Source organism: Gorilla gorilla, chromosome 15 (assembly GCF_029281585.2).
Source record: "Gorilla gorilla gorilla isolate KB3781 chromosome 15, NHGRI_mGorGor1-v2.1_pri, whole genome shotgun sequence".
NCBI classification, from domain to species: Eukaryota; Metazoa; Chordata; class Mammalia; order Primates; family Hominidae; genus Gorilla; species Gorilla gorilla.
This window is the reverse complement of record NC_073239.2, coordinates 33,200,621-33,337,113: the sequence shown is the minus strand read 5'-3', so window position 1 is coordinate 33,337,113 and position 136,493 is coordinate 33,200,621. Positions and strand designations below refer to the sequence as shown.

General features: G+C 51.0%; 7 protein-coding genes across 19 annotated transcripts; 3 read left to right on the top strand and 4 right to left on the bottom strand.

The window, feature by feature from the left end:
- The first annotated feature begins 2,422 nt into the window (after positions 1-2,422).
- On the top strand, positions 2,423-21,351 carry LOC101134783 (bcl-2-like protein 2). 7 transcript variants are annotated; one of them, XM_031001872.3, is made up of 10 exons: positions 2,464-2,571; positions 2,869-2,956; positions 3,437-3,876; positions 15,699-15,794; positions 18,153-18,267; positions 18,971-19,038; positions 19,350-19,456; positions 19,938-20,025; positions 20,111-20,262; positions 21,224-21,351. In XM_031001872.3, exons 3-10 carry the CDS (start codon positions 3,445-3,447, stop codon positions 21,261-21,263), a joined length of 1,098 nt encoding a protein of 365 aa, XP_030857732.1. In that variant the 5' UTR covers positions 2,464-2,571; positions 2,869-2,956; positions 3,437-3,444; the 3' UTR covers positions 21,264-21,351. The 7 variants fall into 7 exon arrangements, with proteins under 7 accessions (XP_004055007.1, XP_055218337.1, XP_055218336.1 ...); XM_055362360.2 differs by having other exon boundaries at positions 2,511-2,618; XM_055362359.2 differs by having other exon boundaries at positions 2,512-2,624.
- A 21,541-nt stretch (positions 21,352-42,892) lies between these two features.
- Positions 42,893-49,376, bottom strand: SLC22A17 (solute carrier family 22 member 17; the record flags this gene model as incomplete). Its single annotated transcript, XM_019009683.4, has 10 exons — positions 42,893-43,518; positions 43,683-43,794; positions 44,042-44,313; positions 44,473-44,578; positions 44,743-44,888; positions 45,088-45,253; positions 45,854-46,008; positions 48,330-48,433; positions 48,526-49,029; positions 49,224-49,376. Coding segments are annotated over 10 exons (2,007 nt in total), but the record flags the coding sequence as incomplete, so codon positions are not given.
- A 3,602-nt stretch (positions 49,377-52,978) lies between these two features.
- Positions 52,979-62,191, bottom strand: EFS (embryonal Fyn-associated substrate). 2 transcript variants are annotated; one of them, XM_004054963.5, is made up of 6 exons: positions 61,612-62,191; positions 57,127-57,405; positions 56,713-56,853; positions 55,889-56,611; positions 55,449-55,538; positions 52,979-54,237 (listed from the first exon to the last, which is right to left on the bottom strand). In XM_004054963.5, the coding sequence occupies exons 1-6, from the start codon at positions 61,627-61,629 to the stop codon at positions 53,803-53,805; spliced, it is 1,686 nt and encodes a 561-aa protein (XP_004055011.3). In that variant the 5' UTR covers positions 61,630-62,191; the 3' UTR covers positions 52,979-53,802. The 2 variants fall into 2 exon arrangements, with proteins under 2 accessions (XP_004055011.3, XP_055218332.1); XM_055362357.2 differs by lacking the exon at positions 57,127-57,405.
- A 7,222-nt stretch (positions 62,192-69,413) lies between these two features.
- IL25 (interleukin 25) lies at positions 69,414-73,019 on the top strand. Of its 2 annotated transcripts, XM_063698339.1 has the most exons (3): positions 69,414-69,580; positions 69,781-70,001; positions 72,241-73,019. In XM_063698339.1, the coding sequence occupies exons 1-3, from the start codon at positions 69,572-69,574 to the stop codon at positions 72,494-72,496; spliced, it is 486 nt and encodes a 161-aa protein (XP_063554409.1). In that variant the 5' UTR covers positions 69,414-69,571; the 3' UTR covers positions 72,497-73,019. The 2 variants fall into 2 exon arrangements, with proteins under 2 accessions (XP_063554409.1, XP_018865227.3); XM_019009682.4 differs by having other exon boundaries at positions 69,414-70,001.
- A 309-nt stretch (positions 73,020-73,328) lies between these two features.
- Positions 73,329-76,398, top strand: CMTM5 (CKLF like MARVEL transmembrane domain containing 5). 3 transcript variants are annotated; one of them, XM_063697780.1, is made up of 6 exons: positions 73,329-73,423; positions 73,807-73,993; positions 74,965-75,117; positions 75,646-75,738; positions 75,914-75,998; positions 76,089-76,322. In XM_063697780.1, the coding sequence occupies exons 2-6, from the start codon at positions 73,868-73,870 to the stop codon at positions 76,100-76,102; spliced, it is 471 nt and encodes a 156-aa protein (XP_063553850.1). In that variant the 5' UTR covers positions 73,329-73,423; positions 73,807-73,867; the 3' UTR covers positions 76,103-76,322. The 3 variants fall into 3 exon arrangements, with proteins under 3 accessions (XP_063553850.1, XP_063553851.1, XP_004055015.1); XM_063697781.1 differs by lacking the exon at positions 73,329-73,423 and adding an exon at positions 73,448-73,676; XM_004054967.4 differs by lacking the exons at positions 73,329-73,423; positions 75,646-75,738 and having other exon boundaries at positions 73,451-73,993; positions 76,089-76,398.
- Positions 76,399-78,585: 2,187 nt separating this feature from the next.
- Positions 78,586-104,915, bottom strand: LOC101138909 (myosin-6). Of its 2 annotated transcripts, XM_019009679.4 has the most exons (39): positions 104,894-104,915; positions 104,220-104,252; positions 103,668-103,881; positions 102,270-102,413; positions 101,864-102,020; positions 101,741-101,768; positions 101,352-101,463; positions 100,937-101,029; positions 100,356-100,419; positions 99,989-100,087; positions 99,339-99,442; positions 99,106-99,244; positions 97,340-97,608; positions 96,885-97,055; positions 95,361-95,670; positions 94,161-94,231; positions 93,788-93,875; positions 93,581-93,698; positions 93,312-93,435; positions 92,889-93,025; positions 90,682-90,937; positions 90,280-90,522; positions 89,956-90,132; positions 89,526-89,671; positions 89,176-89,266; positions 86,672-87,061; positions 86,208-86,334; positions 86,004-86,122; positions 85,472-85,668; positions 84,768-84,951; positions 84,371-84,536; positions 84,142-84,266; positions 82,928-83,236; positions 82,535-82,738; positions 81,522-81,647; positions 81,048-81,323; positions 79,839-79,934; positions 79,042-79,176; positions 78,586-78,678 (listed from the first exon to the last, which is right to left on the bottom strand). In XM_019009679.4, exons 3-39 carry the CDS (start codon positions 103,866-103,868, stop codon positions 78,655-78,657), a joined length of 5,820 nt encoding a protein of 1,939 aa, XP_018865224.3. In that variant the 5' UTR covers positions 103,869-103,881; positions 104,220-104,252; positions 104,894-104,915; the 3' UTR covers positions 78,586-78,654. The 2 variants fall into 2 exon arrangements, with proteins under 2 accessions (XP_018865224.3, XP_055218330.2); XM_055362355.2 differs by lacking the exon at positions 104,894-104,915 and having other exon boundaries at positions 103,668-103,912; positions 104,220-104,271.
- Positions 104,916-109,389: 4,474 nt separating this feature from the next.
- LOC101143194 (myosin-7) lies at positions 109,390-132,488 on the bottom strand. 2 transcript variants are annotated; one of them, XM_031001529.3, is made up of 40 exons: positions 132,352-132,488; positions 130,918-130,973; positions 130,256-130,464; positions 129,808-129,951; positions 129,363-129,519; positions 129,203-129,230; positions 128,482-128,590; positions 128,306-128,398; positions 128,139-128,202; positions 127,622-127,720; positions 127,281-127,384; positions 126,496-126,634; positions 125,959-126,077; positions 125,685-125,834; positions 125,230-125,400; positions 124,311-124,620; positions 123,966-124,033; positions 123,503-123,590; positions 122,690-122,807; positions 122,421-122,544; positions 122,008-122,144; positions 121,496-121,751; positions 120,634-120,876; positions 120,274-120,450; positions 118,834-118,979; positions 117,612-117,702; positions 116,489-116,878; positions 116,127-116,253; positions 115,821-115,939; positions 114,855-115,051; positions 114,148-114,331; positions 113,798-113,963; positions 113,513-113,637; positions 112,645-112,953; positions 112,270-112,473; positions 112,022-112,147; positions 111,636-111,911; positions 110,654-110,749; positions 110,406-110,540; positions 109,390-109,521 (listed from the first exon to the last, which is right to left on the bottom strand). In XM_031001529.3, exons 3-40 carry the CDS (start codon positions 130,454-130,456, stop codon positions 109,504-109,506), a joined length of 5,808 nt encoding a protein of 1,935 aa, XP_030857389.1. In that variant the 5' UTR covers positions 130,457-130,464; positions 130,918-130,973; positions 132,352-132,488; the 3' UTR covers positions 109,390-109,503. The 2 variants fall into 2 exon arrangements, with proteins under 2 accessions (XP_030857389.1, XP_055218331.1); XM_055362356.2 differs by lacking the exon at positions 130,918-130,973 and having other exon boundaries at positions 132,352-132,393.
- Positions 132,489-136,493: the final 4,005 nt, after the last annotated feature.

Below are 136,493 nucleotides of genomic sequence, written 5' to 3'. Positions count from 1 at the left end.
TCTCTTCATATCATTATATGTGATACAATATTTTTTTTTTTTTTTTTTTTTTGAGACGGAGTCTCGCTCTGTCGCCCAGGCTGGAGTGCAGTGGCGCGATCTCGGCTCACTGCAGGCTCCGCCCCCTGGGGTTCACGCCATTCTCCTGCCTCAGCCTCCCAAGTAGCTGGGACTACAGGCACCCGCCACCTCGCCAGGCTAATTTTTTGTATTTTTAGTAGAGACGGGGTTTCACCGTGTTAGCCAGGATGGTCTCGATCTCCTGACCTCGTGATCCGCCCGCCTCGGCCTCCCAAAGTGCTGGGATTACAGGCGTGAGCCACCGCGCCCGGCCTATATGTGATACAATATATACAATGTATATATTGTATATGCGTATACAATATATATATTATGCATATAAATTAATGTCTAATAAATCATACATTAATTTATGTTACAATCAAGCTGGCCGAGGAGTTTGAGATCAGTCTGGGCAACATAATGAGATCCCTATCTCTATAAAAAATGAATTTAACCAAGCATGGTGTAGCACACCTCTAGTCCCAGCTACCGGGGAGGCTGAAGTGGGAAGATTGCTTGAGCCTAGACGGTGGAAGCTGAAGTGAACTGTGATTGTACCACTGCACTCCAGTTTAGGCCATGGAGTGAGAACCCTGTCTCACAAACAAACAAATAAACCAGGAGTGCAAATGAAGACTTGGACTAGGTTATTCTCTAAAGAAGAGGGCAACCTTGCTGGTGGCAGCCAGAATGATCAGGCTAAGAGCAAAAATGAAATGAGGATGGTTGAAAGGATACAGCCATAAAGGAGTGTAATAGGCTGTGTGTTTAGAATAGAGGAGAGAATTGAGTATGGACTTGTAAATGGTGTGGATTCAGACTATGAGAACCATATTGACTATGTGAAGGCAAGAGGTGATCTTGAAGCGATAGTGTCAAAGTTACAGCATGAGATGGCTGTGCTAGCTTCTTACATATCAGCATATGGCTTTGGGCAAATCACTTAACCTCTCCAAACCTCAATTTCCTCATTCATAGAATGAGGATAAAACAGCATAAGGACTGGTGAGAGGAAAAAATACACATGTAAAAAAAGCACAGCATCTAATAACTCCTCAAAATATGTTAGTTTTTACCTTTTTTTTTTTGAGATAGAGTCTCGTTCTATCACCCAGTCTGGAGTGCAGTGGCATGATCTCAGCCTCCTGGGTTCAAGTGATTCTCATGCCTCAGCCTCCTGAGCAGCTGGGATTACAGGCTGGCTAATTTTTGTATTTTACGTCTGGCTAATTTTTGTATTTTTAGTAGAGATGGGGTTTTGCCATGTTGGTCAGGCTGGTCTCGAACTCCTGGCCTCAAGTGATCCACCCGCCTTGGCCTCCCAAAGTGTTGGGATTACAGGTATGAGCCACCAAACCCAGCTAGTTGTTACTGTTATTGCTGCAGAAAAGACCTTGCTTCTCCAGTGACCACAAGGGAAGATGGTAATACAGAGGCTTGGATTGGAGGTAGAAGCAAAGGGAGCTAGCAGAATAGGAGAATTAGGTTGCCTCTTTCTGGCCTTTGGTTGGGGCGCTCTTTAAATGGAGCTTAAGAAAGTGCCAGATCCAAGAGCCCAGGGGGCTGGCTGTGAGTGCCCTCATGTGGATCAGCTGTGGTCAGACTGCTTCACGCCTGCGACCTGCCCTGTATAAATATACTGCCATGTATAAATAATGGCCCCATATATATGTAATCTGGAAGGATAAACATCAAGCTTAACACTGGCAACCTGCAGGGAGGGAAGTGGAATTGGGTGTGTATGTGTGTGTGTGTTTGAGAACCTGTATTTTATTACTCCGCACCTCTTTATTGTTTGATTTTTTTCATAATGAGAATTAGTTTGTGTGTTGGGTAAAAAAAAGAAAAAGAAAAAAACCCCACTAAAATCAATCTAATTACAAAAGAAGATGAATTAAAGAAAAGTACCAAGAGAAACCGCTTGTGATCCAAGTCCTGGCTCCTTGATGCCTGGCTGAAGCCCAGCCCACAAAGAGAACACTGGGTTAAAGGTCCTGGAGAAAAGATGGGAAAGGTTTGGTGTCTATGTGGTGTCTGCTAGCCCCATAAGGGTAAGGCACCTGGTAGACGGTTCCCAGCTTAATGGGAACTGCTCCTGTTTTCCAGGCACACAGTTCAGGGCTGGAAAAGTTCAACAAGTGCATGGAACATCGGAAACCTCCTGGAAATGCTAAATTTGCCCCGAGATGTCCCGAAGTCCGGCATATTTCTCTGGGCAGCCTAGAGGCTCAGCAGCCCAGCCCAGCCCAGCCCACCGTGCCCTCTCAGCCAGCCCTTCTTTGCCTTCAGCAGCCCTCCCTCTTCCTGAGTAGTGGCCCTTTGCAGGCCTGCGTCCCAGCCCCGCCTCTCTCTCTGGACGCATCTCTGGGCCCCATCATCACCCGGCGCCGGGCCCTCCCTCTGCCCCCCCTTTCTCCTCCCTCCTTCCTTCCCTCCCTTCCTCCCTCTCTCCCTCCCTCCCAGCTCCTGCACCAGGAAACGGCCCGGATCCCGGCAGCGGCCTGACCCGTGAGATCCCTAACCTGGCAGGCGGGCGGGGTTGGAGACTGGCTGAGGTGGGGGTAAGGGAGGAGCTGGGCGTTTGGGCTGCACTAGGGGGAACCGGGAATAGAGATGGTGTCGGCAGGAAGCCCTTGGCCTTGGGTTTCCCGGGAGGACAGTCATTAAACATGGATTCGGCCACACAGCTGGTAGAGCGTTGGGGGCAGGGGCCTAGGCCCAGAGCTGCAACCCCAGCCCTTCCCAGGCCAGAACCTGATCCCTGGCCTTCCCCTCCTGGTTCTGATCTCCTCCTCCCCTTTCCAGGGCTCCACGCTGGCCGGGAGGATGAAAGGCCCCAGCTGGGGGCTCCTTGCCACCAGTGCTGTGTCTTAAGAGCTGCCATCCCGGCTGGGTGAGTGTCTCCTTCCTTTCTCCGTCTGGAGTAACCCATTGCGTCTCCCACCTTTCTCTTCAGCCCATCTGCTCCCCGTCATCTTGTGTCTCTGCCAACATCTTTACATCTTGCATTTGGGGAGGTCCTAAGACCCTTCCTCTAGCCAAGAAGGTGTGGACTAAGGAGACCCGGGGGCGGGGGTGTTGTAGGGGTGTCATAGAGCTGACGTTGTCTTATTGTGAAAAGAATCTAAAGTATTCTAAACAGAAAATTTACTTGTTTTACATTTAATTTGGCATATTAGGAATGTAATGGCCAGCCTCTCACAGCCTAGTCTCATATCATGACTTAATTCCCTTGTTCTTGCCTCTCCCTGTCCAGTGAGTCCTGAGCATTTCCTCTCTCCTCCTCATCTCACTGGGTTGGTCAAACCAGAAATGCTCCTTCTGATTCTCTTTCCATATATTCATGCCAGTCTTTCATCCTTGCCTCTTATAGCCGCCCGGATGGCGACCCCAGCCTCGGCCCCAGACACACGGGCTCTGGTGGCAGACTTTGTAGGTTATAAGCTGAGGCAGAAGGGTTATGTCTGTGGAGCTGGCCCCGGGGAGGGCCCAGCAGCTGACCCGCTGCACCAAGCCATGCGGGCAGCTGGAGATGAGTTCGAGACCCGCTTCCGGCGCACCTTCTCTGATCTGGCGGCTCAGCTGCATGTGACCCCAGGCTCAGCCCAACAACGCTTCACCCAGGTCTCCGATGAACTTTTTCAAGGGGGCCCCAACTGGGGCCGCCTTGTAGCCTTCTTTGTCTTTGGGGCTGCACTGTGTGCTGAGAGTGTCAACAAGGAGATGGAACCACTGGTGGGACAAGTGCAGGAGTGGATGGTGGCCTACCTGGAGACGCGGCTGGCTGACTGGATCCACAGCAGTGGGGGCTGGGTAAGAAGCTTCTCAATTGCCGCTCTGCACATCCTTCTGCAAAGCTGGTCTCCAGGGGGAAGATGGGGGCTCTGATTGGAGGCTGAGGCAGCTATGTTGGGAATGAGGTACGGGGCTAGGTCTCCCCGTCTGGATGGAATTAGATTGAGAGATGCCTGGACTCTGCACTCCAGGGCTGCCATGCAGTCAACACTGGATGGGCTCATGGTCCCAAGCAGAGGACAGAATACACACCCAAGGAGTGCCTGCAGGGGAATGTTGTCAGGGACTTTTTACATCTGAGTCATGGCGTGGGAGGTGGGGAGGACCAGGGATGGGTGGTGGTCAGGCAAGCCTTGGCAAAGGATGCTAGTTCTGAGCAGAATTTTTCGCCAAGGAAAGGATGGAATTCACTGGAGGCAGAGTGGGCAGATGAACCAGTCTCTCAGGGTGGGGGTGCACCTGGGGGGATCAGAGGGGCTTGCAGCGAGAAGAGCTTTGGCCAGAGAGGAGCTGGGTATGGGGTAGTGCTCGCAGTGGATGGAACTGGAACTCTTCCTCTCCTCTTCTCTCCACTCTTTCCTCTCCTGATATCCCTTTCTCCTTCTTTCTCTCCTGCTTCCCTTCTCTCCCACAGGCGGAGTTCACAGCTCTATACGGGGACGGGGCCCTGGAGGAGGCGCGGCGTCTGCGGGAGGGGAACTGGGCATCAGTGAGGACAGTGCTGACGGGGGCCGTGGCACTGGGGGCCCTGGTAACTGTAGGGGCCTTTTTTGCTAGCAAGTGAAAGTCCAGGGCCAGGTGGGGCTAGGTGTGGCTGGGGGCCAGGAGAGCAGGAACAGAACAGAGAAATGCCCTTGGAAGAAGTGGAGTTGGTGGATGGGTGGGCATGGAACAGGATGGGCAGGGGAAGGGTAGTGTGTGAGGGAGCTGAGTAGGCCAGGTAGGCGATTGGAAGAGTGAGCAGGACACATAGGGGAGGGGAATGTTTTGGCAAGTTTAGGGGCGCAGGAGATGGAGTCGTTCCAGGGCTGGGGGAGGTGGGAGGGATCACGCCTATAGGTGTGGGCACATGAAACGACCTGGAACTTGCTTCGCAGCCCTGAGGAAGGTGGATTTACATAAGCAGCTGTATTCCATTAGATGAGTAGGATTTAGGGAACGCAGAAGGCACATCCCTTTGGAATGGAAGCTTAGGGGTTCTCAGGTGATAGGGAGAGGTGGCTGTTAACAGTGGGCTGCTTGGACACGCGTGTGCATGTGCACGCATGCTGGTGTGCATGCTGGGCTGCCTGGCAAATCTGGTGGTGGTGGGATTCCTCAAGGAGAAAACATTCCCTCTTGCAGTGGCAAGAACTGGGGGCAGTTCTCTGTCCCTCCTCCCAACCCCTCCTTTCCCCTGCCCTTGTCCTGATGCCTCAAGGCTTAGAGAGAAACATTGTATCCAGACCGAGGGCTCTGCTGCTTCTTTCCAGAAAGTGATTGGCAAGGCTTTGGAGAGAAGAGCAGTTCTGCAGCTGGCCTTGTTCCTTCATCATCCCCCTTCCTTGTGCATTATGCACTTGCTGCTGCCTCCTGGGCTCTGATAGAAGGGCAGGGCTGTTGAGCCTGGATGGGTGGAGGCTTAGGTAGCCGGACCTGCCTGCCACCCTCCTCTCCCACTCAGGCACAATGGTGCCTAAAGTGTTTCCAATCTCTGGGACCTCTGTACCCAAACTGAAACTCTAAATTGGGGCCCTAACTAATTTTCCTTTTGAGGTTGTGGGCATAAGTGCTGATCTGGAATACAGTCTGGGTCCCACACTGTGTCTCAGTGAGACTGTTGATGCCTTGAGATGACCATTTCAGATCTGAATCCCATGGGTGTGAGGGTGATGGGTACTCCAGGACTGGCCTATGCTGTGTTGTGGGCTTTGGTTCGGCTTTATCAGGGGCCAGGCATATGGGTTCTAGAGTACCTACCATGACCTAGAAGCATTTATGATTTATTTGAAGCCACACTGTTTGCATGGGTGTTACTTGTCTGTACCTCAGAGTCTGAGGATGTTAACTTTGGAACTCGCAGTCCTCTAGAACAGCTTCAGATTATGGCTTTTTCTTTTGAGGAAGAAATTGTTCTCTCCAGATGCATGCCCTGAGCCAGACCTCACTGCTGCACTTTCCAAGGTGCTAAGATTGCTGCTCTCCAATGCTAACTTTCTGACACAGTGCTCTAGAACCCTGCCTGTGGTCCTGAGCACTGATCAGCTTAGCTAGACCATGGTTGACTCTTCTTGGAGATTTTCACTTGGTCCTAGAATGTGGCAACGTAGTTGTGCTCGCCAGAACGTGGGACCAAATTGGCCTCAGGTGTTGAGTCCAGACTTCTGCTTTTGAGAGAGGGCTGCACTTTTTCATGGTATTTCTAGGGGAGGTGGTAGGCTGCATGTGCCACTTGGTCTTGTGAGTATGCTGACACCAGAAACTCAGAGCCAGCTTGTGGCAAGCAGTTGGGGTGGGGGGTCTCTGACTTGCTCAGGACAAACTAGGCCAGTGGTTTTCAAACTGCTTGGCAGAGCCCTGAAGTTTCCTAGGGGTTGCCTCAGGAGTCCTTGGGGAGATGAAGGGGGTGGGGAGCTGAGCAGGCTGGGCAATTTGCCCTCAAACAGAACAGCTCCCCGTGTAGCTGTCTTACATATCGGGGTTCAGGGTAAGATTTTATTTGCATTAAGGGGTTTGCTGCTGAAAAAAAGTTGGAAAACCACTGACTAGACCATCGGCTCCAAATTGGAGTCTGTGCTTCCTTCCCCAGGTATGGAGCACACTCTTCACCCTACCCTCTACCACAGGACGCATATCCCTGTTAGCATTCCCCGGGACCTTTAGCCAAGAGGAGCTGCAGGGACCATGGCCAGGTTACCAAAATGCCCTGCTCTGAAGCCTTGACACCTGGGTGGAAAGAGAGGCTGTTTTCTGAAAGGGTAAAGGGCTTGGTCTGGATTCCCAGAAGCATAGCTTAGATGGGACCACAGTGGGCAATTTTGACCTGTCCTGCCCTTCTTAGCTTGAAGGGAAACCCCAGAGACTCTTCTGTCAGGGAAAACTAGGGACTCTCTTCTAGAGCCATATAGTTCCTTGGGATTAGCTCTTGGCCAAGAAGGCTGAGTATGGTTCCCAATTTTTAAATCCATTTCATTTTTTAAAAAATAAGGGAAATAAATGTAATTGCCATTTTTCAAAGATTAAGTAGGAGGAGAGGGGTTTCTTGCTCTCCAGAGCCCAAAGGGACAAATAGGGACTTTGTTTAGGCCAAGGAAGGAGCGGAAGTAGGGCAACTCGGTCCTGCGATTATTAATCCCACTCCCCACTTATTCTAGGGCACACAAACACTATTTTACTTTTTTAAAATCATAAAACGGCAGAACAGATTTGGTTAGTTTAGAAGAAAAGAAAGCTCTATAAATATAAATCTATATTCCTGTATTTTTATTTAATAATTTATAAATACCAAGTTCATTTGACTTTTATTTTTGTGTAATATGTAATGGTCGTATTAAAAACAATAAATAAAGCCCAGAAGTTTAATGAGAAGGACTGAACAGGGTTTGTGACTTCTACACTGTATAGCCTGGGGTCAGGACATTTCCTTGATCCAAGCATCTCTTCATGACCTTGTTAAAGGCAAGAATTAGAATAACAGGGATTTGAGAAAGTGTTGGGATCATTAAGAAAAAAAGAGTCTTTCCCCCATCCTCACCCCACTCCTATACCAGCCAAATGGTCAAAGCCAAGAATTCCTTCTATTTCAACCTGAGCCTCGGGAGGGTGTGTGTATATGGTACTCTGGGACTGCCACTAACAATAACCAAATGAGAAACAAAGAAAACCTACCAAAAATCTTTGTGTGATAGTAATGAAGCCCCCAGTTGTGGTTCAGGCTCTAATCAGAAGTGTGTGATAATAATGAACATTTCTCCACGGTGCCTTCCTGCCTACCTCAGACTTAAAAATAGGTCTGGGCCAGGTGCGGTGGCTCACACCTCTAATCCCAGTACTTTGGGAGGCCGAGGCAGGCAGATCACTTGAGGTCAGGAGTTCGAGACCAGCCTGGCCAGTATGGGGAAACCCTGTCTCTACTAAAAATACAAAAATTAGCCGGGCATGGTGGTGCATGCCTGTAATCCCAGCTACTCAGGAGGCTGAGGCATGAGGATCACTTGAACCTAGAAGGTGGAGTTTGCAGTGAGCCAAGATCGAGCCACTGTACTCCAGCCTGGGTGACAGAGGGAGACTCTATCTCAAACAACAAACAAACAAAAAATAAGGCAAGGCGGAGTCTGGCAAAAATGGGAGTCCCTGCTTCCTTTGCTGGTCCTGTGAGACAATTGGTTTCAGCCATTTTAATGCAAATTGATAAACTGGATGGAATTTCTAAGAATATTCAGCTCATCCTTCTCTACCTCTAATCTTGGACCACATCAAAATCATGTCTAACCGAAACAGTGATCCTAATTTTAAATTTCAGGTGGGAATTTCTAGCCTTTCTGTAATCCAGTGCAATAGACTGGTACTTGGGTTTATGTGTTAAATTGCAAGAAATATAATTGTTTAGAGGAATCCAGCATTCTCTTTCTATTCTTTATACAGAAGTCTACAGGGGAAACCATATTAAAATCAGAGAGTGGCTTAGTGAATATGGCACTATGGGAAAGGAAATTAGATGTTCTTAATAGTTAATATCATCAAGTATGATAGCTGGTGTATTTATCTCCACTGCTGTGTGATTGATTTAATGATTGATTTGCATTTGCCTAGTTCCAAAAAATATTTGCAATATCTTACTATAATACACAAAATAATAGGAAAACATAAATTTTTTAAGTTAGGGTTGAATTTCCAGTCAAGGTTAAGTAAAAAAAATAAGTAGGGGTAAAGGGAAAATTGAAATAAGATGGCAGCAAAAGGAAAATTAATGCACAGAAAAACATTCTATAAGTAGCATTTCCAAATACTAAAGCTAGGCTGTGAATTCAGCTGTGAGCTTCTTGGTGGCTAAAGCAAATTAAAATACGGAATGAAATTCACATTCCTCTTAGGATTTATAAAAGCCTATCAGTTACTCAAGAGGGGCAAAAAAAATTTTGTGGCTTTTCTAAGAAGACAATGATATAGTGGACACCACCTTCTGTGACACCTAAAAGCAAATATGATGTTGAGTTTTGACCACTGTTTCTTCTAAAAACACCAAATGGAGATTCAGAAGGTCCTAAGCGAGAAATAACACTGGTGGAGAACTGTATGAAGGAAATATAATCCATCTATCGCTTTAGATAGCCCAAAATTTAATCCTGTATTAAACCAAATCATCATAGAGCAGCATATTTGGGCTAAATTGTGATGAGCCTAGTAGAACACACTTAGGACCTTCTGAATCTATTAGAAGGTCCTAAGTGTATTAGGACAAATGACACCTTCAATAAAGTTGGGCAACACTTAGTTATAATTATTATTAAATGGATAGATTGTAGATATTCTGTGTTGTTACTTTTTAAAATTTTTATTTATTTATTTATTTTGAGACGGAATCTCGCTCTGTCGCCCAGGCTGGAGTGCAGTGGCGCGATCTGGGTTCACTGCAACCTCCACCTCCCGGGTTCACTCCATTCTCCTGCCTCAGCCTCCCGAGTAGCTGGGACTACAGGCGCCCGCCACCATGCCCGGCTAATTTTTTGTATTTTTAGTAGAGACGGGGTTTCACCGTGTTAGCCAGGATGGTCACCATCTCCTGACCTCGTGATCCGCCCGCCTCGGCCTCCCAGTATGCTGGGATTACAGGCGTGAGCCACCGCGCCCGGCCCTCTGTGTTGTAACTTAATAGCAGATCCTTTGAAGACTTTAAAAGCTGCCTTAAGGCTGGGCGCGGTGGCTCACGCCTGTAATCCCAGCACTTTGTGAGGCCGAGGCGGGCGGATCACGAGGTCAGGATCACAAGGTCAGGAGATCCTGACCATCCTGGCTAACACAGTGAAACCCCGTCTCTACTAAAAATACAAAAATTAGTTGGGTGTGGTAGCGCAGTCCCTGTAGTCCCAGCTACTTGGGAGGCTGAGGCAGGAGAATCGACTGAACCCGGGAGACGGAGGTTGCAGGGAGCCGAGATGGCGCCACTGCACTCCAGCCTGGCGACAGAGTGAGACTCCGTCTCAAAAAAAAAATAAATAAATAAAATAAAATAAAATTTGCCTTAAATGTAGATACAGGAGAAATACAGAAATAAATCGACTATTTTGAAACTCAGCAGAAAACACACCATAATGAAATGCTGTGTAGTTTATTCAGTCAGTCATTTATGCAGCAAATATTCAAGCATCATCTGTGTGCTAAGCAGTTACAGGCTCTGAGGTAGAGTGAACAGACAGATGCAAATCTCTGTTCTCATGTTGCTTATATTCTAGTAAAAGAAACAGAAAACTTAAAAATTATGTAATATGTGAGAAGGCGATGAATACCATAAAGAAAAATAATTCATTGAGGGGAATGTGTGTGTATATATACACACATGAGTTCAATTTTAAATTGAGTGGTCAGAGAAGGCCTCATTTCAAGGGTGACTTTTGGGTAAAACTATGACAAACAATTAGAAAAATATATTTATTGACATGGGAAGATGTCTTTTTTTTTTTAATTGGGTAAAAAAAGAAAATAGATTAGAAAGTAATATATACAGTATGATCCCATTTTGCTAAAATATTTATATCTGTGTGCCTTGATATATATTTGCATATTGAAACTTTCAGGAAGTATATATGCCAAAATATCATTAGTGATTGTCTCTGGATAGTGGGCTTTATGAGTGCTTTCATTTTGTTCTTTTTGCTGTCGGTATTTTCTGATTCTTTGACAATGAACATATATTTCCAGATATTTCCAGTACAGTATATGAAAACAAGTTCTTTAGGTACAAAATTTTTAAAAAGTTAACGAAGCAGGATGGAAATTAAGCAGCCCAACAGAGGGTCCTTCACATTTAAATGGCTACCCCACTTCCATGCAGAGGCAAACTTAGGGAGCCAAGGTAAGCAGGACCAGACCACATTAGAAGATTATTGAGGTCTGCTCCAAGACAGAGGTCAGTAAAGGAGAAAGACTCCAAGGTTCTACATCAGCACTGTCCAATAGAAATATAATGCAAGCCACATGTAGTTTTACATTTTCTAGTAACCTCATTTAAAATGCAAAAAGAAATTATTAAACCAATTTTAATATTTTATTTAGCCCAGTATATAAAAATATTATTTCAACATGGAATTAATATTAAACAGTTATTAATGAATTATGTCACATTGTTTTTCATACTGTCTTCAAAATTCAGTGTGTATTCAACACTTTCAGCACATCTCAAATTGGACTACTCATGTTTCAAGTGGTCAGTAGCCATGTGTGACTAGTGGCTATCATATTAAAGTGTAGCTCTAGATCATAGATCATTACTGTAGTCTGTAAAAATTTCAAAGTAGTTCCAGATCATAGAGCATTATTGTAGTCTGTAAAAATTTCAAGAAAGGAGATAAAAATAGGGATGAAACTACCAAGACGTCAAATATTTATGTCGTTTGGTGAGAAAATTTTTCTCTTCTGGGAAGAACTATGAATGCCCTCACCCATTTTTACTACTTAATTCTCCTTTTCTTAACTCCACTGAGCCATTCCCTTCTTCTTCTTCTTCTTTTTTTTTTTTTTTTTCTTGAGATCGCCCAGGCTGGAGTGCAGTGGCGCGATCTCGGCTCACTGCAACCTCCGCCTCCTGGGTTGACGCCATTCTCCTGCCTCAGCCTCCCAAGTAGCTGGGACTACAGGCTCCCGCCACCACGCCCTGCTAATTTTTTGTATTTTTAGTAGAGAGGGGGTTTCACCGTGTTAGTCAAGATGGTCTCGATCTCCTGACCTCTTGACCCACCCACCTCAGCCTCCCAAAGTGCTGGGATTACAGGCGTAAGCCACCGCGCCTGGCCTTTTTTTGTTGTTGTTTTACGAGACGGAGTCTCGCTCTGTCACCAGGCTGGAGTGCAGTGGCGCGATCTTGGCACACTGCAACCTCTGCATCCCGGGTTCAATCGATTCTCCTGCCTCAGCCTCCCGAGCAGCTGGGACTACAGGCGCAGGTCACCACGCCCAGCTAATTTTTGTATTTTTAGTTGAGACGGGGTTTCACCATGTTGGCCAGGATGGTCTTGATCTCCTGACCTCGTGATCCACCCGCCTCGGTCTCCCAAAGTGCTGGAATTACAGGCGTGAGCCACCGCGCCAGGCCGATTCCCTTTTATTAATACATTTTCCCGTCTTCTGGAGTTTCACTTTTTCCAAAACTCCATGGTCCTTTGTTTATAGGTTATTACTTACAGAGAATTATAATGGGTGAATCTCACACCATTACATACCAAATTTCAAAAAATTCATTCTCAGAGGAAAACTTATCTCTTTGATATTCTCTATGCATCAACAACAGGCAAGATAATAAATAGGAGTATTCATTCACTTTTTTACTTTCTTTTTTAAAAAAAATAAGATTATTCATTACTGAAGATGACTCATTCAGTTATCATTTATTGAGCACAGAGTGATAGGCAAAGGGAACACAAATATAAGATGGTTCCCTGTCTTTTACAGTTTATAGACTAATAGGGAAGGATCTTACAAGTCACCATTCAAAAAGCTTTTTTTTTTTTTTGAGACAGTCTCACTCTGCTGCCCAGTCTGGAGTGCAATGGCACGATCTCAGCTCACTGCAACCTCCGCCTCACGGGTTCAAGTCATTCTCGTGCCTCAGCCTGCTGAGTAGCTGGGATTACAGGCGCATGCCACCATGCCCAGCTAATTTTAGTATTTTTAGTAGAGACGGGGTTTCGCCATGTTGGCCAGGCTGGTCTTGAACTCCTGACCTCAGGTGATTCACCCTCCTCGGCCTCCCAAAGTGCTGGGATTACAGGCATGAGTCATCGCACCTGTCCCTCAAATAGCCTTTTAAATATGTTTGCTTTTTTCTTTTTTTGAGACAGGGTCCTACTCTGTTGCTGAGGCTGGAGTATTGTGGCATGATCATAGCTCACTGCAGCCTGGAACCCCTGGGTTCAAGTGATCCTTCTGTCTCAGCGTCTGGATTAGCTGGGACTATGCCACCACACTCAGCTAATGTGTTTGTTTCTTTCATAAGGTAATTATGCCTATTAGAAGAAGTTTGAAAGTTGGAGTGATTTTTTAAAAATAAATATGTAATGGGCTGGACATGGTGTCTCATGCCTGTAATCCCAACACTTTGGGAGGCTGAGTTGGGCAGATGGCTTGAGCCCCAGGAGTTTGAGACAAACCTAAGCAACATAGTGAGACCTTGTCTCTACAAAAATAGAAAAAATTAGCTGGGCATGGTGGTGCACGCCTGTAGTCCCAGCCACTTCGGAAGCTGAGGAGGGAGGATTGCTTGAGCCAGGAGTTTGAGGGTGTGGTCGGCTGTGATCATGCCACTGTATTCCAGCCTGGGCGACAGAGACCCTGTCTCAAACAACAAAGGCAGCAAAATAAACAAGTAAATAAATAAATAATGATTGTGGAAAATTTGTAGAACATAGAAAATTATAAAGAAAATGAATCATAATGCTGTCACCCAGAGACAACTACTATTTTGGTATACTTCTTTCTAGTATTTTTTTGTCTGCTTTTATGATCATGCAATTTTGTATACGCAATTCTGCTTACCATTATATTGCAAGCATTTTTTCTTGATGTTAAAACGTTTCAAAGTCATAATGACTATATACAATTACCTCTACTTGTGTACAGTAATTTTAATGCCCACTTGGTCATTTATCTGTATTTTTTCACTTTGATAAAAATACTTATTCTGGCTGGGCATTGTGGCTCACGCCTGTAATTCCAGCACTTTGGGAGGCTGAGGTGGGCTGATCACCTGAGTTCAGGAGTTCGAGACCACCGTGGGCAATATGGTAAAACCCCATCTCTACTAAAATACAAAAAATTAGCTGGGCATGGTGGTGGTGCGCCTGTAGTACCAGCTACTCAGGAGGCTGAGGCACAAGAATCCCTTGAGCCCTGGAGGTGGAGGTTGCAGTGAGCTGAGATTACGCCACTGCACTCCAGCTTGGGCTACGGAGTGAGACTCTGTCTCAAAAAAAAACAAAATAAAAACAAACAAAAAATATTCACAAATTGGATTACATTTTTAGAAGAGATAAGAAATAGGATTACTGGGTTAAGAATCTCAACTTTTTTTTTTTTTTTTGGAGACAGAGTCTCCCTCTGTCACCCAGGCTGGAATATAGTGTCGCGATCTTGGCTCACTGCAACCTCCACCTCCCAGGTTCAAGCCTTTCTCCTGCCTCAGCCTCCTGACTAGCTGGGATTACAGGCGCCCACCACCATACCCAGTTAATTTTTGTACTTTTAGTAGAGACAGGGTTTCACCATTTTGGCCAGGCTGGTCTTGAACTCCTGACCTTAGGTGATCCACCTGCCTTGGCCTCCCAAAGTGCTGGGATTACAGGCCATGAGCCACCTCACCTGGCCCTTTTTTTTTTTTTTTTTTTTTGAGACAGAGTCTCACTCTGTTGCCAGTCTGAAGTGCACGTAGCACCACTATGGTTCACTGTAGCCTCAGCCTCCCAAGTAGCTGGGCAGGGACTACAGGCACACGCCACTATGCCCAGCTAATTTTTGTATTTTTAGTGGAGAATGGGTTTTGCCATATTGCCCAGGCTGGTCTTGAACTCCTGGACTCAAGCAATCTGGCTCCCAAAGTGTTGTGAGCCACTCCGCCTGGTCTTAAGAATCTCAGCTTTTGGTATATACCAAAAGCTTGGAATCTTAAGCTTTTGGTATATACTGCCAAAGAATAGAAAGATTGTACTGGTTCTTGCTCCTTTTTTCCTCCCATGCCTAAGTTTTTTTTAAAAAATCAGATATAGTTGTAATTATATATTATGTACAATTTTACATTCTTCTTTGGCTTAACAAAATTATTTTCGCATGTTTGTCATACTATGTAACCCTTCTAAGAGATGCATAATAATTTTTTTTGGATATAATTATAGTTTGCTTAAACTTTTGTTTATTGTTGGAATTTAGTCTTGCCATTTTTCACACATAATTTTTATGTATTAAAGCAGGCCTTATAGTAGTAGTGATCTGAGCTTTGAAAGCTGGCTTTGAATTCCCTGCACATTATTATATATATTACATAATATATATTATGTATAATATATATATAATTTTTATTTTTTCCTTTGAGACAGAGTCTTGCTGTTGCCCAGGTGATTCTCCTGCCTCAGCCTCCCGAGCAGCTGGGTTTACAGGCATGTACCACCATGCCCAGCTAATTTTTGTATTTTTAGTAGAGATGGGGTTTCGCCATGTTGGCCAGGCTGGTCTGAAACTCCTGGGCTCAGGTGATCCTCCCGCCACAGCCTCCCAAAGAGCTAGGATAACAGGTGTGAACCACCATGCCCAGCCAGCCCTGCACACTTCTAATTAGTCCAATGACTTAGGCAAGTTTCTTCATTTCATTAAGCCTTTTTCTTTTTCCCTAAAAAAGGTTATGGTTTTGGAAATACTTTCCCCATGGGGTTGTTGTGAGAGTCCAATGAGATAATAAGGAGTGGTGCTTATTACAAAATCAAACGCTCAACAAAAATAGGATTCAAAGCCATTTTTAAAAATCACATTTCCTTTTGTTGGCTTGATTAAATTGGGTACCAATAAGATAAACAAATCTTGATTAGATTAAGATTAGTATAAAAGACCTTTCTTCCAGGGTATTCAATCATTTAGAGCTTGTCTTCGGTGCTCAACTTTAGTTATCCCAGATCACTGAAGCTGAGATGGCTGATGAAGTAATTTGCAGTGAAATTTTAAGCGACTGTGACTCTGCTGCAAGTTCCCCAGATCTTGAGGTAAGGAATTGTGAGAAAAAGTGGGGGTGAGGGGAATAGTGGGGTATAATGAGTCACTTCTGATTTTTTGGTTTGCTAATGAGGATCTTCTCTTGTCCAAATCCCTCGGCCAACCATGTTTGTTTAACTTTTTGGTTGGGCTATATGTATCTTTCGAACTGTAGGTTAGTGTGCCCACAAAAATTTCTCTTGCAAACTTACACTGCCATTCCTTCCTTTTTAATAAATGTGTAGGACTGCTACCAAAATGTGGCAATCCTGCCTTCCAGGGCTAGGTCTCATTGGTACTTCGGGTGCAGGGGTGTAGTGGGAACCTGCCAGGAGAAATTCCTCTGGGATCTTGGGGGCTTGAGGGCTGAAATGAAGGGTGGCACCCAGATCCCCAATCAATGCATGTTCAATCAGCAAACATCTAACAGGACATTATGTGGTAGGCATATTGCCAGGCCGTGGAGATGCGAATATAAATAGGAACCGGCCCCTCATCTGCAGGCGCTCACAACCTAGTTAGGAAACAGCAAAACAATTAAGCGCGCCGTGGAGATAGGCTCACTTGTCCTGGGAAATGAGGGGAAGCTGGGGTTTGCAGTGGTTTGGTTGAAGGGGGACTACATGTTAGAGGCACAGACTGGGTGCAGGTACACCCAAAGGAACGAGAAGGGTGGAAAGAAACAACATCCACAAAGTAACCACATGCTGGGGTGTCGAAGGTCGTGATTTACGGTTTTGAGACTTTACCTCGCCAGCAAAGGGGGGCCAGTCTGTTAGCAGTGCAGATTGAAGGGATGACATTGGAAGCTGTCCAGGGAAGAGAAGAAAATGGAACTGGGGAGCAGAAGGCCTACGCAAGAGGGCGGGACAGACAGGACTTGTGACTAGTAGCTCTGGACTGAGGAATCCTCCCTGCTTTCTGGTGTGGGAGAGCTAGTGGATGATGGTGCCAATAACCTGGATATGGGGAAAGTAAGCTCCCTCCTGGAATGCTTCATTCACAACCTCCATTTTCAGCAACATCCCATCTACTGGTGCTTCCTTGTCAAGATACAAGTTTCCTGAAACTGCTGCTCTGTTTTGGGCCTCACCCGGCCAACAGCTCACTAGCTGGCAAGCAGTAGTATCAAGATGGCGGCCCCCTAAGGACTGGCTAGTCATGTGACCTCGGGTTTCCCAAGTTTGAAGCCCGGCAGTCCTTTCGGGGGCAAGGTTCACCTGTCACGAAACGAGTGTCACCCCTTCGAATCTCGCAAGCCAATCGGCATCTGAGACTGGGCCACTGCGGTGAGGCGATCGGAAGATTGGTCCTTTCCAGTCGCCTAGCTAGGGCCAATCACGGAGCGTCCCATACTTCGCGGGCCCGCCCGTAGGCCGGGGAGAAGCAGGAATATTGTCACAGCGTGGCGGTATTATTACCTAAGGACGCGATAGGAGGTGGGACGCGTGTTGATTGACAGGCAGATTTCCCCTGCCGGGATTTGAGAATTTGGCGCAGTACCCCGCCTTAGAGGTGGGGTCTTATTTGATTGCCAAGTAATATTCCCCAATGGAGTACTAGCTCGTGGTGACGGGCAGGCAGCTTGACTAATGAGTCCTCGGCGTGGCCGGCGCAGCTCTCCAATCGCCGGGCGGCGGGCCCCAGTCTGAGCGGCGATGGCGGCGGCGGCGGCGGCGGCAGCAGCAGCGGGGGCTGCGGGCGGTCGGGGCTCCGGGCCGGGGCGGCGGCGCCATCTTGTGCCCGGGGCCGGTGGGGAGGCCGGGGAGGGGGCCCCGGGGGGCGCAGGGGACTACGGGAACGGCCTGGAGTCTGAGGAACTGGAGCCTGAGGAGCTGCTGCTGGAGCCCGAGCCGGAGCCCGAGCCCGAAGAGGAGCCGCCCCGGCCCCGCGCCCCCCCGGGAGCTCCGGGCCCTGGGCCTGGTTCGGGAGCCCCCGGCAGCCAAGAGGAGGAGGAGGAGCCGGGACTGGTCGAGGGTGACCCGGGGGACGGCGCCATTGAGGACCCGGTGAGGGAAGGATGGCGAGCGAGCAGGCCGGCGGCTGGCCGGCCGGGTCATTGGAGGCCCAGAGCTCGGGCGAGCGGGTGGCAGGCGGGGGGTGGGGTTGGGCGGGGAATAACGTGGCTGGGGCCGGGTCGGGCCGGGGATGGGTCAGCGATCACTACAAGGGGCCCGACTGGCTTGATTCGGGCGTCACGGGTGCCTAGTGTTGCTCTAGAGAGGGTAGCTTTTCTTTTATCACGACCCTCGCATGGGGCGAGGGAAATGGCCGAGCATGGCTGAGGCCGCGCTCTGGCCGGGAGCAGGGCACAGCCCCTGCCTTGGTTCCTCTTAAGCTATCCTCCATACCCTCCCCACTTATATTAGGAGCTGGAAGCTATCAAAGCTCGAGTCAGGGAGATGGAGGAAGAAGCTGAGAAGCTAAAGGAGCTACAGAACGAGGTAGAGAAGCAGATGAATATGAGTCCACCTCCAGGCAATGGTGAGTAACTGGCGGTTGCACGCGGAGCCCGGGTTCTCGGGTTGGAAGGGTTGTGGGGAGGATGGGGAATGTGGGGTTAGATACTCGGCACCCTGGAGCTGCTTGTCTGAGCTATTATGACTGTGCCGCGGTCATAGTCCGTTGTGTGTTCCTCTGACCTTTGTGAGGCAGAACCTGTATTTTGGTGGTGGTAGCCTTGTGCCTCCCTTTGTGCCTGTTATAATTGTGTTGCTCTTTGTTCTTAGTTTACGTCTATCCTTCTTTGTAGAGGTTGCGTGCTCGCATTTGACCTTCAAATCTAATAGTTTTTCCTCCAATTGGAGACGCTTTAGGATTCTAAGAGAAAGCAAGCTGCAAGGGGTTTCCCCTTTAATCTAGAAATGTGGAGTCTCAGCCCACTTAATTTTGCTCACTCTTAAAAGCATTTCAACCAAAGCCATTCATTAGGGATTTGATTTGGAGGCAGGAGGGATTCCTATACTGTTTTAAGTGTGTATTAATTCCTTCAATTTATCGAATATTTAGTGAGTACCTGCTATGCACTAGGCACTATTCTAGGTTGTGGGTACATCAGGGAACAGCACAGACCAAAATCTTTGCCTTCACTGAGCTTATGGGATAGTGCTGGTGGTGGAAGTGCAATATATTGGTCAAGTAGAAAACAAGTGTGTGGTTTTTGTAAAAAATTATTTTTTCCTGATAGCTGGACCAGTGATCATGTCCATTGAGGAGAAGATGGAGGCTGATGCCCGTTCCATCTATGTTGGCAATGTACGTACTGGGGCTCTGATTGGGGTTGGGGGCAAGTTCTTCTTTTGGGGAATTATTTAATAGTCCTGAAAGGAACATCTCCGGGATAGATGTGGTTTTGGGTGTGGAGGGAGTGTGGGAAGGAGGTTAAAGGTAATGGAATGATCAGTAATCAGCAAAGGCTCTGGGTTTGGAAGGAAAAGAGATTAATTCCTCAAATTACCAGATTTCATGTGCTTTGGTGTATAGATGGCCCAGACCAAAGGCTTGGGAGGGTTCCTGTTGAGACAGGAATTTGCCTGGTGCCTGTGAAATTTTTCTCCTCTCATCAGGTGGACTATGGTGCAACAGCAGAAGAGCTGGAAGCTCACTTTCATGGCTGTGGTTCAGTCAACCGTGTTACCATACTCTGTGACAAATTTAGTGGCCATCCCAAAGGGTAAGTAAAGGGGAGTAAGTTGAGATAATTTAAATTACAGTGTACAAATAGATAAATTATGTTTTATATTGAGCAGTAAGTTATTTGCTGTTAACACAGGTGATCTGTGTCATTTAAGATCATGGCATTAATGTTGATACATCAGGAGTTGCACCTAAATGTCTTCAGAGGCCAGATAACAAAAATGAAGGCTAGATGTGGGTGGGATCACGAACTAGAAGGGGAGGGGCAGCTTCTACTTGGCCTATTACGGCCATATGGAAATTCAGGCCCTGTGTGTCTTATTTTTACAAATTTCAAAGAGTAGCTGGAAATTTTAAAATTTAAATGATTTTGAATGATTGAGATTTTCCGTTTAGAAGAACTTTGACAAATAAAAAATATAACCGCATTGTAGCCCAAAACGAAGCACGCCTGCAGGTTGAATTTGACCTGTGAGGTGTTTGTAACCTCAGAGAGATACAATGACAATTCTTTTCAGGTTTGCATATATAGAGTTCTCAGACAAAGAGTCAGTGAGGACTTCCTTGGCCTTAGATGAGTCCCTATTTAGAGGAAGGCAAATCAAGGTAAGCCTATGTCCATTGCTGTTCTAGTTCTGTATAAACTCTCCAGGTTGACTTTAAGGCTATCATTTGTTCATCTCTGACTCAGGTGATCCCAAAACGAACCAACAGACCAGGCATCAGCACAACAGACCGGGGTTTTCCACGAGCCCGCTACCGCGCCCGGACCACCAACTACAACAGTTCCCGCTCTCGATTCTACAGTGGTTTTAACAGCAGGCCCCGGGGTCGCGTCTACAGGTCAGGATAGATGGGCTGCTCCTCTTTCCCCCGCCTCCCATGAGCCCTGTATGCTTCCTTCTCTCTGGTCTGAGGAACCTCCCTCCCCCCACCCCTCCCCGTGGTCTTCAGGAACTTTGTCTCCTGCCTGTGCAGGTTGAGGAAGGTAGTTGCAGGCCAGGCCAGAAGGCCAGCCTCATCATCTTTTCTGCAGTAGGAATTGGTGATAAGCGCTGCATCCCTCCCTTGGTTCAAAGAGGCTTCCACCCCCAGCCTTTTTTTTCTTGGGAGTTGGTGGCATTTGAAGGTGTTTGCGGACAAAACTGGGAGGAACAGGGTCTCCAGGCAGTGAAAGCACTGCTTGGACATTTGTTACTTTTTTCGGAGTTAGGGAGGGATTGAAGACTGAACCTCCCTTGGAAGAATACCAGAGGCTAGCTAGTTGATCCTCCCCGACAGCCTTGTGGGAGGATTTTGAGATACTTATTCTTTATTTGAGCCAGTCTTGCAAGGTTAACTTCTCACTGGGCCTAGTGTGGTGCCCAGGTTTTTGCCTTGCTTCACTTCTGTCTCTTTACATTTAAATAGACGGGTTAGGCATATAAACCTTGGCTTTTCATAAGCTCTACCTGCCTATCCCCAGGAGTTAGGGAGGATCTATTTGTGATGGCCTAGGGTTTAAGAGCTGTGGAGGACTGAAAACTGGATAAAAAGGGGGTCCTTTTTCTTGCCCCTGTCTCTCACTCAGATGCGCTTCTTTTTCGCCACTGTTTGGCAAAGTTTTCTGTTAAGCCCCCCTCCCCCTGCCTCAGTTCTCCAGGTGCATTACTATTTCTGGGATCATGGGGTCAGTTTTAAGACACTTGAACACTTCTTTTCCCCCCTTCCCTTCACAGTAACTGGGGCAAGGGCCTACGGGGAGGGGCTTGTACTGAACTATCTAGTGATCACGTTAACACCTAACTCTCCTTCTTTCTTCCAGGGGCCGGGCTAGAGCGACATCATGGTATTCCCCTTACTAAAAAAAGTGTGTATTAGGAGGAGAGAGAGGAAAAAAAGAGGAAAGAAGGAAAAAAAAAAGAATTAAAAAAAAAAAAAAGAAAAACAGAAGATGACCTTGATGGAAAAAAAATATTTTTTAAAAAAAAGATATACTGTGGAAGGGGGGAGAATCCCATAACTAACTGCTGAGGAGGGACCTGCTTTGGGGAGTAGGGGAAGGCCCAGGGAGTGGGGCAGGGGGCTGCTTATTCACTCTGGGGATTCGCCATGGACACGTCTCAACTGCGCAAGCTGCTCCCCATGTTTCCCTGCCCCACTTCACCCCCTTGGGGGCTGCTCAAGGGTAGGTGGGCGTGGGTGGTAGGAGGTTTTTTTTTTACCCAGGGCTCTGGAAGGACACCAAACTGTTCTGCTTGTTACCTTCCCTCCGTCTTCTCCTCGCCTTTCACAGTCCCCTCCTGCCTGCTCCTGTCCAGCCAGGTCTACCACCCACCCCACCCCTCTTCTCCGGCTCCCTGCCCCTCCAGATTGCCTGGTGATCTATTTTGTTTCCTTTTGTGTTTCTTTTTCTGTTTTGAGTGTCTTTCTTTGCAGGTTTCTGTAGCCGGAAGATCTCCGTTCCGCTCCCAGCGGCTCCAGTGTAAATTCCCCTTCCCCCTGGGGAAATGCACTACCTTGTTTTGGGGGGTTTAGGGGTGTTTTTGTTTTTCAGTTGTTTTGTTTTTTTGTTTTTTTTTTCCTTTGCCTTTTTTCCCTTTTATTTGGAGGGAATGGGAGGAAGTGGGAACAGGGAGGTGGGAGGTGGATTTTGTTTATTTTTTTAGCTCATTTCCAGGGGTGGGAATTTTTTTTTAATATGTGTCATGAATAAAGTTGTTTTTGAAAATAAAAATTGTTTGGCCTTTTGGGTGTAAGGATTATTTATCTTCCTATTCTCTCTTAGATCGCAGATGGCTATTAATTCTGCCTTGTGGTAGAAGTACTGGTGTTGTGGAAGGGAGGTTGCCACTCGTGAATTAAGGAGTAGGAGTTACGTTACAACTAGCAGGAACATTATGTGTTTAGTTGAGAATGATAGGTTTTCTGGATAACATGTAACCCTAATTGGCATTTGAGAGAGAAATAAGCCTGGGAAAGTAAAAGAATAGCTGAATTGGGCTGGGCACGGTGGCTCACTGCTACAATCCCAGGACTTTGGGAGGCTGAGGTGGGCAGATCACGAGGTCAGGAGATCGAGACCATCTTGGCTAACACGGTGAAACCCCATCTCTACTAAAAATACGAAAAATTAGCCTGATGAGGTGGCGGGCGCCTGTGGTCCCAGCTACTTGGGAGGCTGAGCCAGGAGAATGGTGTGAACCCAGGAGGTGGAGCTTGCAGTGAGCAGAGTTCACACCACTGAACTCCAGCCTGGGTGATAGAGCGAAACTCTGTCTCAAAATAAAGGAATAGCCGAATTACTGACCTAATGGCGCTTTTGTGTGCTCCTGATACAACTTACGTGCAAATGAACTATCCATGCCAGCAGCCCTAGAGCTTTGGATTGGGGTCTGGGTAACCTTGTCTTTGGGGTCTCGCTATGTTGACCAAGCAATCCTCCCATCTTAGCCTCCCAAAGTATTGGGATTACAGGTGTGAACCACTGCGCCCAGCTACCTTTTCTACCTCAAGGTGGGCCCAAGAAATGCAAAAGACAAAATACACTTAGCTAAGAGACAATTGGAAAGCTTGTTTTTCCAACCATGCAGTAACCATTTAATGTGTCCAGCTAACTTACATTAATTGGATCATTTATTTTTTTGAGATGGTCTTGCTTTGTCACTCAGGCTGGAGTGCAGTGGCTCACTGCAGCCTCAACCTCCCGGGCTCAAGTGATCCTCCCACCTCAGTCTCCTACATAGCTGTGACTATAGGTGCCTGCCACCACACTTGGCTAATTTTTTTGTAGAGACAGTTTTGCTATGTTGCCCAGGCTGTCCCGAACTCCTGAGCTCAAGCAGTCCTCCTGGCTTGGCCTTCCTATAGGCATGAGCCACAGCGCCTGGCCAGGATTAGTTTATTAGGACTTCACAACTGGCTTTCACTATTTTCATATCTAAATTTTGTCTTGGGCATCCTAATTTCTCCATTTTTTATTCCAGTGTGAGATTGGTCTTAAAACTTGAACACTACATCACTAGCCAGCTTGAACCTTCAGACTTCATTACCTATAGAATTTCTTAGTATTTCAACCTTATTATTTTTTCATTTACTTCTCAGGATGTTTTGTTCAGAATTGCCTCTGACCTGGATGCTCTTCAAAAATCGTATGTTAAAGAAATGGCTCTGTGGCCGGGCGCAGTGGCTCACGCCTGCAATCTCAGCACTTTGGGAGGCGGAGGTGGGCGGATCACTTGAGGTCAGGAGTTTGAGACCAGCCTGGCCAACATGGTGAAATCCCGTCTCTACTAAAAATACAAAAATTAGCCAGGTGTGGTGGCATGCACCTGTAGTCCCAGCTACTCTGGAGGTTAAGGCAGGAGAATCGTTTGAACATAGGAAGTGGAGATTGAGGTGAGCCGAGACTGAGCCACTGCACTTCCAGCCTGGGTGACAGAGCGAGACTCTGTCTCAAAACAAACAAAACAAAAAACTCTGTTATATCTGAAGCCTTAACCCACCTCTCAAATTGCAATATTTTCTAAAATCTCATGTCAGTGTTATCCACCACATATTTTAGCATTTGGTCATTTATTCTACTTTCTGTTATGGGTTAGTTAGGCATTTGAGGTCTATCTTTTCTCCTAACTAGATTCACCTAAAATAGTGCCGTGATCTCTGTGGCTTCTGCAGAGGCTGATTAGTGAGGGTCTGGATAGTGTTCAATATAAACTTTTTACTGGAAGAATGAAACAGCCTGAGTGACTTGTTGCTGTTAATGCTGTGATGGTCTCATCTGTCCACCAGGGGGCACTAAATGGCTGGCTCTAAAAGATCCCCATAAATTGTTGGGTCTTGGAGGGTGAATCATGTTTTGACCCTTCTCGAATGGTTTAGTTTTCCATGTTCAGTCAATTCTACCGTATCTTGTCTGTTCTCTCTATTCCTACTTTCACTGCTTGAGTAACTCCCCATCATCATTGCAGGGGTTCTGGCAGATGTATTGGCTTCAAACTTTTTTTTGAAAAATAAAAATTCCTAAAAAAAGTACTTTAAAAGATAGGGTCTTGCTATGTTGGCCAAGTTGATCTTGAACTCTTGGCCTCAAGCAATCCTCCTGCCTCGGCCTCCCAAAGTGCTAGGTTTAGAGGCGTAAGCTACCATGCTCAGCCTCTAAACTTCTTATTGCCAAAAAAGCCCTCTATGATGCCACCAATAAGTACAAAGTCCAAACACAAGAATGGAACTACAACCTTTTTCAATCTGATCCTGATTACATTTCCCTTCCAGATCCTGCCCTACACCTGATGTACTATGCATTGTAGTTGTTATTTATTTTCATGTATCCCTCATGCTGTTGCCTCTAGCCTGCTATGGTCATTCCGACTCTTCTATCAAAATCATGCATATCCTTCCAAGTGTAAGCCAGGTACAACAGACATGAAGCCTTTCCTGATTTCCAAGTCAGAAGTAATCACTCCTGCAGTCAGGACAAACTGTTCCTGTCCCTGTTTAATATTTACTTTGTGGTTTTATAGTGAAACTAACTACATTTCTGTTTTCCCACTAGAATGCAAGCTTCTTGAGGGCATCAATTGTGACTTTGTGTCTACCTCACAGGGCCTGCCATTTAGTAGGTGCCCAAAAGTTGTTTATTCACCCTGGGCTTGCCTTTCCTGTCCTGGAGAAGGCGGTAACAACAATAGTGTTGCCTTTAATCTGGACCTGGTTGTTTTCTTCTTCCTCTTTTTTTTTTTTCCTGAGGCGGAGTTTCACTCTGTCACCCAAGCTGGAGTGCAGTGGTGCCATCTCAGCTCACTGCAACCTCCACCTCCCAGGTTCAAGCAATTCTCCTGCCTCAGCCTCCTGAGTAGCTAGGATTACAGGCATGCGCCACATGCCTGGCTAATTTTTTGTATTTTTAGTAGAGATGGGGTTTCAACATGTTGGTCAGGCTGGTCTCGACCTCCTGATCTCGTGGTTAACCCACCTCGGCCTCCCAAAGTGCTGGGATTACAAGCGTGAGCCACCGTGCCCGGCCTTTAGTTTTATTCTTATAAGAGTCAGACTAACTATTTTACTTAAAAGAGACTAGGTGTAGAGGAAGAAGCATGGAAAGAAAGTTACTTTCCTCGGGCAAGCTTGGTTATTTTTGGTGGATGATTTCTGTCAGTCACTCCTGATCGGCTCTCTGTTAACTGAAGGATAGAAATGAGCCCAATCTCACTGGAGTTCCATGGGAAGAAAGAGACTGGGAGAGCCTGCGTATAAAATCTGTCTGGGGTGAGGGTCTGTGAGTCAGAGATCCTTAGAGGGCCTTTGGATGATGCGAAATAAACCGAGGCAACCCAGTGCTTTTTAAGGTAGGATTTGCCCAATCCGACGTTGGCAATGGAGAAAAGAAACAGTTGGTGGGTTTTTACAATAATATTGCTGCTTTCCTTGTTTTTATTTATGGTTAGAATGAGCAGCCTTTCTCAAATTATGATCACATTTTATTATTATTTGTATTATTTTTTGAGATGGAATCTTGCTCTGTCGCCTAGGCTGGAGTGCAGTGGCACGATCTCGGCTCACTGCAACCTCCGCCTCCTGGGTTCAAGCGATTTTCCTGCCTCAGCCTCCTGAGTAGCTGGAATTACAGGTGTGTGCCACCATGCCAGGCTAATTTTTGTATTTTTAGTACAGACGAGGTTTCACCATGGTAGTCAGGCTGGTCTTGAACTCCCGACCTCATGGTCTGCCTGCCTTGGCCTCCCAAAGTGCTGGGATTACAGGCATGAGCCGCTGCGCCCGGCCTTATTATTATTTTTTAATGGAGACAAGGTCTTGCTCTGTTGCTCAGAATGAGCAACACATTCATATCTCACTGAAACCTCAAACTCCTGGGCTTGAGCCATCCTTCCACCTTAGCCTCCCAAGTATCTGAGACCACAGGCACATACCACTGTCCCTGGCTAATTTTTTGTTTTTTTATTATTTATTTATTTTTTTGAGAGGGAGTCTTGCTCTGTCACCCAGGCTGGAGTGCAATGGAGCGATCTTGGCTCACTGCAAACTCAGTCTCCCGGGTTCCAGCAATTCTCCTGCCTCAGCCTCCCAAGTAGCTGGGACTACAGCCGTGCACCACCAAGCTCGTCTAATTTTTTTATTTTTTAGTAGAGATGGGGTTTCACCATATTGGCCAGGCTGGTCTTGAACTCCTGACCTCATGATCCGCCCGCCTCAGCCTCCCAAAGTGCTGGGATTACAGGCATGAGCCATCGCGCAGGGCCAGAATTTTATTATATTTTATTTTTTGTAAAGATGAGATCTTGCTATGTTGCCCAAGCTGGCCTCAAACTCCTGGGCTCAAGTGATCCTCCCACCTCAGCCTCACAAAGTGCTTGGATTACAGGCATAAGCCACCATGCCTGGCCCAGTATTCCTTTTTATGGCTGAATAGTATTTTATTGGATATAACACATTTTGTTTCCATCATCAACTGATGGACATTTGGGTTGTTTCTATTTTTTTGGCTATTACAAATAGTCTGGCTCCAAACAACTGTATAAGTTTTTGTATGAACATATGTTTTCATTTCTCTTGGGTATATACTTAAGAATGGAGTTGCTGGGTCATACTGTGCTATGGTTTGAGTGTTTGCACCTCCACCACAATCCATATGCTGAAATCCTAACCCCCAAAGTGATGATATTAGCAGTTCGGGACTTATGGGAGGTCATTAGTTCGTAGGAGAAGCCCCAAGAGCTACCTTGCCCTTTTACATCACGTGAGGATACAGTGAGAAGGTACCATCTATGAACCAGGAAATGGGATCTCACCAGATATTAAATCTGCCAGAACCTTGATATTGGGCTTCCCAGTCCCCAGAACTGCAACAAATAAACTTCTGTTGCTTGTAAGCCACCCAGTCTACCTTATTTTGTTACAGCAGCCCAAATGAATGGACTAAGACCCATGGTAACTATCTTTAACCTTTTGAGGAACTGCCAGACTGTTTTCCAAAGCAGCTGCATCATTTTACATTTTCACCAGCAATGTATGAGGCTTCTGGTCTCTTTACATCCGCACCAAACTTGTTATTGTCAATCTCTTTGGCTATAGCCATCCTAGAGGGTATGAAGAGGTATCTCATCGTAGTTTCAATTTGCATTTGTCTGACGACTCAAAGATGTTTAGCATCTTCTCATGTGCTTATTTGCCATTTGTATGTATGTGTGTGTGTGTGTGTGTGTGTACATATATATATATATATTCAGATTCTTTGCCTTTTTTCTTTTTTTGAGACTGGGTCTCACTCTGTCCCTCAGGGTGGAGTGCAGTGGCCCAATCACGGCTATCCACAGCCTCAACCTCCCCAGGCTCAGGTGATCTTCCTACCTCAGCCTCTTGAATAGCTGGGACTACAGGTGCGTGCCACCACACCCGCCTAGTTTTTAATTTTTCTAGAAATGGGGTTTCGCCATGTTGCCCAGGCTGCTCTTGAACTCCTGTCTCAAGCAATCTGCCCGCCTCAGCCTCCCAAAGTGCTAGGGTTACGGGGATGAGCCACCAAGCCTGGTCCTCATTTTTAAAGTAGATTGTCTTCTTGTAAGACTTCTTTTTAGTTTTTAAAATTTATATATTTTTTATTTTTAGAGATGAGGTGTTGCTATGTTGCTCAGGCTAGCGTACACAGGCATGGTACTCCAGTGCATGCCATAGTGCACTTCAGCCTTGAACTCCTGGCATTAGGCAAACCCTCTGCCTCAGCCTCCCCAACAGCTGGGACTACAGGTATGCATCAGCATGCCCAGCCTTCCTTTGCTGAATACTGAATACTGAAGACTAGACTTATCAGATATATGATTTGCATATAATATTTTCTTCCATTTTGTGGGTTCTTTGCTTGCTTTTTTTTTTTTTTGAGATGGAGTCTCGCTGTTGCCCAGGCTGAAGTGCAGTGGCGCGATCTTGGCTCACTGCAAGCTCTGCCCCCCGGGGTTCATGCCATTCTCCTGCCTCAGCCTCCCGAGTAGCTGGGACTACAGGCGCCCGCCACCTTGCCTGGCTAATTTTTTGTATTTTTAGTAGAGACGGGGTTTCACCGTGTTAGCCAGGATGGTCTCGATCTCCTGACCTCGTGATCTGCCTGCCTCGGCCTCCCAAAGTGCTGGGATTACAGGCGTGAGCCACCGCGCCCAGCCCAGTTCTTTGCTTTCTTGACAGCATCTTTTGAAGCACAAAAGTCGTGAAGATGTGTCTATATTTTCTACTGAGAGTTTTATAGTTTTAGCTCTTATGTTTAGGTCTTTGATCCATTTTGAGTTTTTTAAAAAAATATTTATTTATTTATTGAGACAGAGTCTCACTCTGTCACCCAGGCTGGAGTGCAGTGGTACGATCTCGGCTCACTGCAACCTTTGCCCACTGGATTCAAGCAATTCTCACGCCTCAGCCTCCCGAGTAGCTGGGATTACAGGTGCCTGCCACCACGCTCAGCTAATTTTTGTATTTTTAGTAGAGACAGGGTTTTACCATGTTGGCCAGGCTGGTCTTGAACTCCTGACTGCAAGTGATCTGCCCGCTTCAGCCTCCTGAAGTGCTGGATTACAGACATGAAGTGCTGGATTACAGACACCCCCGCCCTTGAATTTATTTTTGTTTATGGTATAAGACAGGGGTCCAGTTTTCTTCTTTTGCATGTGGATATCCAGTTGTCCCAGTATCATTTGTTAAAAAGACTTCTTTTCCCATTAAATTGTCTTGGTCCCCGTTTTGTAAATCAATTGACCAGTCTCTGGACTCTCAATTCTGTTCCATTGATTTTCGTGTTTGTCCTTATGGCAGTACCACACTGTCTATATTACTGTAGCTTTGTAATAAATTTTGAAATTTTAGGAGTGTGAGTCCGCCAATTTTGCTCTTTTTCAAGATTATTCAGCTACTCTGGGTCTTTTGCATTTCCAAGTCAATTTTAGAATCAGCTTATCAGTTTCTGAAAAAAGACAGCTGGGACTTTAATAGTGAATACACTGAATCTGTAGATCAATTTAGGGAGTATTGCCATCTTAATAATATGTATGTATATATTTTATTTATTTATTTAATTTTTTTGAGACGGAGTCTCACTCTTGTCACCCAGGCTGGAGTGCAGTGGTGCAATCTTGACTCACTGCAACCTCTACCTCCTGGGTTCAAGCGATTCTCCTGCCTCAGCCTCCAGAGTAGCTGGGATTACAGGCATCCGCCACCACGCCTGGCTAATTTTTGTATTTTCAGTAGAGAAGGGGTTTCACCATGTTGGTCAGGCCGGTCTTGAACTCCTGACCTCAAGTGGCCTGCCTTGGCATCCCAAAGTGCTGGGATTACAGGCATGATCCATCACACCTGGCTCATCTTAACAATATTAAGTCTTCGAATTTGTGAATGTCTCTTCATGTATTCGGGTCCTTAATTTCTTTCACTGGTGTCCCATAGTTTTCAGTGTACAAGTCTTGCACTTCTTTCATTAAATTTATTCCTAAGTATTTTGGGATTTTTTTCTATTGTAAATGGAATTGTTTTCTTAATTTCATTCTCAGATTTCTAAAATTGCTATTGTATGGAAGTACAATTGAAGTTTTATACGATTTATTTTTTCTTAATTTGTTTTTAGAGACAGAGTCTTTCTGTCACTGAGGCTGGAGTGTGGTGGCACATTCATAGCTCACCGCAGCTTTTAACTCCTGGGCTCAGGTGATCCTCCTACCTCAGTCTCCTGAGTAGCTGGGACTACAAGTGTACATCCCCACACCTGGCTAATTAAAAAAATTTTTTTGTGGAGATGCGGTCTTGCCATCTTGCCCAGGTTGGGCTCAAACTCCTGGTCTCAAGTGATCCTCCCACCTTGGTTTCCCTAAGTGCTGCGATTACAGGCATCAGCCAATTTGCCCAGCTATATTGATTTGTATCTTGCAAGTTCGGTAACCTTGCTGAACATATTTATTTTTAATAGTTTTTTATGGATTCCTTGGCATTCTCTCCAAATAAGATCATGTCATCTGCAAATATAAAGGGTCTTATTTCTTCCTTTCCATTCTGTGTGGTTTTATTTCATTTTCTTTCTTTATTACCCAGGCTAGAACCTCCAGGACAATGTTGAATAAAAGTGGCAAGAGCAGGCACCCCTATCTTATTGATCTTAAGGGAAAAGCTTTCAGCCTTTTGCTCAATGTGATGTTAGCTGTGGGTTTTTCATAGATGTCCTTTATCCATGGATGTTTGAAATAAACATCCTGTTTCCTGTTTTCCAAGCACACCATATCATGTCATACCTCTAGGCTTTACAAACATTTGCTGAAAGAATAAACAAATATTACTCAGCTTTTGGAATATCTACCATGGGTCACACATTGGTGTTTCTAAGTTGAATAAGACAAAGTTCCTGTCCTCAAGGAGCTGCAAACCAAAAATAAAATTTGAAGGCCTCCCATGTACATCTGAATGGACTTCTTCCTTGGCTAGGGCACTCTAAAATTTAACCTGAAAGACTGTTTCAGGCTATTATGGGAAGTGGGGGTCTGACATGCCTCATTATACCCCCTCTGGCACTAACATCAATACAAACCTTAAGTCTGATAAGAAACATTTACAGGCCGGGCGTGGTGGCTCACGCCTGTAATCCCAGCACTTTGGGATGCCAAGGCGGGAGGATCACGAGGTCAAGAGATCGAGACCATCCCGGCCAACATGGTGAAACCCTGTCTCTACTAAAAATACAAAAATCAGCTGGGCATGGTGGCGCGCACCTGTAGTCCCAGCTACTCGGGAGCCTGAGGCAGGAGAATTGCTTGAATCTGGGAGGCGGAGGTTGCGGTGAGCCGAGATTGCACCACTGTACTCCAGCCTGCCAATAGAGTGAGACTCCGTCTCAAAAAAAAAAAAAAAAAAAAAGAAAGAAACATTTACAATCTCTTCTCTCTGAAGCCTTCATCTTCATGATAAAACCTAGGTCTCCAAAACCCCTTATCTTACTCCAAACATTCCTTTCTACTGATAATTACTCTTTCAACCAATTGCCAATCAGAATGAATATGTTTAAATCTAACTATGGCCTGGAAGCCCCTGGCCCCACCTTTGAGTTATCACACCCTTCCAGATCTAACCATTCTAAGTCTTATGCGTACTGATTGATGTATTATGTCTCCTTAAAATGTATAAAGCAAGCTGTACTTCGACCACTTTGGGCACGTGTCCTCAGGACCTCCTGAGGCTGTATCATGGGTGCATCCTTAACCTTGGCAAAATAAGCTTTCTGAATTGATTGAGACTTGTCTCAGATAATTTTTGGTTTACGAATTGGTGCCCATGAAGGGACTCTGAGTGGATGTAGCCCTGACCTTTGACAAATCTCCTATCGGTGCTCGGCACCAGCTTGAGCTATCTTTATGGCTCAAATCAATAGGACAATTTGCTGAGGCTTGGGAACTCCCCTTTCTCCAGAGAACCCCTGATCTCTCAAAATTTGGTTGAGATCTAAAGTTTATTTTGCTCTACAATTCCTTTTCTGGAGTTATACTTGCTTCTAACAAGGAAGGCAAGTTTTCCTGCTCCCACGATGTTGGAAGGCAGGTAACAGGTAACTCCTTTTTGGAGTTTTAGCTAATATCTAACAGGGAAGGCAAGTTTGAGTTTCTTCCTGCTTCTAGGATGGTAGAGAGTAGTCTTCAACCTGAGACCCATTTTTAGGTAAGAAGCTGATTTGGTTTTCTTGCTTGCTTGCTTGCTTTTTTTTGGTCTTGAAAATTCTCCATAATGACTAAAGGTTAAAGTTGACAACCAGCTGGTCTTAATTTCTCCTTACCATTAGAGCGCTAAGTGATCATATTGTTGGATTTTTTTGTTGTTGTCCCTTTCTCCCATTGGATTTGACTAATTCTACCTGTCTTGGTCAAATCCTAATGAGAATTCCAAATTATGGGGAACAAGGCCTCTGAATAAGTTAAAATTTCTCACAGCTGTAAAAAGAAAGAAACCATGGGCTTAGTTTCTGTGTTCGCTGTCTTAATTTTCATCCATCGTATTCTTCCTTCCCCTTTGCCATCTTCAGTACCAAGAAAAAATCTAGAGAAGGCTTCTAATGACTTGAATTCCTCAAATAACTCAACAAAGGTGCCACTCATCCCTTTTGGAGTGTTCTGTTTTCTTTTTGAAGTTTCAAGAGTTATAGGCAGATTCTTCTTCGGTCTAAAGTTCTGCTCTCCTGTATTGCACTACCTGACCTCTTTGGCTTTGCGGGATACCAAAGATTACTTTGCACTGTGTGAGGATTTTACCTTGGTGTGTGTAATGGCAGACAAGTGCTACAAAGTTAGGGGTGGCTAAGAACAGTTTACAGAGAGTGGTCTTAGATTTTTTTTTTTTTTCCTCCTGGGAAGATATTTAGGATCCTAATTCTAGTTTGGAGGTACATTTTAAAAAGTGTCTTGTCCGGCTGGGTGCGGTGACTCATGCCTGTAATCCCAACACTTTGGGAGGCCGAGGTGGGTGGATCACGAGGTCAAGAGATCGAGACCATCCTGGCCAACATTGTGAAACCCCATCTCTACTAAAAATACAAAAATTAGCTGGGCATGGTAGAGTGCACCTGTAGTCCCAGCTACTTGGGAGCCTGAGGCAGGAGAATTGCTTGAACCCAGGAGGCAGAGGTTGCAGTGAGCCGAGATTGTGCCATTGCACTCCAGCCTGGTGACACAGTGACACTCTGTCTCAAAAAAAAAAAAAGTGTCTTTTTCATTGCCTTTCCTCTTGAAATTAGTCTTGATTGGCTGCTCTGTGCATTTGTGGGAGGAAGTGAACTGTCTTTTTCATGGATAAATGAGAGACTGAGTTTCCACAGCTCCAAAGAGAAAGGGCATTTTGCTCTTCCCAGTCAAAAGGTGCCCCTGAGTGCCAGGGGGCTGAGTGGGAATGTTGGGGGGTTGAGCCCCCATGATGTGCAGTGGCCCTACAGGGAACTCCAAACAAAATTAGTTTAAAAAGGCTCATCCAGGAAGCACATATAGGAGCTGGTCACCCCATGCTATCAGCCCTCCCGGAGATGCTAGACCTCCAGAGTAAGAAACTGAGACACACTGTGTGTGACACACTGTGGAGTCCCACCCACAACCAGCACACTTTTCCCCACTCCACCAAACTCTAGGCCACAGCTTAGTTCCTCCTTTTAAGAAAAAATGTGGGAAATGAATTATCGAGGAATGAGGACAGACAAGGAGAATGACCCCTCTCAGGCACCCTGTTTGGTTTTATGACCCTCTACTTGCAAGTGGTTGTGTAAATGGAATGGCACACCAGGTTTTCTAATACTCCAGCTGGTTACACATCGGGTCTGCTCTTGTGCACGTTTTAAACTGATGGGAAAATCACCTGAAAGAGAATTCAGAGCCTGAAGGTCAATCTGCAACTATAAACTTCCGAAGTTCTCTATTTCTTTGCTTTCTTTTCGGTTTGCTTTAAGTCTGCTGTTACTTTTCTACTGAGATAAAATCCACTGTTTGTATCCAACCATTTCTTTTGTTATTGTTTTTGCAAACCAATGAGTTTGTATTAATATCTCATGGCTAACATTCTGAAGTAAAAGCTGTAGGATCTTTGGTTGTATGAGTGTGTATGTGTGTTTATGTGCACATACATGGATTCTGTTGTGTTTTGGGTCACAAGGTAACAAATTGGCTACCAACTATAGATTATCTATAAATTAAATAATAAGCTCAAATGCATTTCAAGTTTACATGACTTAAGTAAAATCTTTAATAAGCTAGCTTTAAGATTGTTGGTAAAGTAATATTTGAAATGTCTTAAGACTTGTCAGCATACATTTTTGTTTGCATTTATTGATCAAGTGATTTCATACTTATCTCTGCTGAATACTATAAGGTGTCAAAATTTGGCATAAGGGTTATAAAACTATAAACCCAGCAAAAAACGTAATGATTTTTGTTTGTGTCATTTTAAATAAAAAAGACATTAATGTTGTTGATTTAATGAAAACAGCTAAATCTTGAATTATTGGTAAAATAATCATATATTTAATCTTAAGGTACTTACTTAGGTAATCACCTGAAATTCACAAGCTGTAAAAATGGTTGACAGGGAAATAACTTTAAATAATGACTATCACAATTTTCATAAATAATCTAGTTTCTCTCTCTGGAGGTCTATTTTCACATTGCTATAAAGAACTATCCAAGACTATGTAATCTATAAAGGAGAGAGGTCCATTGATTCACAGTTTAGCATGGCTGGGGAGGCCTCAGGAAACTTACAATCATGGCAGAAGGCAAAGAGGAAGCAAGGCACCTTCTTCATAAGGCAGCAGGAAGGAGAATGAATGCAGGAGGAACTACCAAATACATAAAACCATCAGATCTCATGAGAACTCACTCACTATCATGAGAACAGCATGGGGTAAACCACTCCCATAAGTCAATTACCTCCACCTGGTCTCTCTCTTGACACTGGGGGATTATAGGGATTATAATTCAAGACGAGATTTGGGTGGGGACACAAGCCTAAACATATCACTAGGTAAACTATTAAAATAATTAGGTAAATATAATAGAAACTTGTAAACAAATTTGTCATAAATTAGAATCTAAAGTTAAATATTTCATTAAATGTCTAGGTATTTTCCAATTAAAAAAATTATAGTGTAGGAGAACATTCTTTCTAAAAAATATGTTCTTATTAAAAGGTGAATAATTTTTGTCTGTTCAAAGCTTATTTAAATGTTATGTGTAAAACAAGGTAAAAGGAACCAGGAAATAAGAGAGATGCAAAGAAAGTTATAGAAATAAACAGGTATTTTTGGTAAGGAAGCTTAAAATAATTTTATATGAGAAAGAGTCTTGTATGGTGAATTTTTGTTCTAAAATAAAATGAATGGGTTGTTCAAGAAAGAGGAATATGTAGGACAAGCCAAAAGTCCAAGCATGTTGTAAATGGTCTAAGTTGTAATAAGGTTAGTAAAAAAGGAATTTATAAAAATGCAATTAATTGGCTCTAATTAAAGGAAATTATAGTAAATAGTTTTTCTAAAAATTGAACTTTGATATTAAAAATACACCCACAAAAACCTAAAGAATTGGTTAAAACAAGATTTCATTTGAAATAGAGTTACTTAATGTAATATGGTTAGGCTTTGTGTCCCATTTTCATCTTGAATTTTAATTTAACATCCCTCCTAGGTGTTGAGAGAGAGACCTGGTGGTAGGTGATTGGATCATGGGGGTGGTTTCCCCCATGCTGTTCTTGTGATAGTGAGGGAGTTCTCACGAGATCTGATGATTTTATAACCGGCAGTTTCCCCTGGGCTTTTCATGCTCTCTCTCTTGCTAGCTGCCATTTAAGACATGCCTGCTTTCCCTTCCACCATGATTGTAAGTTTCCTGAGGCCTCTCCAGCCATGCAGAACTCTGAGTCGATTAAACCTCTTTTCTTTAAAATTACCCAGTCTTGGGCAATTCTTTATAGCAATGTGAAAATGGACTAAAACACAATGCAAGAATTTTTTAATTTTTAAACTCTAGAATCTATTTCTTTTTGAAATTATTCAGATTGATATCTCAGAAGCTGTACCCTGCTATTTCAGCATCTTCTGTCTTTTGAGAAGGCCTAGGATGGTAACTCTCTCCTTCAACTTTTGTTGTAACTTTAAAAATTAATAGTCTAATGTAAGGGAGAAAATTTTTGAAAATGGGTGAATGAAAAATCTTTTGGGTCTGCTTTTGCCTGCATGTCTGTTGTATCTATATGTTTACATGTGTCATGAGGAAGTGATATTTCACTATTAAACTAAACTGTATGAAAGAGTTCTAATCATTTGACTTAAAGAAAACTAACAACTTATCAGACTGATAGAACCTAGCTCAGATCCCCTTTAATTCATGACTTTGGCAGTCTTTGGTAAGATTAATTTGGTAAATTTAATCTCAAAATTCTCTTCAATAGTTTAAAATCTTAAAGTCATGTTATGTTAAATCAAGTAACCTTAGGTTTTTTTTTCCCACTAGGAGTTTGTTTTACTAAGAGTTAAAATAGTAGGAGCACAAAAGGTGTTTTTGGTGAAGTTTATAAAACACAAGGATGTGGTTCTTGCTAAAAAAAATGTGATTTTTTTCTAGTTGAGAAACCATTTAAGAGTCACTTTAAAATAAAGGAAAAATTACAGAAATAAAACTAAATGGATAAAAACAAAAAAATTAAGCCAGGGAACAAAAGTTACCTCTGAGACCTGTGGTTACAGAGAAGATAGTCAATGTGAGGGAAGGGCAAAACCAAGTAACTATTAAACCATAGGGTATAATGTAAAGGAATTGTCCCATTTTGTAGATTGGTGTCATCAGCTTCTTGAGAAACCTTTACTATAATGGATAGTAAAAATATTATATAATTACTCTTAGGACAATTCCTTAATTTTAAATGCTACAGAAGGAAAGAGCTTGTTTGGATTGATGTAAGACCCACATCTCACTATTAAGCAATCACTGATAACTACATGTGATCCAAATGTACAGGAGGTTATTCCTGAGAAAACAACAAGCCTATTGGCCATGGTAAGATCTGTTTTCCCTGAAAAGGGGACTGCCTGACTGCCCTATAAAATACCAAGTGGAGCACCCCAGATGAAGCACTTAATATGCTTCATATGTGAGCCATGTGGGACTTGCTTTATGATGACCAAGATATTCTCCCACTGAATATGCCTATTACCCACGTCATGGTAAACCTGGAGGTTAAGGGGACCCATTTTTACATGGGTACCCCTCCCACAGAATCATGCAACTGTTTGAGAGGCCTTATCAAATTTGCTGTCCCTCGTGGGGCATAACACATTGAAGTAATTAATTAAAAAAAAAAAAAAAGAGAAAGGAAAACCAGAGTCAAAGGACTCTCCCCAGAAGGAGTGACAGAAATATCACCCATTTTGGATGGTTATTCACTATTTGCCTCAGATTGGAAAATTAAAAAAAAAATCAAAAGGCAAAGGTTATCACGAGAAAGCTGACATTGCCTAGGGAAATGCTGGGGCAAATTCAGACAAAAAAATTGGCAAAAGAGCCTGAGTCCCTTGGCTCAACTCCCTGGGGACCCAAGCGTTTTTTTTTTTTTTTTCACCAGAAAAGGTAAAATGGTCTGGGGATAGAAAAGAAAAGTTCCTGTGACCAGAACATAAAAATGTACAGATTGGGCCGGATGTGGTGGCTCACGCCTGTAATCCCAGCACTTTGGGAGGCCAAGGCAGGTGGATTATGAGGTCAAGAGATGGAGACCATCCTGGCCAACATGGTGAAACTCTGTCTCTCCTAAAAATACAAAAATTAGCTGGGCTTGGTGGCCCAGCTACTAGAGAGGCTGAGGCAGGAGAATTGCTTGAACGTGGGAGTTGGAGGTTGTCGTGAGCCGAGATTGTGCCACTGCACTCCAGCCTGACAACAGAGCAAGACTCCATCTCAAAAAAACAGTACAGGTTGATGGGATGATGAGATTTGAGATGTTTACATAAATAGGCTTTATGTAAGGTAATTGTAACTCCTTTACCTAAATGTCTTATGAAAATTGTTATTGTCTGGGAGGTTGAGGTTGCAGTGAGCCAAGATGGTGCCATTGCACTCCAGCCTGGGCAACGAACTGAACTCCGTCTAAAAAAAAAAACAAAAACAGAAAGAAAATGGGTATTGATTGTATCTAATTGGGGGGTGTTTTCCCTATCTAGTGCCATAAAACCGAAGGCATGTAAATCTGCTCTTTCAGAAATGTTAATTGGACATGCCAAATGGGAACTAGTAAGATTGCCTGAGCCCACAGAGTGTAGGGTAGAAGCTGGAGTGCTAGTCAAACAAATGCGCCACTTTATAGCCCTTTGTGGAGCATTTATTTTATTTTATTTTATTTTATTTTTTTATTTTATTTTTTTATTGATCATTCTTGGGTGTTTCTCGCAGAGGAGGATTTGGCAGGGTCATAGGACAATAGTGGAGGGAAGGTCAGCAGATAAACAAGTGAACAAAGGTCTCTGGTTTTCCTAGGCAGAGGACCCTGCGGCCTTCCGCAGTGTTTGTGTCCCTGGGTACTTAAGATTAGGGAGTGGTGATGACTCTTAACGAGCATGCTGCCTTCAAGCATCTGTTTAACAAAGCACATCTTGCACCGCCCTTAATCCATTTAACCCTGAGTGGACACAGCACATGTTTCAGAGAGCACAGGGTTGGGGGTAAGGTCACAGATCAACAGGATCCCAAGGCAGAAGAATTTTTCTTGGTACAGAACAAAATGAAAAGTCTCCCATGTCTACTTCTCTCCACACAGACCCGGCAACCATCTGATTTCTCAATCTTTTCCCCACCCTTCCCGCCTTTCTATTCCACAAAACCGCCATTGTCATCGTGGCCCGTCTCCAATGAGCCCCTGGGCACACCTCCCAGACGGGGTCGTGGCCGGGCAGAGGGGCTCCTCACTTCCCAGTAGGGGCGGCCGGGCAGAGGCGCCCCTCACCTCCTGGACGGGGCGGCTGGCCGGGCGGGGGGCTGACCCCCCCACCTCCCTCCCGGACGGGGCGGCTGGCCGGGTAGAGGGGCTCCTCACTTCCCAGTAGGGGCGGCCGGGCAGAGGCGCCCCTCACCTCCCGGACGGGGCGGCTGGCCAGGCGGGGGCTGACCCCCCCACCTCCCTCCCGGATGGGGTGGCTGGCCGGGCGGGGGGCTGACCCCCCCACCTCCCTCCTGGACGGGGCGACTGGCCGGGCAGAGGGGCTTTGTGGAGCATTTATTCGTGCTGATGGCAAAAGACTGTGGGCACTTCCCAATGACAGTGACTGGGCTAGAGAATTTCCACTTGAGGGGCATTTACTGCCTTGCTGTGGAATGTTGACTGAAGCTATCTTATGCCAATGGAAATAATGGTGCCCAAAGGAGCACCATGACAAAATAAAAATGGTTTACATAAGATCTTGCTACCTGAGGATACAAGGAGGAGACCCTTATGAGCAGGAAGCCTCTTTTTTTAAAATTTTTTCCCTAGGACTGATTCTAACTATGTGAGCAGCTACTAGATTCTACAGTGCCTGATAGACAACTCTCATTGGCTGTTTGGCTTGTGAATGGCAGTTCCAAGGTGAGCAAACATCCTGTTTGAAAGCCCCTGTTCTGGTTATAGAAGAGTCAAACAAATCCTTTTCTTTTGAGTTATTCATAGTTTAAAGCAACTGGGTGAAGTATGTGTTTGTAAGCGAATTTGCCTTTCTATCTATCTGAGTTCTCCAAAATTTGGATTGTGAGTTCATGACAATATAGTCATTTGCATAAGCTTAGTAAGAGTCTTTTAGAACAGAGCAATTGGAGACACTGGTTATTTTGCCAAGGCTTTGACTAGAATAACATATTTGTAGGTAAAGTTCCAGCAAAGCCAACTTAATAGGAGCCTATATGGCCAAACAATTCTTGCTGCACTTTATATGAATAATCAGGCAGAGTATAATAAGCCTAAAATTTATTTTGCACACAAATTTCAGCCCTGACTTTTGTTTTTGAGTGCAGATTGAAGAACGAATTATTTCTTGGCTACAATAATCCTCTGAAGAGTATCAGATTATAATTTTTCTTCATATTTTTAGTCGGTACTCTAATAGAATAGCTCCCTTTTTCTGTTCTGACATACAAATATTCTTTTGATTGTCAAAATATTTATGTTATTTATCTGTCCTTGTTTTATTTCCTAGGAAACCAAAATCATGGTAGTCTGAAGACCAGGGATGTGACTCTACCTCATTTGGCATCCCACTGGGCCGGATCTGTTGTTCACTGAAAATGCCCTGCTGCTAAGACTGTATAAGCACCTTCTCTCTAAGCCCAGGAACTGTGGTGGATGAGGTGGATGGGTGAAATTGTTAAGGGTTGGTTTTAAGGGATAGAATCAGGTCAAGGTCAGGCCCTCCAAATCAAGGATGGGTACAAAGACACGTAAACAGATGGTAAAATAAAGGACTTTGTCTTCTAAGCTATCATGTGTCACCTTTGCATCCATCCCAACCATGAAGAATTTTCTGGCTGGGTGTGGTGGCTCACGCCTGTAATCCCAGCACTTTGAGAGGCCAGGAGTTCAAGACCAGTCTGGCCAACATGGTGAAACCCTGTCTCTACTAAAAATACAAGAAATTAGCCGGGCAAGGTGGCATACACCTGTAATCCCAGCTCCTCAGGAGGCTGAGACAGGAGAATTGCTTGAACCCGGGAGGCAGAGGTTGTAGTGAGCCGAGATTGCGCCACTACACTCCCGCCTGGGAAACAGAGTGAGACTCCATCTCAAAAAAAAAAAAAAAATTTCCTACTTCCTGTAGAATTAAAATAAAATAATTACTGATAGGATAAAGATACCTTGCGACTCACCCAGCCTCCTGGGTATAATACTCCCAGTTACAAGTTGTGCTGATAGATATATATTAAATCTTTTTTTGAACAATGCTTATGTTTTATATAGTTAATTGCTATAAGTCTGTAACTAAAACCAAGATTACAGTAGCTTAATGCACAGAAGTTTAAAAATAAGTCAATTTTGTAACCTCTCCTTTGGCTTTTGTTTGTTCACTTTCTACTTAAAAGAAAAAACAATTTTAAGGGATGAATGCCTGTCCATGTCCGTTCCTATCTAGCCTAGAGCAATTAATTGGCTGTAAGTCTTGTTGACTGTAAGTCCCTCGGCCATAGGGAGTCCCACTGAGGGACAAGATGGACCTGGGGCAGGCAGCCATGTCACCCAGGCAGTGCTATGGAACAAAATTACAATTGGTGGCCATTAATGTTGTCTCTGGCAAATCTTGGCCAGAAGGGGGAGAATGTAAACTAAAAATAAAACTCAAACGCCTCGCCACCCACCCTGCAACCATCTGAATGGACTCCCCCACTCGGCCAGAGCACTCTAAAATTTAACCTGAAAGGCTGCTGCAGGTCATGATAGGAAGTGGGGGTCCGACATGCCTCATTATATCCCTCCAGTGTTAACATCAACACAAACCTAAGTCTGATAAGGAACATTTACAATCTATTTTCTCTGAAGCCTTCATCTTCGTGATAAAACCTAGGTCTCCAAAACCCCTTATCTTAACCCAAACATTCCTTTCTACTGATAATTACTCTTTCAACCAATTGCCAATCAGAATATGTTTAAATCTAACTATGGCCTGGAAGCCCCTGGCCCTGCCTTTGAGTTGTCCCGCTCTTCCAGATCCAACCATTGTAAATCCTGCACGTACCGATTGATGTATTACATCTCCCTAAAATGTACAAAGCAAGCTGTACTGCGACCACTTTGGGCACGTGTCCTCAGGACCTCCTGAGGCTGTATCATGGGTGCATCCTTAACCTTGGCAAAATAAACTTTCTAAATTGATTGAGACTCGTCTCAGATAATTTTTGGTTTACACAGCTTACACCTAGTGGGGGTAGTTTAAGAGACACTTAGGATACATTACCTTGTTTAATCCTCATAGCAACTCTTAAAGGAAGTTGGAAGCTAAGAGATTTGCCCAAAGTGGTAAAGCCAAACCAGGTGTGGTTTAAGAGGGAGGCCGTGGCACTGAGGTAGAAGTCTCAGTTTTCTGCTGCCACCTTCCAGAGAGCCAAGAGAACCCACTCTTGCCTTCCAAGGAATGTGCCCAAAAGTTAGAAGAGTTGGGAAGGTGACTACAGTATGCATCCATGAAGAGCTCTCTGGGATCTAATCATGTCTCAGCTTTGCCACTCATTACATTAGCTTTGTAACCTTGGGCCAGTTACTGAGTCTCTCTGACCATAAGTTTTCTCATCTTGTTTAAGAGAATAAGAACGCTGTACTGAGCTTCCGTTGTTTTTTTCTGAGTGACACCCAGTCCCACTTCTGCTAACAGTGCCCAAATTTTGCTTTCCCTATTCCCAGTTGGGAGAAATAGGGGTGTGGGAGGCATGTTACTCTAGCTAGCCAGTGACATGCTCTCTGGAAATTAATCTTCAGTGGGATAACCCAAAGATTAAATTGCACTGGAGCTCATTCATCTAGAAGAAGCCCTGACAAAAATGTTGCTAGTTTTTGCTCCTCAGACAAGGAGCCTTCTTCCTGACTAGTTATTTTACGATGAGTTCTGCTTCTCCTTCATTCTGTGAGCTCCCACCACAACCTGCCCCACCAAATTGAATAATTCCCTTTTTGCTTAAGTTCATTAGAGCCAGTTTTTATTGCTTACAACAACAAACAACAACAACAACAACAAAAACCCCTAATTGATCCAAACACCTACCTTGCAATGCTGTAAAAATTAAATGATACGAAGTGTGTCAAGTGCTTAGGCCAGTTCTGGCAGCAGTGCAAGCAGTCAGTAAGTGGTGAGAGTTGTCTGTAAGTCACCACTCGGGGCAGGGCACAAGGAGGGAGAGGGGAGATTGTTATCGGTGTGCATTCCACTGAGAAAAACCTTCCCCCAAGAGATAGAAGGACAAACAGAAGGGAGGGAAGTCCAGGCTATGATATGCTCGTTTATTCCAAATGTCTTTATTGAAACAGAATGATAGAGCAAGAAATAATGAGGTCTGGGTGGATGTCTTTGGGCGCAGGATGGAGTCCAGACCCAGTGGTTACAGTGTGGAGCTCTCTCCCTGTCCCCTGACTCTGGCCAAGGAAGTGAATGCAAAGCAGCAGGGAGGAGGCAGGGTGGGGACGGCCCTCTGAGCTCTCCGCGATGGCTGGCGTGAGGTGCCTCTGAGCCTTCTGGGCAGCCCTGCCTTCCCTACTCAGTCTTCCCGATCTTCTTGCCACCTTTCTGTGTGGGCCAGCCTCCCGCCAGGGTACTCAGAGGCCGCTCAGAGGGCAGGGTTGGGGGTGGCAAGCAGCGGGACGTGGTCACAGCGGGTAGGGGGTGGCTGCCGCAGCAGGGAAGGCCGGCGACACAGCTCCCCGTCCCGGAGCACCTCGGGCAGGAGCTTGCGCTTGGTCTCCGGCAGCAGCATAATGCTGAGAATGCAGAGGAGGGCGCAGGCCGCCAGCACCACGTGCTGCAGGAAGGCTCCATGGCCCATGTGGAGGCGCTGGGCCGGGCCGCTCAGTCCTCCAAGCGCCCCTAGAGCCATGATCAGGCCCAGGCCACGGCCCCTGGGGGGAGACAGAGGAGGAGCTCAGACCACAGCTGTAGCCTTGCTGGGCCCTTCTCCCGCAGCCCCCCTCCTCCAGCCCGCAGGCCCTGTCCTCAGGGGTGGGGTGGGGGAGCGGGAGGTGGAGGGGCCCGGCTCTGCCCCTGGGGGCACCCCTGCTCTCACCGGACAGTGGTGGGGATGACCTCAGCAGCAAGGAGGGTGCTGAGGATGGCGGCAGCTTGGGAGGAGAAGAGCCCAAGGACAGAGAAAGTGGTGATGGCAGCCTCGTTCAGATCTGCAGAAGCAAGAGGGATGATATGAATGCAGGTGGGGAGGTCAAGGCTGGCCTAGTCCCGGGTGTCATCCCCTTGGCTCTCTGTTCCCATGGCTCTAGCTGGGCAGGCTCTGGGCATTCAGTAATTGACTGGGAGAGCAGATGGGGCTGTGGGGCCAGGTGGAGGCTCGTGGAAGAGCTGGGCAGGGTCTGGGGCTTGTCTTGGGAGGCCTGTGCCAGAAGAAATGGCTGTGCCTGTCTGAAGCACCTCTGTTGGGGTTCCCTTGTTGAGCCCACACTGTGGGGAAGGTAGGATGCTCACAATCCCACAGGCCCAGCAGGACCAGGGAAGCAATGCCGGTAAGGGTCATGGAGAGAAGAAGGATGCCCCGGCGGCCAAATCGGTCCACGGTGACCCCCAGGAAGACACAGGCCAGGGCTGCGGTGCCGCTGGCCAGCAGAGAGCACAGGTAGAAGTCCGATGGGCTCCCTCCTCCTCCCACAGGCTGGTAGCAGTGGCGAATGGCATGGGCAATGAAGCTGTGAGAAGGGGTGGGGAAGCAAAGAACAGAGCCTGAATCGCCTCCCACAGCCTTCCACAGTGCGGATGGTCCTCCGCAGGGGTCCTCGGGCCTTCCCACCCAGCCAGCCCCCATTCCAGCTACTGGCCTGGCCCTCAGCCCAGACACCCAGGCTCACTTGGTGAAGCCCAGGATAAGCAGATTTTTCCAGATGTTGCGGTAGTTGAGGAGGGAAGCGAAGGAAAAGGAGGATGTTGCAGGGAGAGGGCAGGTATTCTCCAGGTCTTTGGGAGAGAGAGAGGAGCTGTCAGAAGAAAACCCTGAGATCCCAGGATCCTCCCACATGGGTGGTGGGGACCCTGGGAGAAGGTGGCACAGCTACAACCATGCAGAGGGCACCATCATGTGTGCAAGTGAGGCAACACTCACAGGGATCCCTGTCTCTTACCCTGCAGGGCCTCCTGGGCCTCCTCCCCCAGCATCTGCCCATGGGGCCGGTTTCGCTCAGCCAGGATCCTCAGCACAGACTGAGCCTCCTCAATCTGCCGCTTCACTATCAGCCACCGTGCGGACTCCAGGAACAAACCAGGCCAGCTGGGGGCAGGGGGGAAGGGGTATACTGTGAGGCCTCCCTTCTCCTGATCTAGGGGTGGGAAATGTGCACCTCTGAGGGACTGGGGCTGGGGTAGGCCTGGACCAGGGGTAGTTGGAGAAGAGGAGGGGTCTCCGGGCTAGGGCTAGTTTGGAGGCAGAGATGGGAATTGCCAGATGACAGGTGAAGGGTAATACTGACCCATAAAACAGGAAGAGGATGCAGGGAGCGGTGATCATTCGCTGTAGGAATCGCCAATCCTTAGAGACAAGGGCCAGGCCCAGGAACAGGAAGTGCCCTCCCACCCCCACCAACTCCCCTGCCAGGGCCACCCGAAGCCTCTGGGTTGGGTCGCACAGCTCCAGGCCTGGAGATACAGCAGGGGTGGAGAGAGGAGAGGGAGGCCAGGGAGGAAGAAGGCATAAGAGAGAAGAGGAAAGAGGGAGGGAGGAGGACAGAGAGAGAGGTCAGACCCAGAGTGGAGGCTGCAGCCATTGCCTCCCTTGCTAACCTCTGGGTGGCAAGGATTGGGGAGGTTGTTCAGCCCTCTCTCCTCTCCTGCTCAAACCTAGGAGGGCTCTAGGGCCAGAGTCCCGGGTGAGTGTTCAACATTTCCAATTTATAGGCCCTTTCCCATCAGGCCTCTTATTTGACCTTCACATCAACCCTTGTCCAAGGTCACACAGCTAGGGACAATCCTTGTCCCTGGACTTACTGCTGTCAGGGGAATAGCACCTTATTCCCCGGCAGCAGTAAGTCCAGGACAAAGACTTTAAAGATTGTCGGGAGGGGGAGATAGGTGTAGAGAGAAGCAAGAGCCCTGGATTCTTCAAGGGGGCCTGGGCAGAAAGATAGCTGAGATTCTAGGCAGCTGAAATGTGGCCTAGGGGGCAGTGAGGATGGCCTGGCGATGCAGGCAGGTAGGCATGAGACCCAAGGGAGGGAATTCTGGGAGGGTGCCACTTACGCATCAGGTAGACACCCAGGTCAACACCGGCAAGCAGAAAGCCCAAGAGGAATCGGAGGGCCATGACGCCTGTGGAGGAGCCTGCAGCAGCCCCTCCTACTCCACAGGGGCCCACCAGCCCCAAGGTCAGCAGCACAATCCCGCGACGGCCAAATCTAGAAAGTGGGAAGGGCTTCTGGTCACCCAGACTCTCTGGTGGTGGGAAAGTTGCTGGGTAAGACCCAGCTGCACACTTCAGAGCTAGAGGTATGAGAATGAAGTTCTGGGAGCAAGAGTTGGACAGAGGCTTGAGAAGATGGGAAGGGATGGGGACCATGGGTGGGTGATGCCTGGCTACTGGGCACTGGGGTGTGGTTGTGGTTCTGTAAGAGGTGGGAACATTGACTCTTGGGCTATTGGTCAGAGATTAGGACACTTGTCAATAGATGTGACATCACTCAACAGAGGGGATGGGATATTGCTTAGGGGATTTGGGACCATTCATCCTTAGGAACAGAGCTAATGGTCAGTGGGCCTGGAGCTTATCTTGCTCAGACTGTTCAGAGGAGATGTGGGAGGGAGGTTCATTGATATACAGAGTTGGAACTATTAACCTGTGGAGGGGAGGCCATTGGCCACTTGTGCATGGGGATACTACTGGTCAGTGAAGGTAAAGCTAATGATATTAGGGGACTGAGTAATTGATTTTTGGAGATGAGGCCATTGTTGCATGGAGGTGGGACATTGGTCTATTAATACATTAAGAATGGTCAGGCTGTGCGCAGTGGCTCACACCTGTAATCCCAGCACTTTGGGAGGCCGAGGCTGGCAGATCACGAGGTCAGGAGTTCAAGACCAGCCTGACAAATATGGTGAAACCCCATCCTTACTAAGAATACAAAAATTAGCCAGGTGTGGTGGCATGTGCCTGTAGTCTCAGCTACTCGGGAGGCTGAGGCAGGAGAATCGCTGGAACCCGGGAGGCAGAGGTTGCAGAGAGCTGAGATTGTGCCACTGCACTCCAGCCTGGGCAACAAAGTGAGACTCCATCTCAAAAAGAAAGAAAAAAGAAAAAAAAGAAAGAAAAAAGAAAGATCAGTGGGGACATAGACATGGGTCTATTAATCCATAGGGTAGGACCATTGATCAGTGGGATGAATCTATTAATCCATGGGAATAATCAGTAAGGATAAGGTCACAGACCAGGGGAGATGAGACTATTGGTAAGTGATTATGGTCACTAACTATGAGTTAGTGAAGACATGGTTACTGATTCTTGGAGGCTGGGCTATTGATCTTTGGGGATAAGACCATTGATCTATGGAGATGAAGATAGGGAGCCTCTGGTCATTGGAAAAGGGGCACCAATCCCTGGGAGTTAGGCTATTGATCTAATGGGGTGGGGCATTTTTCCATGAGGATGGGCTTATTGGTTAATGTGCTGAAGGCTACAGATTTTAGGAGACCAAATTATTGATCTTTGGGGATGAAACCATTGTTCCATAGGAATGAGGCTACTGGTCTGTGGCAATGAGACCACTGATGCATAGGGATGGGCTACTGACCTGTGGGTTTCGGATCATTGGCCCACAGAGGTGTGTGACTATTGGGCAGTGAGGATGGGTATTGATTTTAAGGAACTGGACTACTGAATGTTGGGATGGCTTTGATCCACAGAAGTTGAGTTATTAATCCACTTGGATGGAACTGTGGATCAATGGGGCTGAGTCTGATCGGAAGTTTAGTGCAGTGAGAGCATCTGGTCGGTGGTGAAGGTGACCAGAATCAGAGATGAGATTTTTGATCTGTGGGAAGAGTTATTGGTTGCTGGTATTGGGTTGTTGATCTCTGCAGGTGAAGCTACTGACTCATGGAAACGGGGATTTCGGTGAGAGGATCTCAAAGCCCTGAGGATCCATGAGGGTGTGACTTCTAATCTATGGGCTATTCACCTACAGAGGGTTGGGTCATTTGGTGGCAGGCATGGGACTGTGGGTTATTGGGTCTGAGGATATTGTCTTTGGAGATAGTTGACTTGTAGGGGAGGGGTCGCTGGTCAGAAATGGGGTAATTTGTTTGTGAAGTTGAAATATTGATCAGTGGGAATGGAGCTGTTGGTGTTTAGGAATTAACATATTGATCTTCAGGAATGAGGTCACTGAGATGGAGCTAACAGTCCATGTGGGCTGTTAGTGGGGATGAGACTATTCTCTTTGGAGATGAGGCCATTGATTCACGGATAGGGGGCCACTAATTAGTGGGAAGGGGACTAATAGTCCATAGAGGTCGAGTCATTCCCTTGCGCGGAAGAGGTAGGGAAGGTGTATTTCTTGATGGGGAGTGAAGTTGAGATATGGATAGACCATTGAATAGAAGTCCAGAGAAGACTGCAGAGTCCAGCGAATCGTCTTCGACCTCCTGTAAACGCCCGCTGCTTGGGTTAGCTTCCCTAGCACCCCCTCCTTTCTACCAGCCCTGCCCCCACGACAGCCCTCACCTGTCTGCGGGGTAACCCAGGAACAGGTAGCCGGAGGCAAAGCCCAAGATGAAGAGGATCTGCTCCAGGATCACCTGCCAGCCCAGGTCACACACCAGATCCCACTGGGGATGTGAGAAGGGTGCAGCGGGCGTGAGGCCCCGCCCTCGCCGCTCTCTGCCCGCCCCCAGACCCGCGGCCCGCCTGGCCGCCTCACCTGGCCGATGGCGTTGGTGGTGAGCACAGGAAGGCCATTATAGTCCCAATCCTTGAGGCAATGGTTGAAGTCCGGCGGGGCGAAGCCGCTGCACGAGGGGTCGGTACTGGTGGCGACACGGCTGGCGGCGCTGGCTGCTAGGGCAGCGCTGGCGACGCTGACGCCGCTGGCATTGGGAGGCTGCTCCCAGCCAGAGGCATTAGGGGGGAAGGCCCCGTAGTGGCAATGCAGCGGGGGCGCCAGCGTGAAGATGGGGTCCGAGGCCATGCCCAGAGCCACGAAGAGCACCGGCAGGCAGCAGAGGCCGAGCTGCAGCTGCTGGCCGCCGCCCAGCGCCCCCACCTGGGCGAGCAGCGCCTCAAAGCTGAGGGGGCCTGGGGGCACGGCCAGCGACAGGCTGCTGCCCAGTCCGTCGCCGCCCGCGTCTCCCTCCCCCTCCCGCTCGCGCTCCCGCTCACCCTGCAGCTGCTCCGTGGGCACCGCATCTCCGAGGGTCCCGACCTGCTGTTGGGGGGCAGGGGGTGGCAGGAGAAGGGTGAAGCGGAGGAAACCGCAGAACAAGGGCAGGGGGCGAGTGGGAGGGAGGGCTAGGAAGGCAGTCAGGGGCGGGGGATGCGCAGGAGGAAAATGCCAGGCGCTCCGCGGGGGCGGGGGTGCTGGGAGAGGATGGCGTCGCCACCTGGGGCTCGGGCACTTACTCCGTTGGAGGTGGGGTTGATCTCTACAGTGTTGTCGATTTTGCCGCCGCCCCCGCCATTGGGCTCGGGGGTCCCGGTGGCCACCCGGGGAGCCAGCTTGCCGACCGCAGGGACCCTGCCGGCCCGCGCCGAAAGGATGCGCTGTCCTCTGGCTCAGTTGCGCGCCGGCTGCCCGGACACAGACAGCTCGAAGAGATCCCGCTCTGCAGCTCTGCAGCCGCGGGCGCCTCCTTGGTCTCTGCGATCTCTGCGCTGCTTTCCCCTCCCCTTCCTCTAGACTCTCCTCCCCTTCCCACGTCAGCAGAACCTTCGGTCCAGACTCTTCGTCAGAGAGAGGAAGGGGGGCCAGGGCCCAGGGGAGGGAGGGAAGGGGGGCTCTGTCGTCTCTTTCCTGGGTCTGCGGGCCATTGCGGTAAAAAAGAAAAAAAGCTGAAGGATAGTAGCTAGTCCAGGCAGATGCTGGAGATTCTTCCTCTGCTTCCAATCATTTGCCATCATTCATTCATTCATTCATTCACCCATTCACTAATCAGTAAAATTTAAGTGTCCACTACGTTCCAGGACTTGCGCTAGACTTTAAGGATAACAGGGTGGACAAGTTCCACTTTGGAGACCTTTACTCCAGGGAGACAGACATGTAAACTGGCTATTACAGTACAATTTATGCATATGGAAGACGGTCTTGGCCCTGTATCAGCCCTAGCTTCAGTCCTCTACAAGGAGACCACTTTCTTGGGTTTCATCACTCCCATCCTGTTTGAATCTCCATTTCTCAACAGCATTTGGCACTGTTGACCTCTCTTCCTCTAAACACTCTCTTCCTTTGCTGCTGAGTCTCTCCTGCTCCCCTTTTCTCCATTGCAGAAATCGTCTTCCAGCTCATGGCATTGGTACTGAGCATGGGCAGGCCATTATCCTCCCGGTTCTTCAGGCAATGATTGAAGTCCAGCGGGGTGACGCAACTGCAGGAGGGGTCTGTATTGGTAGTGATGAGGCTGTGGTGCTGGCTTCTAGGGCCATTCCTGTCTGTATCATTTAGACACCATCGTTCAGTGTCTGGAATCCTCACAGACTTAGTCCTAGGCCCTCCTCTCATCTCACTCTGTCTCCACCTTGGGATCTTACCTGTGCCCACAGCTTCAATCACCACCCATACAAACAATACAAACCTGACGCCCAGACTGACATCTCCAGCTTCCACCTCTGTTCTGAGCTCCAGACCTATGAAGCCACCTCTTATTTGACCTTCACCTTGGATGACTCACAGGGACCTCAAACTCATTATGTTCAAGACCAAATTTTTGCTTTTCCCCCATAACTTGGTTGGCTTCCACTGCTTTTTTCTGCAGCGAATGGCACCCTCAACATCGCATTGTGGCCAAATGCTCAGGCAACAGCCCTTAGGGCTTTCTTTTCCTTATCCATGTTGAATCCTTTACAAAATTCTGCCCATTTTACTTCCTATATATTCTCAGACACCCCACATCTCTCCATCTCTACCATTATTAGTCAAGCTACCTGTTGCAAAGACCATTTAGCCCCCTAATTCCTAACTGGTGTTCAGCATCCGCTTTGTTTATACCTCCTTACCACCTGTATGTCATTTATAGTCAGATAGAATGATCTTTTCAAAATACAGATCTGATCATGTATCTTTCCTGCTAACCAGCCTTCAGTGGTGTCTCCTCACTGTCAAAGTGAATATTAAAAATCTAGATACCTCATACATGGTTCTACATGCCTGGTCACATGCTGTCTGTGGTTCCGTCTCACTTCTTTCCCCAAACTCTCTGCACTCCAGCCACAGACCTTCTTCTAGTTTTCCCAGTGCCACGAGGCCTTTGAACAAGCTGGTTCCTGCACCTAAAAAGTTTCTTAGTCACATTTTTCTCATCCTTCAGCTCTCAGCTCAAACATCTTTGCTACATAGGAGTCTTCCCTAACCTCTAGAATTGCTACTCAAAGTGTGGTTCATGGACCAGCAGCATACCTGGGAGCTTGTTAGAAATGCAGAATCCAAGCCTCACCCAGACCCTTGAATCATAATCTGTATTTTAACCAGATCTCCAGGCATAGGTATTATACATTAAAGGTAGAGACACACATCTCTAAGAGATTTGTTACCTGATAGGTACTTTATTCTCTAATCCTAGGTAAGGGCTAGAAAGCAGTGTTCTATTATTGTCAGACGGGAAATCTTTCCCCCTTCTCTCCACTGAACCACACTTTTAACTTGTCTCTGTTCAGAAATTTTCCACATATGGGAAACTCTTTTCTTCAGACAGGGTCTCACTGTCTTACCCAGGCTGGAGTGCAGTGGCTTGATCACAGCTCACTGCAGTCTCCACCTCCCCAGCTCAAGCAATCCTCCTACCTCAGCCTCCTGAATAGCTGGGACTACATGCATGTGCCACCACACTTGGCTAATTTTTTGATGTTTTGTTGAGACAGGGTCTCACTGTGTGGCCCAGGCTGGCCTCATACTCCTGAGTTCAAGCCGTACTCCGGCCTCAGCCTCCCGAAGTGCTGGGATTACAGGTGCGAGTCACTGCGTCCCTCCGAAACATTTCTTTGCTATTGCATCAAGCAGCCTCCTACCACTTCCCCTCTCCCAACTCATTTCAGCATCTCTTCAGGTTTTACTATGGTGCTGTATAGCCAATATTCCTTGGGGACTTATTGTCTGCATCCTTGTGTCTGTCCTGGAATAATAATCACTTAATTTATACATTGTGGGGCCGTTCACATGCATTTTCTTGTTAGGTCCTCACAATAACCCTGTAAGACCATTATGATCATGCTAATATTGAAGATGAAACCAGGACTTCAGAGGGACTGGCATGATTTACCCATGGATGCACAAGTACATGGCAGATCAGAGACTTGAATTGAAACCTCTAATTCCAGGCTAATCTCTTGAAATTCTGTTTGGAAGATGATGGACGATAGACTTCAACACATAGGGGTGAATTTTGTTGGCCCCAGAATCTGACAGTGCACTTTTCTTTGAGAGTGAGATGAGAAAGGAACCTAAAGGGGAGGAGGCAAATGTGCAGGGGTGCCAACAGACTATGATTATGCCCCCAATCCAGTCATCATGCCATGGTAATATCTTGGGAAAGCAGAACTGAAGCAATTGATTTGTAGCTTGGATGTTTTCCCTTGTGGTAAATGGCTAGCGTGATCTATCTAAGCCATGGTCTTATCAATTTCACCAAAGTCCTGAAGACTGACTTTTCAACACATTGCATTCATCTGCAACCGCGGATCCTCCAGAAAATGGTTTGTCCAGAAGGATGATGAGCAGGTCATCCTGAGATGATCTACCTGGGAAACCAAGTGAAAAGGCCTATACCCTCTTGGTGTCACCTAAGGAAGAGGGTGCCTAGACTGGCCAGCAGCAGTCTCCAGTTGGCCAGAGCTATCCTGTGGTGCAAAGCTGAGGCTGGGCCTTTAGTTGGGGTGGCCTCTCCAGGATGGCACATTTCAAGGCCCTTATGTGGTCAGCTTCTCTCCACATTGACACCTCTCTAATGACATCATATGACAATGAAGTCTTGGAGGAAGGCCCTCAGGTCAGTCATCGGCATCTGCCTTCTGGGAACACTAGTCCTCAGACTCTCCTCCTCTGGGTTTCAGTTCAGATCTCACCTCCCAACCATCCTGTCTAAAGTCTCCTTCACTGCTCTCTCCCCTCATCTACTTAGTTTCTTCACATCATCCTGCCGACTTCCATCACCAGCAAATGTCGAATCTATGGCAGGTTTATGTTTTTATTTATGTATTTTAACTGACTTATTTGTGTATCCCACTAGAACAATACATTCACAATATACTTGCAGAACTGTGCCTGGCGCATCATGGGAGCAGAGAACTTGTCCAGTGAATAGTTGTTGAAGAAAGGAGTAAAATCTCCCCCAAACCCTAAAGGCATCCTTTTCGTAGTGTGTGTCCCATAGGTATGGCTGCTGAGCACCAGGGCTGCTCACCATGCTCCCAAGAAGCAGAGTCAGGGAGGCAGACAGCAGGGTTTATTGAGGTGCACACCCATGTCTGAGCCCCAGCTCTCTCCGCCTTCTGTGGGGAGAAGCCCTCTGGTCTTTCTGAGAACCTTCAAACTCTGGACAGTTTATGTCTTGCCCGCACTTTCAGCTAACAGTGCAGTGCTGATCTTCTAGAGCCCAGAAACAGGAAAAGAGAGAGGCTCTATGTGGCCCCAGGTTTCTGCCACCTGACTTTTCACGGGCAGTCTTCCAGAGGTGGGTGGCAGTGCAGTGACCTCCACCCTAGGCTGAGGAGAGAAGGATCCAGTTCCTCACCGCCCCAGAGCCTAGTACCTGCTCCTGACAAAGCAGGGAATAATATTAAATATAAATAATTTATACAAAATGGCTTGTACAAAAAGCTGTAGGTTAGGGGGAGAAGACACCTCTGTGAGAGGTTGAGATGAGCAGAAAGGGCAGGAAAGGGGAAAGATACCCCCATTTCTCCTAGTCCCTTAACAAAGCCCTCCAGCCACCCAAGGCCTAAAGGGGGGCTTTGGCAGGCAGGGGAGGGGCAGAGCTGTGCCAAAGGACCTTCATGGAGCCAGGCTAGTGAGCAGGGTAGTGAATTGCAGGGCCTGCCCTGCCAGTTCTGTTACACACTGCACCATCTCTTGGATGGCAGGGCTGGATGGGTAGCCCAGGGCAGCTCCCTTGACAGCCAGCACAGTGGCCCGCAATGCCTGGCCCAGTGCTGTGCCTGCAGCCCTGACCTGTGCTCTCAGAGGGGCAGAGGCTGCCAGCCGGCCCAGGGTGTCCCCAACAAACACCAGGCGATGAGCAGCCACCACCACCCTCTTGCTGTGGGGCACGAAAAGGCGCGGGGGCTGATTAGCCTGGGTACTGGACATCAGGGCTGCCACGGCTGCCTGCAGGGCCGAGTAGTGGCTCTGGCATTGCCCAGCATAGAAGTACAGGAGCTGTAGATCTCCGGTGGACAGAACCAGTGGCTCCCCTGGGGACAGGGCCTCCTGAAGGGCAAGAGGAGTGGTCAGAGAGAACATTCTCATGAGTGCCATTTCCTCCCTCGCTTCTTTTCTCCTTCCTCTCTTTCTTCCCAAGGGCGATCCTTTTAGCTCTTACCTCTGCCCGTCGGAAAGTTTAGATTCTAGAGAGAGCAGCAGTGAAGCACCCACACTTGATATCAGATAGATCTGGATTCAAACAACCTCAAACTTGATTTCAGACAAGGCTTTGAACTTGGTTTCCTTAACTCTAAAACAGGGAGTCTAGGACTGCACTGTCCAATATAAACATAATGTGAACCACATGTGAAATTTTAGATGTGTTAGTAGCCACATTAAAAGTGGTAAAAAAAAAAAAACCCAATATATTTTATCTAACTCCAAATATAAAAATGTTATAATTTCAACATATAATCAACATGAAAATTATTGAGATTTTTCCCATACTGAGTCTGTAAAATCCAGGGTGCATTTTATATTTGCAGCATATTTCAATTTGAACTAGGCATATCTTGAGTGCTCAATAGCCATATGTAGCTAGTGGCTACTGTACTAGATAGTGCAGTTCTAGTATGTACCTCATGAGGCTGCAGTGAAGATCAATTGAGATAATATACAGAAAGGGCTTAGCACAGTGCATTTCACACTGTGAGCACCAGATGCGTGTTAACTGTGGCTATGATTAATACTAACACGTGCAGTGTGCCTAGCACAGGGTCTGGCACTTGGTAAATACCTGATAAATGGTAGCTATTGTGTTGCCACCATTCTACGCAGGGTTGAGGAAACCACCTCACTTTCTGAGGCCTGGAGAGATTAACTGACGGCTTCAAAGCCCCTGGCTTCTCAGTAGTGAAGCTGGGATTAGATGCCAGGTCTCTTAGGAGCCCAGGAATTCACAGTTGGAAGGAGGCTCAGAAGTCCCCAGGCCCAGCTCTGACCCCACAACTCAGAAACTTTCTGCTCTCCTGGCGGCTTGATTTTCTGACTCCTCTCCAACACATTCTTTCCCCTCTTTCTGAATTCCTAACATCTTCTTCCAAGGTCCAGTTCCTTCCTGTAGATTTCTAACTAGCCTCCGCTCTGTCCCTGGTTCCTGTGAACTCTCACTCCATCCTAACCTATTTCCTTCCACGGTTGATGGCTCAGTTCTTCTCCCAAGTCCCCACTCCTCCCTCCCCGGCCCCCTTCTCTAGCACCATTCCCGCCAGGGTCACCTGCGGCGCCGGCATCCCCCTCTCGGGCAGTTCAGGATCCCCTGTGCAGGCCTGATCCGGGGGCCTAGATCCCTGAGCTTTGTCCATGCCCTGCAGGAGGGGATCAGGTCTCAGTGTCGGGGTGGGGGAGCAGGACGGGGTGGCCTCTGTGGCCTTTCTGCCCCTTCCCGGACCCCCTTCCTTCCGAAGGACACTCCTGTTATCAGAGGTTGTAGTCCCTTGACTCCAGAGAGCTCTGGTGGCCCCAGGCTGGGTCTAGGAGGAACAGTGTGGCACTGGTACAAGTGTTGTGGCCAAGTACTGGGGTCCCAGGCTGCAGGGTAGAGGGAAGGGGGACAGAAGGGAGGCAGGGAGGCTCTGCCTCTGTGCCCTAGGTCTCCACACCCCTCCCCTTGGTCCCTCTGGGGTCCCTCCTGGTGGGGCTGCCAAGGGGCGCTCACCTTCAGGTGGACATAGTCATATTCCTCGGCCATCGGAATGCCCTCGTACTCATTGTGGTGTCCTGCTGGGTCATCCTCCATCTCCCTGCCCTCTGGATCCCCCTCGACCTTGGGGCCTCCATAGCCAGGCAGGCGGGGTGGGGGTGGGGGCAGAGGCCGGTCTTGGATGCTGCCCTTCCGGCCTGGGGCAGGAGAGGGCGCTGGGGAGGGGCTGGGGGCCTCAGGGACAGGCAGGGCAGGCAGAGGGCGGCGGGACAGGCTCTCAGCTGAGGGGAGCCGGGGCCTGTGTGGGGGTGGGGGGCTTCTGGCCAGAAGCTGGGCCAGGGTGTCCTGGTCATGGGAGGCCAAGGCTCCAGGGGGCTCTGGAGAAGGGGGAGCCTCTGGCCCCAGCAGAGGCACATCGTAGATCCCCTCACCAGTGCCCCCGCCCTCCCCGTCTGCCAGCAGTTCCTCGGGTGCTTCATACAAATTGAGTAAGGCTGACGCTCGTTTCAGGTTGGAGGGGGCAGCATAGATGGGGGGCCCTGGCTCCCGGCCTCCTTCCCACTCCAGATCTGGTTCCAGCTCTGCAGGTGGCTTTGGGGTCAGAGGCACATCATAGGGAGCATCATCCTCTCCAGGGGGCTGCGGGGCAACCCGGGTCAGAGGGTGGGAAAAGGAGGCAGGGCAGTCATAGGGGCCACTGGAGGGCACCCGGAGGGCGGTGGGGGGCACATCGTAGACCTGCGGACAGGAGTGGTCAGTCATCTGTCAGCTCAGCGATGAACCCTCCCTTGGGGCCATTTGTCTCCCACCCAACATACACAGGGACCTCTAGCCCTCACCTCCAAGGCATCTCTGGGAGCAGCCAGCTGGGTCCCACTAGCTCTGGGTATCTTGTAGATGAGGTCAGGAGAGGGTGGGCAAGGTCCAGCTGGAGGTCCTGAGGTTGGACAGGGCCGAGCTGGGGGCGGCACCACATACACCTGAGGGATCAAATAGATGGGGGGTCAGGAGGAACGGAGGGGGCGGTGATCAGATAATGTCTGAGTGCGAGGAGCTTAGAGACCTTCTAACTCTCCCTGTACCGAGAGGGCCACAGCTCAGAAAGGTTGGTAGACAGGTTTTGTCCAGCGCAGAGCAGTGAAGAGCTGTGGCCTCAGGGCTCTTCCTGCCCACCTGCTGCAGGCCCTGGGTGGGGCTAGTTGGGGAGGAATGGGGCTTTTCTGGCTTGGGGTTGGGGAGGCTCCCACTCTCACCTCCTGGTCCTCATTGCTGTGATCTGGGGCTGGATATGGTGAGCCAGGCTGGGCTGGGGACGCAGGACAGAGGCTGGGCTTGGGTGCTGGGCCAGCAGGCAAGAGCTTCACCCTGTTGGCGGGTACAATGCCCTGCTGGCCGTGTAGGGAGCAGAGGCACCAGCCGTCCAGTCCACCAGCGCCCTCTCTCTGCAGGACCCGTAGGACATCCCCTCGGCGGAAGGACAGCTCCTGGGGGGACTCAGCGGTGTTGTCATACAGTGCCCGGGCCAGCTGGGCCTGGTGGGGGAGGTGGGAGTGGGGAGAAGGGTCTTCAGACCCCTTTCAGGTCATGTCACCCCTGCTTAGAACCCTTCGGAGCTCCGCATTTCCCTCAAGCTAAAAAACCTGAACTCTGGATGCAGCTTTCTACCTGGGCCCTAGCTTCTCTCCAGCTTCACCTCTTGCATTCTCCCTCTTCCTTTCAGTTCCTTCAACTAGACCAGCTCTCCTCAGAGAGGCCGATTCTTTACTCTTCTCCCCGCCCCATTTTCTGTTTGTCTCCACCTATTGTTTCCATCCTTGTACTTTATACTATTTGTCTATTTGCTTCTTTTGTATCGATTTCTTCCCTTATACTGTAAACCCTATGAACACAGGAACGGCTATATTTCTAGTCCTTGCAATAAGGCCTGACCTGGAATTGGTCATTACACATGTTGAATGAATTTCTTCCAAAACATATGAAGCCCTGCTACAGTCTCTCATAGACCTTCTCTCTGTTCCCAAGTCATTATCCCTCACTAGCAAAAGGTTAGATTAAGCAGCCACAGAGACCTCTCATTCTGAGAGACTGGGAGAGGCCTAGTCCAGACAGTGTGCCTAGGCATAATAAGAAAGAAAACAGAAACAAAGCAATTGTTTTGCTCTCAGTCTGAGCAAATAAAGTTCTACCAGAAGAGGCTGAGGTTACCATGGAGAAAAGTGTGTATTCTTGTGTGTGTGTCACCACTGCCTGGGATCCTTCCAGCAGGCATCATCATTTAGCAATGGGCCCTTCCATTGCAGGACAGAGTGTGTCTTTGTGTGTGTGTGTGAAGGGGGTTGGCAGGCCAACCAAAAGGAAACATGTATCATCCTGTTTCCAGTCCTGTCTGGTGGGGGCTTATAAGCTTTTTCCATCAAGGGCCACAGGCTCAGGTAATAACTCACAGGTACCAAGTGCAAACAACGTTTCCAGACACTGTGCAAATCTTTGCATTAATCAACTCATCTCATTTAATTCTCACAACAACCTTACGAGGGAGGAACTGTCATTACCCCATTTTGGAAAGAAAACTGGAAGAGGGAGGTTAGTACTTTGTCTGATGCCATATCGCTGGCACAGCTTGTGGAGCATAATCTGAGCCCTAAGCTGCTTGATCCCAGAGCCTGCGCTCTCAATCACTTGTGCTACTGCTTCTCCACAATTACAAATGTAGGAATCTACTTAAAAGAAAGAGTAGTAACAGTGGCTCAGAGGGTCCCTAACTCAAAAGCAAGTCAAGCGCATAGGAAAGCCTTCTTATACCCTATTTCCCTTTCCTATAACCCTTCGCAGTGCTCTTGCTCCATGATGTCATTTGGTAGAATCAAGCTAAAACCACTCAAAACATACAATTACATTCAGCTTCAGTTTTGATTGCTAAATGATGATGCTTGCTGGTAGGATCCCAGGCAGTGGTGACTTACATGTAGTGTTGGAGAGCAGCTAGTTAGGCATTACTAGCCAGGTAGCCAAATGGACTGACTAATTCAGCAAAAAAATCTCAAGTTAAAGATCTCAGGCAGGCTGCCACCAGACCCTAGGGAGAAGGATGCCCTGCTAGAGTCAGCAGGAGTGCATATTCCTCTGAGCTGATGTTTCCCTCTGGTGGTGAGGTTGTCCGGCCTCTCATGGCTGGGTGATTTTAACAACAAATTGACCCCTCTTCTTGCCTGATTCCCAACTCACCAAACCATTTTCTGATTATATTTTGGTTTCTAAAGGATATTGTCCCACACAAAGAAATGTGCTAACCAGATGACACAAATTCCCGGTTAGTGCTGCACTTTTCTTTTTAGTTGTAAATTATAAATCAGTCTTTTGGATCTAGCCAGGGGATTAAAAGCACAGTTCTAGAGGCAGACCTGGGCTTGAGTCTTGGCTGTGTCTCTTTCTTTTAAAATTTTATTTAAAATATTTCTTTAGAGATCAGCTCTTGATCTGTGGTCCAGACTGGAGTGCAGTGGCACAATCATAACTCACTGTAACCTTGAATGCCTGGGTTCAGCCTCCTAAATACCTGGGATTACCGTTGCGACCCACTGCTTGGAGGTCTGTCCCTTTCTTTTTCTTTCTTTCTTTCTTTCTTTCTTTTTTTTTTTTTTGAGACGGAGTCTCGCTCTGTCGCCCAGGCTGGAGTGCAGTGGCGCGATGATCTTGGCTCACTGCAAGCTCCGCCTCCCAGGTTCACGCCATTCTCCTGCCTCAGCCTCCCGAGTAGCTGGGACTACAGGCGCCCGCCACCACGCCCGGCTAATTTTTTGTATTTTTAGTAGAGACGGGGTTTCACTGTGTTAGCCAGGATGGTCTCGATCTCCTGACCTCATGATCCGCCCGCCTCTGCCTCCCAAAGTGCTGGGATTACAGGCGTGAGCCACCGTGCCCTGCGAGGTCTGTCCCTTTCTAGCCAGGTTCCTTTGGGCAGATTGTTTAACCTTTCTGAGTCTCAATTTCCTTCTTTGTAGAATTCCATATGCGCATATCCATTTTCAGATAATAACGATACTACCTTCACAGGGTAGTTGTGAGAGTTGCATGAGATAACGCATAAAGAAACTATGACAAAGCGCAGCACAGGGCCAGGTGCAGTAAATGCTCAATAAATAATAGCTGTTATTAGACTCCTGTGAGTTTGATTAGCATAAATGCCCCTGACCCCAAAAAGAAAAATCTACGTTCTTGGGACTACAAAGCTGACCAGGTGGCTTCTGAACCAGTATCTCTATGCCAGAGTACTCCCAGAGGTACTCTATCTCCAGAGGGCCTCCTTCCCCACTCTGAGCTAGGGTTTCCTGGCCATCGTTACAGATTGAGTAACTAAAAGGAATTTGGGGCCAGGTGCGGTGGCTCATGCCTGTAATCTCAGCACTTTGGGAGGCTGAGGTGGATGGATTGTTTGAGCCCAGGAGTTTGAGACCAGCCTGGGCAACATGGCAAAACCCCGCCTCTACAAAAAATACAAAAAGCTGATGTGGTGGTGCGTGCTTGTAGTCCCAACTACTCAAGAGGCTGAGGTAGGTGGATCACCTGAGCCCAGGAGGTTGAGGCTGCAGCGAGCCGTGATTGTGCCACTGCACTCCAGCCTGGGTGACAGGGTGAGACCTTGTCTCAAAAAAAAAAAAAAAAAAAAAAAAAAAAATGGAGTTTGGTCTGAGAAAGAACCAAACTTGAACCTGTCCTCAAAGGGTATGGGAGGACATTGGGTGGCTCTGTGCTTCTCTTTCCAGTCTCTCTCCGAGAGTCCCCACTGAGAGGGGAACAGAAAGCAGGTGATGGCCTCGCTTCCCTGGGAATCTTAGGCAGGACCTAGAAGAGGGTGGAAAGGGAACAAAGCTGCCTGGATTCAGACTGCATAGACTGTAGAACAGAAAGCAGAGGTGGGGCTGTGGAGCGCTCCTCCCGGTGTTAGGACTGAGTTCTGTCCAATGGAGCCAAGCCTCTGGGCCCTGCCATTGCAGGACAGAGTTGTTGATGGACTGATTGATGATGGGTGTGACCACTCCTGCTTTATCCCCCAGCAGCCCAGCTGACTGGTGAGGGAATGGCCAGCCTAATGTGGGTGGCAGAGAGCCTCTGTGCTCTCTGGGAGGCCTCCTCCCACTGTCCCATCATGCCAGCTGTCTCCTCCCTTTGTCCCGATCCCTGGAAAGTGGCCTGAGGCTGGCTGACATCACCTCCCCTCCTCCCTCTGTCTTCTCTTTCTCCGTGCCTGATCTCCCTCCTTTGCTCTATCTCCCTTTTTTCCCTATCCCTCATCTCGAGATGGGCCTCCTTGGGTCCTTCAGCCTCCCGTTTTCCGTTTTCCGTGAGCCACTAGGTCCTTTCAGCCCCCTCCAAACCTTTTACTTGCCTCCCAATCACAAGCCCCTGCCAACCACCAGTGGCCATCTGTTCCCGCCCAAAAGGAGCAGACAGGACTCGGGCTACGCTTGCCCCCTCCCCTCCATTCAGGCGCAGCCTCTAGGAAGAAAAAGGAGAATGGGGAGGGGGCAGGGAAGAGGGGCGAGCCCGGAGCCAGGAGGAGCAGGGGATGAGGAGTGAGAGGGAGAAGGGAAACAAAAGTGAGAGGAGGGGGACACAGCCTCCTGGAGAAGAAAGGGACCAAGGAGAGAGACAAAGAGAGGGCAGAAATAAAGTGACAGGAGCGCAGGGCAGGCCGTGGAGGTCTCTCCCCGGCAGCCTCCACTCCCTGGTGGACTCACCGACGTGGCAATGGCCATGGCTTTGGCCTCCCGCGCAGCCTGCCTCAGGCCAGGCTCGGTTTTGCTGACTTCAGCGGTGGCTGCCCCGCACCATGGTCCGCGGCCTCTAGCCCCCAGCTGTGGCGCCTGAGTCGTGGCCTCCGCCAAGGTTGGAGGAGGAGAAAGAAAACCCACAAAACTTCCCAAATGAGAGGCAGGCTAGCCAGGCAGGAGGAGGAGCGGGGCGGGCCGGGGCGTCGCTGCGGGACGGCATCCAACGGCGCGCGCTGCGTGCTGTCCCCGCGGCCTCCCGGGCGCCACCGGCTCGGCCAGGCCCCGGGAGCTGCCCGCCCTAGGCCGCGGGGGCGCCCCGGGCTCGCAGGATCCGAAAATTCCCTTCCGGGGCCGGGGCGGGTGAGCAGGCGGGCGCTGGACTGCGCTCGACGCCTCTCCAGGCCGCTCAGGAGAGCCTCGAGGGCTGGGAGAAGCCGCCGGGGCGGTTGGGCTGGACGAGCGAGTTTAGGGGCCAACCGTCTCCACCCGCCGGCCGCGCTGCAGAGCGGTGCTCCCAGGGCTGGGGTCTGCGGCGACCCCGCTGGGAGGAAGGGAGAGCGAGAACTGAGACGCTTGCCCCAAGTTGCCTGGAGCCAAAGGCCCCCGAGAGCGTGGCCGTGGGGCTGGGTCGCTGGAGTGGCCGCTTCTGCCCAGACACTCGCACCCCGGCGGCGCGGCGGTTTTCACGCGCGCACTCACTCAGCGCGCCCGGGGGTCTGAGGTCGCCGCTACGGCGCCTCGCCCCGGGCAGCACCAACCAGCACGCAGGCACCCCTGGAACAGACGGGACGGCCTTCCCGACGCGCGGCCTGCGCCCAGGCGGCGGAGGGGCCCAGCCCCCTTCCAGTCCTCGGCTCCAGGGCGCAGGGCCACGAGCTCCCGCTCCCACCCTCGGCCCCTGGCACCCGGCGCCGGCTCCGCCGCCCCCTCTCACACGCACCCTTGGCAGGGCCCCGCGGGGCGCCCCAGAGCTTGGGGGCAGCTCCCAGGTGTCTCAGGGAAGGGAAAGAAAGGTCACGAAGCAAAAGAAGGAGCAAAGAGAAGGCGAAGGAGGAGCAGGGGCCCGGGTCCTGTGGACTCGCCTGGGCTGGGAGTGGGGACACTGAGAGGGCTGCGAAGGCTCCGGGGGTCGCGCGTGGCCCGCAGGCTCACCCCTGGCCCGCGGCTGCCCTTCCCTCCCCTTCCTGGGCTCCTGGCCCCTCTCAGTGCTGTTCCTTTCTCCTCCCCTCAGGCCCTCTCCTCTCCGGCGCGGGGCTCCGTCCTGGGGATTAAGAGAAAGGAGGGAGGGGAAAGGGGAGGGGAAGGGAAGGGGCGGAGGAGAAAGAGGGACGATCCTTCCAAAGGCGGGTGTTGAGTTTCAGCTCAGGACCCTCGGGTCCAACTGCCTGTGGTACCCCCCCACACCCCCCACCCCCGTCCCGCCCTGGCCCTGCCCCAGTCCCCGGCGCCTTCCTCCTCCGGACTCCGCTGCAGGCCTCGCTTGCGGTGGTCCGATCGGCTTTCTCCGGGAGCTTTCCTCTCCCCGCCACGCCCCCGTCTCCCCGGCCGTCCCCGCGCCTCTCGGCCTCCCTTTCATTAGCCCCACATCTGTCTTTCCCATGGGAGGGAGCGCGCGCCTTCCGCCCAGCGGGGCCCTTAGCAGAGCCTCTCCAATCCTCGGCGCCTCCCCTGCACAGGGTTCGCTGGGCCGTTCTTGCGGGACACAGGAGGGGAGTCTGGCGCTGGACATGGATTCTGGCCCTAGTGACAACATGAAGCAGGGCGTCTGGCCCCAGAGCTGCAGGCGGGCAGGTTGTGCGGCCTCTTACACTCCTCTGCCAGTCTGGGCCTGTCGGCCTCCTCAGCCTGGCTCACTCTTGCTGCTATGAGGAGAGGATTGGGCAGGACCGCTGGCACAAAAGTTGCTAGAACTCTTCCAGAGGAGCTGGGATCTAGCCCCGCCAGGAGTTTCCACTGAAAGGACGGTGCTCCTAGCCCCCTACAGCTCCTCTGCCCTGGGATAACTCCTTAGTGCGTGCTGCTTCCCCGGACCTTCCCTCTGGGACACACACATCAGGGCCTCTCAGGCTTGAGTAAAGCCTGCCTTCTTCCATTTTTGAGGTTCCTGGTATTTAAAAAGCAAGATGACAAACAGGATTGAAAGCTGTGGTATATTTTGGATGTTTACATTGAACAAATTAACGCTTCAAACACATACAATAGAGAATGACTCTGTGCATAACCTTATTTAGAGACAAGATCAGAAATGTAATATAAAGCCCTTGGTGAACTTGAGGCCCTGGACAGATAATCCCGCCTCAATATTCCACAGGCCCACACATCTAGGCATTTCCTAGGACAGTGTGGTCAGGACACCTGCCCCAGCTCCTTCCCCACTGTATTACCTGGGCACCTGTGAAGAAACCTCTGCTGGAAGGGTGTGGTGGAGCCTATGGGGTGGAATAGGGAGAGATTCTGGGATAAACATGGGGATGGGGATAAACTGTGTTGGCTCTAGGCTGGCTCTCCATGATGGAAGACTCCTGAATAGATTCCAACTCCACTGGGATGGTAGAGGAACTTTTAAATTTCCAGGGAGAGCTCCTGCTTCCCAGCTCCAGTTAGGTTGGAGGTGGCCCCTAGGGAAGATTTTCCAACCTCTTCCAGACCCCAGCCCTGGGGGACCTGGCTGCCAGGCACACGGATATCCAGCTGCTGGCGAATGACTTGGTGTGATCTCTGCCCAGGAGACTGCCAAGGCAAATTGGGGTCCAAGGTGGAGGTGGGCAGGAAACCCTGTCTTCAAAGATGAATGCTTTGACTGGCACGAGGGGAAATAGATGGAGGCCAGAAAAGGCTAAGGAGGAAGGAAGCTGCTAGGACCAGGCAAGGGTTGGCTTGGGAGATGGGCAGGCAGTTTCCCTGCCCGGGGAAGGATAGAAGAGGGACAGCAGAGGACAGACCAGTGGGAAATAAGGCTGCTTCTGGAATATCCAGGTGTGGAATGGAGCCAGTCAGAGTCACAAGTCAATCCTGCTTAACTAGCTGTGTGACCTTTGTCCAGTTATAGGGCATCCGAGTCTCAGGTCCTCCTCTGTGGCAGTGACTTTGGTGAGGAGTAAGCTTATGTAGATTGCCAGGCACAGTGCTCTTCTTCCATGGCTTTTCCTCTTTACCTTGGCTTCCCCTCTGACTTGTGCTTTCCAGAAAGCTGAATGTGTTCGTTGTTGAGGGCAGGTGAGGTTGGAGAAAACCCAGGCTTGGCAGGTAGCTGAGACCCTGGGTGGGTGGCGGCCTCAAGCAGTGGGTCTTCAAGGTTTGCCCTTGCCATATTCAGGGAGAAGAAGGGAAGGAACCCCTCTATTTGGCTTCCCGGGTCCCAGTCTTTTCTCCCATTCTTTCCCCTTCCCTGCAGGTCCAATGAGCTGGTTTTTTCCTCACCTGACCCCAAGACTTCCTGGACCTCTCCTTGTTTCTCCTGCTACCCAAAACTTCTTGGGTGCTCACCAATTCTTCAGTTCTCCTCTCTTTGGACCCATAGCACCTAGATTGCCTGGGTTCTGATCCTGGTTCTAACACTGGCTAGTTACCTTGGCCAAGTTCTGTGACTTCCTGGAGCCTCTGGTTCCTTGCCTGTAGAGTGGGAATGTTAATTGAACTTTTAGCATTTACTTGTTATGAGGATTAAGGGAATCCCAAGAACAGTATCAGGCCCATGAGGTGCAAATTTTGGACAAAGGCAACTACTATTATTGTTATTTGGTGATGGCCTTGTGGTGGCACTAGAATGTCAAGGACATGGTGCCTGCCCTCAAGAAACATATCATGTAGCTCATGCTTGAATCCAGTCAATACCTTCCCGCTGACTCTGGAATAAAATCCAAATGCTCTATGGTAGCCTGGAGGACCCTATGTGATCTGCTCCCTGCCCACCTCTTTCACCTCATCTTGTCTCCCTCTCCTCCTTATCTCTTGTTCAACATCTACACTGTCCTTTCTGTTTCTCAAATATGCCATGCTCTTTCCCACCTCTAGGACTCTGCATGTACTGCCCCCTCTGCCTAAACTACTTCCCCCAGACCCTTTCTGTCATCAGGTCAAATCCTGCATCCTCAGAAAGGCCTTTCCTGGCTTTCCAACTTAAAGTTGCCCTGCCTTCCTCTCCCCCACCCCCAGTAACTCCCTATCTCATAATGCTGTTTCATTTTCTTCATAGCACTTATTATTATCAGAAATTATCTTGTTTCCTTGTTTATCATCTGTCTCCTCCTAAAATGTAAGCTTCATGAGGCAGAGACCTTGTCTGGCTTGTCCTCCCCTGCATTTCTAGCAGTTAGAATAGTGCTTGGAACACAGTAGGTGCACAATAAATATTTGGTGAGTGGATAAGTGAACGAAGGCAGCCATGACTATAGGACAAAGCCGAGTAAGCTGAGGGGCCTCCTGGGGAAGGCTACAGCCCTGGGCTAAAGACATGGGTTTGTTGGGTTCTTTGTTCTGCTAACTCTGATTCTCCATGTGTCTCCCAGGGTCTAGACTGGGTTCTCCTTGAAGGCTGCTCCTGAGCCTAGGCATTTTTGTAGCTAAACCATTATCATCTACCAATCAGAAAGTGGGAGCACTGTTCTGGGGGCCTCCATCTGTGCCAGGTGTTCAACCTTTAGTTGCTGGATCATAGGGAAGTATGGTAAGGTGGTGTCCCAAGGCTGAGGGAAGCATCTACTTACCAGCAGGAGTAGAAGTATTTCAACATTTGGCGTTCGGTGCCTTAGCTTCACGTACAGTGAGTGCCGATGAGCTTCAGTAGACCCTGCTGAGTCGTGTGGATTCAGCACTATTTCAGGAGCTGAGGTCTGGAGCAGCTAAGCTGGTTGGCACCTTTGTGACCATCCAGGTTAATGTTCCCCCCAATCCCCGCCCACCCAAACCCACCCACTTCTACAATTGAAGAGGGAGGAGCAGAGAGAGGGCTCAAGATCCAGAGCTGGTCATTGACAGGGCCAAGACTTCAAGGCAGCAGGTGGAGACTTGCATATCTTCCTGAGAAGGGGCTGGGAAGACATATTCTCACTTTCTGTAAGCCCCAAGAGCCTTTCCAAGCCAAGATTGGGAAGTGTATTCCACCACATCTTCCCTGCCCTTTCCTGGCAGGTGCTTCTCTCTTTCCTCTGGGCCACAGGGACAGGAATCCCAGGAAGCTCTCTTCAACTGCCAGGTCAGGCCTAGGCAGGTGAAGACGTGCTGGGAGGGGACCTTGATGTCATGTGTCATGCAGACTATCCTTTGTTCCCGCCTCCAGCCTTCTCCCCATTGCCACCCCCCTATCCTCACACCCCCAAGGGTTCCCTGGAAGCTGAAGTGACTCAGGGATTCCAAAACTAGTCACCTCAGGAGGAAACCCCACTGGAAAATGTTTCTCATGACAGGGAGTCACCCTAAGGAGTCCCACAAAGTTGCTACTGAGATAAGGACAGAGGGTGAGCAAGTGGGGTGGGGTGGGGGCATGTGGCTCAGATCACAGGTTCTCAGGTCAGTCCTGGTCATCATGGGGGTGGGAAAAGCCAACCCTTCCTGGAGGGGTTCTCCCTCTGTCCTAGAGGGACACCCCAGAGGACTCTTCTGAAGGGCAACGTTCCTGGTGACCTAGGCTGGGTCCTCCCTGCAGCGTCAGCAAGTGAAACAGGTAGTTGGGATCACTTCTGGCTCCTTTGAACACCTCCTCCTGGGCAAGGGTCAAGATAGGAGATCTGAGCCAACTCCATTTCTACTACCTTCTTAGCCCTGAGGTTCTGATTGGTGAGAGTGAGACCCATAGGTATCCAGCTCTTCTGAAACGGCACTGCCTCCTAAGAGCCTGTTCTGGGATTGAGGTTTTCCCAGGAGCACCAGAAGCCACCTTGAGGCCATGTCTGCCAGACAAAAGGCTAGGAAAGGGAGCTAGTGCAGTGAATCCGAACAGCAGGGCTGGATACCTAAGTGGGCAGACACACCCTGTGGCCCTCAGCAGGTGCAGTTGAAACTTGTCCCAACCCAAGCCCAGGTGAGCAGGAAAGCATTCACTGTGGGGCTCCCCTTCCATTCACAGCCAACTAAGGGTAGGCACGGTGTGGCCCTTCCATGCCAGGAGGTTAGATGTGGAATTGGTCAGAGCTGGAATGGGAAACCAGCTCAGCCTCTTTCTTTGTGATCTTGGGTAAGTTACTAAATTTCCTTGGGCCTCAGTTTCCTCATCTGTAACATGGGGATAATAGTTTCCATGTCATAGTTTCATTGTCAGGATAAAATGAGATGATGCATGCCCAGGGCTCAGCACCATGCCTGGCACATGTAAGTGCACAGGAGCTGAGGCCAGCAGGATATGGAAGGGAGAGGACGTCTGCGAGTACTGGGGGCAGAGGGTGAGACAGTGAGAGTGGGGCCATGATACTGGCCTCATCACTGTTCCTGAGTGCCCCTGCTCTCCCAGCCACTACCTGCTTCTTCTGAGTGCCCTCCATCCCACAGTTCCAGGTGCCCCAAGACTCACCAGAGCAGAGCAGTTTCTCCCAATTTTCCAGATTGCCCTTTGACTTCATCACTTCTTTCTTTTGGGGCTGCTTTGCCCTAATGCATTGGAAAGATTCCTCTCACTTTGCAGTTTAAGTTATTCCTGGTTCCCTTTGTTTATTTCCTAGTCCTTGGTTACTAGAGGAGTATTTTCTAAGGGAAAGCACATGCAAATCAAGCCACATCATTCTAGGGGCAATGTCTGTGTATGGGTATGTTGGGTGGGTGTGGGGGATGAGGCAGGCCAATAGGCAAGCATGAAGAGAAGGACCTGGGGGGAAGGGCACACTGGCCCACTCTCAGCACAGTGTCTCCCAAGCAGGCTGGACCCGGCTGACCTGTGTCTTTGGGGTCAAGCCCAACTCTAAGCCTTTCTGGGGCACACATACACCCTCCTGGCTAACAGTGGCCCATGTTTCTGGACCTGCTGAGGCTGAGTGGGCTCACTTCATGGCCTGAAAGCAGTAGCTGACCCTGTCATGGGCTTGGTCCCCAAGGCTCTGTGAATGAGAGCAGGTTGGTTCCTGGAACTGAGACCTCCTTCCTGTTGGGTCTTAGGTGAGGCTGTTTCAGTTTCCCTCCTCTTCCTTGCTTCACCTTCTCATTTGTGCAATGGGGACACTCACCCACAGCTTCTTCCATCAGACCTTGCCCATCCAGCCGACAAACTTAGGAAGTCAGGGTCTTCCAGCAGCCCTGTGAGGGTAGGCTTGTATCCCCGGTGGGGGGCAGTGACTGGCGAGGGCAAGGGGGAGTTAGGGAGTGGGTCATGGACAATGGGGGAGAAGTCATAGATGATGGGGGTCATAGAATTTTGGGGTCATTGAAAATGTGGAAGAGGTCAGAGAACAAAGGGGATGGGAGTCAAAGGATGTCTAAGGGAAAGGAAATAATCACGAAGGTGGATGATCAGAGGGACACCTGGGAAGAGGGGAATGGTGAAACCAGACCCTGGATGGGGGGAGCAGGGATCATGGAAACGAGGCCTCTTGAAGGGAGGCCACAAGACATTTCCTAATTTTGGCTACCAAACCAACCAGGGAAATCCCGCTAATGCCAGTTCACAAGAACGCAGAACAGCAGACTGTTATTGCTTTGACCCCATGGCCAGAAAAATTCAAAGAGCAAAGTTTACCCAATCAGCTACCGGGCATATAATGATGGTCATCACAACTTCCATGAGTATTGCATCTTAAGCAGCCTTTGGAAATACTTTCAGAGTTTTTTTGGTTTTGTTTTTTAATCTCAAGTCACTCCCTAAAAAGATAGTGGAAATAAATTTGAATAAACAAAACAGGCTTGCTGAAAATAAAATCAGGACTCCTAACCTGCTCCAGTCAGCCTGCTTCCACGAGGCCTGTCAGTCAGTGCCCCACTTGTGACTGAGTGTGCAGTGCCCAGCATGTACCAGGTCAGTGCAGAGGGCTGCCTGAGGGCTGTGCTGAGAGGGAGAGGAGCAGAGATGCTGCTGAGGGTGGAGGGAGGCCAAGCTGCCAGGTTTGGGGCTGGGGGCCAAGTAGAGTGAGAAACTGGGATCCCAGGGGGAGGGTGCAGATGAGGGAGCGACCCAGATTAGGTGAGAACAGTTCTCTCATTAGCCTTTTCCTACAGGTGGTTGCATTCTTGGCAATGGTCATGGGAACCCACACCTACAGCCACTGGCCCAGCTGCTGCCCCAGCGAAGGGCAGTACCCCTCTGAGGAGCTGCTGAGGTGGAGCACTGTGCCTGTGCCTCCCCAAGAGCCTGCTAGCCTCCACCAGCACCCAGGATCCTGTAGGGCCAGTGAAGATGGACCCCTCAACAGCAGGGCCATCTCCCCCTGGAGATATGAGTGAGTCTGCTGCCCCTCCCAAATGCCTGCACATGCTCCCCTGTGTGTGCTGGTCAGGGTATGCGTGAGGGACCAGGGCAATTCCAGCTTACCTTCCTATTTTGATCTCATAGGGGCTGTAAAGGTTTGGGAGTTAGACAAGGTCTGTATTTGAGTCCTAGCTCTGACTCTCATTGGATGATCTTGAGTCAATTCAAGTTTTCAAAACTCAGGGGTTTTTTTTTTTCACCTGCAAAATGATATAATGCCCCATAGGCTAATGTGCAGATCCAGTGAAATATAATGTATGTAAAAGTCTGTATTTATGTTGGTTCTCTCCTTTTCTTTTAAAACATCCCTATAATGGCCCATGTTTTTTCTGGGTAAAATATTAGGGAATAATGGCATGATACAGGCATGAAGCATCCCAATACCAATTGATACTGCCCTGGCCGTGAATGGGTTAGTTATAAGCATGCTAAAGGAGTGAAACCCTTAACTTTTGGGGGCAGCTGGCTGGCTGGAGCTGTGGACTGGATATCTTTGATCATGATCATGGGTACTGTATTCTTTCACTCAGTGTGCCACATAAATATTATAGTTCTCTATTTGTGCCATGATATGAAAAATATTAGGAAGTGCTGAAATATGAATGATGAAGCAAAATATTAAAAACTAGGGTCTTAGGGATTCCAGACACGTGATTTCACTTCTTCCTTCTAGTTCTGTCTTAGCATTGGCTTCGGGGGTAGATGGAGAAGTTCAGTGGTGGGGAGGGGGTCAGATTTAGCTGAGATTGGATCTAGTGTGGACACTACAGGTCATGATTCTTTGGAGGGGTCTCAGAAGCTGGCTGGGTCCTGGGTCAAATCAGATGGCATGGGAGCTTCTTAGGGGAGGCGGGTGCCAGAGGTTAACTCAGCTGTCTTCCAGACCCCTTGCTGGGAGTCTGTGAACCCGAGGACCACTCAGGTGGCTTTCCCCAAAGTGTGTTCTGTGCAATGCTCATCCCATGAGCTGCTTCTCAGAAAAAAGTGATGCCGGGTAAACTTGGGAAAGACTGCTCTATCTGCTACCCCTTGGAGATTCGTACTGTCATTGTACATTAAAGTCTGCAAGAAGTCTGTAGAAAGTAAACCATTAAACTAGTGTTTCCCAAATTCATTTAAGCACCCAACAGGTGCAGCTGATTTATTAGGGAACCCACTTTGGGAAGTGATGTGCTAGCTAATTCCATTTGCCAGGGCTTGTCTGTGTGGGGAATGGTCCCACAAGCTGGAGACTGTCGCCTGCCAGACTAATGGAGTCGCAGACCTGTGGGACATCTACTTTTCAGTGTTTTTCATCTTTCTTTCTTTCTTTTTTTTTTTTTTTTGCCATGAAATCCTTTCAGAATAAGTAAATAAGTCTTCCCATGCACTCTCAAGTATGCTCATAATATAAGCTTGCACAGCGTCTGGAAGAATGTGCAGGAAATAGTTGAGGATAGCTTCTTCTGGGGAGTGGGGCTGGTAGGGAGAGACTATTAGCTTTCACTCTTTATACTCTTTAATACTTGGATGTCAGAGTGGTTTTTACTTTTGCAATAATGCTATAATAATAATAGAAACACCACCTAAAGTCCGGCCCGGTGGCTCATGCCTGTAATCCCAGCACTTTGGGAGGTCGAGGTGGGTGGATTACCTAAGGTCAGGAGTTCAAGACCAGCCTGGCCAACCATGGCCAACATCGTGAAACCCCATCTCTACTAAAAATATGAAAATTAGCTGGGTATGGTGGCGGGCATCAGGAGAATCGCTTGAACCCAGGAGGTGGAGGTTGCAGTTGAGCCAAGATCGTGCCACTGCACTCCAGCTTGGGTACTCCGTCTCAAAAAAGCAAAAACAAAAAATCAAAAAACAAACAAACAAAAACACCTAAAGTGTAATCATTACAATAAGAAACCTCATGCTGAGTCAGATAGAAGCAGTGCTGGTCAATGGAGGCTAAGGCAGGAGCCTGCTCACCCTCCCCTGCCTCCCTCAGGGTCCCAGGACCAGTTGGAAAGCATTCTGTCACCTGCTACCCTCATTTACAGTGGGGAAAATTTAATAAAGGAGGGAGGTGACTTGTTCAAAGTTACACAGCAAGTGGGTTCAGAACTGAGACAAGAGGCCAAGGCCCCAGACGGACCATTTCCTTCTTCTGGCACTCCCATGCCACCCCACCCTCTCTGTTTCTGGCCCATCTTTCCAGGGCCTGACAAGTGCCGCCCCCACAGGTTGGACAGAGACTTGAACCGGCTCCCCCAGGACCTGTACCACGCCCGTTGCCTGTGCCCGCACTGCGTCAGCCTACAGACAGGCTCCCACATGGACCCCCGGGGCAACTCGGAGCTGCTCTACCACAACCAGACTGTCTTCTACCGGCGGCCATGCCATGGCGAGAAGGGCACCCACAAGGGCTACTGCCTAGAGCGCAGGCTGTACCGTGTTTCCTTAGCTTGTGTGTGTGTGCGGCCCCGTGTGATGGGCTAGCCGGACCTGCTGGAGGCTGGTCTCTTTTTGGGAAACCTGGAGCCAGGTGTACAACCACTTGCCATGAAGGGCCAGGATGCCCAGATGCTTGGCCCCTGTGAAGTGCTGTCTGGAGCAGCAGGATCCCGGGACAGGATGGGGGGCTTTGGGGAAAACCTGCACTTCTGCACATTTTGAAAAGAGCAGCTGCTGCTTAGGGCCGCTGGAAGCTTGTGTCCTGTCATTTTCTCTCAGGAAAGGTTTTCAAAGTTCTGCCCATTTCTGGAGGCCACCACTCCTGTCTCTTCCTCTTTTCCCATCCCCTGCTACCCTGGCCCAGCACAGGCACTTTCTAGATATTTCCCCCTTGCTGGAGAAGAAAGAGCCCCTCGTTTTATTTGTTTGTTTACTCATCACTCAGTGAGCATCTACTTTGGGTGCATTCTAGTGTAGTTACTAGTCTTTTGACATGGATGATTCTGAGGAGGAAGCTGTTATTGAATGTATAGAGATTTATCCAAATAAATATCTTTATTTAAAAATGGCCTAATCTCTATTTGGCATCCGTGGTGCCTGAACATCTCGCGGTCTCCCAGCCTGTCCCTTCTCCTTTCCACCATTGGCCCTCACCTCTGTCCACCCTGCCAGCTCTCTCCGCCCTTCAGAGTTTCCGCTGCACCCTCCCGTCCTCTCCCATCTCTGTCTCCCTGGCCCATCCTGAACACCAGGGTGGGGGCTAGGCCGCGCTCCCGGCATGCTGGAGAGACAGAGGCCCATTGAGGCATTGCAGCAGGCACAGAGCGCCCCCTTGTCCCCCAACAATCCGCCTTTGTCCTCCAGTCCTGGCTGCTGCAGCTTGGTCCTGGGGGTGCTGCCTGGGCTGGGCTCCAGCTCACACCCTCCCTAAAAGGAAATGGGAGAAAGGACCGGCCAAACAAGAGGGTTAAGGTTAGAGAAGGGGGACACAAATGTCTTCAGGCTTAGGTCCCTGGGGGCTCCCAGTCCTGCCCCTGTTCCTCTACTCACGTCCCAGCTCCTCCCAGTTTCTTTTCGCACCTCCTCCTCTCCCCTTCCTTCTCTATTCCAGGCTGGGTTGGGCTCTAAGCAAGGGGAGGGATTAGAGCCTCCTTCCTCTCTGCCCCTCCCCATGGGTCTCTAGGGGGCTGGTGCAGGCAGCAGCAGAGGCACTCTGGGCAGCTGGGTGAGGGCCCATCTGGGCAAGGCCCCCAGCGCCTGCCTTCTCTCCCGGGGCCCTGTGGGCAAGCCTCCTGCTTCACTTTCAGGTTTCTCGAAGTGCCTTCTTGCTCCTGTCTGTTTCCCCATCCTGCCAGATTTCTGTTTCTCTTGCTGGGCTTTTGGCAGTAGGGGGCTGTGTTGGTGGGCCCTACGAAGATGCTCAGTGCTCGAGATCGCCGGGACCGGCACCCTGAGGAGGGGGTAGTTGCAGAGCTCCAGGGCTTCGCGGTGGACAAGGCCTTCCTCACCTCCCACAAGGGCATCCTGCTGGAAACCGAGCTGGTAACAGCTGCCTCCCAACCTGGTGCCTCCATCTCCCTGACCCCCGGCTCCTGGCCAGCCTTATGCCAGCCCCCAGCTCACCCTTCAGTAGCCTCCTTCCCCAGGCCCTCTGGACACCTCTCCTGCCCCCAGCTGCCCCTTCTTCGTCTCCTACTCTGCCTTCTTGCTGCCTCTCCACCCGGAGACATTTACAGCAGGTTTCAGTTGCAGCAGGAAGGACTGCAGTTAGACAGGATGACTTTTTGGGACATTGAGGAAGCTTGAGACATAGGGATGGGACAGGGGCAATGACAGCCTCTAACATGGCCACTTCTCAGCATGTCCAAGAAGTCTAACTATCAAAAAGGGCAGACTTCCTGCAACTGCACTTTATCTGTGGTCTGCTGCCCAGAAACATCTCTTCTCAGGAAAGGATCTTCCCCTGGTTACTTAGCAAGACCACAGTGTAGAGTTAAGGCCTCTGCACGTATGCCACCCTAGGTCATCAGAGCTAAAGGGGCTCCCAGAAACCACTGGGCAGCATTTGCCTTCTCTCTTGGCATGGAATCAAAGGCTCTGGTCCTTGTCAGGGGGCTTTCAGGCATCTGGGGGTGGGGAAAGCATTATGGGGCAGGGGGCTCCTCTTGGTCCCTGTGGAGTCGGGTCTCTGTGGGCACAACTCCAGGGGCTGGCGTTCACACTGTACCTATGAATTACTGTGGGATAGTGCTCCTGGGAGCCGTATGGCTTGGCCAGACTGCTGGGGTTGCTGGGTGAGCAGAGTGGGAGGCCGGAGACTGCCCTTGACCGGCAAATGCCCTGCAACGGTGGCTCCTGACACCAGGGGATAGGGAGATGTGCCAGAGTCCTTCCTCCCCTCCAAGGACAGGTAGTAGGTGCCAGCCTAGGGGAGCTTCCAAGGAGGGGAAGGCAAAGCCCTGGCCCCTGCCTGTGTCCCCTTCCTGGCATGTTCCACATGCTCGGTCCTGCAGGCCCTGACCCTCATCATCTTCATCTGCTTCACGGCCTCCATCTCTGCCTACATGGCCGCGGCGCTACTGGAGTTCTTCATCACACTTGCCTTCCTCTTCTTCTATGCCACCCAGTACTACCAGCGCTTCGACCGGCTTAACTGGCCCTGTCTGGTGAGGAACCCTGACCCCTAGCCCAGTTTGGGGCCCTTCCTTCTCCTCTAAATGATGCATTTTCCTTTCCTCCCCGAGCTTCTTTCCATTTCCACACCACAGCTGGGCTTTGTCCCATGCTATGCCCTGCACTCAAAGGTGTGCTTTGACTCACACTGATTTCACAGCTGCAGGGCCACGGGCAATCAGGAGGACCACATCCGCTAGATCTACTCTCCCACTCAGCAAAGGTCCAGCCCCAGCCCTGGCCTGGCTTGACCCCCCGGGCTGGCATACTCCAGCCGCTGTCCCCTGGGCTCCAGCCCCAGCGCCTGGCTTCTGGTCCTGGTTGCTCTGGTTCATCTGCTTCCACTCCCTGGGTAGCAGTGTGAGCGCTCTGTCTCTTGAATGTGCTTCATATTGTGTGAGGGGTATCCCGTGGAGGGGTTCAGAATCCCTCAGGGTCGGGCTGCTGGCTAGCCTGGAAAACTTCAGGGCAACGCCCCCTGCCTTCTGAGGTCCTGTTAACCCTGCACCCCTGGCCCCCAGGACTTCCTGCGCTGTGTCAGTGCCATCATCATCTTCCTGGTGGTCTCCTTTGCAGCTGTGACCTCCCGGGATGGAGCTGCCATTGCTGCTTTTGTGAGTTCAGCCCTGCAGGACTCCTTAGCCCCTCAGGAGCTCAGGCTGGTGCTTGCACACTTTCTGTATCAGAAGCCACAGCCAGGGCTTGGGGTTCTGGCTTGCACCTCGCCCTATACCTTAACCCAATGGCCCTATAGCCTCTGTTTTGCCATCCCCACTCCCACTCCCACAGGTTTTTGGCATCATCCTGGTTTCCATCTTTGCCTATGATGCCTTCAAGATCTACCGGACTGAGATGGCACCCGGGGCCAGCCAGGGTGAGTGCCTGTGCTCTGTGGAGAGGAGATGCCCTCCCCACCCTAGCTACCCATCCTGATGTGGGTCCCTACCTGGCTCCATCCTCACAGGGGACCAGCAGTGACTCTGGGGCTACCTGGCTCCTAGGCCCAGCCAGCCAGAGAGGACAGTGGAGCCCAGACACGTCTCCTTGGGATTCACTAGCCCCCAGCCCGCCAAACCCCACCCCAGCCCTACAGAGCAGTCTGGCCTGAGACGTCACTGGGGACTTATCTGTGGAGCCTGGTGCTCCAGGATGTGGCTCCTCATGAAGCTCTGGCCAGAGGAGGGGAACTTATCGGCGGGGGCGGAGGGGGGGGGGGGTGGAGAGGAGGAATCTGGGCCTCTAAGTCATTCCCAAATTAAAATATTCAAATTCTACTGGTGAGTCTCTTTCTTCCCCAGAAATTAGGCAGGTCAGGAATGTCAAGGAGTATTCATGGGAATGTTGCCAGAGCAGGTCGTGGTCTCTCTCTGGGACTGGGTCTGAGCAGTGAGGATGTGGGGGCTAGCCAGACATCCTCCAGCACAAAACTTTTACGCTACACCTCTGTGTGCATGGCCACTTTGTGGTGTGCCTGGTGGCTGGGCATCTGGAGTTCTGTGTCTGAGAAGGCACAGCCTTCCTCATGGGAGCATGCATGCACCACCACACCTGTTCCCGCAGGTTAGTGGGCTGGAGGCCAGGTGCTTGCCTGGGGCGTGTGCAGAGCTCCCCCTTGTGGTGTGGGGAAGACTTGGCCCACAGGACGCAGGGAGAGGGCAGCCTGAGGTATCAGAGGAGGGAGAGATTTCCCAAAATGCGAATGCTGGGAGAGCCGTTGATTATCAGCTGGTCCAATGCCCTCATTTCACATAAGAGAAAACAGGCCCAGCCAGGGGAGGTGAACTCATTTGTGACAGAGCTAGGGCCAGAACGCAGCTCTTCTGACACCTAAGTGAGTGTTCTGGATACTGTACTGAGCCTCCTTGTAGCTCAGAAAAGAATGGCCAACTCTTCCCTCCACTGCGGGTCCACCTTCCCAGCTTGCCAGCTCCTCAGCACACATTTCCTGAGCATCTTCCATGCGCACTGTGCTGGGCGCCAGGGCCTCAGAGGTGACAGGGGGGCCTGCCCTTGAGCACTCACAGGCTAGGAAAGAGACAAGCTGGTCAAGAGTTCCCCACAGTGAATGCTATGGGAAGGCTCAGGGGAGTTTGGAGCAGACACTGCCACAGCCCGGGAGTCAGCCCTGCTGGGCTGAGACAGACAGATGTGCAGCCAGACGTTCCTGCCCAGCCCGAGGAGCCCAGCATGGCCTGGCTCAGCAGCTCCATCCCAGCTGACGTGCTATCTCCTGTGGCTGATGTATGTGTGTTCCCGCCCTGAGATACAATCCTTCTTCTGGAGCGCTCCTTCCAGCTGCAGGCCCCAGCTCCCAAGTCCTGCCCGAACCCTGGATCTTGAACTCTGGTCACAGTGCTCTGCTTCCTTGGTGGCAGCCACTCCTCTCTCTTGGTCTTTTTCCTGCCTCCTGCTTCCTGTTCTCCTATCCTTGTGTCCTGGCTCACCATCAGAGCTGGCAGCCTCTCCTGGGCTAGAACCAACAGGATTTTGTGTTTCTCTGGTCACTGCTCACATTTCTCAGGGCTTTATGCACAGTCCATTCTCATGGTCTCAGAGGAGGGATAGAAGAGGCTCCACTTGGGGAGTCAGGGAGATGGGGTGCCAGGTGAACGGTTAAGGAGGCGGTCAGCAGAGCCTGGCTGCAAAGCCCAGTGGGGAGTGGGGATTTGCTTTGTGCAGAATGGGGTCAGGACCGGGCCTGTCCCACAAGCAGCTGTGTGATCCAGGCCGGACTGTCCCCAGTAGGAGCTTAGAGAGAGCAGAAATGTGACCACAGTGTTTCCCTGTACAGGCACCTGTGCCGTCTGTGTCTGTGTGAGAACCAACATGAAATGAGCAATGCCCAGGCTTGGTCCTCATGGCATATTGGTTTGGGCTCAGTGTTGATTGGCCCCAGAGTCTCAAGATGCCCTCACAGTGAGGTGCTGAATGATAGGGGGCAGGGGGAGACCCCTGGGGAAGACAGGGAGGGGGCTCCCTGGGAGTTACTTCCTAGGGGCTGACTAGAACGGAATCTCTCCCATCTCCTTTCCCATACCTTAATTCTCAGCCAGCTCTGAGCCTTTTCTGGCATTGGTGGAAAATTCATTTCAGAAAGAATGGGTGTCCTAGGACACCTTTAATCATTGCAGCCTCAGGGGTGGGGTAGGTGGAGAGTGGCTTCAACTTCGGCACCAAAATTCTATCTCCTAGCATCTTGGACTGGCTCACCATTTTGATGCCATTGTTTTCTTCACTTTTGAAATTTCTCCCTCTCCACCCTTGTGTGGTTGACTGAGCAGAACTGGGACTCACAGCTGTCCACTTCAGGCAGAACACCTCACTCCTCTGCACCTGGGTCTCCTTCCTTGTGGATATGGGATGCCTTGGCACTGGCAGCTCTGATACAGGGGCTGGGGGCCTCCCTCCTCTCAGGCCCCCTACTGCCCTGATCCAGGATGGACAGCTGGCAGGAAGGACAGATGGGCTCAGGCAGAGTTTGGCACTCATATTTATTAGAGGTTGGCAAGAGTGAGGTTCCCGAGGCAGTGTCACTCCTCATCGTGCATTTTTTGCTGCAAAAAGAATAAGAGGTGTGGGGGGCAGCTGGCAAGAGGGAGAAGTACATGCGGACAAATCCCTGGGGCTTCCAGAGGCCTAAGGGAGATGCCCTTGGAGGGAGAGGCAGGGCCCCAGGGATCTTGTGGTCCCACGTTAGAGGCACTTGTGGTTTAAGGAGATGGAACTGGGGATCTCTGCAGAAGTTCCAGTCAGTGGGGGGCTGTTTTGAGCAGGAGAGTGGATTCTCAGGTTATGTAAGCTATGGGACCCTCAGAACTGCCTACATATAGGGCAAGCAGTGCCCACTCTGAAGGGCACCCATATCAGGGGGCATGCTAATGTGGAAGTGACTAGTGAAGCCCAGGGGAGGGACCCACCTTGGCACCAATGTCACGGCTCTTGGCTCGAAGCTTGTTGACCTGGGACTCAGCGATGTCCGCCCGCTCCTCTGCCTCATCCAGCTCATGCTGCACCTTGCGGAACTTGGACAGGTTGGTGTTGGCTTGCTCCTCCTGTGGTGGGACAGTGGGGATGGGTGAATGAGCTGGAGATGGGCTATGGGATTCTCAGCCTCTCAACCTGAGGTTCCAGCTCCCTGTCCCTGAGGCACCCATGCCTCATGCATATGCCTGCAACAGCCTTCCCAAGGGTATCCTGCAACTGCCTTGCACTCTTCTCAAACATGTCCAGCACTCGGAGTCCTTCACGGCCATCCACTGCCCCAGACAAATCCCATGCTGCCCGATCTGGGCCCCTTCAGAATCCTGTTTTGCTGCACCTGTCCCGGACCCCAGCTTCCTGTGCAGGCATGCTAATCAGCAACTCACATCCACCCAGATGTCTTCCCCACTGCCCTATGGCTAGCTAGGTCCCCTTCTAGGCCCAATTCCACTGCCACCTTCCTGCCTTCAGCTTTGGCTGCCCCATGTCCTGCACTAGCATCTACACTGCCTTCGGTTGGGTTATGGTATCTGAATTGTAAGCAGCTTGTAGGTGGTGCCTTTGTTAATTCAGAACACCTGACAGCTCTGAGCATACCAGATGTGTCAAATAAATGTTTGAGAGTTAAAGTTTATAGCAAACTCTTTGTCCAGGCCCCTCTGTAGGAGATATTCATTGGTTCTCACAAATAGTAGGTGTGTTGATGAGAAAGGGAAGAAAGCTCTGAACTCACCGCCTCCTCGGCCTGGCGCTTGTAGGCCTTGACCTTCAGTTGCAGCTTGTCCACCAGGTCCTGCAGCCGCAGCAGGTTCTTTTTGTCTTCCTCTGTCTGGGGGTGGGAGGGTGGGAGAAGCCAGTTTGGAGGGGGAGCAAATGCAATCACCTTTCCCTCCTCCATCATTTTACTCTTCTCCCCTTGCCTTTGCTGCCCCTCCCTGCAATGATCCAGGTCAAAGAGGTGGTGGGGAAGATTCTCTGACTCTATCGTAGGTCAAAGGGGCAATGCAAGGTTGTCAGTCAGGGATCCACAAAGCGATGAAGGCTGAAGTCGTAAAGCTAGAAGTAGGGGGAGGGGCTCAGAACCTAATGGAATTCCCTAATGTGGTAATATAAAAGCACCAGGTCTGTTCCAGCTCCAATCTGGTGGATAAAGCTCCAACCTGGACTTACATAGGTTCTCTTGGCCAGTAGTTCTTGACCAGAAAAGGAATGCAGAAAGAAGGGGGTATTATCATAATCCAGATTATTCTACATTCTAATATATTGTACTGGGCCAGAATTCAGGCATTGGGATCACTGGCTCCAACGTCACTCGATCATTCCTATCTCTGTATCATTGTATGTGCCAGGATGCCATTTCTACTTCTGTCCACAAATCACTCTGTGGTTCTGTATCTGTAACCTCTTTCTTGTGCCTCTGGTATCCATCTATCAAATGGACTGACACCCTCGTCTCCTTGGCCTTTTCTTCCCAGGTACACTGAAAATAACGGGCCAAGGGCACAGCTCTCAGCTATGCAAGTGGAGGTTTTAGAGCATTCTAGGGTCCTCTTTCTCTGTGGCCTTCTCTTTGTGTGCCAGAAGTTCCATGGAAGATTTCCGTGTCTTTTCCCCTCCCCTGACTCTTATCCCCACAGTCGAAGGTGGAAGGATTCTTTGAACTGTTCTGAAGTCTTCATGGTAGCACTTTGAGTTATTTTTAAAAAAAAGAAAGAAACCTGGGGAAAGACTAGTTAGAAGAGTTTTCAGGAAGTAGAAGTAGATTCTTCATTTGCTGGAAAAACTCATAGACTCAAGTCAAACTGACTGCAGAGCGTGAGAAGAAGGTTAAATCTACCAACAGCATCTCAAGGAGGAGGTGAGAGGAGCCCTGTGCGGGCGGGGCAGTGGGGCCAGAGAAGAAACTTCCACATCTACTCCTGGCCTCTGGCGCCCGCCGCACCTGGTAGGTGAGCTCCTTGATGCGCCGCTCGCTCTTCCTCATGCCCTTCACCGACTCTGCGTTGCGCTTCTGCTCGGCCTCCAGCTCACCCTCCAGCTCCCGCACCCGTGCTTCCAGCTTCTGCAGCTGCTTCTTGCCGCCCTTGAGGGCGATCTGCTCGGCCTCGTCCAGCCGGTGCTGCAGGTCCTTAATGGTCTGCTCCATGTTCTTCTTCATGCGCTCCAGGTGGGCGCTGGTGTCCTGCTCCTTCTTCAGCTCCTCTGCCATCATGGCGGCCTGTGTGCAGGAGAGAGTTGGCAAGGAACATGGGCCAGGGGCTGGGGCCTTTTGCCCCCTAAGGATCTCCTTTCTCCCATCAGGCCCTCAAATCCACAGAACTGCAGAGCTGGCTTGGTGTTACAGCACAGTGGCCTGGCCTGGACCCAAGGCCTTGTTTGTGTCTTTAGGGGAGGCGGAAGGTGGGCGGTCACTTACATCCGTGATGGCCTTCTTGGCCTTCTCCTCGGCGTTTCTGCACTCCTGCACTGCCTCCTCCACTTCCGACTGGAGCTGGGTCAGATCCGACTCCATCTTCTTCTTCTGGTTGATGAGGCTGGTGTTCTAGACATGGAGAGAGAAAAATGATCAAATATGTACTACACTTTGTTACCTGATTTCATACCCTTTCTCCAGAGAGAATTAAAGGTGGTCATTTTTTTTTTTTAAACAACAAGCCCACTTTTAGACTATTGATCGTTTTGTACCTGCTTTCCCTTTTCCTATGAAAGTGCATACATTCTAGACATTATATCTAAGATTACTAAACTCTGAAAAAAGACTTCAAATAGCAAAAGGTCTGCAGTATTACCCTGGAGCTCTTTAGCAACATGTTTACGTAGGAGCATGACAATATTCCAAGGAAAATGGAAACAACTTTTTACCAGGACAATATTCCAGAGATGTTTATAGCTATACCAAGAATGTAGTGGGGTAAGGAAGAGGGGATGAGGTAAGTGGATGATGTCATTCTCACACATACTAGATTAAAGAACAAAACTCCACAGGGCACTGCAAAAGGTGAGCACAAAGTCTCATTGCAGAGTATAACTGAAAACAGTGTGGGTAGGATTGCAGAAAATGGTGTTCTAGCCAGCTTGGTTTGCAAGAGATGCAGTTATGCTTCTTTAAACTCCCAAACTCTCATCTTTACAGAGCAAGCCGGAGGCTGTCTTTCAGATCAAGAATATCAAATAACAGGATACATTCCACTACTCCCAGATTTGTGGCTTTGGCAGGTATCAGCAATCAATCATGACCCTCTTAGCTTCTAAGTAGAGACCGCTTTCTCAATATAATGGTTCTGCAGCCACCACAGATGAGAGTTGGCCTAAGAGAGGAAATGATTTGTGACCCTGGCTAGATGTGCTCACTTAGAACATCCAGCTTTTCTAGATGTCCTGGGCTCTGCACTCAGTAGGTTTCCACAAGGTGGCTCCTGACCCCCTCACCTGGGAATGCAGCAGCTGCACCCGCTCGCTCGTCTCAATCAGCTCCTGCTCCGCCAGCTTCCGGGACCGCTCTGTCTGCTCCACCATGGCACGCAGCTCCTCCAGCTCAGCCTGCAGCAGGTTGTTGCGCCGCTCCACGATGGCGATGTTCTCCTTCAGGTCGTCGTTGGCACGGACCGCATCGTCCAGCTGGATCTGGGTGTCCTGAGGATCAGGAGAGTGGGTGTGAGCAGAAGCCAGCCTCGGTACCCTTCACTGAGGGCACCTGTCAGAGGTCCCTGCAGTAACCTAGGGGCAGGAGGAATCTGGTGCCTGTATCCAGACACCACTGCTTCTCCAGGCCACGTGGAGGCCAGTCCCCTCTGGGTGAGGGGACCTCCCGCCCCCATGTACCTTCAGCAAGCTCTGGAGGCTCTTGACTTGCTTCTGGGCCTCGGCGGCCATGCGGTTGGCATGGCTGAGCTGGATCTCCATCTCATTGAGGTCTCCTTCCATCTTCTTCTTCACCCTCAGAGCCTCGTTGCGGCTGCGTGTCTCTGCGTCCAGGGAGGTCTGCAGTGAGTCCACCACCCGCTGGCTGTTGCGCTTGGCCTGTTCCATCTCCTCGTCCTTCTCTGCCAGCTTCCGCTCGATCTCTGCCTTGATCTGGTTGAACTCTAGCTGGGCCCGGAGGATCTTGCCCTCCTCGTGCTCCAGGGAGGCCTGGGAAGGGGTGGGGCGAGGGCGGGCAGACAGGGCACAGGGCAGGGTTGAGAGGGAGGATGAGAAGATACACGGTGTCAGCCAGGACTATCGCCCAGAGAAGAAGAGCTGAGAAGAGATGGGGAGGTGGGATCTGCACCCCATGCCCACCACGGTGCTATTGGGGAGAAAGTGCTGGACTCTCTGGGCTTCCTCTGTCAAGAAAAGGGTTTGGACCTCACAATTGCCAGACCCTCCAGCACTAACACTGCATAAATTCCTGACCTGTCTAAAGTATTATAGAAAAGGGGGGAATTTTTATAACCACAAATTCAAAATTTTATCTTGTTTTCCAGGTCCCTCACCCTTTCCTGAGAAAAGTTAGAAGCCCAGAAAACTCAGGGCTATTCCCAGGTGCTTAAAAATGAAGAGTAACAATAGCTAATATATATTAAGTGCTTAAATGTGTTACCTCATTTAATCTTTATAATAATCATATGTAAAATCATATGAGGTATGTACAGTTAATTCCATTTTACAGATGAGAAAACTGAGGCAGAGAGAGATTAAAGATTTTGCCCAACGCCGCAGTGAAAGTCCTCAAGCTGTGTTCCAACTCAGGCCTGTTTGACTCTGGAACCCCACACTCCTACCCACTGTCTAAGTGGTTATTATTATGGCCAGATTCCAACTTTTAAAACCTGGTGGGAAACAAAACCTTTGGCCTCTAATCAGACTGACATTTTTCTTTGTGCAGACCTTGGCTTTGGAGGTAGTCATGGGTAGTGAATAGTGGGTAGATAATGTTGAACAAAGAATATGGAATGAATAGATTTTGTCCTGGGGTCAGGGTCACCCCCAGGTGAGGGAGAAGTGGGAGACAGTGGCAGAACAGGGATGGGGTGCGGGGAGTTCTCAGCCCTCACCTCTGCCTCCTCCAGGGCTGACTGCAGCTCCAGCTTCTCCACCTCCAGCTGTTTGCGGACCTTCTCCAGCTCATGCACATTCTTTCCTCCTTCTCCTAGCTGCTCAGTAAGGTCCGAGATTTCCTCTGGGGACCAGAGGGCCAGAAAGCTCAAAGCCTGTGTTCCCCCTGCCCCTGCATGGCCCTCCCTCCCACCAACTCATCTCTGGCCTCTTGGGCCCCCAGCACACCCTGAAGGTTCTTGTTCTCCCGCTTGAAGGTCTCTAGGTGCTCCAGGGACTCCTCGTAGGCGTTCTTGAGCTTGAAGAGCTCTGTGCTGAGGGAGCGAGCCTCCTTCTGCGAGGACTCCAGCTCCGACTGCGACTCCTCGTACTTCTGCTTCCACTCGGCCAGGATCTGCCCGGGGACAAGGCTCACTCTTCAGCCCCCCAGCCTTAGCTCCCCAGCCCTCCTGCTTCCCAGTGCCCCAGCCCCCAGCCTCAGCCGCATGTCCAAGATCTGTCCCTGGTCCCGAGCCTGGGCTCAGCCCTCCTCCCCCACCTCCAAGGAGGACAGCTCTGGCCTCGCACTGAAGCCCTCATGCCCCCTTGCCCTGCATGCTGGCTGCAGCCCCCACCCATGGCCCACCTTGTCGAAGTTCCTCTGCTTCTTGTCCAGGGCTGCAGCAGCAGCATTGGAGCGCTCTACGTCCACCATCAGGTCCTCGATCTCATTCTGTAGCCGGTGCTTGGTCTTCTCCAGCGAGGAGCACTTGGTATTAACAGCCTCCACGGCCTCCTCGGCATCCTGCAGCCTCTGGGCCAGCTTCTTTCTGCCCAGGGGAGGGTGGAGGGTGTGTGTGTGACTCTACTGGGCAACACTGGAGCCTTGGGTGGACCTCCTTCCACCCCATCCCTATATCTCCTTGAGACACCGTAAGTCCAGCCTAGCAGGAGCTGAGCCTGCTCGTGCCTGGAACAGAGTCTGCCAGCACGGGCTGCCCAGGCGTCCTCCCTACCTGCAGTGGCATCTGGGTGTCAGTGTCCCCTGCCCTCACCCCCCACACAGGCTGATCGACGGTAGCTCCTCTGACCAACAAGCTTTTTGCTCGTCTTATACGTGAGCATCAGGTATAACCCGGGCCAAAAGCTCGCCCGTCACAGGAAGTGGGTCAGGGCCAGCCAGAGTTCACAGAGCAAAGAGTTCAGGCTTTCTTCCAAGCACTTCTGTTGCCCTCCGAGTTCCTCCTGTCTCTTCCACTTCCTTCTCATGACCACTTTGCCTGTCCCCACCCCAGGTCCTCTCGCCCCTTCCTCTCTGAGAGTCAGGTTAAGGGGGTATCTGGAGCTCACTTGGCCTCTTCGAGCTCCTCAGTCCGCTGAATGGCGTCCGTCTCATACTTGGTCCTCCACTGGGCCACCTCCGAGTTGGCCTTGGACAGGACGCGCTGCAGCTCGGCCTTGGCCTCTGTCTCCTCCTCGTACTGCTCCCGCAGCAGGTCGCAGTCATGCCGGGCCGACTGCAGTGCGTGGGCCAGGGCGTTCTTCGCCTGGGGAGGGGTGGGCACCAGGAGGTGGGAGGGACTCCCTGTGCCCCATTCTCTAGATTCTCTTCTTATCTAGTACTTCAACCAAGCCCAGCCTTATTCACCATGTGGGCTGATGTGGCACCTCACTGTTTGAGGAGTTTCCGAGTCTGCTCACCCCATCCCCTCACGAATAAGAAAAGAGGCATTAAATGACGCTTAGCTGCAGGGCAGAACCTAGACTGGAGGGTCTTTCCCTTGCAGAGGACTCTTTCCAGCTCCAGGCTCCATTTCTGGCATTGAGGTGAATTGCCCCAGGGCTGCCATCAAGCCTACCCACCCTCCCCACTGGGCCTCACCTTGCCCTCCTCCTCCAGCTGCCTTTTGAGGTCCTCCATTTGCTGGGTATAAGAGAGCTTCCCCCGGGTCAGCTGCGAGATTAGCGCCTCCTTTTCCTCTAGCTGCCGGGCCAACTCTCCTGGAGGTGAAATGAGGGGCTTGTGGGCCATTTCACAAGTCATGTCCTGCCCTAGGCAGGTGCAGGGCTGGTTAGGGGCACCCACCATTCTCGGTCTGCAGCTTGGCTCGCTGGGTGGTGAAGTCATTGAGGGAGCGTTGGGCCTCTTCTAGCTTCACGCGGTACTCATTGGCCTGGTCCTCCAGCGTCCGAGACACTTTCTCCAGGTTTGCCTTCAGGAAGCAAAGCAGGAAGGGTGAATGTGGGAGGGGCTGAGTTGACCAGAGGAAGGAAGAGAGGGTCAGAGATGGGGAAAGCCAGAGGGCAGGAGGGGGACACAGAAGGTGTGGGAGGGCGCAGTCTGAAGAGGGACTTGAATTAAAGAAAGGAGGAACGTGAAGAGATAGAGAGGGAGAGGAGAGCCAGAGAGGGGCAGGGGAGACAGGAAGAGAGACCAAAGGGTGATGAAGAGAATGAGAATGACAAGGGAGATGGCAGACAGAGAGAGAAGGCATGGGGGAGGCTCTGCTGTGCAGGGGAGAGGGCGAGGGGAGGCCGAGCAGAGCCTGCCTTGGCCTTGATGATCTGCTCCATGTTGGAGGTGACGTCGTCCAGCTCCAGCTTGAACTCGCTCTTCTCCTTCTCCAGCTTCTGCTTCACCCGCTGCAGGTTGTCGATCTGCTCGCCCAGCTCGGCCACGCTGTCGGCGTGCTTCTTGCGCAGGGCCGCGGCAGTGGCCTCGTGCTGCAGCGTGGCCTCCTCCAGGTCCCGCCGCATCTTCTGGAACTCGGCCTCGCGCTTCTTGTTCATCTCGATCTGCACGGACGTGGCCCCGCCGGCCTCTTCCAGCCGCTCGCTGATCTCCTCCAGCTCCCGAGACAGGTCTGAGCGCAGCTTCTCCACCTTAGCCCTGGCGGTGCGCTCGGCCTCCAGCTCCTCCTCCAGCTCCTCGATGCGTGCCTGGGTCAGACACAAAGGGCTCAGACCCACCGCCTGGACCCCTCCACTGGAATCCCCCCGGCTCTGAAAAGCTACCAGGAACTTAGGCTCCTCTCAAGCAGTGGTTCTCAACTAGGGGCAATTTTGTGCCCCAGGGAACAGTTGGCAATGTCTGATTGTCATGTCTTGGTGGGGCTTGCTACTGGCATCTAGAGGGTAGAGGCCAGGGATGCTGCTAAACATCCTATAATGCATAGGCCATCAGTAGGAATTTGGTTGAAGCTCCCAAGGGCATCTCAGACCCAGTGTGAGCATCTGCAGCCCCAAATCCTGAGAACCTGTGGTTGAAGGGGGATCCTGGTATCCTGTGAGATCAAGAAGTTCAGAGTCCCCAGATTCACTAGGCTCTGTTGCGCTATCCATAAGACAGGAAAGTGAGTGCTTGTATTTTACAAATATCTGTGACAATATGCCTCGAAACAATGAGATACCTTTGCAATTCTCCAAGTTAACCACAAAGTCCAATCAACCATATTCCTTGCTCTGCCAGGCTTGCTGTGTTTTATGCCCAGGGCTGGGTTTCAACATGATTGCTCCCTTCCAGGCCAGGAAAGTGCTAGCAGGCTACTTTCCTCTTCACCTCATCTCCTCATCCTCTTTAAGTGCCCTTACCTCACTTTTCAGGCCTTAGCCTTGGTCTTGACTAAATTGGGAGAGTATCGTATCTACCATTTTCATCTGTTGTCTGGCTAGCCAGGAGCAAAACGGGGGTTCAGTGGAAATCCCTTCACCTCGGGTTATGGACAGCTTTAATGGACTGTTCATGGATGGGTCCTACAAGCAGCAGAGAGGACCACCATGCCTCTGCTCCCAGGATGGAGAAGGTGGGACTTCTGAGCAAGATCTTGGGGATGAAGGAGGAGCCATAGCCTATTGCCGAGACCTGATGAGATTAACAGGACTGTTATTCTGTGTCCAAGAGGCCAAAGAAGTTGCCCAGACCTAGGGTAGAAGAACCTGAGGATGGCCCGATATTCTAGCTAAAACCCAGAAGGGGCATCCAAGAAGATGGGAGGGCAAATTACTAATGAAGGCGGGCCAGTCCCTGTGCAGCCCCAGAGGAGTGGAATTGTGTTCATACATTACTTGCAGCCTGGGCCATGGGCCTCAAGTGCAGAGGGGAGACTACCTCTTTCTACCAGCCACAGTCTGCCCCAAAGTGAGAGGACAAGGTCCTGCCCCAGTAGCCGAGTTCCTGTTGCCCTTGGGGTCACTATGTCCAGACCTGGCCATGTAGCTTCTGTAGCTCTATAATGGGGATGGCAGTGGACTTCCAGGGCTCTTCTGACAAACCTGATACTAAAAGCACATTAAGGTTTGAGGTTCACTAAAGCTAAGGGACACTATGGCTGTTCACTAAATCTTGAGCTGCAGAGGAATGAGAAGGCCATTGAGAAGACAAAACAATACCTTCTTAGGCTAGTGGCTGGCTGACTTCTCTAAATTGGGCTATATTAATATGATACTTGTATAGAGTTTCCTAGTTGACAAAATGGTTTCCAATACATTATCCCCTCTGGTCCTGTGTGGTAGGTATTGTCAGCCTCATTTTACAGGTGAGAAGAGAATCTGAGGATCAAGGAGGGTAAGTGACTTGCTCACGGTTGTTGGAATTGGCTTTTATCATGAGTGCCCTATGGGGACTCAGCCTGGGTTAGTGGCTGGGGTTAGTACCGGGAAGAATATGAACAGAGCAGCTCACAGGAAAGTGCTCCTTGAAGCCTTTTTTTTTTCACCCTGTGTTCAGAGGGCAGAACTACCAGAGGAAGGGTTAGAGGAGAATAGAGCTCTATCATTTGTCTTAGAGTAGAAAGTCCCTGAGGCAGAGCAGATCTCAGAAGGAGAAGCCCTTTAGTAGGTATGAGTCCCCCTTCTCAAACAGTTTTGCTAACGTAATGTATTCTTGCTCTACGGGGGAAGGCTAGTGTTCCTGGGCACCTGTAAGTCAGGGATGGTTGGGTCTATGAGGCTGCCTGGAGTTCCAGATATTGTGTAGAACCTTAAGCAGCTGCTGCAGCCTCAGTTACCTCAGGGCTATTGAGCTCCCACTTTGATGCACTGGGAAAAAAAGTCACCTGGTTTTCCTTCAGTTTCTTCTGTAGTTGAAGGGCCAGCGCCTGCTCATCCTCAATCTTACTGTTCTGCTGATTAATGTCAAACTCCTTCCTGCAGGAGAAGGGTGGGGGTGGGGGAGTGACAGGTAGCCTTCCTTCCTCTGGGGCTCATTCTCTTCTTGGCCTTAGTACGCCAGAATCGGCACCTCCCCCTCCCCTCGCCAGCCCAGAGAGTGGCGGAAGAGGGCTGTGATTGACCTCATTCCCAGTGTACCCAAGGCAACTGTGGCCAGTGGAGGCGCAGCACCCTGCACTCTATCTACCAGGCCAGACACCTCCATTAGCCCCTCCTGGCCACCACAGTCTCCTACTTCTTAAGCTTTTCTTCCAGCTGCAGTTTATCATTTTCCAGGTCCATGATGCTCTCCTGGGTCAGCTTCAGGTCGCCCTCCAGTTTCCGCTTTGCTCGCTCCAGGTCCATGCGCACCTTCTTCTCTTGCTCTAGGGATCCCTCCAGCTGTTGGAGAGAAGAAAATAAGCAAAGTGCGGAAAACATGAAATCCATAGTGTATGCTCTTTTGCCTCCTTCTAAACTTGAAGTCCAGTGGGATTGGAAGTCAAACCAGTAGAGAAATCCTGCAAGCACAAAGGATTCAGAGACCTACTCTAGTGAGGAACTACAGAGAGCAAAAAAGCTTCAAGGGCCATAGAAGTTAATTCTAGGGATCAGGACTTTCTGGGCCATTGGTGTTGCCTGCAAAATCTTGCTCTGAGAGCAGGAGCATGGTTCTTACTACTCACATCATCCACCTGCTGCTCCAGCTTGACTTTAGACTTGGACAGGCTGTTGACCTTGTCTTCCTCAACCTGAAGGTCATCCAGGGCCTGCTGATGGGCCTCTTGTAGAGCTTTCTTCTCCTTGGTCAGCTTAGCGATGATTTCATCCAGCCCAGCCATCTCCTCTGTTAGGTTCTTCACCTGCCGACCAAAAACCCATCCCCTTTAGGGTCAAAGATCACCAGCCTGGAGACATCTATGGGGACCTCCATGCCAAGGACCAGGACCACACTCTAGTCTGGGTGTCTTGAGGAGACCTGGGCTGAAGCCAGAGGGAGCTGCCCTCACCTTGTTCTCTGTTGCATGCTTCTCTTTCTCCACCTTGGCCAGTGTCAGCTCCAGGTCATCAATGTCCTTCTTGAGCTCTGAGCACTCATCTTCCAGCTTGCGCTTCTTGGCAGTGAGCTCCGCGTTCATCTCCTCCTCATCCTCCAGCCTCTCATTCATCTCCTTTACTTTGGCCTCCAGCTGAATCTTGTTTTTGATCAGCTGGTCGCAGCGCTCCTCAGCATCATTGAGGTTGTCTTGTTCCTGGGAGAAGAGAACAGGGAGGAAGCTGATGGTTAAAGAGAGGAGACCTAGGGTCTTAAAAAGAGCTGACACTCCTAGACTCCCAGTCCCTGGTTGTGAGATGGGCTATAATCTAGGGGAGGGGAGGAGAGGGCTGAAGAGATAATCACGTGGCCTCACCGCCTGCACTTGGAGCTGCAGGTCATTCTTCTCCTGCAGCAGGGACACCATCTTCTCCTCCAGCTCCTTGCGGCGAGCCTCGGACTTCTCCAGCGTCTCTTTGATGCGCCCGAACTCTTCCTTCATGGTGGCCATCTCCTTCTCCGTCTCTGCGCTCTTCAGCAGCGGCTTGATCTTGAAGTAGAGCTTCATCCAGGGCCAATTCTTGACCCCCATGAAAGCCCGAATGTTCCACTGGATTACCAGCAGGGCATCCCTGGCAAGGAAACGTGGAGGCAGGGTGGGGCACTATAAGAGAGAGCTTCCCAATCATGGGCCCTACTAAGCAAGTTCGTAGGCACGTAGACTTCCTTCTTGTGCACACCCACCTCCAACATCACTACACTGAACATGGAGTTGCTTGATAAATATTTATTAATCAATTTGATGAAAGGGCAGTTTATATCCTCCCAGCTGGGATATTAGTGGTAATGGAAACTACCACTTATAGAATGTCTACTCTGTTTGGTTTTTCTATTCTCATAAGAACCTCAAATATGTTAAAAATTATGTAGGGGTTTACATATAAGAATGTCTATAATAAGTATGTAAGTTATGCAGCATGAAAGCAAAATGGCTATCCACGAACCTACCACCGAAACAGGAGCTGAAATGTTACCAGCCATTGATCTACCTGTGCGTTCCTTCCTACACCCCGTCACCCCGCCAGGAGCAGCCGCCACTCTGAATCTTATTTTTCCTTTCCTTGCTTTTTCAAAAATTACTTTAACCACATATGAATGTATCTTTATTTTTATTTTACTTTATTTATTTTGAGATGGAGTTTCACTCTTGTTGCCCAGGCTGGAGTGCAATGGCACAATCTCGGCTCACTGCAACCTCTGCCACCCGGATTCAAGCGATTCTCCTGCCTCAGCTCCTGAGTAGCTGGAATTACAGGTGCCTGCCACCAAGCCCAGCTAATTTTTGTAATTTTAGTAGAGACGGGGTTTCACCATGTTGGCCAGGCTGGTCTCCATCTCCTGACCTCAGGTGATCCGCCTGCCTTAGCCTCCCAAAGTGCTGGGGTTACAGGCATAAGCCACTGTGCCCAGCCATATGTATGTACCTTTAAACAACGAATGGCTGGTTTTGATTATTTATGAGCTTTATAAAAATTGCATCACACTCTATGTATCCTTCCAAGATTTGCCTTTGTTTACTAACAATATGCTTTAATGTTCAAACATATTGTATCATGTAGTTGGAGTTCACATCTTTTCACTGTTTTATAATATTCCACTGAATGGCTGTAATACTATTTACCCATTCCCCTGTGGATGGAAATTCAAGTTGTTTTAAGATCTTTGCTATTATGACCAATGCTGCTAAAAGATTATTTTTCATGTCATGGTGTACATGTGTAAGAGTTTCTCTGTAGGAATGTACTCAGGAGTGGAATGGAGAAGTATGCAGCTGTTCAACTTTTTTTTTTTTTGAGATGGAGTCTCGCTCTGTCGCCCAGGCTAGAGTGCAGTGGCTCGATCTCGGCTCACTGCAAGCTCTGCCTCCTGGGTTCATGCCATTCTCCTGCCTCAGCCTCCAGAGTAGCTGGGACTACAGGCATCTGCCACCACACCCGGCTAATTTTTTGTATTTTTTTAGTAGAGATGGGTTTCACCATGTTAGCCAGGATGGTTTCGATCTCCTGACCTCGTGATCCGCCTGCCTCGGCCTCCCAAAGTGCTGGGATTTCAGGCATGAGCCACCGCGCCTGGCCTGCAGCTGTTCAACTTTAAAAGATAGTGATAAACTGTTTTCCTAGGAAGTTGCACTAATTTACACATCTGTAAGCAGTGGGTCAGGCTTCTTAATTTTTGTCAGTCTAGTGATTTTTAAAACTTTTAAAAATTATTTTTCCTTTCATTTTATTTTTATCTACTTGTTTCTTTCATTTTTTAAAATTTGTAGACCATCTGAGCAAGCAAAGTCTAGTGTTTTAAAACGGTATTTCATTGGTGTCTTAATTTGCATTTTCCTATAGAGAAGTTTCTTTAAAAAAAAAAAGAAGAAGAAGAAGAAGAATTCGCAATGAGATTCGAAGTGGTAAAGTAACTTGCCCAGGCCAGCTGGTAGGTCTGAACCCAGGTCTTCTGACCCACACTAGTTGACACTGCGGATCTGCCTCTACATCTCTAGTGCATGCCTCCCTTTTCTTCCTGTCTCACCTGCGTTCCACTATCTTCTTGAACTCAATGCGCATGAGCTGGCCCCGGGCTTGGGCCTGCATGCGCGTGATGATGCGGCTCAGCCTCTCATCCCGCATCTCCTCCAGCAGCCCAAGCAGCCCTGCCTTGAAGAACACCTGCAGGCAAGGGGTAGATGCAACAGGCCGCAGCCTCAGAGGGGAGTATCCAGGGTGGAAGAAGAGGGTGGAAGACCCTGGATGAGTTCCCAGGTAACCCATCACCCCATGCCTTCTAAAAGTAAGAGTAAAAATTTGACAAACAAGACCGGAATGAAGCCTGGGTTTCAGCCCTTGATAAGGTTGATAAGGAAGCCAGAATTAGGCTTCTGCCTCCTAAACTCCTCTGTGCTCCACTCAACATGGCCACCTGCCCTGCAACCACCCAATGGGGCTCTAGACTCACCTTGGTGTGGCCATACTTGTACTGGTTGTGGTCAATGTCCAGAGAGCTGAGCAGCTTCTCTGTCCCCTTCCTGCTATCAATGAACTGTCCCTCAGGGATGGCCGCTGGGTTCAGGATGCGATACCTGAGGAGGGAAGTGTCCAGAGTCACCCGTGCTCTGCAGTGATCTGCTCTGCCCACAGAATTCCAGGGTCACCTGCAGATCCCATTCCCATCAGGGCAGCCTGGCTCCCCCTGTTCTATGAGCTCTGGGGCACCCTCATACCCACCTCTGCCGGAAGTCCCCGTAGAGGATGCGGTTGGGGAAGCCCTTCCTGCAGATGCGGATGCCCTCCAGCACACCATTGCAGCGCAGCTGGTGCATGACCAGGGGGTTGTCCATCACCCCTGCGTCAGGAGGGAAGGGGAAAGGGTCAGCCTTAGGGTAAAGTGGTTGCCAGCTGTCCTCCCCAGACTAAGGTCTTCTCCTGGCTCACCTGGAGCCTTCCGCTCATTGGGGATGATGCAACGCACAAAGTGAGGATGGGTGGTCCTCAGGTTGGTCATTAGCTTGTTCAGATTTTCCTGGAGGCAGATGAAGGTGGGGAGTTAGGAGCCACAAGGACCATCCCTTAGGCCCTTAAACCCTGGTCCCCAGACACTCTCCACCAGAATCATCAAAGGGACAGGGGCTGCCACATAATTTATGACGTGAGTTCAGGCTTTTGTGGAATCTACACACTAAAAAACGACTACGTAGCCCTAGCTTCTTTCCTCATCAAACTCAAGCATCAGAATAGGTGGTGCAGCCAGAAGTCTCTGGGCTGGGCCTGTCCACCAGGTGTCCTGGCACCCCTGGGCCCTTCTTACCCGGTGGAGAGCCGACACCGTCTGGAAGGATGAGCCCTTTTTCTTGCCTCCTTTGCTTTTACCACTGTCCCCTAAATAGCGAGAGGAGAAATAATCAACAGGAGCTGGAAAATAGAGGAGCCCTTGGGCAGAGGCAGAGCTCTGCTGCTCGCTTGGTAGCTCTGAGACTTTGGGCAAGGAATTCTCCAAGATTCAGTTTACCATGAGGATGACAGTAACAACTTCCCAAAGTTGTAAAGAGGATTAGATAAGACCACGCCTGTAGGGCAGCTCACTGGTGCTTGCCCATAGTAGGCACTGACATACATCAGTGCCCTTAGCTCTCCCTCTTCTAGACTTGCCCTTCCTTCTTATATCTTTCCACATTCTAGTTCTCCTCCTCCTCCTCCTCTTCTTCTTCTTCCTCTTCTTCTTCTTCTTCTTCTTCTTCTTCTTCTTCTTCTTCTTCTTCTTCTTCTTCTTCTTCTTCTTCTTCTTCTTCTTCTTCTTCTTCTTTTCTGTTTTTGAGATGGAATCTCACTCTGTCACCCATGCTGGAGTGCAGTGGTGCAATCTTGGCTCACTGCAACCTCCATCGCCCAGATTCAAGCAACTCTCCTGCCTCAGCCTCCCAAGTGGCTGGGACTACAGGCAGGTGCCACCACGCCAGGCTAATTTTTGTATTTTTAGTAGAGACGGGGTTTCACCATGTTGACCAGACTGGTCTCGAACTCCTGACCTTGTGATCCACCCGCCTCGGCCTCCCAAAGTGCTGGGATTACAGGCGTGAGCCACCGCGCCCAACCTCTACTTTTCTTCTTCTTACACTTTATCCTCTTCATTTCAAGCCACATCCTTTCTCTTCCTTTTCTGAACTGGAGGCTCTTTTGTTCAGTGTCCTCTCAAAATTTGTTGAGAACTCCCACATGCATCGTTCCCTGCTGGGCATGGTACAGGGATGCATGTGCCACCCTCACTGACCTCCAGTTACTCCCTATCTTGAGGAAACATGAGACAGCTATATCAACACTCATAACACAAAGTGGAGAATGGCGGGTGCTACAGAAGCCCAGCTGGACTGTGGTGAGGTGAGCCAGGAGGTGGCTTGACTCACGGGCTCCCCTGTGCCTGCCTCTGGAGTCATGTGCTTTGAAGCAGCAGGACCCTGGCCCTTTGTGTCTTCAGAAGTCCCCTGGCCCAGTGCAGGGGCTGCCTGCTTACCAGTATCAGCAGATGCGTAGGAGGAGAAGAGAGTGGCCATGAGCTTGAGGGAGGACTTCTGGTACAGGGCCACAACAGTCTCGTTGAGAGGATCCTTGTTTTTTTCCAGCCAGCCCAGGATGTTGTAGTCCACAGTGCCGGCGTAGTGGATCAGGGAGAAGTGGGCTTCCTGCTTCCCCTTGATGTTGCGTGGCTTCTGGAAATTGTTGGACTTGCCCAGGTGGTTGTCGTACAGCTTGGCCTTGAAGGTCATGTCAGTGGCCTTGGGGAACATGCACTCCTCCTCCAGGATGGACATGATGCCCATGGGCTGAGGGCAGGGTGAAGAGGCAAAGAGAGAATCACTGAGCACACTCCCAGGCTTCCACAGTCCCATACCCTGACAGGAGAAGGACTCTGGAGCCAGTAGCGCTGGCCTGCTGAAGGGGCGCTGTGCTGGTACCTCTTACCCTAAAACAGGAAGCCAATATTCCTGGAATTTAAAAAGCCCCTTCCTCCTCCTTTCTGCCCAGTGGGTCCAACAAAGAGTCATGCACTCCTAATCACCCCCCACAAGGCCCACAGTGCCTCACAGCACAGCCCCTTCTCTCTGATGGCTCACTGCCCCAGAGGCAGGAGGGCAGGGACAGATGTGTGTCAGAGGCACCGGGCCAGGCTCTGTCTGTATGACACCAGTAGCAATTCTTCAAGGGTTAGATAGAAGGATCCAGGTTCTTCACCACACTCTGCACTTCCAAAAACCTGGTGGTTCTTGATTTTTCTTGGGGCAGGAATCCTTTTAAGAATTTGTTGAAGCTAAAGACTGTCTCTCCAGAAAAACGCATGTACACACACACGTACACACACACATGCACAAGCACACACATGTATGTATGAATGTACACATGCTTTTTTCCACACACAGTTTTATGGGATTCTGAGGGCTCTGAAACATGAGAACTCTGGTTAAGAATCTGGATAATGACCCAAAGCATGTGGGGAAGCTCCCATTTTATGAAGGCCGTGGCTGGGCTGGGTGTGGGTCAGACAATCCGGGCTCTGGCCTATGCTGACAAAGAGCAGAGGTTCACTGAGAGCAAGTCAGCCCCGGCCTATGGGGCCTCCCGCCTGCGGCCTTGTCTCTTCTGAGGAATGCCCATAAGCAAGAGGGCTGGAGACTGGCTTATTTCTCAACCAACAGGAAGGTGGTGGGAGGCCAAACATCTCTAATTTCAGCCTAGGATCTTTCCATGAATGACGCTTCTCATGGGCGGTCAGAGGGGCCAGGGGCCTCTCCTTCACTACATCTCACTCTTAAGACACTGAGGGGACCACCACAAAGGGGCATAAAGTGCAAGGTCCTGGGAAAGGAAGAGTGGGGGGATCATCCTGTTCATGCCCATGACTTCACAGTGAGGAGAAGCTGGGCCTGGAGAAAGGCCTGGGATTCTTGGGACTCTAGTTTCTTGGGTGTAGAAGGGACTCGGCCACCACTTTGTCTGGATGGCAGAGGAGGGGACATAGGTGGTGAGGCCAAGGAGGCACCTTCTCGATGAGGTCAATGCAGGCCTGCAGGTCCATGCCAAAGTCAATGAATGTCCACTCGATGCCCTCCTTCTTGTACTCCTCCTGCTCCAGCACGAACATGTGGTGGTTGAAGAACTGCTGCAGCTTCTCGTTGGTGAAGTTGATGCAGAGCTGCTCAAAGCTGTTGAACTGCAGGGGGCATGAGGGGTGGGAGCAGTCAGAAAGTGGGTGTGAGTGGCCATTGGGGCTGTGCCCGTGCACTGTGCCAAGCCCAGCAGGGCGTGACTGGTCCCCTCCATGTCAGGGCAGTGGAGGAGGGCTTCCCCTGAAGACAGGGACAATGACTGCGTCTGTCACCACACAGTCCCCACTGCCTTCCCATGTCTGGTCCACAGCTGGCTCTCAGCAAATGGCTGTTGAATGTAGGAGCGAGCGAGTGATTGTTCTCCCACTCCCAGGGGTCCCTGACTCACGTCGAAGATCTCGAAGCCAGCGATGTCCAGGACTCCTATGAAGTACTGGCGTGGCTGCTTGGTCTCCAGGGTGGCGTTGATGCGCATCACCATCCAGTTGAACATCTTCTCATACACTGCCTTGGCCAGTGCCCCAATGGAGTAGTACACCTGCTGCACGCTCTGCCCCTTGGTGACATACTCGTTGCCCACTTTCACCCGAGGGTGGCACAGCCCCTTGAGCAGGTCAGCTGAGTTCAGCCCCATGAGGTAGGCCGACTTGTCGGCATCTGGTTGAGAGGGAAAGGATAAGTGAGCACTTCCTTTTTTTTTTTTTTTTTTTTTTTTAAGATAGAGACTTGCTGTGTCACCTAGGCTAGAGTGCAGTGGCACGATCTTGGCTCACTACAGCCTCCACCTCCTGGGTTCAAGTGATTTTCCTGCCTCAGCCTCCCAAGTAGCTGGGACTACAGACATGAGCTACCATGCCAGGCTAATTTTTGTATCTGTAGTAGAGACAGGGTTTCACCATGTTGCCCAGGCTGGTCTCAAACTCCTTACCTCAAGTGATCCACCCGCCTTGGCCTCCCAAAGTGCTGGGATTACAGGCATGAGCCACTGCACCTGGCCTGAGTGAACACTTTCAGGGAGTGAGCCTCCTTCCCTGTCCTGGGGCCAAGACTTTAGGAAGCATCAGGTCCAGTTTATTCTCTTTAAAGAGGAAGAAATCAAGGCCTGGAAGAGCACAGGGCTTGCCTTGGTTACTCAACCAACGTGTGCCTGAGTCAGGCTGGAGCGCAGCCCCCTTATCCGGCCCATGGCCTCTTGCCACAACTGGCTCTTCTCAGCTCTGTCTCTACATCTGTGGCATCTCTGGGTCAGGTCTTTCACAAGCACTGCTGTGGGCATATCCCCACCTTCACCGCATCCCTCGCCTCTCCAGGGCAAGGGTGTGGCTGAGGGGCTAGATGTCCTCTGCTCCCTGTCTCCTTCATTCTCTACCCCAGTGTCTAGCCCTGGACTGGCCATGCTGTCTTCTCTATCCACATGCTACCCAATCTGACTGGCTGAGAGTATATCAGACAGCACCACGCTCCTACCCCCAGCCATCCAAATGTGCCACCCAATATGGGGATTTCTCTGTTTAGAGGAGGAGTTATTTGGTGTAATTTCAAGAATGTTGTAATAACTGTTGGTGTGTTATCATGAACCCCAGCTTGACACTTTGATCTGGGCAGACTTGGAGAAGGGTCCCTGAAGGTAGGGAGGAATGTTCTTGGGCACCTGTCTAGCACTGTTTGCACCTTCACATTTTCTCAAAGGACCTCACAGTAGCCACCAGAGGAGTGAGGAAAGATTGTTGATCCATTTCACTGAGGAGGAAACTGACACACCAATGCCCTGGGCTGTGTCCTGACCCCTGGCCCACTGCCTCCCAAACAGAACATGGTATGAGCCCATGAGGGGCTTACCCAAGGGCTGGGCAGGCAAAGGCCCTGTATTAGTGATGGTGATGTGCAGAGCTCAGGGGCTGTGCTTCCTGGGGCTGGGTGAGTCTTGGGCACAGGAGGAAAATTCCCCACCTCAGTTCTGGTGAGTGCAGCTGGGGTTGAGGAGTTGGGATTGTGGCGGACTCTGTCTGCCCACCTCTCCCACGTCCCTGGCCCTCACCATCCCACAACACACCCCACTGCCCCACAAGCCTCAGAGTCTCTGGGATCTGAGTCCCCCAGAGAGCCTGGTCAGCACCTCAGGCCTTCCCAGGGCTGCCTGCCTGCCCCTCCCACCTTCAGTGCCGTCTGGCTCTGCCTGCTCCTCCCGCTGCTTCTGCTTGAACTTCATGTTCCCGTAGTGCATGATGGCTCCCGTCAGCTTGTAGACGCCAGCTTTCTCCTCTGAAGTGAAGCCCAGCACGTCAAAGGCACTCTGGGACAGAGCGAGAGACAAAGAGGGGGGTTGGAGCGGTGGCCCCAGGAGCTCCTGGGGTCCCTTGAACGGCCGCAGCAGCCCCCTCACTCACATCGGTGGCCATGAGCTCCTCGGAGTCATCAATGGAGGCCACGGACACCTCTCCCTGAGACACGAAGGCATAGTCGTAGGGGTTGTTGGTGACCAGCAGCATGTCTGCACCAGGCAAGGGGTGAGGCAGGGGCAAGGGGGCAGGCGGAGGGCAGGGAAGGGGCAGGGAGAGTTGGGAAAGGGAGGGAGGGGCAGGAGGGGTAAGGGACGGGGTGAATGGAGGAGGGGAGGACAGGGAGCAGGGAGAGAAGAGAAGTCAGCAAGGACCAAGGAGTGAACCCAGAGGAAGTGAAAGGGTAGAAGAGGGGCCCTGGCAGGGGCTCCAATAACAAGGAGGAGGGAGGGTGGCAGGGGAGTGACACATGGGAGATGGGGAGGCAAATAAAGAGGAGAAGGCAAAGACAAGCCGAGGGAGGAGTGGAGAGAAGGGTGGAGAAGGAGTGAGGTGTGTGACTGCACAAGGAGGCGAGAGGAGATGCAGGTGGTCTTGGGAGGGAAGGGAGAGGGAGCCGGCGGAGTGAGCGGATGGAGAAGGGAAGTGAGCAGCAAGGTTGGGCACAGTGGGGAGCAGGAGGGCCCTGCCCTGCATGCAGGAGTCTTTGGGGTGTGCAGCAGGGACAGCAGTGGGTGGCGGGTGGCAGGCAGATTCACCCAGCAACTCCGGCTTCTTGTTGGACAGAATCTGGTAGAAGATGTGGTAGTTTCTCTCAGCTTTCAGCTGGAAGATCACCCGGGACTTCTCCAGCAGGTCTGAGGTGGGCGGAGGGGAGGAAGGCAGGTGAGGAAGGAAAGAGAGTAGAGCCAGAAAAAGGTGGCCATGGGGGCAGAGGGCAGGGGGCACCCACAGCTTGATGAAGAGGGCCAGGCGAGAAGATGTGGCTTAAACAAAAAGGATCCTAAAGCCCAGAGGCAAATGCAGACAAAACAGGAGATGGCAGGAATGATGAGACTGGCCGCCAGGCAGGGAGAGAAGGCAGAGGGGGACCTGGAGGGTGGCAGCCTCCCTGCTGGTACTCACAGGTCTCTATGTCTGCAGAAGCCAGCTTTCCAGTGGCCCCAAAGTGGATCCTAATGAATTTCCCCTGGGGACGAATGGGACAGAGTGAGGGAACTGACGGGAAGGACAGAGTGAAATCCTGGCCCTCTATTCAGCCCAGAAGCCCTGGATGGTTCTGGAAATGTAAACGACCTCTTTGGTGTCTCAGTTGAGTATAAGTGAAGCCGGGCAGAGGATGCCACCCTCACACACTGTGCAGGGACCTCCTAGTGGAACCTCAGCCCAGAGGGGAACGCATACAGAATGCCTCCTGCTCATACCTCTCATATGATCTCACCTAATCCTCCCAGTAATCTGCAGGGTGGATATTAGTCCCCCTGTTTCACAGGTGAAGGAACTAGGGCTCAGAGAGGTGTAAGGACTTGCTGAGCAAGTGGAAAGTCAGACCTTTGGCTCCAAAGCCTATGCTCTCTTCCCACCAACGTGTGCATGTTGATATCCCAAAGCCAGATACAGTACAATCAACTGGGTGTGGCAAAACAGCACCCCCTTTTTCTTGTCAAGGCTGGATGAGGCCATTGGGAGTGGTCAAAGGCACTCACAAAGCGGGAGGAGTTGTCGTTCCGGACAGTCTTGGCGTTGCCGAAGGCCTCCAGAGCAGGGTTGGCCTGGATGATCTGGTCCTCCAGGGTGCCCTATGAAAGGAGCAGAACTGCATGGGTTCATCCTCCATCCACCTCCAGGCAGTGGTGAGAGGGCAGGGAGGCTGCCCTGGCCCTGAGGAATGGGGGTGCGGGGCTGGGTGAACCGCTGGTGGGTCTGCGACTCCGCAGGATCCTACCCAGACCTCAGGGTGAGTGTCTCCTGTCAGGAAGGTCTTCCATACTGGGCTGACCATCAGGAGCCCAGCTCAGTGTGGCTGTCCCCACCACGTCACAGGGAGGGGAGGGTTAGGGGTAACTCGGGTCAGCCTGCCGCCCAACCCCAGTTCTGCCAAGCCTGTGTCCCCCACGGCACCTTGTTCGCATTGGCATTGTCCTTCTTGCCACGGTCACCTATGGCTGCAATGCTGGCAAAGTACTGGATGACGCGCTTGGTGTTCACAGTCTTCCCCGCCCCGGATTCTCCCCTGGGGGCCACAGAGACCAATCGAAACTCAGGATTCCTGCTGTTCTCCATACAGGGCTCAGCATCACATGCTCCCCTTCCCAGCCCGGCCATCAGAGCCCAGCACCCAGCAGGATTTGCCTGACATGGTTCATTGCTCTGGCACCCCTCTAATGAGAGCTCAGTGCCCCATGCTCCCTGCAATCCCAGCCTTAAACCTCTCCTCCCAGCTACACCCTAGGCATCAGCCTGTATGCCCCCAGCCCAGTCCCTTCTGTGGGAGGATGGCACTCGCTCACGTGATGAGGATGGACTGGTTCTCCCGATCTGGAAGAAAAAAGAGGAGAAGCAATGGGGTCAGGGCTGAGGATCTGGGTGGGTGTCCGGGAGGAGGAGCAGAGACCAGGGGCCACCAGGCTCACCTGTCAGCATGTACTGATAGGCGTTGTCGGAGATGGAGAAGATGTGGGGCGGGGCTTCACTCCTCTTCTTGCCCCGGTAGGCGGCCACCACCTCGGCATTGTACACCGGCAGCCACTTGTAGGGGTTGACGGTGACACAGAAGAGGCCCGAGTAGGTCTGGAGCAGGAGACAAGGCTGGGCATGAGGTTGGTGGGGAGAGCCTGGGACAGGCAGTGGGGGCAGCCAGGCATGTCCCTGTTCACACCAGCTGGCTCTGCTCCTCCTGCAGCTGACTAGGGGTGGAGGGGGGAAGGGGACTTGGGTCCCTTGGGAGAGTCTCTCCCCCTCTTCTTGGGAGAGCCCCCCTGGCTTATTTTGGCCTCCACGCAGCACAGGAAGCCTCTGCAGTGTGCAGGAGCCACTCACATATATCATCCAGGCCGCGTAGCGCTCCTTGAGGTTGAAAAGCACCGCGGGCTCGTGCAGGAAGGTCAGCATGGCCATGTCCTCAATCTTGTCGAACTTGGGTGGGTTCTGCTGCAACACCTGGTCCTCCTTCACAGTCACCGTCTGGAGGGGGCGCATAGGCAGGAGGATGAGTGACCACAATCCCTCCGGGACCCTTGCCAGCACTGCCCACTGACCTCCTCCCAGGACACAGGGACTTGGCCTTGCTCCCCTTGGTCTGACCAGTGCCCCAGCCCCTACCCCGTATGTCCCCTGGGACACTTTCCCCAGATAATTTCCCTTCCCATTGTATCTCCCATCCTAGAGACTGTCCTAGGGTACCTTTCTCTTGCCAGATCCCCAGACCATCCTGGGGACACCCTGTGCCCATGACCATCACTCTTCAGTCTCTATGTTCCAAGGGTCTTGGGGCAGACCTGGAGATTGGCAGCTCTCAGATCTGTGCACACCTTATGCTGACCCCGAGGCTGTCTCCCGCGGGCAGCGCTTTAGGGTATCTGTTGCTCAGGGCAAACCTTCACCCCTGCTGGAAAAGTAGTTCACCCATCTACTCCACACTCCCCATCCATCACTGTTGGTGTGGTTTGATTGGCAGCAGTCAGTTTGCCATGCCCTGATGTCACTAGATCCTGCCAGTAGGTATTCCAGTGTTTTTTATAGTGGAGAAATCCGTGGCTCTAAATGACTAAATGATTTGCCTGCACAGTGACTAGCGGGTGGCAGAGCTGGGATCAGAGTCAAAAGCCCCAGGGGATTGTGGCCTGTTATTCTACACTTCAATGGGTTGTAACATTCAGTCAACGAGTTCATGAGGCACACAGCCCTGAGCCGCAGCTGGTAACCAGGGGTGATTCTCTTGGCTGGCGTGAGCAAACCAGGGACCAGAGGCTTCTGAGTGCCAGTCAAGGAGAGTGCTCAGCTCAAAAGTTTCTGATCTTTGTGTTCATCTGGGTCTAAGAATTACTCTTGATTTGGGCGAACGGAATTTGAGAAAGTGGACTCATGGGGGAAACTGAGGCACAGGGAAGCGGGATACAAGTGCAAGAAAGGGGCATCATTTAATGCTGTGTCTGTGCCCTCTTTATCTACAAGACCCCTCTTAGGCGAACACTGAGGTCCTTCTCCCTCAGCATCCTCTCTGGCAAGGGGCACATGGCCCTGGGTGGCACCTGTTGCACCAGCTCAGGTCAATTTGAGAGGGATCAGATTCTGGGCTCCTCAAAGGAGCATGTCGTGGCATCCCCACTGGCCTTGGCTTTTCTCCAGCCCTCTCAGCTCCCCCTGCAAGTGGCTCCACCTCTGCATCTTCTTTCCCAGACCTCCTTCCCTTCTGCCCTGGCGCCATGCCCTACTCACCTTCCCATTCTCGGTTTCGGCAATGACCTTGCCTCCCTCCCGGGACAAAATCTTGGCTTTGACAAACTCTTCCTTGTCATCAGGCACGAAGCACTCAGTGCGAATGTCAAAGGGCCGGGTCTGGGCCTCTAGACGCTCCTTCTCTGACTTGCGGAGGTACTGGGCCGCTGCCCCAAAGTCAGCCATCTGGGCATCGGTCATCTTGGTGCTTATCCTGGGTCAGAGACAGGAGGGCTATGTTGCTCCTGAGGGAGCCCAGGCTCCAGTGAGTGGCTTTGTCCTCTGCAGCCCCCCTCCCTACCCCCGCTCCTCTCCTCCACCCTGGGAGAGGCACCTGCTGTTGCACCCTCCCCTACTCAGGGCTCTGCTTCTCCTGCCCTCTGAGGTGATGCTGAAGGACAATCTCTGTAAGGGGTTTCCCTGGGGTGGCATTGGCTGGAGTTTGCTAAGGATTGGCGCTGAGTGCTTGGGACAGCAGACCCTGGTCCAGCAATCCGGCTCCCAGGAGAAGCATGCCCCGCTCTCTGCAGAGAAAATGGGGGCAGTTCTCACCTGGTTATCCCTTCACGGAGAATCCTGAAGAATCTGGACCGTGGGTGGAGCAAGGAACCACAGAGGTAGAGCCGGGCAGAGAGAAGAACAGATGAGGAGAGTGAAGAACAGCAGAGGCAGGCCACCCGGGGATGGAGGCAGCCCCAGAGCGCAGACAGGAAGGACAGACCAGGGAGTCAGAAAGGGAAAGACGCAGAGGCAGAAAAGAAAGGGCGCCAAGTCAGTATGAGTGTGAGGGATGGGGTGTGGAAACAAGGTTAGAAGCAGAGAGGCAGGGAGGTGAGAACACGTGCCAAGAAGGAAGGGCAAGGGAGAGAGACAAAGAAGCATGATTGTGACAAGTGTCGATGAAGACCAAGAGGCAAGATAAAACCAGGATCAAGGGAAGGAAGCCATCCAAAGGAGGAAGGAAGATGGAAAGATGGAGACAACATGTAGGAGACTCAGAATGATGCAGAGAAAGAAATGGAGAGTCAGAGAAGAAAAGAGGTTTCTGGGTTTCCTGTGGAACCTCCTTGTGTCAGGGGGAACTTCCCTGGGCCTGGAGATAGGCAGTTTTAATAGAGCCCTTAGGCCTCCAACTGACCTGCACCCCACTCCTGGTGAAGGAGGTCCCTCACGGTGGGGGCTCTGTGGACGGGCTGCAGGGCATCCCACCCCAAACCTCCTCTTACCTGGGCCGCAGGAGTCTCTCTATCTGTCCTCAAAGCTCCAGTTCCTTTATATCCCGCTTCCCCCACCCCCTGTCTAAATTTGGAGTCCTTCCGGAGGGACCCTCCCTCCCACCTCTCTCCCCTCCTGGCTCCTCCTCCTTTGATCCTTTGGCTCTGGAGGTGACAGGAGGATAGCAGGGCCCCCTGATTTGCCCAAGAAAGGTCTGCTGCCCCAGCCTCTCTGGCTCCACGGCCTTTTTTTAGTCCTTGGGCACATTCCTCCCCTTCAAAGGGCTGATGAGCAGATAGTGGGAAGACAGGACCTTCTCACACCGCCTCTCCCACCCTGCCACGGACCTTACCTCAGTTATTTTTAACCCGAAGGGTGAACTGAAAACATGGGTGAGGGTCACCTTCTCCTGCAGGCCAAATGCCTGTCCCCCACCTCCCAACCATGGGCTTTCCTCCCCTGTTCCCCAGCCTCTCCTTCCCATTCTGACCTCCCTCACACAGCCCCAGGCTGGGAGCATCTTCCTGCTCTTAGTACTGGAGCCCCCAGTGCTAGGGACTAAAAGCTGCAGTATGGTGCCCAGGGAAGGGATCTGCTGTCCATCTCCATGGCTCAGTTTTCTTTTGTCAGGAACTTCTGTCCTGGCCTCAGTCTGCGTAAGTGCCATGCCTGGTCTCCTTCTGTTCCCCAAGTCTTCAGACAAGTGTTCTCCCAAGGTCTTGAGGCCACCCTGGTTTGGGGACACATCTGGAGTCCCCACCCCTTCCCTAATGCTCCTGATAGAGTGGCCATCATCCAACTTGCTCACTCAATGGCAGTGATTCTCCCCGCCGCCTCAGGCAGATTTTCACACAGAACCCCAGTTCAGCACTCTCACATACAGACTTGACCGTGTCTGTGCCCATCTTCAGCCACACATGCAGATTTTTCACACTTACCCACTCAAGCTTGCAGATTTCTTTTCTACTTTCTTTTGTGTACATGGATGCACACACTTGCACATCCGCATTTGCACACATAGGCTTTTGCCCTCCCCTGCTACCCTCTGCTCCTGGGGTGGGGTGGGCAGAAGAAGATGGTGCTAATCCCAGGGCCTGAGAGAGCAGGGGGGTGGGTGAGGGGCTGTCCCCTTCTGCCTCTCCGGGCTGCCAGAGGGTGCAGGTGCCTGGCAGGCCTGGGGATTTACACCATCTGGTCCCCAGGCACTGCATTCCATCGGGGTGGGGCTCTGCCACCTGCCCACTCCCCAGGCAGAATTTTGTTGCCCCCTTCCAAGCCCTCCAGGGCTTATACTCACATTCCCTTCTTTGTGGGTGTCCTCAAGCACCCTAGGCCCTCAAGGCCCCACCCCCCATCCTCCATTGCTGCCATCTCTCAGAGGCTGTAGGTGTCAGGTCTTCAGCAGGCTGTTCCTGTTATGACTAAGTGGACATTGTGTTCAGGAAACAAAGCCAGACTCCCCTGCTCTGGCTTTCCCCCCACCCTCACACCCAGGAACACCCTCCCAGCCCCCCTCCCACCAGTTTACTGTCACCTCTCAATATAGCTCCAGGGTGTGGAGGTGGGTAGGACGACAGGGGTCAGCTTCTCTGGGTAGGAGCACTTTCCATTAAGATGTGGCCTCTCCCCTAGCTCCCTAGGACGCTGCCACCCCATTCCTGGGCTCAGGAACACACCTCTCTTTCCAGAGCATTTGGACCTTTTCTCAATGTCCTTGGAGGGACCTTAGTTGACCCCACATCCCCATCTCCTGCAGGTGCTTATGCCAAATCATTACCCCCAGGGGATGCAGGCCACCTGTCCCCAGCTCTAGGTTACTCGAGGCCCCAGAATTCGAGCCGGGGGGTTAGCCCATGGCCAGTGCGTCACTGCTTGGTTCCCATAGCTCTGGGGACATGATAAGGAGCTGAGAACGCCAGGTCAGTCTGGGTCGGGTCCAGGTGACAAAGACCAGGCTTTGTCCTCAGGGAACCCTGTGCTCTGAGCAGGCCTCACTTGGTATAGGTGGTGGTGGCAGGGCAGCGGGGAGTGGAGGTGGTGGGGGGTAGTCCCCCACTCCTATGGAAGGAGGAGGAAGGAAGGTGTTCGCTCAGCCCCAGGCCCTGCCCCTGTCTGCTCCGCTGTACCGTCCTCTCCCTTCCCCAGGCTCCTTCTCTCCCTGGCTCTCACATACTGCTCTCTGTCCTCCCTAAGCTGCCTTGCACACAGCTCCTCATTCTGCTGGGAGTCCTGGAGTATAAGGACAGGGATGGAGGCTTCGGCCACAGGTGAGGGTGCCAAGGAGGCAAGGCTGGCCTCCCTGGCACAGGTTGCCTCTCTTCTGCCTGGCTCCCTGTTGCATCTGTCTCTATGTCTCACCTTCATTCCCTCTGCCTGCTTCTCCATCTCAGAGTGGGGCCTGCCTCCGATTCTCCCTGGCCCATGTCTCCACCCGGCTCAGGGTCTAACATGAGGTTCTGCCCTCTCCGAGCTGGCCTCTTCTCTCGCCTGGGCCTCCACATCTTGCTCCAGGCTCTTCCTCCTCCTTCTCTCCAATCTCCTTGCGCCTTCCTGACTCTCCTTGCATTTGCAAGTGACCCAGGATTCTTTCCTTCACTCGGGATCACCACCCGCAGCTCTTCAGGCTTCTCCCTCCAAGGCTCCCTTTTTTTTCCCCTCTCCCCATCCCCCTCAGCACCCCTCCTTCTCCCTGGCTTGGCTCTCAGACCTCTCTCAACCCTGCTGTCTGCATCCAGCCCCCGGCCATTCTCGCAGGATCTGTATCTCTTGCGGTCTCTCTTGCTCTGGTTGCTTAGGTGCCCTGGGTCTCTCTGCATAGCTCCCTTTTCAAGGGTCCTCTCCTTTGTTTCTAGTTATCTCTTCATTGCTGTCCAAGTCTGTTCCTAGCCAGAGGAATGGCCCTAGGGATCTCGGCCCAAGCCGAGGTTGTGCCACTGCACTCCAGCCTGGGCAGCAGAGTGAGACTCCGTCACAAAAAAAAAAAAAAAAAAAAAAGGCTGAAAGAATCCTAGAAATCACAGAGAACTGAATTACCTTGGCCTCTGGGGCTGTGTGGTTCAATTGAGCCGGATAAATGAAAAGGAAGCATCCCTGGTTTGAGGGAGCTCTGTCTGGGTTGGCCTAGGGAAGGAGAATGGAGGTGGCTAGGAGGAGAAAGGTGGCGGCGCCTGCGGATCTTTCTGGGGCCTCCTCATTTCCTGCATCTTTTTTCCTTGTCTCTGTTTCCTCTGGTTACCTTGTCCTGTGGTTGCTCAATCTCTTTGTCCACTGCCACCCCCTCAGGTCTTTCCTTGTCCCCTCCCTACCCCCTTTTTCTCCTCTGCCGTCACCTGCTATTGTCCAGTACTGGTTTCTCCTTCTCCGGCTTAGGGCCCTTGGCTCTGGCTTCCCCAGTCCTCAGAGCTCTGAGCTCAGAGCTGGGTACAGAGCAGGAGTGGGCTCCGAGTGGGTGTGTTGGTGGGTTGGGGGAGATCCAGTCCAGGGCTGAACCACTGCTTCCCAGGTTCCCAGTGGGGCCGACAGCCCCAGTGCCTCTCAAGCCTCTGACCTCTGTGGCCCACAGTCCCAGGCCTGCCTAAGCAACCCAGCTGTGGCAGGAACTCCAAAGGGGCTGAACTTGTTTAGTTGGAGGGGACTTACTCCTTCCTCCACCTCCCGGCCCTCTCGGGAGCCATCCCTTTCCTCCCTCTCCCCAGAGTCCTGTTCACACATAACCTTCCCCAGCCCCTCATCTGTCTGCCTCCCCTCAAGATGGCTTGCCATAAATGGGCCAGGAGAACCCCATCTTCCCACAAGCCCAGAGGACAAAGGGCTTGGTAATGGGAATTACGATGGGAAGAAATGAGTGGGAAGAAGGGAGCACCCTGGGCCAAGGGGGCTCGGCACCAGGAGGAGCTGAGGAGGACGGCAGGTGGGCTGAGGGTGTGTTTCTCCCACCTGTGGTGGGGAGGGGGTATGCTGGCTTCTGGTGGTGGCTGGAGAGGGTGGTGGCTCTATTTAAAAGGGGATGCAGGCTACAGCTGTGAATCCTTGTGTACTCTCAGAGACTCGCCTGGGACTGGCACTTAGGCAGCCATTGCCTCACCTGGCCCAGTGGTTCACACTTCTGCGGGCTCAGAAAGGGCACTGGCCGGCACCCACACCCCGAACCGCTGCCCTTTGCCCAGCCCTGGGCAGTATCCATGGTGGTGGGTGGGGCAGGGTTGATGGAAGCTGGGGTGCAGGTCCACAGTAGATGGGCTCAGGGTGCTCTAGGTGAACTTTAGGGGTCTCCCTAAATCTCCTTTAAATCCTGGCTGGATCAGGGAGAAGGCTGGGAGGAGAAGTGTCACCTCTGCTGCATTTGGCTGGTTTGGGGGAAGTGAAAGGGGATTTCAGTGCTGCTCCACGAAGGCCTCCTAGGCCAGGCCTTTGAATTTGCCCCCGCTCCCCTGCATTTCCGCCTCCCCTAGTCCAGACCCCACCCCCGGGTCCTCAGGGCAGTGAAGAAGAGTCTGGAGTCAGGATCTCGGCTTCAAGGAAAATTGCTTTATTCTGCTTCCTCCCAAGGAGCTGTTACACAGGCTCCAGCATGGGGCTTTGCTGGCACCTCCAGGGCTGAGCAGATCAAGATGTGGCAAAGCTACTCCTCATTCAAGCCCTTTTGAAAGGAAACAAAGTCCAATCAGTCCTTGGAGAGATGGTATTGGGCAGGGACAGGGCACGGGAATAAAGGTGAGAGGGGTCTGATGGTGGGGGGCCTGCTGTGTGGGCAGGTGGAAGCCCCTGTGGCAGCAGCACATGTGTTTCCAGGGATCGATGTTCAGGGGGCAAGTTCTGGAGGGTAGGGTTCTGGGGTTGGTCAGAGGGAAGTTGCCTGGGCGAGAACAAAGCCAGGCCCAGGTTCTCTGGGATGTCCATTTTAGGTTTGAGTTACAAGATTGCAGGACAAAATTAGGTGGAAGGGAACTGGAAACTAGCAGTTGGGGGGAAACTGGGATATACTGGTTGTATATAAATTAGGGTCTTCTAGGGTGGCACACCTCCCTAAGGCTGAAATTCCCAGAACCACTGAAACTTAGAGCGGAGCTGGGAGTGGTGGCTCACGCCTGTAATCCGGTACTTTGGGAGGCTGAGGCGGGTGGATCACAAGGTCAGGAGTTCAAGATCAGCCTGGCCAACATGGTGAAACCGCATCTCTACTAAAATATAAAAATTAGCTAGACATGGTAGCACATGCCTATAATCCCAGCTACTTGGGAGGCTGAGGCAGGAGAACCCAGGAGGCAGAGGTTGCAGTGAGCCGAGATTGTGCCACTGCACTCCAGCCTGGGCGGCAGAGTGAGACACCGTCTCAAAAAAAAAAAAAAAAGTTAGAGCTGGAAGAATCCTTGAAATCACAGAGAACTGAATTACCTTGGCCTCTGGGGCTGTGTGGTTCAATTGTGTGGAATAAATGAAAAGGAAGCATCCCGGGTTTGAGGGTGCTCTGTCTGGGTATGCCTGCTGTGGGGGTGACTAGCAAAGCCCAGAAGAGGGACCCACCTTGGCACCGATGTCACGGCTCTTGGCCCGCAGCTTGTTGACCTGGGACTCAGCGATGTCCGCCCGCTCCTCTGCCTCATCCAGCTCGTGCTGCACCTTGCGGAACTTGGACAGGTTGGTGTTGGCTTGCTCCTCCTGCGGGAGGTGGGAGCATGAGGTGAGAGGGGGCCTGGGTTCTCAGACTCCTGGCTTGGGGGACGAGCTCTCCTATGCCTCCCCTGGGCCTAGTCCCCAGCAGGGTCACTCACCGCCTCCTCGGCCTGGCGCTTGTAGGCCTTGACCTTTAGCTGCAGCTTGTCCACCAGGTCCTGCAGCCGCAGCAGGTTTTTCCTGTCCTCCTCCGTCTGGGGGCCAGAGGGTAGGCAGGGGGTGAAGATGGCACAGTCATAGAGGGTAGCATCCCCTCCGCCCTGCCCTGCTTCATCTGATATCCTGACCCAATTCTACTCTCTGATTCTCACTAAACACTTGAATTCTCCTTATAATTTCTTACCAAATATGTGTAAATATTTTAAATGATCTGTACAAGGAAAGAGTCCAAAGAACTAGCAGGACTCCTGAAATTATGCACAAAATTGTGTGTGTGCAGTGCTCCAGGGAGCAGGTTTTTCAGGGTCTGGGGACCCCATGCAGGATGAAGTCCCCTGCTCTGGACCTCGGCACATGCTGGGAGTGACTTTGGGGCTATGAGTGTGATGGAATTTCCTGGGCTGCAATGCAGGTGACACTGACTTAATCTAAGTTAAGGACAAAGTGTGCTTACAGGGATAGTGACATCCTGGATTGGAAAAGAAAGAAATTCTAATTCAGAGTCTGATTCTAGAAAACACCTCAGAAAGCTAGAGTCCACACTGCCCTGGGCAATGAAAAAGTTTTTATGCTTGTTTGAATGAGATGGGTGTGTTTTTGGTGTCTTTTGGGGGTGACCCTGGCTACATATTTGCTTTCTGGTGAGCTGTACTGGGTGAGCTTTGTCTGGAATTCTGTGTGTGTCCCCTGGCGATGGGCTAAGAGTGGGTGTTGAGATGGAGCTCCCAGGCCAGGAGGCTCAGAGACTGACTTCTGAGCTAGGGGACATTCAGGGTGGGGCAGGGCTAGGCAAAGTGAAACGGGGGCTGCATTCCCATCCTCGCCCTGGAAGAGGCTAAGAGCAAACTCTTCATTCTCCTCAGCTGGTTGTCACTGTGGCCATGGTGCCAGGGCTCTGCCTGGAGTCACCGCCTGCCGCACCTGGTAGGTGAGCTCCTTGATGCGCCGCTCGCTCTTCCTCATGCCCTTCACCGACTCTGCGTTGCGCTTCTGCTCGGCCTCTAGCTCATTCTCCAGCTCCCGCACCCGCGCTTCCAGCTTCTGCAGCTGCTTCTTGCCGCCCTTGAGGGCGATCTGCTCGGCCTCGTCCAGCCGGTGCTGCAGGTCCTTAATGGTCTGTTCCATGTTCTTCTTCATGCGCTCCAGGTGGGCGCTGGTGTCCTGCTCCTTCTTCAGCTCCTCTGCCATCATGGCGGCCTGTGTGCAGGACAGAGGTGGCACATGGTCTGGTCAAGTCCTCACACACTTACTGCCCAGCCCACGGAGAGACACTGGTCTGGATCGGGTGGGTGGAGGGGGGGACTCACATCCGTGATGGCCTTCTTGGCCTTCTCCTCAGCGTTCCTGCACTCCTGCACTGCCTCCTCCACTTCAGTCTGGAGCTGGGACAGGTCAGCGTCCATCTTCTTCTTCTGGTTGATGAGGCTGGTGTTCTGGGTTGGGGGAGGGTTGGGCAGAGCAGGAAAAGCATTGAGCATCTGTGCATAGCTCTCAAGCCTTGCTTGCTGAGCCCCAGCCTGTGCTCCCTTCAGGAATGAGCAGGTGAGCTGCTCACCTGGGAATGCAGCAGCTGCACGCGCTCACTGGTCTCAATCAGCTCCTGCTCCGCCAGCTTCCGGGACCGCTCTGTCTGCTCCACCACGGCACGCAGCTCCTCCAGCTCAGCCTGCAGCAGGTTGTTGCGCCGCTCCACGATGGCGATGTTCTCCTTCAGGTCATCGTTGGCACGGACTGCATCGTCCAGCTGAATCTGGGTGTCCTGAGGATCAGGAGAGTGGGCATGAGCGGGGAGCCAGCCTCGGTTCCCTTCACTAAAGGCACCTGTCAGAGGTCCCTGCAGTAACCTAGGGGCAGGAGGAATCTGGTGCCTGTATCAAGACACTACTGCTTCTCCAGGCCACGTGGAGGCCAGTCCCCTCTGGGTGAGTACCTTCAACAAGCTCTGGAGGCTCTTGACTTGCTTCTGGGCCTCGGCGGCCATGCGGTTGGCGTGGCTGAGCTGGATCTCCATCTCATTGAGGTCTCCTTCCATCTTCTTCTTCACCCTCAGGGCCTCATTGCGGCTGCGTGTCTCTGCGTCCAGTGAGGTCTGCAGTGAGTCCACCACCCGCAGGTGGTTGCGCTTGGCCTGTTCCATCTCCTCGTCCTTCTCTGCCAGCTTCCGCTCGATCTCTGCCTTGATCTGGTTGAACTCCAGCTGGGCCCGGAGGATCTTGCCCTCCTCGTGCTCCAGGGAGGCCTGGGAAGGGGTTGGGGGAGGGGATGCAGGCAGACAGTCAGGGCACAGGGCAGGGTGGGGGTCTATTCACTAATCATGGATACGAAGTGAGTTCAAGAGCGGTGTAAGTGGTTCAGTCAAAGAAGCAGAAGGTGGAGGAAAAGAGAATCTAAGAGAAAATAAAAATAAGCCTAAGAAAAAGTGATTCAGGCCCTCACAGGAGAGAGCCAGCTATGAAGACAAGGAGGAAAATGAAGAGAAAGGTGTTGCCAAGGAAACAGAGGCAATCAGGTATAGAGTATAAAAGAAAACAGAGGCAGGCAGAGGTGGGAACCGGGAGGTGTGTGGAAATGGGAAACTCAGCTAAGATGCAATGGGTAAAATGTTTATATGAAGAGAGTTCAGTGACTGGTCATTCATTCACTCCACAAATCTTCATTGAGTGCCTACTATGTGCCAGGCTCTGTCCTAGGCTCTGGGGATGGGACAGTGAACAAAACGGACAAAACAGGGGATGAGAACAGGGACCAAAAGCCTGGAGCTCAGCTCCCTGCACCCCATGCCCTGCACACACACACACCTCAGCCTCCTCCAGGGCTGACTGCAGCTCCATCTTCTCAGCCTCCAGCTGCTTTCGGACCTTCTCCAGCTCATGGATAGTCTTTCCGCTGGAACCCAACTGCTCAGTCAAGTCGGAGATCTCCTCTGTGTGGGGAACACGGTAACTCGGTTGAGGGCTGCTGAGGTCCAGTGGAGTTGCAGGGACACGCCTCTTTGGCCAGACCCGTCTTGGAGCCCCTGGGTGGCACCATATGGGAACACTGCCAGTACAGCCCCTCCCCAGCCTCTTGGGCCCCCAGCACACCCTGCAGGTTTTTGTTCTCCCGCTTGAAGGTCTCCAGATGTTCCAGGGACTCCTCATAGGCGTTCTTGAGTTTGAATAGCTCTGTGCTGAGGGAGCGAGCCTCCTTCTGCGAGGACTCCAGCTCCGACTGCGACTCCTCATACTTCTGCTTCCACTCGGCCAGGATCTGCCCGGGGACAAGGCTCACTCTTCAGCCCCCCAGCCTCAGCCCCATGTCCAGGGTCTGTCTCAGGACCTGCCTGGGCTCAGCCCTCCTCCCCCACCTCCAAGGAGGACGGCTCTGGCCTCGCACTGAAGCCCTCATGCCCCCTTGCCCTGCATGCTGGCTGCAGCCCCCACCCATGGCCCACCTTGTCGAAGTTCCTCTGCTTCTTGTCCAGGGCTGCAGCAGCAGCATTGGAGCGCTCTACGTCCACCATCAGGTCCTCGATCTCATTCTGTAGCCGGTGCTTGGTCTTCTCCAGCGAGGAGCACTTGGCATTAACAGCCTCCACGGCCTCCTCGGCTTCCTGCAGCCGCTGGGCCAGCTTCTTTCTGCCCAGGGGAGGGTGGCAGAGGGTGGGGAGGATGGAGGGTGTGGATGGGGACAAGAGGAAACAACATGAACCTTCTCAAAGACAATCCTTGAAACCTCAGAAGTGTAGCTGGAGAAGCCTGAGGACAGGTCCCAGGGGCTGAGAACAGCAGGCAGAGGATCCCAGCAGGGTGTGGAGACCCAGGCACCCTCTGACCCTGGCCCAGCCTCTGGGCTATGGACATTGAGGAGGTATGGGCTTCTGCAGCCCTCCCCACTGCCTTTCCCTGCCACAGTGCCCTGCCCCAGACGGAAGCACTCTGCCCTCAGACAAACCTTTTGTTCGTCTTATATTCGGATCAGAAACATAATTCGAGCAAAAAGCTTCCCTGAGAGGAGAAGGAGGTGGGGCCGGGGCAGAGTCCTCCTGTGTTGTCAAACACTAGCTAAGCATCGCCTGTGTGGGATCTGCTGAGGCTGGGGCTGGGCTGAGTCCTGCCTGCAAAGGGGCCTCAGCCAGAAGTCAGGCTGCTCAGAACTCACTTGGCCTCCTCGAGCTCCTCAGTCCGCTGAATGGCGTCCGTCTCATACTTGGTCCTCCACTGGGCCACCTCCGAGTTGGCCTTGGAAAGGACACGCTGCAGCTCGGCCTTGGCCTCCGTCTCCTCCTCGTACTGCTCCCGCAGCAGGTCGCAGTCATGCCGGGCCGACTGCAGTGCGTGGGCCAGGGCATTCTTCGCCTGGGGAGGGGTGGGCACCAGGAGGTGGGCTCAGCTTTCTCCATAAAGCAGCCCCACCCTTGCCCTTCTCCTCACCCCAATCTCAACATCATTCCTTGGCCTCATCTATGTCCAAACCCCCAGTGGACCTGTCATGGTTTACTGTTTGCTGATAACAAAGAATGCCAATACAGCAGTGAACTATTTAAGAAAAGCTTCGTGGCCATTGGCCCTGAGCTCCTCCCCACACCAGACATGGTCATCATCACCACCATTTTACCTGGTTGGGGAGAGGGAAACAGGCTCAGAAATGTTAGGGGACTTCCCTAACCTAAGATCACTGAGCTATAAGAGGCAGGTTAGTATTGAACCCTGGAGTTTTTTAAAAATCATGTTCTTTCTCCTTTTTCATGAGTCCAGCAAAGTGCTAGGAATAGGCTCCAGTTTAATTTCTTTCTCCAGTTTTCAGGTGGCCCTGCAAATCCCAGGACCCATTTGTGCAGTCCCTACATCCCCTAGCCGTGCCCAGGCAAGGCCATCTCGTGCCTCCCTAGTTCATTTTCTCTCCTCCTCACACCCTGCCTCCCGTCCAGGGATGCAGCAGAAGCAGAGGGCCTCAGCCTGGGGAGTAGATGGCATGTGGCAGGGTTTGGGCTGTGATTTCTTTTTAGAATTCTTGGAGAACTGTTGGTCCACAGCCAGCCTTATTGCTGGGAAGGGAAGTGATGTTGATGCAAGGCTAATCAGTGTGCTCCTTGCTTGGGCCAGGTGGCCCGAGTCTAGCCCTTACCTTAACCTCCTCCTCCAGCTGCCTCTTGAGGTCCTCCAGCTGCTGGGTGTAGGTGAGCTTGCCTCGGGTCAGCTGGGAGATCAGTGCCTCCTTCTCATCCAGCTGCCGGGACAGCTCACCTGGGGAAGCACCATTCTAGATCAGCACTCCTCTCTATCCCCACCTCCTCCTCTAGCCCTCAGGCCCCATTTTCTGGAGAGACTCTGTGTCTGTGTGTGCGTGTATTGGCTTGTGCCCGAGGCTGGAGTGGCTCAGGAGGTTGGGGAGACTGTGGTGGGATCCATGGAGCCCCTGCTCTAGGCTCACCATTCTCGGTTTGCAACTTGGCCCGCTGGCTGGTGAGGTCGTTGACAGAACGCTGGGTCTCCTCTGCCTTGCTCCGGTGCTCATTCATCTGGTCTTCCAAGGTCCGGCACATCTTCTCCAGGTTAGCCTGAGAAGGGAAGGAGAGTTATATGATGGATGTTGGGGGCGGGGGGAATGAAGGGGTGTAAGAGGTGCAACTGAAGGAGAAAGGAAGAGGGAAGGTGTGAAAAGAAGGAGGGGATCTGAGAACCAGGCAGAGGAAGGGAAGTGGGAAAATGAACCATGAAGGAAGAGACACTACATGGACAGAAAGGGGAGGTGGGAGGAGGAAGTTGGAGGAGGGGAGGCCGAGCAGAGCCTGCCTTGGCCTTGATGATCTGCTCCATGTTGGAGGTGACGTCGTCCAGCTCCAGCTTGAACTCGCTCTTCTCCTTCTCCAGCTTCTGCTTCACCCGCTGCAGGTTGTCGATCTGCTCGCCCAGCTCGGCCACGCTGTCGGCGTGCTTCTTGCGCAGGGCCGCGGCAGTGGCCTCGTGCTGCAGCGTGGCCTCCTCCAGGTCCCGCCGCATCTTCTGGAACTCGGCCTCGCGCTTCTTGTTCATCTCGATCTGCACGGACGTGGCCCCGCCGGCCTCTTCCAGCCGCTCGCTGATCTCCTCCAGCTCCCGAGACAGGTCTGAGCGCAGCTTCTCCACCTTAGCCCTGGCGGTGCGCTCGGCCTCCAGCTCCTCCTCCAGCTCCTCGATGCGTGCCTGGGTCAGACACAAAGGGCTCAGACCCACCGCCTGGACCCCTCCACTGGAATCCCCCCGGCTCTAAAAGGCTCTCGGCTTCTCTGGAACAGCAAGTCAGTTTAGCTCTTCCAGTGGAGAGGTGGGAATTAAAGGATTTGGGGAAGATGGTTTGAAGAGCCGAGTTAGCCTTCCTTTAGGCGAGGGCCTGACAGTCTACATGCTCTTTATTGGAAGGAAAGTGGTTGAAACTTGCTCTTAAAGATGGACAAAGAGACCTGTGTTCTGGGGATATTTTAAGCAGTTTAGTCATAAAAAAATAACAAAAGTTGAAAATGAGAGAGCCGTATTTGTCTGACCAGACAACTAAAGACCTAACACAGCTTCTGCTCTAGAGTAAGGAGGAAAGTCATGCCATCAGAGTCGAAGTACTCTTAAAAACCTCCATGTAACAGGGGAGGGCATGGAGACCCAGAGATCTGGAGTGGGCTCCCAGAGGTCACCCAAGTAAGGCAGAGCTGAGACAGGAAGCCAGGAATTCTGCCCTCCAGGCCTGTGACCTTTTCAGGGTCTCTGTGGATCACCTGACCCCTTTTGGATGTATCCATGGGCACACTGTGATAGCTGCATGCCTGCCTCCATGGACACATAATCAGTTCCTGTAATGCTGTGAACAGGACACCCTAGAGGAGGGGGCAGGTGAAACAGAACCAGCCCAGGGACTCAGCATCCCGCGTGGGTGTCCAGACCTCACCTGAAGCTCCTTGAGCTTCTTCTGCAGCTGGCTGCCGAGGGCCTGTTCATCCTCAATCCTTGCGTTGAGAGCATTCAGCTCAAAGTCTTTTCTGTGGGGAAGGAGGGATGGTGAGGTAAGGGAGACTCGTGGGGCCTCAGGAGGGTCCACCAGTGGTTGAAAATGGTAATGATACAGGTAAAGAGTAGGATTTCATTAGAAAAACAGCTTCTGGGGGTGATGTAGGATCCCTGGAAGTGTAACACCTGCGGTGAGATTGAAATCCAACAAGAATGTAATGGGAGGAGTGCTGTAGACAGGGTGATGGGGCCTGGGCTCTACAGGACATTCCCATCTTTGGTCCTTGTTTTCTCATAATGTAAAATGAGGGGGTTGGACTAGATTGTTTCAAAGGTCCTTTTTAGCTCTGATGGTCTTTAATTTTGTCACTATTGCTTTGGGTAACTCAGCTAACCTTTCTGAAACTTATTTTCCTCTTTGGTAAAGTGAAATTAAAGATACCATCCTTAAAAGGTGTTTTGAGAATCAAATAGGATCGTGTATTTATTCATTTATTCAACACATTCTGTGCCTGGGAAGGTATGAAGATTCCTGTGCAAACACAAACTTGATGAGGATGTAGATTATGATGATTCTCAAAGCCTTTCAAAGTCCTGAGCCTGAAACACCATAAGACCTTCAATTATCAAAATATGTTCTGCAAGCTCACTGTTTACCAAGTCTGGAAAGTCTATACATTTTGGAAGAACTTACACTAAGATTTGGAACCACAAGTTAAGCAAAACAAAGAAATGGCCCTGATCCCCTGACTTCTTGAATGTGAGGGCATTTCTTGGTGCCCTGTGGGCTCTCTGTGAAAAGCCACAAAGGGACTTTCCTAAGAGGCTCTCATGTGGAGCCTTCCCCCATGTCAAGGAACTGGTCTCCAAAGAGAGATGTGTATGAAGGGGGAAGGCTGTTATTTTCATTCCCACTGAGTGCCTAACAAGAAGAAAGGGCTCATGGGATACAATGGACTTTTTGCCAGGGAGGACCATCTAACTAACCCTGATATCTGGGACTAGGGGAGGAAAGCCCTTGCCTGGGAGGCCTTTTCCCATGGTTTGCGCCTCCACTTGTGGAGGCTGCATGAGGTTGTTGCCTCAGAGGATGGCTGTCTTGGGTCTGCTTGTCCTTTTATGGGCTGGGGAGGAGGAAGGGAAGCAGGGAGGGGACACAGTACTTTTTCAGCCGCTCATCCAGCTGCTGCTTGTCATTCTCCAGGTCCATGATGCTCTCCTGGGTCAGCTTCAGGTCGCCCTCCAGCTTCCGCTTCGCTCGCTCCAGGTCCATGCGCACCTTCTTCTCTTGCTCCAGGGATCCCTCCAGCTGGTGGAGAGAAGGAGCCAGGCCCAGTGAGGCAAAGCATCCTGACTTGGTGATTTTGTTGTTCAGTTACCTCAGGACTTGGTAAATCTTTGTGTTCAGGACTTGGGAAACCTTCCCCAGAGTGGGCCAAATGTTATTAGGGGACTGTGAGATTGCCTAGATATAGGGGACGCTCAATCAATATTTTATAGATAAAGGAATGAATGATTGTGGGATGAAACCCCAAAGCCGTATTCTTTCTTTCTTTCCCTTTCTTTCCTTCTTTCTTTCTTTCTTTCTTTCTTTCTTTCTTTCTTTCTTTCTTTCTTTCTTTCTTTCTTTCTCTCTTTCTCTCCTTTCTTTCTTTCTCTCTTTCTCTCCTTTCTTTCTCTCCTTCCTTCCTTCCTCCTTTTTGTTTTTTTTTTTTATGGAGTCTCACTCTGTCGCCTGACTGGAATGCAGTGGCGCAATCTCGGCTCACTGCAACCTCTGCCTCCCTGGTTCAAGGGATTATTTTGCCTCAGTCTCCTGAGTAGCTGGGACTACAGGCGCACGCCACCACATCCAGCTAATTTTTGTATTTTTAGTAGAGACGGGGTTTCACCATATTGGCCAGGATGGTCTCGATCTCTTGACCTCGTGATCCACCCGCCTTGGCCTCCCAAAGTGCTGGGATTACAGGCGTGAGCCACCATGCCTGGCCACCGTATTCATTCTTTCAGCATCCTATAAACACCTACTGGGCATCAGGCTCTGTGCTAAGCACTGCAGTCCCCAAATTGAATAGATCTAAGTTCCTATCTAAAGGAAGCTTGTAGTCTTATGGCTGAGATAGAAGCTTAAATAATTAAAATACAGAGTGATAAGTGAGTCAACAGACATATGTGCATCAGAGGGAACAATGATCAGATTCTGCCTTAAATATTGGAATTTCAAAAATTCTACTTGGGGAGCCTCACAAAATTTCCAAAGAAATTTATCATGTTCTTATGAGATGACCCTCTAAATCTTGTGTCAAAGGCAGAGATATGTGGGATTGAACTTAAATTAAATAAGAAAACTCATCTCCATTATTGATCATACCAGTGAGATTAGATACATAATTCAGAATTGATCACCACCTCTGACTTTTCATTCCCCAGCTCCCTTCTAGAAAGATATCAGGAAAGTTAACATCCTCTAACCCTACCCCCCTCTAAACATAAACACACACACACACACACACACACACACACACACACACACACACACACACACAGCTCTGGGCACAGATAGACATGGTATATCTAGGCCCCACAACTCTCAATCTACTCACATCATCCACTTGCTGCTCCAGCTTGACTTTGGCCTTAGTCAGGGTGTTGACCTTGTCCTCCTCGGCCTGAAGGTCATCCAGAGCCTGCTGGTGGGCCTCTTGCAGCGCTTTCTTCTCCTTGGTCAGCTTGGCGATGATCTCATCCAGCCCAGCCATCTCCTCTGTCAGGTTTTTCACCTGCCGACCAAGAATCCCATCTCCTTTAGGGTCAAAGGTCACCAGCTTGGTGCCATCTATGGGGAGCTCCATGTCAAGGTCCATGCTGCTCTCTGGATGCCGAGTGGCTAGCCTGGGTCAAGGTCAGTATGGTCTGGGAGTCCTGACGAGACCCGGGCTGGAGCCAAAGGGAGCTGCCCTTACCTTGTTCTCTGTTGCGTGTTTCTCCTTCTCCACTTTGGCCAGTGTCAGCTCCAGATCATCAATGTCCCTTTTGAGCTCTGAGCACTCATCTTCCAGCTTGCGCTTCTTGGCAGTGAGCTCAGCATTCATCTCCTCCTCATCCTCCAGCCTCTCATTCATCTCCTTCACCTTGGCCTCCAGCTGAATCTTGTTTTTGATCAGTTGATCACAGCGCTCCTCGGCATCTGCCAGGTTGTCTTGTTCCTGAAGGTGAGGAACAGAGGGGAGGCTGTTCAGGGGGTAAGGTCCTCATTCTTGCAGGTAGAGGGAAGGAGAGGCACATCACTGAAATAGGAGGGGAACTCTAGGATATCCCCACTTGGCAAGAGCTTCAGAAGTATGGGGAGGGGAAGAGTTTCAGGATAGTGTAACTTGGGAACACTGGGGAGGGGAGCAGAGAGGAAAGGAACCAGAAGTCTTCATCTGGACCTCTTCCTCTGGTCTCCTCCATCGAAGGGCGGGAATTGCATTTGCTGATGCCAAGCACTTATGTATGATGGCTTAATGAAATGGACAGCTTTATTCCCTGTCTAGAGGAAATTGAGGCTCAAAGATGATGCATGGTCTCCCCAAGGTCACAAAATAATTAAGCTGTGGATCTAGGTTGAACCCAAATAGAAAGCCTGTGCTTTTAAAAGTCAGCTCTTTTCCCTCTGCCCTTTCCTCCTCCTGAGGGACCTCTTTGGAGGTCTTTAGAAGTGTTGATCCCAGAGGCCTCTGACTGAAGGAACAAGACAGTGAGCCCCTGTGCAGGGAGGTGCAGGGTTGTGGGAAGTGAAGGCAGAGCAGGGTGGAAGAGCCAACAGTAGCCCAGGAGCCTCACCGCCTGCACTTGGAGCTGCAGGTCATTCTTCTCCTGCAGCAGGGACACCATCTTCTCTTCCAGCTCCTTGCGGCGAGCCTCGGACTTCTCTAGCGCCTCTTTGAGGCGTGTGAACTCCTCCTTCATGGAGGCCATCTCCTTCTCTCTTTCTGCGCTCTTCAGCAGCGGCTTGATCTTGAAGTAGAGCTTCATCCAGGGCCAATTCTTGACCCCCATGAAGGCCCGAATGTTCCACTGGATTACCAGCAGGGAGTCTCTGCAGGGGCCCATTGAAAGGAGTGCTGAGCCTCCTGCCTCCTTCCTACCTGAGGTCCTGAAACCTTGGGAATATCCCATTTCCTTCATCCCTCCCACCCTTCCTGAGGCCTCTGACCCTGTGACTGCAGTGTGTTCATATGAGCCCCTCCTGCAGGTCTCTGTGTTTAAAGATCTGCTGAGCTCTTTTTCCTGACACTGCCCCGAACCAGCCTGGGCCTCAGAGAAGCGGGAAACCTCCTCTTGAGATCTCTCACCTACGTTCCAGCAGCTTTTTGTACTCCATTCTGGCGAGCACACCTCGGGACTGGGCCTGGATACGCGTGATGATGCGGCTCAGCCTCTCGTCCCTCATTTCCTCCAGCAGCCCCAGCAGCCCGGCCTTGAAGAACACCTGCAGGCAAGGTGTGTGTTGGGCATGACTAGGGAGGGGTACGAGGGAAAGAGATGGTGGGGATTACCTTAGGAAGGGTAACAGCCTAGAAAAGGATTGCAGGGAGGAGGTCAATGGCAGCTGGAGCTGGGATGAGGGGAGTGGTGCTAGATGTTCCACTGGGAGGGGTAGCATACAGGTAAGAGATTTTGCTAAGATGATTACAACAGGAAAAGCATCAGAGGAGTCAATGGACAAGAGATGTCTTCCTTTAATTAATTAGTCTCCTTTCCTCACCTTGGTGTGGCCAAACTTGTACTGGTTGTGATCAATGTCCAGGGAGCTGAGCAGCTTCTCTGCCCCCTTCCTGCTATCAATGAACTGTCCCTCAGGGATGGCCGCTGGGTTCAGGATGCGATACCTGAGGAGGGAAGTGTCCAGAGTCACCCGTGCTCTGCAGTGATCTGCTCTGCCCACAGAATTCCAGGGTCACCTGCAGATCCCATTCCCATCAGGGCAGCCTGGCTCCCCCTGTTCTATGAGCTCTGGGGCACCCTCATACCCACCTCTGCCGGAAGTCCCCGTAGAGGATGCGGTTGGGGAAGCCCTTCCTGCAGATGCGGATGCCCTCCAGCACACCATTGCAGCGCAGCTGGTGCATGACCAGGGGGTTGTCCATCACCCCTGTGGCAAGAAGGAAGTAGGAGGAGTCTGTGAGAACACTGGACTGGAGTTCTGGATTCTGATCCTGGCTTTGTCACTGATTCGCTTGTAATCTTGGCAAGTCAGTTAGTAATAATCATTTGTTTCATTTTCTTCTAGCCACATTTTCAACCAAAAGGCTTTCACATTCCTTTTTTATATGATTCACACCTATTATCATAGGTGGTGGCCAGAACAGATGTATCCCATTTTCTAGATGAGTAAATTAAGCCCAGAGGGGTTATGGGACTGGCCCAAGGTCACTAAGCTGATCAAGAACAGAGCCAGGTCTTGAACCCAGGTCCCTGAGCCTCTGTCTCCTAATCAGCCAAAAATGGATTAACAATTTGAATATGTCTCATTGGGGGATTAAGTGGTTCTGCAGGTAAATTTAAAGTTGAACTAAGATTCTGTCTTGGACAACCAGCTATCCAAGGGGTTATAGGGCCACTGATGAGGTAATGTCCATCAGAGCGCCTTACACATCACCCGCATTACACACTGCAAGTGCAAGGTAGCGCTGAGAGGGAGGTACCCTGGGAGGCCTCATGGGAGATGGGAGGAGAAGAATGTGGTTTGGAAACCACTGTGGTGGTAGGTAGGGAGATGTCCTAGGAGGTCCTGTTCCCAGGGTGGTGTATGCCCAGCAGTGGGCTGGCCTGAGTTTGTGGCCTCACCTGGAGACTTTGTCTCATTAGGGATGATGCAACGTACAAAGTGGGGATGGGTGGAGCGCAAGTTGGTCATCAGCTTGTTCAGATTTTCCTGTGGCCAAAAATGCAATAGAGAAAAGTAAAGAAAATGCAAGAAAGAAATGCAGGAAGAAGAGAGGAGAAGAAGGAAGGAAAAGAGAGATGGAGAGAATTAGAGAAGTCACAGAGATGAAGGGGCCCTGGGGGCAGGCAGGGATAAGGAGAGAGGGTGGGAGACAGGAGGGAAAGAGGAGAGAAGCGAGATGGGAAGTAAATAAGTAAAGAGGCCAGGAGATGACGGGAAGAGAAGACAGAGTGAAAATGGTCACGAATGCACCAAGGAGACAGGGAATGGGAGAAGTAGGGGATGAACCAGGCAGGGAAGGGCGGGGCTGGGTGGGGTTGGGCAGATGGGGAGCCAAGTTGGCTGGGGCTGTGTCCCACTCACCCTGTGCAGAGCTGACACAGTCTGAAAGGACGAGCCTTTCTTGGCCTTGCCTTTGCCCTTCTCAATAGCTGCAGGAAGGAGAGTCAACAAAAGAAGCATCAGTGTGGGGAGGTAGGGTGTGAGTAAAGAATCACAGCCCCTCTTTACATCCTTGCTGGCATTTGGCCCCTGGGTGAGGGCCTTCAATGTGGCTGCCTCAGTTTCTTCACCCAGTTCCATCCCACTGAGTCTGTAAACCTTGGGGTACAACCTGACATTGAAGTGGTGGGGTGTAGCAATTGATCCGGCTCAGAACCTTGGCAGAATCCCTGCTCCTCTGTACCGGGAGCCTCAGTTCCTACTTACGCGCATCAGCCCCAGCATAGTTGGCAAACAGGGTGCTGAGCAGCTTGAGGGAAGACTTCTGATACAAGCCCACGACAGTCTCATTGAGAGGATCCTTGTTCTTCTGCAGCCAGCCAATGATGTTGTAGTCCACGATGCCGGCATAGTGGATCAGGGAGAAGTGGGCTTCAGGCTTCCCCTTGATATTGCGTGGCTTCTGGAAGTTGGCGGATTTGCCCAGGTGGTTGTCAAACAGCTTGGCCTTGAAGGTCATGTCGGTGGCCTTGGGGAACATGCACTCCTCTTCCAGGATGGACATGATGCCCATGGGCTGAGGAAGCAGGAGAGAGCATCACTGAGTGTCCTTCACACAGGTGGACAGGGATTCTGCTCTATGGTCAATACTTGCTCGTGGAGGTGCCATGTTGGGTGTTAAGGTAGTAGGCTCAGCTCTGAGTACAGTTATCTACTGACTGGAACCGGTTCAAGGTGGAGGATTTTGTCTGATGACAGAAGGACCTTTGTGAAAGTCTGGGAATGTGGATTCTATCAATGCTGTACACACCACTCCACCACCCAGATGCCTGAGATGCTAGGGTTGAAAATAGGTGCACTCTTATGATCCCCTACACCACCCTCACACTTCCTGATCCTTGGATGCATAAATCAGGCCCAATAAACATGCAGGTGTGGGAGGTCATCATGCAGGTGCCCATCCTCCATGTGTCCACTCTCAAGCCCCTGGGAAATCAGCTGTCCCTGGTGCCACCCTGTCCTGGGTGCTCAGCACAACATAGGCTCTGGAACCAAGGGCTCGGATCCTTCAGCCCCTTCTATTGTCCAGATTATATTCCCCAGAAGGGAGAGGGGCTGCTATTTTGTCTATGGTGTTCGTGTTGGGTGTGCAGGGAGAATTCAGGTGGTAAGGCCAAAGAGGCACCTTCTCGATGAGGTCAATGCAGGCCTGCAGGTCCATGCCAAAGTCAATGAATGTCCACTCGATGCCCTCCTTCTTGTACTCCTCCTGCTCCAGCACGAACATGTGGTGGTTGAAGAACTGCTGCAGCTTCTCGTTGGTGAAGTTGATGCAGAGCTGCTCAAAGCTGTTGAACTGCAGGGGGCATGAGGGGTGGGAGCAGTCAGAAAGTGGGTGTGAGTGGCCATTGGGGCTGTGCCCGTGCACTGTGCCTGAGCCCAGCAGGGCGTGGCTGGTCCCCTCCATGTCAAGGCAGTGAAGGAGGGCTTCTCCTGAAGACAGGGACAATGACTGCCTCTGTCACCACATAGTCCCCACTGCCTTCCCATGTCTGGTCCACAGCTGGCTCTCAGCAAATGGCTGTTGAATGTGGGAGCGAGCGAGTGATTGTTCTCCCACTCCCAGGGGTCCCAACTCACATCGAAGATCTCGAAGCCAGCGATGTCCAGGACTCCTATGAAGTACTGGCGTGGCTGCTTGGTCTCCAGGGTGGCATTGATGCGCGTCACCATCCAGTTGAACATCCTCTCATACACTGCCTTGGCCAGTGCCCCAGTGGCATATATCACCTGCAAGGTGGAGGAGAGACCCATATTGAGCAGGGTTGTTGGGAAGAGTGAACTTGAAAACTCTCATCCCACCATGCCAGTCTCCCTACCCTGCCCACCCATTATCATCTGAAGATGGACCCACCTGCTGGACATTCTGCCCCTTGGTGACGTACTCATTGCCCACTTTCACCCGAGGGTGGCACAGCCCCTTGAGCAGGTCGGCTGAGTTCAGCCCCATGAGGTAGGCAGACTTGTCAGCCTCTGGAAGGAAAAGGCAAGTAGCAAAGTTGGTAAAGAGATGACTGCTGGCCAGGCGTGGTGGCTCATGCCTGTAATCCCAGCACTTTGGGAGGCCAAGGCAGGCGGATCACTTGAGGTCAGGAGTTTGAGACCAACCTGGCCAACATGATGAAAACCCATCTCTACTAAAAATACAAAAATTAGCCAGGCATGGTGGTGCATGCCTGTAATTCCAGCTACTCGGGAGGCTGAGGCAGGAGAATCGCTTGAACCCACGATGTGGAGGTTGCAGTGAGCCAAGATCATGCCACTGCGCTCCAGCCTGGGCAACAGAGCAAGACTCCATATCAAAAAAAAAAAAAAAGAGAGAGAGATGACTGCTGAGCAGACATGGCCCTCTATGACTTGACAACTGCCCCCAAGAATCCCTGCCTCCCACCTTCAGTGCCGTCTGGCTCCGCCTGCTCCTCCCGCTGCTTCAGCTTGAACTTCATGTTTCCAAAGTGCATGATGGCACCTGTCAGCTTATACATGGAGTTTTTCTCCTCTGAAGTGAAGCCCAGCACATCAAAAGCATTCTGTAGGGAGGCCCCGTATTGGCGGACCCCAGAAAAAGAAGTATGATGGGTAAGTGAGATCCCTTGTAAGTTGTAGAGAAAACTTGTCTCCTTAATCCCTGTGGGTTCTGAGACTCCCATACCCAGCGGGGACCTCCAAAACAAAGGATGTAAGATGCAGGGAACTCCAAAACAAAGGATGTAAGATGCAAGAGCAGAGCAGATGTCAGCTGGCCGCAGCCCCAGTGTCAGTGGCCACAGCTTTTCTGAGTTACCCACTTATGCTTCCTGGCCCTACACTTGCTTCCTGCCTGGCCTTCCATACCTGTCTGCATCTGTTCACCTAACAGCCCCTCCAGCCCCATGCCGTCTGCATGGCCTTCCCTCCTTGTCCTGCTCCCTCGGTGATGCTTGTTTCTTGGCTTGTGTGTCTCTCTGTCTCATGGCTTTCAGCTCTTCCTGGTTTGATAGAACACCAGATACTGGCCAGTCCTGTCTCACCTCATCCATTCCCCAGTACACCCTGATCACAGGGCACATTCTGGCTCTCAGGAGGTCCATACCACTTTAAACAACCAATGGCCAGTGTCTTAGCTCTGCTTTTGGACCCCTGTTTGCCCCTCACTGCCAATCCTCCCACCCCCTGGCTGGGTCCTCACACACTCACATCAGTGGCCATGAGCTCCTCAGCGTCATCAATGGAGGCCACGGTGGTCTCTCCTTGGGAGATGAATGCATAATCGTACGGGTTGTTGGTGATCAGCAGCATGTCTAGGGGAAAAAACATGGTTAGGGTGGGACACAAGCCCCCGGCTCTCATGGAGGCTGCTCACCACAGCACATGGCCTGAGGAAGAGCACAGGAACAAGGCTTGGCTTGGCCCCACATCCCACTGAATTGAATCCAGCAGTGCCATGAAACCCAGGCATGCCAGCTGAATCCAGCCACAAGCAGAGGGGACCAGGTTGCCATGGAGATAGTTGGTCTCAGTCGTTGGCTCTGACTCACCCAGCAGCTCAGGCTTTTTGTTAGACAGGATTTGGTAGAAAATGTGATAATCTCTCTCCGCTTTCAGCTGGAAAATAACTCTGGATTTTTCCAGAAGATCTGTGAACAGGTGGGGAGAAGAAGGAGAGAAAGAAAAGTTAGGGCTTGGGCACAAGGAAAATTAATGATAAATGTAGCAAGCAAAAGGCAGAGGGAAGGGAAGAGCCAGAGAGACTAGTTCGACAGACACAAAGAGATCACACAGAGAGATGGAAACAGAGACCCAGAAGGAGAGAAATAGTCTCAGAGAGAAATCCCAGAGAAAGACACCTAGCCATGCAGAGACAGAAATGGAGAAAGATGCAGAGGAAGTCTCAGAGAGAGACAGATATGTAGACCTGAAGACAGAGACACCTACAGACAGAGACTTAAAGAGGAGAAAAACAGAGGGAGGGAGGGGAGAGAGAGAGAGGTCAAGACCAGATGGTCTAGAGCAAGGGTGAGCTTAGGCTGAGCCTAGCAGATTCATGGCACTCACAGGTCTCTATGTCTGCAGATGCCAACTTTCCTGTTGCCCCAAAATGAATTCGAATGAATTTCCCCTGGAGAGATGGAAGAGAGTGGTGATGAGTCGGGGGAAGGCTCATATCTGAGACCATCCCTCCACCAGTCCAAGTCCCAAGGCCAAGGTCAGGGACCACTCACGAAGCGGGAGGAGTTGTCGTTCCGGACGGTCTTGGCATTGCCAAAGGCCTCCAGAGCAGGGTTGGCCTGGATGATCTGGTCCTCCAGGGTGCCCTGCAGAGGCCAAGAAGGAGGCAGGTGAGAGCTCTTCCCCCTCCATTTCTGTGGTACAGGACCTTGGAGGGCAGCAGGCCTACCTTGCCCGGGCTCTGGTCCTTCTTGCTGCGGTCCCCAATGGCTGCAATAACAGCAAAGTACTGGATGACCCTCTTGGTGTTGACCGTCTTCCCTGCTCCGGATTCTCCGCTGTGAAGACAGGGGCTTATTGGGCAGTGAACAATACTACTGGAGACCAACAAGCCTCAAATCAGGAGAGAATGCCTGGGCCTACCCGAGGGTAGGAGCCCTGGGCAAGAAGCTGCCAGGTTATCTGCACCCAAAATCCACAACTGTCTTCTGATGCACAGAGGTCAGGGCTGGCACCAGGAAGGATGCCACCAGAAGGCACTGGTTTGGGCAGGCTGAGCCTATGCTTGGCTGGGCAAAGTAAACAGGGGAGATGGGCCTGGGCTGTTTTGGGAAAAGCGGGTAGGGTTGGAAGAATGGGAAATGTTTCTGAAGGGAAAGAAAATGGAGAGGTGAAGACATGGCGATAATGAGCTTCTGGATAAACGCGTGATGAGTTGGAGGAGAGTGGGTGAAGGAGGTGGGAGAGGAAAAACATGAAGGGGATGGAAAGCAGGAAGGAAGAGGGAGAGCAAAGAGAGGGCTCAGGGTAATGGTCAGAGAAGAAGGAGATGGGCACGAGGTTGGGGGGAAAGAGGCTGAGTCTATGCCTAGGGGCCTGAGACCCCTGATGGGGCTGGAGGCTGGGATCAGGGAGATTCTGAAAGGGAATACGGTAGCAGCTACACTCACGTGATCAGGATGGACTGGTTTTCTCTGTCTGTGGGGAGAGGGTGGGGAGGAAAGGTCAGGAGCTGCACAGGATGCTCTCGTGGGGCTTCTCCCTTCCTTCTCCCTCTCCCTCCCGGCCTATCCCAGTTCCCTTCAGGAAGACCCTTCCGGGGCCTCTCACCTGTCAGCATGTACTGATAGGCGTTGTCGGAGATGGAGAAGATGTGGGGCGGGGCCTCGCTCCTCTTCTTGCCTCGGTAGGCAGCCACCACCTCAGGAGTGTACACCGGCAGCCACTTGTAAGGGTTGACGGTGACACAGAAGAGGCCCGAGTAGGTCTGGGGATAGAAAAGGAGCAGTGACTCGCCAGTTGCGAAGGGGGAGGGCTGGTGATTTTGGGAGTTAGAGAAAGATCCCAGGAGAGAAAGAAGAGAAAGGAAAACCTCTGCATGCACTCAATCTGAGTAATGCCAGTCCCCAGAGTGTTGGAATTGAACCAAGGATGTTGGGACAAGGTTAGAGTGTAACCCTGCCTAGACACAAACAGAAGACACTCTTGGCTCCTGGGGCGGACATGGATGGAGCAGGAACAGAGATCCCAACGTGGGGCCAGGTGCAGCACTCACGTAGATCATCCAGGAGCCGTAGCGCTCCTTGAGGTTGTAGAGCACCGCGGGCTCATGCAGGAAGGTCAGCATGGCCATGTCCTCGATTTTGTCGAACTTGGGTGGGTTCTGCTGCATCACCTGGTCCTCCTTCACGGTCACTGTCTGCAAGAGCCCCCACCCAAGCCCTCCTGTCAGCCTTGGCTTTCCCTCCTTCCTCAAGAGGGTTAGGAGTTGGTGAGTGACAGGGCAATAGTGCTCAAGAGAGAAGGAACCAGGATCTCACAGGGAAGACAGAAGGGATATTGGGAAGGAGAGGGCTCTTTGGAGGGTCTGGATTCTTCCCCACAGGGAAGGAGAATGGGACCATCCTCAGGTCTGCGTGGGCGTGGGGCATGGGTGTACCCCTCTCTGTCCACCCAGGTGTACAGGTGGCCAGGGTGGACTCTCACATCAGCCTGACACCCACCTTGCCATGCTCGGTCTCGGCAGTGACTTTGCCACCCTCTCGAGACATGATCTTGGCCTTGACAAACTCCTGTTTGTCATCAGGCACGAAGACATCCTTCTTGAGGTCAAAAGGCCTGGTCTGCGCTTCTAGCCGCTCCTTCTCTGACTTGCGCAGGTAGGGGGCGGCAGCCCCAAAGACTGCCATCTCCGAATCTCCCATGGCTGTGCCTGGAGTGAGCAGAAGCTGGCTGCCCTCCCATCTGCCCATTCTCCCCTTCCCTCCCTGGGCTCTCCCCTTCAGTGGGAGCACCAAAACCTAGCACCATGCTCAAGAGTCAAGAGGAGTTACCAGTGAGTCCCTTCCTCTTTGAGGTTACCCCTTAACCAGAAGAGCAGCCTAGCAAACCTGCCAGGGTAAAAGGAGCAACTAACTATTGTTCAAGCTGGGGCTCTCCTAGGGGAAGGAAGAGCATTCTGAGCTCCTTGTAGGAGCAGAAATCTAACTATTTCCATCTCTGACCCTCATCTATCCCTGGACCCCCTGGTCACAGGTAAGTAGCTCTTGATAGCCAAGATATTCTCTCCAGCACACGGCAGAAACTAGAGTTCCATAGGCTGGCTTTGGGGCTCTAATGCCCAGTCTTACTACATTTTCAATGCTCTAGCTTCAGCTTTTCTTACCTGGGCTACTCAAGTGTGTCTACAGATGAGGAAAGGGGCCAAGGCCTGCAGGGGACCTGGAGAGAGGGAAGAGGCTGTGTCAGGGCAGGCTATGCCCAACCTGGCCAGTCCCACCTTCCTGCTTCTCCCTGGCTCTGTCCTTCAGCATCCACCCTCTTCCAAAACAAGGTGGAAAGGGCGGTCAGCTTCTCTGGTCCCATCCTTCTTGTTTTTCAAACCCTATTCCCTTTTTCCTCAAGAACTAGTTCTAACAGCTTCCTGGTGTCAACTCAACCTGAACCCTAATCCTCTTCACTCCTGCGAGATGGTCCCACCCCTGCCTGTACCCATCTAGTGGTACCTTTCTTTGAGCCATCTGAGAGACAACTAATGGTCACATTTGTTTGGCACTTTCCAGTCTAAAAGCACTTCAATGCACATTCTCCTACTCAGTCTTCACCCCATTTGACAGATGAGGAAATCGAGGTTAAGTGGCTTGCTTGTCCAAGAGCCCATGACAACAAGTGGGAGAGCCAAGACTTGAATGCAAGTCTGATGACTCTAAAGAGAGTTCTTTTCCATCCTGTCCCCATTTTGTTGTCAGACTTTGTGGACATTCTCAGAGAGAAGACACTGTGGGCTTCCTCTCACAGACACACCCATCACATAGCCAAACACCCTCCACAAGCCCTCTGATGAACACTCATGCCTGCTGCTTGGGCATGCCTCTCACATGAAGACAGGCTTCCTTCCCATACCTCAGTCCGCACCCCAACCCCAGGGTGCCAAATATGCCTCAACAGCAAATGTGCACATTTCAGGATGTGTGCCGCATAAGCAGACTCACATCACTGCATGTTCTTCAGTACACAAAGACCTGGAACATCCTACACCCCCGTGCCTGTGAGTTCCTTCTGCAGAGGGTACAGATACTATAACAGTCATGACTCGTGGAGGCGTAGACAAGAACCTCTGCATGCATGGACGGGGTAGCTACACATTCCAGGCCTCACAGAATCACATGAAGGCATACACACTTCCTAGAATCCTTCTCCACCATCCTTTCTCCCTCCCTGCAAAGGAACCTCCTCGTTCACAGACATGATCATACACCCACATCTCCCACTTGATATTTCTGTATCAGTCAGTGAGGTACATACCCTTTCTCACATTCAGACTATGCAGGCTTGTCCACACACACACACACACACACACACACACACCCTGTAATGCATATTGGTCCCATATGCTCAGATGCAGATATCTCCCCCTAGGAACTCCTGTGGCACATACACCCATGTTTAGACCTGCACATGTGTGCCCAGTGACTGGACCTGGTACTCTGCATGAAGTCCTGCATGAAGTCCTGCATGAAGCTTGCTATTCCAAGAGGAATCCCTTCCTAAGCCTGGAGCCCCCTTATCCCAGAGTAAAGCCTCCAGCTCCCGCTCCTACCTGAGAGCAGCAGGGAAAGACACAGAGCAGGACAGAGCTGTGGAGACAGACCTGGTCTCAGGGGCTGTATATATGGGGCAGCAGGGCACCCCCACCCCCAACTGCACCCAGTCCCTAGCCGGATTTAGAAAGGGCTGTTGTCACTAGAAGCATTTCCCCCAGGCTCCCCCCCTTCCCAAACAGTGCTCCCCTCCCCCCCCTCCAGCTAGGAAACAATTGGAAGTGGTCGTCATTGTTATGGCATGGAGTGTGCAGGGTCTGAGTTCCAGGGGGCGGGGTGGCTCAAAGTGCAGCAAAAATATCTCCCAGGCCAGGCCTCACATTCCACAGCTGGCAGGAGAGGGAACTGACCACGACCACCAAGACTACAGGCAGCCAATGTCCTGGCTCTACCGCAGGGCACTTCTGGCCCTGGACACTGCTCCCCCTCCAGTCCCCTGCTGCTAGGCCCCTGATGGCCTGGCCCCATTTCCAGTGTCCTCCCTGCTCTCCTGGCCCAGGTCCTGTATCCAACTGGAAGCTGGGAAGGGGCTGAGTGTCAGCAGCAGAGAAGGGTAGGACAGAGTTGGGGGCATGGCCCCAGGGTGAGGAGGCTAGACTGGGGCAGCTGGAAGAACATTTCCTAGCCAGGTGGCAAGAACAATAACCATGGAGCTTAGAGATGGGGACTCTGGCTCAGGCACTGATTTCCTTGGACCAGCAGGCAATGTGTTGAGGTCACCAAGCCTCCGAGCCAGACAGGCCTTTAGCAATCCATCCAAGCACTTCATTTAATAGAGAGGGACAGTGCATTCTTTAAGGTTATACAGCTAATCGGGGCAGCAGGATTCAAGGTGGGAAACCTCAGCAGATGGGAGTGGAGCCCGGCCTGCGGAGGGTAGCCTGGAAAGGTGGGCTGGGATTCCAAAGATGTGGGGACCCCCTATGCGCAGAGAGCAGGACCCAGCTGCATTGGTCCTAGTTTGGAGCCGTTTGCCTGACTCACGTTCCTGGCTTTGCCCCACAGGTACTAAAGGCCTGAGCCCAGAGACAGACCCTCTCAGAGCTATAGATAATACAGCTACTTGGAGCTGGAAGGAGACCCCTAAGACAGCTGTTGTCTGGCCCACCCAGCCTCAGCTTTATCCAGAGCTGGAGGCGACTAGTGTTCTGGCAAGTGAGGCAGAGTAACAAGACAGGAAAAATCTTCCCCTCTGCAGGCCTGAGGAACAGCCACAAAGGAGGGGAGGAAAGGGAGCTGGGGCCCAGCCTATGAGCACAGAACACAACCGATGCCATGCTCTTCTAGCAACGGGGCATGCAAGCTTGACTGGCTCCGTGTCTAGGCAACCACTGCACGATTTGGTGTGAAATCTCCTCCTTCTTCCCAAGCACAGCTCTTCCGCGCATGCGGATTAGTCCATCTGATTAGCTGTCAGCTTGGAAGGAGAGAGGCAGGCCTGGGGGATGGGTGCAGCAGGTACATTTTGAAGGTGGGGTGGGCATAGCAGGGAAGGGAAAATCCAGGAGGAGGCCTCTGTGGGGGTTGCTTGGTAACCAAGGCACTAAGGTACAGTCTGAGGACATTGAGCAGCTGTAAGGGGGGTGCAGGCAAGTGGGGGTAGACCACGAACTGCAAGGGCTGTGTCTGACACCACCGCAGCTCTGCAGTGCTAAGGTATACAGTTGCTGAGGTTATCCCAGTAGTCTGTGCTACTAACATGCCCGGCAGAACAGACTCTGGCAGTTCCCCCCAGGCCCTGCCAGGCACAGAGGAATCAGCCCCATTGACAGAGACAGACCCTCTCAAAGCTATAGATAATACAGCTGCTTGGAGCTGGAAGGAAACCCCTAAGACAGCTGTTGTCTGAGGTTCCCTGTAGGAACCTCAAGGATTGGCGATGAGGGGCAAAAACTCCTTTCGTCCCCACCTTCCAGCTTTCCAAGCTCCAAACTGCCACCCCTCCCTGATTTCCCAGGGCAATTAAGATGCACAAAGGGTGCTTGGGACGTAGTTGAGCCGTTTCAAAGCCAGTGTCTTCACCACAGGCCAGTCTCCTTCCTTGGCTGGGGACTTGGGAAGTCTTTTCTGCATTTGGGAAATCAATCACGCTTTGTTTCTCTCCTTTCGGGTTTGGGAGGCTCTGGTCTGTTGGTGTTTGGGTGTTATTGTTCTCCACCCATGCCCCCTCTCATTGCAGATAGAACTCACCTCCCTAACTAGGCTTTGCCTCACAGCTCAGACAGATCAGAGGGCCTGCTGTCCTTAAAGATCCCCACTCACTCCCTAGCTCCTCCAGCACCTGCTCTTGGTTACATCATGATTCTCTTCCTGCTGCTTGCTGCTGTCTGAAGACTGAGCAGCTTTGCAGATTCCTCCATTCAACAAGTATTTATTGAGTGCCTACTATGTGCCAGGCATTATTCTGGTCAATAAGGACATAACAATGACCCAAAGAAAGATCCCTGCTCTGGACTGCTTTAGTCAACTGTTTGTAGAAATGGCATCCAGGCCTACCCTTTGCACACATGCACATTCCTTGTGGGGAGAGTGAAGGGCCAGGGGCCCCACCATGCTGGGGTGGGCGGGGATTGTGCAGAGTGTGCTACAAAGTGATAGCAAGATAAAGGAGAGCAAAGCAAAATGCTATAAATAAAGAGAGGCTGGAGGGAGGGCCGCTTCGGCAAGGTAGACCAAATAAGGCCTGAAGTGAAAGGAAGGTGATCTGTCCCCCGTCCTCCCCTCCCCGCATTGTGCCGGCTTTGTCTGCACTCTGTCACCACCCTGATCAAGTGTCAAGCCAAAACAGGGGCCATTTGCTGTGAACATGCCAGCGGTAGTTCAGAGGAAAAGTTGCTAAAATTACTCCCAGTAATTGTGAGGGAGGGAGACACCAGGGCGAATTAGAAACGATGTCAGCATGGAGAGAGGAGAATCAGAAAAAAGCTCCGGTACCCAAAGGGAAGGAAGAAACGGGGCAGGAAGAGGCAGGGCACTTGGTGCAGGGGAGGAATGAGGCACTCGTTGTTTGTGCACAGGGCAGAGGGGAGCCACCCAGGAGTGGAGGCTGACTCTCCCATCCGCCTGCCCCCAGAATCCCTGACCTTGGGGGGACCCTGCCCTGGCTCCACACGAGCCTAGGATTAGGGAGCTGAGCTTTCTGCCTGTCTCAGATTTCCCTTTACAAACAGCTGCTCCTTCTTGTCATTCTTTTGTCTTCCTGCTGGCTTCAAAATCTTTTGTACTTGTGCACCCCCTCCCATTCCCTACTCTAGGTCTCTGCTTTCTGATGGATGTGAACAACGAGAGAGATGGAGGGCCGGGGACAGGCTTGGGGCTGGCCTAGTTCAGTTTGGGGTAGTTAGGGCAGGTTGATCTTGCCTTCAGGGAGTGTTTGGAGGGACACAACTCACCAAAAGGGAGACTTTGTGGGGAGTGGCCGGTCTGGAGGGCCAGAGGCCTCAGAAGCATACAGGATGAGCAGCCTGGTCAGCTTTGGAGTCAGTCACAAAAATCCACTTTGAAACCCAGTGATTCCATTTTCTAGCTGTGTGGTCTACGTCAGTCATATAATTGCTTTGAGCCAGTTTTGTCATCTATAACATGGGGATAGCCACATTTTGTTTCCAGGGCTACTCAGGCCATTAGAGATTGCACAAGCAGAGTCTACACACAGCAGACACACTGTGGCCCTCACTGAATGGCAGCTCTTAGGTTAGGAACACAAAATTGAGGAAGCCAGGCTGCAGACAGGAGGGCCGGTTGCCCTGCCATAGGTTCTTTGTCCCCACACCTCCTTCAGCCCCACTAAGTCCACTTAGTTCAAAGGATGGTCTGGACCAGAGTAGATCAGAAATCCTGCAGTCTTGTGGTCAGCTCTACCCAGACTGTGACTGCCCTTGGGAATGTCATGCCAGGAGGCCAAGGTTCTCAGACTGTCCTAGACTCAGTCTAGGCCCACAGTCCAGCCCTGAGCTGGGATAGGCATCGCTGCTTGACTGCTGCCCACTGAGCTTCCCTCATGACAAGCCAGTGTGTCCTGAGGTCCAGCAGGAGTTGACCCAGGCCAAGTGGTGACATTGGTCAGGCCACCAGATAGGAGCAGGCTGGGTGTTGGTGGCTCACACCTGTAATCACAGCACTTTGAGAGGCTGAGGCAGGC

What these genes read in the sequence shown, in the direction of transcription:
- IL25 (XM_019009682.4), top strand. Translation starts at nt 69,724, where the DNA reads ATGAGGGAGCGACCCAGATTAGGTGAGAACAGTTCTCTCATTAGCCTT. An exon ending in ATCTCCCCCTGGAGATATGA is followed by an intron (nt 70,002 to 72,240) that starts GTGAGTCTGCTG and finishes CCGCCCCCACAG; the next exon opens with GTTGGACAGAGACTTGAACC.
- EFS (XM_004054963.5), bottom strand. An exon ending in CTCCCAGAGATGCCTTGGAG is followed by an intron (nt 56,612 to 56,712) that starts GTGAGGGCTAGA and finishes TCCTGTCCGCAG; the next exon opens with GTCTACGATGTGCCCCCCAC. An exon ending in ATGACTATGTCCACCTGAAG is followed by an intron (nt 55,539 to 55,888) that starts GTGAGCGCCCCT and finishes CCCCTCCTGCAG; the next exon opens with GGCATGGACAAAGCTCAGGG.
- CMTM5 (XM_063697780.1), top strand. Translation starts at nt 73,868, where the DNA reads ATGCTCAGTGCTCGAGATCGCCGGGACCGGCACCCTGAGGAGGGGGTA. An exon ending in GGCTTAACTGGCCCTGTCTG is followed by an intron (nt 75,118 to 75,645) that starts GTGAGGAACCCT and finishes CCTGGCCCCCAG; the next exon opens with GACTTCCTGCGCTGTGTCAG. An exon ending in GAGCTGCCATTGCTGCTTTT is followed by an intron (nt 75,739 to 75,913) that starts GTGAGTTCAGCC and finishes CCACTCCCACAG; the next exon opens with GTTTTTGGCATCATCCTGGT.
- LOC101134783 (XM_031001872.3), top strand. Translation starts at nt 3,445, where the DNA reads ATGGCGACCCCAGCCTCGGCCCCAGACACACGGGCTCTGGTGGCAGAC. An exon ending in GAGTCCACCTCCAGGCAATG is followed by an intron (nt 18,268 to 18,970) that starts GTGAGTAACTGG and finishes TTTTCCTGATAG; the next exon opens with CTGGACCAGTGATCATGTCC. An exon ending in TTAGAGGAAGGCAAATCAAG is followed by an intron (nt 20,026 to 20,110) that starts GTAAGCCTATGT and finishes TCTCTGACTCAG; the next exon opens with GTGATCCCAAAACGAACCAA.
- LOC101138909 (XM_019009679.4), bottom strand. Translation starts at nt 103,868, where the DNA reads ATGACCGATGCCCAGATGGCTGACTTTGGGGCAGCGGCCCAGTACCTC. An exon ending in AACCAGTCCATCCTCATCAC is followed by an intron (nt 101,464 to 101,740) that starts GTGAGCGAGTGC and finishes TGTGGCCCCCAG; the next exon opens with GGGAGAATCCGGGGCGGGGA. An exon ending in AGAGCCAGACGGCACTGAAG is followed by an intron (nt 97,609 to 99,105) that starts GTGGGAGGGGCA and finishes CCTCTCAACCAG; the next exon opens with ATGCCGACAAGTCGGCCTAC.
- LOC101143194 (XM_031001529.3), bottom strand. Translation starts at nt 130,456, where the DNA reads ATGGGAGATTCGGAGATGGCAGTCTTTGGGGCTGCCGCCCCCTACCTG. An exon ending in AGGAGCTCATGGCCACTGAT is followed by an intron (nt 126,635 to 127,280) that starts GTGAGTGTGTGA and finishes GCCTCCCTACAG; the next exon opens with AATGCTTTTGATGTGCTGGG. An exon ending in TGGAGCAGCAAGTGGATGAT is followed by an intron (nt 118,980 to 120,273) that starts GTGAGTAGATTG and finishes TCTCTCCACCAG; the next exon opens with CTGGAGGGATCCCTGGAGCA.